At 39.7% G+C, this 144,179-nt stretch overlaps 2 protein-coding genes and 2 long non-coding RNA genes across 6 annotated transcripts; 1 reads left to right on the forward strand and 3 right to left on the reverse strand.

Moving 5' to 3' along the window:
- Nucleotides 1-35,840: 35,840 nt before the first annotated feature.
- IL22RA2 (interleukin 22 receptor subunit alpha 2) lies at nucleotides 35,841-47,956 on the reverse strand. The gene is made up of 5 exons (XM_090280670.1): nucleotides 47,704-47,956; nucleotides 44,404-44,539; nucleotides 41,861-42,039; nucleotides 37,054-37,223; nucleotides 35,841-36,116 (listed from the first exon to the last, which is right to left on the reverse strand). The coding sequence occupies exons 1-5, from the start codon at nucleotides 47,762-47,764 to the stop codon at nucleotides 35,967-35,969; spliced, it is 696 nt and encodes a 231-aa protein (XP_090136796.1). The 5' UTR covers nucleotides 47,765-47,956; the 3' UTR covers nucleotides 35,841-35,966.
- A 17,160-nt stretch (nucleotides 47,957-65,116) lies between these two features.
- On the reverse strand, nucleotides 65,117-95,840 carry IFNGR1 (interferon gamma receptor 1). 2 transcript variants are annotated; one of them, XM_090279902.1, is made up of 7 exons: nucleotides 95,637-95,840; nucleotides 80,710-80,827; nucleotides 79,498-79,661; nucleotides 77,836-78,005; nucleotides 75,146-75,335; nucleotides 71,842-71,969; nucleotides 65,117-65,912 (listed from the first exon to the last, which is right to left on the reverse strand). In XM_090279902.1, the coding sequence occupies exons 1-7, from the start codon at nucleotides 95,719-95,721 to the stop codon at nucleotides 65,340-65,342; spliced, it is 1,428 nt and encodes a 475-aa protein (XP_090136028.1). In that variant the 5' UTR covers nucleotides 95,722-95,840; the 3' UTR covers nucleotides 65,117-65,339. The 2 variants fall into 2 exon arrangements, with proteins under 2 accessions (XP_090136028.1, XP_090136029.1); XM_090279903.1 differs by having other exon boundaries at nucleotides 95,607-95,831.
- A 140-nt stretch (nucleotides 95,841-95,980) lies between these two features.
- Nucleotides 95,981-103,214, forward strand: LOC150007837 (uncharacterized). Its single transcript, XR_016511849.1, has 2 exons — nucleotides 95,981-96,977; nucleotides 102,830-103,214. It is a non-coding gene; the product is annotated as an uncharacterized LOC150007837 (long non-coding RNA).
- Nucleotides 103,215-117,451: 14,237 nt separating this feature from the next.
- On the reverse strand, nucleotides 117,452-128,594 carry LOC150007838 (uncharacterized). 2 transcript variants are annotated; one of them, XR_016511850.1, is made up of 4 exons: nucleotides 128,519-128,594; nucleotides 126,510-126,586; nucleotides 118,201-118,328; nucleotides 117,452-117,534 (listed from the first exon to the last, which is right to left on the reverse strand). It is a non-coding gene; the product is annotated as an uncharacterized LOC150007838 (long non-coding RNA). The 2 variants fall into 2 exon arrangements; XR_016511851.1 differs by lacking the exons at nucleotides 126,510-126,586; nucleotides 128,519-128,594 and adding an exon at nucleotides 125,864-125,907.
- Between the last annotated feature and the right edge of the window lie 15,585 nt (nucleotides 128,595-144,179).

Here is a 144,179-nt window from a genome sequence, read left to right on the forward strand (position 1 = left end):
TTATTTTTATGCAACTACTGACAATCTTATTTTTAATTTCTTCCGGAACTTGATTCCATATGATGGTTATTTTTATCACTTGCCTTTCTCTATGTTTGGGATGCTCTTCCCCTGACATAAACCTGATCTGACCCTTCAATTCAGGTTATTGCTTAAATGTCCTCAAAGAGACCTTTTCTGATCACCATTCAAAAATAGCACCAATCCCCTTGTCAAATTCCATGTCCTTACCTGTTTTGCTTTTCTCTCTAGCATTTCCCATGACCTGGCATTATGGGATGTCTATATGTTTGTGTCCTTTACTGCCTTTGTTCTCCAATAGGAATGTAACCTTTTGCTTACTGCCTGGCACCTAGCAGGTACACAATAAACATTTGTTGGCTGGATGACAAACCTTATTTTTAAAACTAAAATGTAATTCTGGAATTTTACATTTTCTCAAATGCTGAACATTAACATTTAACATTTACCATCCAACTTAAAACATTGCAACTCTAGAAAGAGATGTTTAGTCTGAAAGTAAAAACCTAGGAGAGAGTATGGAAGGAGAGATATTATTGGTAGAACCTGTTTGGTTCAGAATTTCCTGGAGTTTCACAGGGTTCCCAGGCTAGAAAGAACAAAAGCAGAAGTTAGGGGCTGGGGCAGCGTGAGCTCCATCCTTCACCATCTGTGTGCATGAAACCTTGGAAATGCACGCAGCCAGCCACTGGATGTCACTGTGCTTTCACGGTCCTGAGTCTGGGTGTCCTGCAAGGTTTATCCATGTGTGAATATGCAATGCCTAGTTTACAACCGTGACAGAGGGTACAGACCTTCCTGTACAGACCTCAATATGGGATCACTTATTCTTCCCACATAAAATTTATTTTCAGTTCTGAGTGTCACGGAAAGCTTTAGAAGAGATGAGCTCAGTTTTAGTCTCAGTCCTAGAACAGTGCTCAGGAAAAGGGACACCACTGCCATTTACCTTTCAGTCAAGAGTGGCTGACTCTTCAACAAGCCCTAGCCTGGAGGCAAGGGCTGGAAATCATTTGGGTTTCACAGCTAGTTTAGGTTTCATTCAAAGATAACATCCAAATCCTTCCACTGACAGAAAAAAGAAACCAAGAAATGAAAACCGAGGCTTAATGACCAATTATGTCAAAACATAAAAGTTGTCATTTTGAAAGAACTTTTTAACCACAGAAGATTACAGTTTGACTCAGAAGTGTATTTTTAGTCATTCCCATTAATAAAGGATTTTCAGCCTAAGGCCTTATCTGCTCTTCTCCGTTAGGTAAACATAAATGCAATGAAGTTAGCAAGTTGCCACCGCCTCCTAACCCTTTGCTTCTCCCCTGCCCCCTCTGAGCCTGTGTTCACATTTATCATTCATATCAAGGTATGAATGATCCATAGGAACTTTCTGTGCTCCCAGTAGGAATATTTCCTTTAAAATTCATTTATTCAATTACAGTACAGTATTCCCTCACTTATCGTGGGTATTACGTTCTAGACCACCCCCCCACCTGCAAAGTAGAAACCTTACATTTATTCTACACTCTTAAGCCTACGTAACTTTAACAACATACGTATACAGTACCTCAGAATCCTGTGATATAGCAAAAAATTCGCAATAAATATTTAAATATAGTATTTTTTAAAATCCTGCGATACGGTGAGGCCGCGATAAGTGAACTATGATATAGAGAGGGACTACAGTAGCAGTCCCGCTATATCACGGGATTTTGCAGTACTGTACAGTAAATACTAAAATAAATGTAAGCTTCCTACTTCACGGATTTTCACCTATCGCGGAGGAGGGGGTTTAGAACGCAATACCCGCGATAAGTGAGGGATCACTGTATTCAACAATTACTTATTACTGAGTACCACTTTCTAAGTACTGAGCACTGCTTTAGAGCTGGGGACTCAGCATTACTGCAACAGAAAAAGTCCCTTTTATTGTGGAGCCCATATTCTAGTGTTTGGATAGAAATTAAAATTTTAAACTAAATGATAAATCACCCAGATTGTTTTGGTATCTCAGGGAGTAACTGAGGCTTTCGTGGGCACCACCACGTCCTCACACCAGCCCCTGCAGCTGCCAGGAAGAGGCTGTTTTCTGAATGCCCCAATGGGCTCTCTCCAATCAGTTCACAACTAGCCAAATAGATTTTTTCTTTTTCAGGCAAAAAATGTTTATCATTGCTCCTAAGATGAGGACAGTCTTCACCATGGCTATGATTTCGCCCCTGCCTATTTCTCCAGCCCCTTCTGGCACCATCCTTTACCTTGTTTCTTTCCCACTCTCCAGAGATTAAGCGCCCATTTCTCAGTTCCCCTCGTTGCCACGCACTTTTCCTCATCAAGATTCCAATGATATTGGAAGATAAATGGGGACAACTGTAACAGCATAATCAATAAAGCATATTTAAAAAGAAAAAGATCCCAATCACAGAACTAGAACAAATATTTCAAAAATTTATAGGGAACCACAAAAGGCCCTGCATAGTAAAAGTAATCCTGAGAAAGAACAAAGCTGGAGGAATGCTAACTAATATGAAACTATACCACAAGGCCATAGTAATCAAAGCAGCATGATACTGGCATAAATACAGGCACATAGGTCAATGGGACAAAATAGAGAGCCCAGAAACAAACCCACACCTTTTTATTTTATTTTATTTTTAAGTATATTTTATTGATTGTGTTGTTACAGTAGTCTCAATTATTTTTCCCCTTTGCTCCTGTCTGCCCAGCACCCCCCCTTCCCTCCAGCAATCCCACACCTCTTAGTTCATGTCCATTGGTTGTGCATATAAGTTCTTCTGCTTCACCCTTTCCTATGTTATTCTTAACTTCCCCCTGTCTACTTTGTACCAACCAATTATACTTCTTAATGCCTGCATAATTTCCCCATTTCCCCCTTCCCCTTCCCAGCTATAACTCTCCAAATGATCCCCATACCTATGATGCTGTTCCTATTCTGGTTTGCTTAGTTGGGTTTTGTTTTTATTTTATAGATTCATTTGTTGATAGTTTTTAGTTTGTTGTCATTTCAATATTCATAATGTTGATCTCCTTTTTCTTAAGTAAGTCCCTTTGACATTTCATATAATAATAGTTCGGTAATAATGAACTCCTTTAGTTTTACCTTGTCTGGGAAGCACTTTATCTGCCCTTCCATTCTAAATGATAGCTTTGCTGGATAGAGTAATCTTTGTGGTATGTCTTTGCTTTTCATCACCTTGAATATTTCTTGCCAGTCCCTTCTTGCCTGCAAAATTTCTTTTGATAGTCTTATAGGCACCCCTTTGTAGGTAACTCTCTGCTTTTCTCTTGCTGCTTTTAAGATTCTCTCTTTATCTTTGGCATTTTAATTATGATGTGTCTTGATGTGGTCCTTTTTGGGTCTAACTTGTTTGGGAATCTCTGTGCTTCCTGGCCTTGGACATCTATTTCCTTAGCCAAATTTGGGGAGTTTTTCTTCATTATCTTCTCACATAAGTTTTCAATTTCTTGTTCTTCCTCTTCTCCTTCTGGCACCCTTATGGTTTGGATGTTTGGCACGTTTAAAGTTGTCCCAGAGGTTCCTAAGCCTCTCCTCATTTTTTTTCAATTCTTATTTCCTCATTCTGTACTGGTTGACTGTTTATTTCTTCCTTATGTTTCAAATCATTGATTTGAACCCTGGTTTCCTTCTCTTCACCATTGGTTTTGTGTGGATTTTCCTTTGTTTCATTTAGCATAGCCTTCACTTCTTCCCTTATGCGTTTGCCATATGTAAGCATATCTGTCAAGCCTGTGAGCATCTTTATCACCAGTGTTTTGAACTCTATATCTGTTACATTGGTTATCTCATCATCACTTAGTTCTCCCTCTGGAACCTTGATTCGTTTCCCCTTTTGGGCCATACTTCTCTGTCTCCTCTTCTTGACAGGTTCGTGTGTTTGTTTGCCTCTGTGTTTTAGGGAGAGCTGTCGCACCTGTTACATTGTAAGGGGCAGAGCCTTAGGTATTTGTCAGTACAGGGCGACCTGTTTCACCATGTTTTGGCACTGTATGTGGAGGAGGGGCCTGAGAGGGAACAATGCCATTTGCTCAGCACTCGCCCCTTTTCCAGACACTTCTCCCACTTCGTATGGGACTGGCACCTCTCTAGCTGTTACCCTGGCTGTTGTTCCCAGAGTGGGTGAGGTTGCAGATGTTCTAGGACTGTGGGGGCCCTTTAAACAAACAGACTCTACTGAGAGACTGGCAGTTTCTTCCTCTGCCCCAGCCCCCACTGGTTTGCACAGTTAAAAGCAATGAGACTTTATTTTCCCCAGCCCTGGGACCATAAGCTGCGCAGTCTGGTCTGGTGCTGGGAGCACTCCCCAGGTGTCCCTCCCAACTTTTAAAACATGTGACTGCGCTTTCCATTGGCCTGCTGCTGTCGCTGCTGCTGCCACCACCACACCGCATCCTTTCCACTCTGGCTCCGCCCCTCCTACCTGTCTGGATGAGCATTTCTCCTTTATATCTTTGTTTGTTGGACTTCCATGCAGCTTGATTTTCTGGAACTGCTAGTTGTCTCTAGTTTTGAGGTAGCTGTATTCTTTCTTAGTTGTGGAGGGAGACACAGCATGTCTGTCTAGGCCTCCATCTTGGTCGGAATTAAAAATCCCACACCTTTATAGTCAGTTAATTCTCCACAGAGGAAGCAAGCACATAGAATAGGCTAAAGGTAGTTTATTCAATAAATGGTGTTGGGAAAGCTGGACAGATACATGCAGAAAAATGAAACTATACCACCTTCTTACACCACACACAAGAATAAATTCAAAATGGATCAAAGACTTAAGTGTTAGACCCAAAACCATAAAAAATGTAGAAAAAAACATAGAGAGCAAAATCTTGGACATTGCTCGTAGCAATATTTTATCAGATATGTCTCCCTAGGCAAGGGAAACAAAATAAAAAATAAACAAACAGAAATACATCAAACTAAAAAGTTTTTGTACAGCAAAGGAAACATCAACTAAATAGAAAGATAATGCAGAGAATGGGAGAATATATTTGTTGATACATCTGATGAGAAGTTAATATCCAAAATGTATAAAGAACTTACAAAACTCAACACCAAAAACCAAACCAAACCAAACCAAACAACGAAGTTAAAAAATGGGCAAAGTACCTGAATAGATACTTTTCCAAAGAGAACATACAGATAGACATATGAAAAGATGCCCAATATCACTAATAATCAGAGAAATGCAAATGCAAACCACAATGACATACCCTCTCACACTGGTCATAACAGTCATCATCAATAAATCAACAAACAACAAGTGCTGGCAAGGATGTGGAGAAAGGGGAACACTTTTGCACTGTTGGTAGGAATGCAGATTGGTGCAGCCACTGTGGAAAGCATCATGGAGATACCTTTTGACCCAGTGATCCCACTGATAGTGGGAGAAACCTGGTTCTTGCTGATGCAGTAACAGATTACAGATCAGCAAGTCTATTAGCATCCAAGCACGGTTTATTAGTGATATGTTTTAATGGGAGAGAGAGCCTTGCCACAGTTGGGGAGAAAGGCAAGAACACAGGTGGCAAGAGCTCCAGGTCCTTTTTTCTGAGGACTTGTGTAGTTGGCAGGATGATGGTGAGGGAGTTAGATATTTATTGATGGGTAAAAGTGGTGCCAGCTTCCTCTGGGTGGATGTGACTACCCAAATGTAGGTATGTGTTGGGGTTCTTTCTCATATAGCGGAAATGATACATAGAATTTCAAGGACTTTCCTCCCACCTTCTAGGTGTTGGTATGTTCAGGACACCTGGCAATCTTAGTAAGATTGTTACAGAAGAAGCTCACAGAAGCCCAGTCTCAAGGAATCTCCTCTGTTCCTTTACTATCTTTGCTTGTGTTGTTTGGAAAGCCTGGCAATGTTATCGAACCAGGTTCAGGACTGCTGGGTCAACAGGTGAGACATGTCTCACTCATCCTCCCTGTCTTGGTTAACTATCTACCCTATGTAAGTGCTAAAAGGCATTGCCTGGTAATCAGGATACTAGATGCTGGCCAGCAGTAACAGTGCAGTCTCAGAGTTCTTCCTATACTATCGCCTGCCTCATCACTTCTGGGAATATATCTGAAGAAACCCAAAATACTAAGTTGAAAGAACATAAGCACCACTATGTTCATTGCAGTATAAGTTACAGTCACCAATATATGGAAGCAATCCAATGGTTCATCAGTAGATGAGTGGATAAAACAATTATGGGACATTCACCCAATGGAATACTACTCAGCCATAAAAAAGAAGAAAGCTTTACCCTTTTTGACAGTATGGATGGATGTGGAGAACATTATGCCAAGTGAAATAAATCAGTCAGAGAAAGACAAATACCATATGATTTCACTCAGATGTGAAATCTAATGAACAAACTGAACTAACAAGCAAAACAGAGACAGACTCATAGATAAAGAGCTGTGTGACAGCTAAAGAGAAGAGGTTAGGGGGTGGAGGGATTAAGCAAAAAGGAAAAAAGACTCATGGGCATGGACAACTGTGTGGTGATTGCTGGGGAGAGGAGGGTATAAGGGGACTTAATGGTAGTAAAAAAAGAACAGTAAAACAAATACATAGAACCCTTAATGTTACATCTTTGTTTCACCTTTTTATCCTGAAATATTCATAAAGTTGTTCTAAAACTTTATTTTTAAATGAAGGCTTCCAGTAATAGTATTTATATATGCTATTGGTGGTAATAAAATGAAAAATAGACAAAAACAAAAAAGATTTTACCAGTAGTATTTAATTTATTGTTATTTTATTTTTCAAGTTGCTAAAACTGATGCATCATTACTAGTTAACGTTAACCTTGGTATGGCAAGAACTTTTTAATAACTGTCATATTTATGTGTATATATTATCTGTATATTTCTACAAACAATAATCACAAACAAGAATGATTTTTTAAAATGAATTATTTCACAGCTCTCCACAAGCCTACTAAATTCCATACTGTGCACTCTATACTTTTTAATGTAATATTTATTTCCATTGTCCTATAGCTCCAAGTATGTGGTGAAGGTGAAATGGATATTTTCTGGGTTGCCATAATATTCTTTTGTCTATTTGACCTAAGAGCTTTAAAAATCTTAGATTATTAAATTTTGGTCTTTGAGTCTATTCACTGTTTTGAGCTATTTCCTGATGTAATTCAATGATCTCAATGTTCAGTCTAGTGGGATTAGCACAGAACTAGAATCTAGCTGGCCTGGGTTCTACAGTAACACTCAGCTTTCTCATATGTGAGACCGAGTTAATGTTTATGTCATATTTTGGTGTGAGATCAGTTAAGAAAAATCTATGTGGCCTCTTTCTGTGTCTACCATAGCCATGGCTCATGGTTCCCAGAAGCATCTGAAGGTGTAGTGGCTCCAAATCATTGGGGCTGGATAAACTGATCAGTGTGTTTGCTCCTCGGCCATTTACTGGTCCACACAAGCTGAGAGGATGTCTCCCTTTCATCATTTTTATAAGGAATAGACTTAAGTATGCCATAACAGGAGATGAAGCAAGGAAGACCTGCATGCAGCAATTTATTAAGATTAATGGCAAGGTCTGAACCTTTTGGCACTTTACTTTGTTTCCCATATTTGTTTTAGATCAAGAAATCTGAACCTGAAAATGCATGTTATCACTGAGGGTTATGTATATATTTTCCATATCTGATTTTAATCTTTGGAAGGAAGAAATTGGTTTGAGGATGCATCTCACAGGTCAGTTCCACAAGGTCAGGAGGTATGAATGAGCTGAGCTGTTGATTCAGTCGGGATACTTTTGATGAGCACATGCTTGCTTGCATATGGGTCTATAATGTGGTTCATTACCATAAAATTCCAAGCTTTATGGGTTTGAAAGCATTAACTCATGTCTTCAGAACATCCCACATAGATTATTATAATTCTTGTTGTGCTCCCTGAACATCTGCTTACCTACAGGAATTACAATCAAATGGAATGGCCCCGCTCAACTCCAGGCTCAGGAAAGAAATATGAGAATACCTGAGTCCTTTTCTGTTTCATTGAAGCAGGACTTTTTTTACACCTTGCCCAGCATGATAATAAAAATGAGGTTAATTTGTGACTTTTTCTTGCTTCAAATTGACCAGAGTAAAAAAATGAACAGTTGTCTTTTTCTCTCCTCTTGTTATTCTGTGAGGATATGTCAGTGATATCATGCAGCATGCCTATAAGTTAATGACATTTAAATGTTTGTGTCTTGTATACTGTCAGGTTGTCTACTTGGTTTCAGTTTGCAGATTTAGCTAAATCACAGGGAAAAATATACAGCAGCTCTGTTGCGTTACCTAGTCATGCTTTAAAGACAGAAAGGGGAAGCATGAGCAGAATGACCAGATTCACTTTTCTCCTCCTTCCTTGATAATCAAATTAATCTTTTAATGCATCTTGGTAACTGAATGGTAACACCCAGTGTATTCCAACAAAGCACTTGTATGACCTTAACAATGTCATGATAATTGCGACCATAATGAGATTTCTGAGAAAATCATAATAAGCAAATATTAATTTCTTAGTTGCATGCAAACAATACAAAAATGCCCAGTTTAACTCCTCTCATCCCATTCTTTTCCTCATATGACCTCATATGATCATATGACTTTGGTACAGATATAAAATTTAGATGGAGTCTATTTGATATAAGAACTACATTTTGCTCTGGCCCAGGTGGCTTAGTTGTCCCATAAAGCAAAAAGGTTGTGGGTTTGATTCCTGGTCAGGGCACATACCTAGGTTGCAGGTTCGATTCCTGGTCCAGTGGGTACAGGAGGCAACTGATTGATGTTTCTCTCACATCAATATTTCTCTCTGTCTTTCTCTCAATAAAAGCATATGCTTGGATGAGGATTAAAAAAAAGAACTACATTTTTTTTTCTTAAAATATGGGTGTACTATTGCAATGCACATGATTAGAATACAATGCACATGAAAGAAATGTCATGATCTAATGCCTATGTGAGTTCATCATCTCCTGGTCCATGGCCAGATTACACACTTAACCTTTGGAGCCATAGGAAAACCAGACAGTGTAGTGTAAATCCATCCTCACTTTGGTAAAACAACCAAACCTCAAAAAGTTCTCTCTCTTTCTTTGCTCTCTCCCTCCTTTCCTACTTCCACAAATATTTTATTTTTGCATTCATTCTAAGTGCCAGCACTGTACTAATCTTGACACAGAGATGCACAAGTAGACACAGTCCTTTTCTTTAGGAAGATCACACTCTACTGGGTAAGAGAGACATTAAACAGATAATTTCACTAAGAACCATAGGATTATAATCATGGTAAGTGCTATGTTTGAAAATTTCTGAATGTTGTTGGGGGGGGAGGGCGGGGAATAAAATGTGGAAATACAATTTTTTATTAGTATTCTTAATTGAAATATGATGACATGTAACATATTAATTTCAAGTGTACAACATAATTATTCAATAGGTATGTATTGCAAAATGATCACCAAACTAAGTCTAGTTAACATCCATCACCACAGTGTTTTCTGAAATGAGGTAATTTTCATTGCTACTTTGTTGTCTGAAAGAAACACTCTGGAATTCAATAGGTCATTTTTCATCACTTTCTTCTCTGTACTTCTTGACCAGTTTCAACAATTGCCTGTTGGTATTTTTAGTTAATGCAGTTTTATGAGGGAAGTAGTCATAGTTCTAATGCCTTTGCTTAGTCCATAAATTATTATACACCCTCAAAAAATGACATTTTAAATATCACTTCTTATGTTTTCATTCTATTTTGTTTAGACATACTTTTAATGTTGTCCTGCTGAGGCAGATGTATTTTTTTCAAGGATTACTCACTTCAAACTAAAGACAGAAGTCTGTTTTCTACTTAAGCTCAAAGCACTTCAAAGAGGTTTGTCCTTTAAAATACGCTGATAGGTAACTCCGGTGGACTACACGGAGACCTGGAGGAGAGAAGCCTTGGTTCTGGGGCCTGAAGGCATGTGTAAAAGTAGAATGAGCTGGCACAAAGCCCAGGACTCAGAGTCCTGTAGTGAGATTCTGGTCTAAAGTTTGGCTTTGAAGTGTAGCTCTGGAATTTCTGTATCTGTTGGTTTTTCTCTTTCTTAGTTTATTTATGTAAGGTTGGTGCAAAAATAATGTCTGATTTCGAGGTCTATTTTAAAAATGAAAAAGCCCATGATTATGAAAATATTTATTCATTAACATAACCTTCTTTGCTTTCTAGAACCTCATTCTATCTGTCAACTAGCTTATAAATGCCACACTTGTAAAATTCTTTAGGTTTTGAAGCAAAATATGAATCCAAATCATTTTCAACCTCTTCTCTAGATGTCAACCTAAGACCATCAAAATGGTTCTGTAGTCCCCCAAACAAGTGATAATCAGAAGGAGCAAGGTCAGGAGAATATGGAGGATGAAGCAATATTTCCCAACCAAGCTCTTTCAAGAAATTTTTGGTGAGTCGAGCTGCGTGAGGACGAACATTATTGTGATGGAAGATGACACCCTTTCTGTTGACTAAGGAGGGTCGCTTTTGGTTCAAAGCTGCTTTCGAACAATGAGGTTGTTCACAGTAAAAATTAGCAGTAATTGTTTGACTGTTGTCTAACAGTTCCTAATGGACAATTCCTTCCATATCCCACCGTACACTCAACATGATCTTCTTTGGATGAAGTCCTCCTTTTGGTTGTGGAACTCTTCTTCCTCCTTGACTGATCCATGATCAGCGGCATTTAACGTTATGGTAAAGGATCCACTTCTCATCACCTGTAAAAAACCTACCTAAAAATGGTGACTAAAAGTGTCTTGAAAGCAATGATTCACAACAAGCAACACGCTGTTGCAGATTCTCTGGAGACAGTTCGTGTGTGACCCGTTTTCCAACTACTGAAACCTTTCCGATCCTTTTCAGTTGGCGTAGCACGGTTGTGTGGGTTACATTTAATTGTTCTGCAAGGTCCCTAGAGGTAACGGTGGGGTTTTCTGTGACAACAGCTTCCAACACTTCGGAATTAAGTTTTTCTGGATGACCCTCCTTTGGTGCGCTTTTCAAACTGAAATCCCCACTTCGGAAATGGGAAAACCACCTCCTGCAACTTCTTTCAGTCACTGCATCATCCCCATAAGTGCTCTGAATAGACTTCGCTGCTGTACTTGCATTGGCACCTTTATGAAACTCATAGAGTAACACATTTAGATGGGATGAACATGAGTGCAAATATTGCGAATGATTATGAAAATACTTGGATAATCTGAAAAAATAAGGTATAAAGTAGTCGCTGTGACATCAAAAAATTATAAGAAGAGGCACGAATTTAATAAATGCAATCTAAAACTTTCTTTTAAAAAACTTGGGCATTACGTTTGCACAAAGTTTTTCCCAAAATGTATTCTGTAAATACTTGTTCCATGTGATGTTATATGGGGGAAAAAAACCACAAAAATAATCCATAGTCAAATATGTTTCTTTACTGCCAGTCTTCTCAGAAATTTAAAAATTGAGGGCACATTGTACATCACCAAGAGAGGAATCAGGCAGTGTCTATTCAAATTTATTTGATAATGAATCTCTTTTTTTTTTATTTTTATAGAACATCTTATAGGAATAATGTTGCTTGCAATGATGTTTGGGAAACACAGGCTTAGGTTAATTACTAAATTAATTTATTCTCTGGGGGATACCAATGAATGGCAAAAAAGATGTTTCATAATGTATAGAATTGTAGAGAATAAAATGAGCCTGTCAATAAAGTGATGCTGTAGGGAATTCAGATAGTGGCTAATTCATATAGACACAATAGTTGTGACAAGACAGTCACTATTATTAGTTTTGCAGTAGAATGATGCGTTTGGGCACCAGTGTAGTTTTTCTGCAGATGGTGAGGTTCGGCAGTAGCAATCTGTTGTTAGGTATTTTAGGATCAATTATGTAAAGTTAGAAGCAACTTGATTTCTTTTAATCTGCCAGAGTTTATTTTTAAAAATTGTAGATTCACTCATTTGATTTAAATATCACTATTTTGTGGTATTTCCATCCTTCTTTTTACTGGAAATTAATTTCCTGATTAGGACATGGCTTCACTGGAGATAAATAAAAGTAAAATATAACTCAATGCTGCATGATTTCATAACTCTATAAAAACATATCGAGCAGTTGGAATTGGTCTATGAAGAATCCTTTCTATTTATTTCAATACCAGCATTTCTAATTATTCTAGCTCCTGTGTTCAGTGAGACTTTATGGTGTCTCTTTGGATTCTAGCACATATTGTGATTCAATGCCAAATTCCATTTCATCATTTATTGGTGGAGGAAAAAAGCATGGCTTTTCTCTCTGGCATCTGAAAAACAAAGTTTGCCTTTCCTGAAACTAGATTCCTAAATCTATCTTTATCATCTTTTAACTCATTGTCCATATAGTAAGAAACTTTACTTAATAGATAAAGTAAAAACATATTTCAGATAAGTAGAAATGTCCCTATTTGAAGTTTAAAAGGGGGTCCCATTTCACACTCCAGAGTGAAGGTAGGGGTTACTGAGACAGTAGAATTGAGACGAATGTGTTTTAATTTAGATATCAAAATTTAAAACTTAACTAATGTGTTCAAATAGAAATCTCTTTAAAAATTGAAGTGCCCTAAATTTCTTGGTCATAAGGTATACCATATTAATAAATTATTATAAAGTATTTTCATATGACACACTGTCTGAACATTAAATAATGATTAAAGAGAAGTGGAGCTTAAGATCATCTCTGCCCTAGGATGTTCTCATATCAGTCTAGCTCAAGAAACATGCCTCCTCACAGTCGGTTTGAAAGTGAGATTTCTTCCATTTATTTATTTATTTATTTATTTGTTTATTTATTTATTTGAAATGATTATGTGCAGTATAATATAATTATGATTATAATATTTAAACTTTGAAAATATAAAGAACACCAGACATTTATCCAACAATTATGAATGGTTGAATATCTTACACACACAGTATTCCCTTCATTTTTCTCTATCCACTGAGCCAGGGAAACATCTCCATACATCGGGAGAGCACCCTCGTGGTCTTGGGTTAGTCAGGTGGCTAAGAAAATGGGTTAGGACTGTGGCTTGGGAGAGCTGGAGTTAACAGAATATGAGTGCTCAGCTATTGGATATGGTCATTCATTCATTCGTTCAGTTTAGTTGAGGACCAGCCATATGCCAGGCAATGCATCTGCAGTGTCAGAGCCTTAAACAGTGGTGAGTCAGGCTGAAGTCGAAACTGCTATTCAATGCCAGGAGGTCTGGATGTTGCCCCAGGGGTGGCTTTGAGGGTTTTATAATAATGACTCCAACTTGTTTTAGTTCTCTTCTATTGTTGGGGCTTCCATTCGAAGAGCTAGTACTTTCTGCTCTGGGTACACATTCAATCAAACTGGGATTGTAGTTGCAGTAGTTCATGGGCAATTTAGGATAATGCTAACATTTTCTGCGGTTGTTGAAACATTATACTTTAGGAAGAGCTCTCAGGAATCAATTAATTCAACCTACAGAATGCTGTAATGTAGAAGGCTGTGACCTGCCAAAATCACATATGCAGTAAAGAACGGAAGTACCTGATCATGTGACCATTCTCATTTCTTCCCCACATTTGCCTTTTCAAGGCTTAGAGAAGGGATCAGCAAACTGTAGCCTGGGGACCAAATCTAATTTCTGGGCATAGTCCAGCTGTTTTTGATTAGCCCAAGAGCTAAGAATCATATTTGTAGTTTTTAAAAGATTTTATTTATTTATTTTTAGAGAGAGGGGAAGGGAGGAAGAAAGAGAGGGAGAGAAACGTCAATGTGTGGTTGCCTCTTATGCACCCCTAACTGGGGAGCTGGCCTGCAACCCACACATGTGTCCTGACTGAGAATCAAATCGATGACCCTTTGGTTCACAGGCCAGCGCTTAGTCTGCTGAGTCACACCAGCCAGGGAAAATAATATTTGTATTGTTAAAGGATAGTAAAAACAAAGAAGAATATGTGACAGAGACAATATGGGACCTGCAAAGCCTAAAACATTTCCTATCTTTCTGTCTTAGTCCATTTGGGCTGCCTAACAGAACACCACAGACTGGGTGTCTTAAAAACAACACACATTTCATTTACTTCTCACCGTTTTAGAGGCTGGAAGTTTAAGATCAGTGAGCTAACACAGTCAAAGAGGGCTCTCTCCCCAATGGCAGATATCTCCTTGTGCCCTCACATGGTGGAAGGGGTGAGCTAGCTTTCAGAGCTTCTTTTGTAAGGGCACTGACCCCGTTCATGAGGGCACCACCTTCATGACTAATCATCTCCCAAAGGCCCCACTTCCTAATATCATCACCATGTGCATTAGATTTTCAACATAAATAATCAGGCCATGACAGCACTGGCCTGTTACAAAAATGTTTGCCAACCCTTGACTTAGTGGCTTTTATAGGGGTCTTCATGCTGTTTAATGACTATTAGTTTAACTCACTCTGGGAAAGCATTTGAAAAAATTAATAAGAATTCAAAAACCTGTCAAAATCCCTACAACATATATTTTTAAATAAAGTAGTTCAGGTTTTATTTACTCAAAACTATGAAGAATACCAGCTTAAAAATGGACTATATAAGGCCCTGGACCAGCTTGTAAGAGGATTGTACACATATCTTCCCATCTCCAAGTTTAATGATGTCAAGTTGGTAGCTTGATGCTGACCGCGATGGAAATAATTACAACACAGAAATTGGCAAAATCTACAAGTTGGGGTCTTTTCTCTCCAAAAAGTTGGTTTTGAGGTATTTACCAGTACACCACTGAATGTGTTACCAAGCAAAAGGGGGTTCGTTCATGTGGCACCTTAGTGTAAGACCCAGCAATTAGTGTCAAGAAAAACAGGTCTTTATTTACAATATTCCAACTTGGGGGGAGGGGTCTGCAAGCACTACAGCTCAGAGCCCTGTTCTCCCATGAGACCCAACACTTCCCTTGATCTCCAAGAGGCTATAAGCCAAAAACATGCCAAGAAGTTCCCCATTCCTTATCCGTCAGCTCTCTCCTTCAGGACCTAGGGTACAATGTCATCAGCCTCTGTATAACAGTCCAGGAAAGCATGTGCCATGTTGCACTGGGTCATGGTGAAGTCCAGGAAAGGCATAAGTCCTAAGAAAGTCCTCTCCACATGTCTCGAGTTCCAAAACTCCAGAGATAGTCCAGGTCTGCAAGGCAGAGACCTTGGTGGCGTCTGAGTCAGATGGGGCAGGCACGACCAAAGCAGCAGCACACCTGCTTTCTTACTAGCCCAGGTTGCACAGCCCCATTTCTTTCTTTCAGTCCACATGGTTCCCTCTACCTTTCAAACTGTGTGGCTTTGCTCTACTTCCTTTCAAACTGCATGGCTCTCCCCTCTCTTAATGGCTGCTGCCTATTTTAAATTTCTGACCACAGCCTATAATGCAGTGGGCAGGGTGACCAATCAGGGCCACCCATGGAAATCTCATGCAGGCCCCTATAAGCTTTTTCATCACCATTCTATGGCCAAAGCCCCTCCTACCTCCTTGGCACCTTGGAAGGCTATAGCAATTTGCATAACTAAGAAACTAGCTACCCACCATAGATATGCAAAGACATCTCTCAGGGAAAATGGCTGTGCTCCACTGAGTTCCATTCCCCAAATTCTGAGGCTTCTGGCTGCTCTCTTACAAATGTGTGTCATTTGCCTTCTGAAGTCATTTAAAACCCAAACTGATGTACTTATCTAGTAATAAAGAGAATTTTTAATTTCTTAGAAGCTAATTTGTGACATGATATCAGTAAATTTTCTTAGAACCCAAAACCAAGGGCACATATGGATACATATCATCTATATAAGGGGAATAATAAAATTAACTACATTATTGCGTTGTAAGAATTAAATATTAATACTTGTGAATTTTCAGTAAATTTTCAAAGATAAAACATGTAAAGCAGTGCCAAAATGTGCTAATTATTCTATCAATGTTAGCCTTTGTGTATTCATATCCGGATTATAGCTCTGTGGAACGGAGCACATTCAGACGGATGACATCTAGGTCCCATCTGGAGATAACTTTGGGCTTGGATTCAGAAGAATGGACTGTCCATCCTCATTCTGCCCTTTCCCACTTTGCATCTCAGGCAAGTCAACCTCAGCATGCCTGACTTTCTTCATTGGAGAAAAAGCTTAACACACCCACCTTGCCAGTTGGTGGGAGGATGAGAGAAGGTAATAAATGGGAAGGTACTTTGCTAATGGTAGCACATCACACAAACATAAGGTGTTATTATCTTACAATGTGATCTTGAAATGTATTCAGTAAGAGTCAGGCTGACATTCTGTTGAAAAGAAGAAATAAAGGAGTCACATTTTCCTTTACCTCTCACCCTCTTCTGTCAAAAGTGGTGACTCACTGTCATGTAAATGAGACTTTCACAAAGACTCACATGAAAGTTTTTATTCCACTTGGAGGAGTGTTGATATCCCTCTGTGTTATAGCAAAACTAAACTACTGACTGGAAACCAGGTACTGTAGAAAATAAACACAAATCTGTTTAATAGAGTTCATTTATTTTTCTATTGTGTAAAATATTTTACCCACATTTTGTTTTCATTTATTTTTAAAGAATATTTTATTGATTATGCTCTGTATGGGGGAAGGGCTTGGAGAGGGGACAATGCTGCTGCCTGACTTCTGGAGGTTTGTCGGGCACTCACCCCATTTTCAGTCACCTCCCCACTTCCCATATGCGACTGTGGCCTTTCCAGTGCTGCCATGATGGTGAAACCAAGAGTGGGAATGTTTGTGTACATTCTAAGCCCAAGTGGGTCTGTTAAGCAGTGAAAATCTGGCAGTTTTCTTCCACTGCCCCAACCCCCATGGTTTTTACAGCTAGAGGTAATGGGGATTTATCCTTCTGGTGCTGGAACTCTGGACTGTGAGGTCTGGCCTAGGGCTGGGATCACTCTCCCAAGGTATTCCTCCCAATTTTTATCCCCCATACATGAACATGGGACCATCCATTCTGCTGCCGCCACGGCTGCCTCTCCATGCCACATAGCATCTCTGCTCATCTCCACAACTCCACTTCTCCTATCCGTCTGGATGAATGTGGCTTCTTTAAATCCCTGGTTGTCAGACTTCCAAACAGCTTGGTTTTCTGATGGTTCTGGGTGTTATTTGTTTTGAGATCTGATGTGATTCTTTCTATGGTTGCGTGAGGAGGTGAAGCCTGTCTGGCTACACCTGCCCGAGCATGCTGGGTGGTGGCAGACTCCTGGGGCCACAAAGCAGAGCAGAGTTCCTGCTCTCTCAGACCAGCTCATTCCCAAGAGGAAGAAAAGCAGAATAGAGTTAAGGATGTCTAGTTATTCTTCCTAAATTGACCAGTCAAGTAGTTAAAGCAGTGATTTTCAACCAGTGTGCTGCAAGAATTTTTAAAACATGCAATATCTGACTAGTCAGGGCCACTGACCTCTTTCCCCTTAGACTGTCAAATTTAAAAAATGACAACAGCCAACACAGCAATAGCGATCTGATACGAATGAATCAAAATTATAACTCTTTTTTGTCAGATTGGAAAAAAATGTATTTTTTGCTGTGCTGCAGAATTTTAGTAATTAATTCGTGTGTGCCATGAGATAAAAAAGGTTGAAAATCACTGAGTTGAAGGGATAGAGGGCAGCCTGGAGTTATAGCTCTTCACAGGAAGTAAACGTCCAGAGGACAGAAGAAACAGTTCTCATTAACATAAGCGACTGCATCTTCTCTTTTTTAAAGAAGATTCATTTACTCCTTTTTTTCCAGTTTCCTAAACACCTTCTTTCTTTTACTCCAGAGTGCCCCACGAAAGTTTGAATCATGACTTGACGTAGATTTCTGCGTACTTCATTCAGTGCTGTGGATTATTGGGAGGGGCCAACAGCCAGGCCTTGTGCAGTTTCCCTGCAAGTTAAAGATGAGTGGGTGAGACACAGGACCTAGAGCCCCAGGCAGAGCAGAGCAAAGACTCTCCATGAAAGAAAACTGCAGGCATAGATCCCTTACAAACCTTGATACAAAAATCCTTAACAAAATACTAGCAAGTTGAATTTAGCAGCATATTAAAAGGATTAAACACCATGACCAAGTGCATTTTATTTCTGTAACGCTAGGATGCTTCAATATATGAAAATCTATCCATGTAATGCAGGTATACCTAGGAGATATGGTGGGTCAGTTCCAGACCATTGCAATAAAGTGACTGTTGCAATAAAATGAATGTAATCTTTTTACTGTTGGAGGGTCTTGCCTTCATTTTGTAGAAAATGCAATATCTGTGCAGTACAATAAAAAGAAGTGCAAATAAAATGAGGCCTGCCTGTACACTACATTAACAGAATAAAGAAAAAAACCACCTGATCATCTCAATGGATACAGAAAAAGCATTCAACACAATTCAATGTCCTTTAATGATAAAACCACTCAACAAACTAGGAATAGAAGGAAACTACCTCAACATAATTAAAAACCATATATAAAAAAACCCCACAGCAAATATCATACTCAATAGTGCAGAGACTGAAAGCTTTTCCTGTAAGATCAGGAACAATACAGGAATGCTTGCTCTTACTGCTTTTATTATCTAGAAGAATTAGGCAATAAAAATCAATAAAAGGTCCAAGTTGGAAAGGAAGAATTAAAATAATGCCTGTTCTCAGGACTGTGAGAGCGAATCTGTTTCATGCCTCTCTTCTAGCTTCTTGTGGTTTGCTGGCAATCTGTGGGGTTCCTTGGTGGCAGCGTTCCCCTGTGTGTGTCTGTCTCTTCACATGGTGTTCTTTTTATAGGACACACTCATATTGGATCAGGGATGCACCCTCCTGCAGGATAGTCCCCATCTTAACTAAGTACATGTGTAATGACCCTATTTCCAAATGAGATCATATTCTGAGATACTGGTTAAGACTTCAACATATGAATATTTGGGGGACACAGTTCAACCCATAACAACAACTTATTTAACTTCTCAGTGTCTTAGTGTCACGTGCGAAACAGGGGTGTTAATAATACCTCCATTGTGGGGTTGGTATAAAGATTCAATCATTAGAACATGTGAAGCATTTGAGGAGTCCTATCTCCAACACATGGCGAGCGATTGACCAGTGCCACCTGTCACTACTGTCCTCTCGTACTGAGTGTGCAGATGCTGCCCCTGGAAGATGTTCTGTTCCGGATTTACAAACCCACACCTCTCCACCCCCCCAGACATCAACCAAAGTTTTTACCACACACATAAAAATAATACAAAACAGAATATGTTAAGTACTAAAGTTCGGAGTAGGTGAGATTTCTGTCTGCCAGGCAGTTAGGAAACCTTCATGGAGATGCTAGCAGACCTTGAAGATGGGGAGGAAGATGTAAATTTTTTTCAAAATCCCTTTTTATGCATCTGACTTGAGGGGAAAATACTGCTCCCCAAACTTTAATTTCTTATCTGCAAATGGGAACAACACAATTATTGCAATGGTTAAATGAGACAATTTAGATTAAATACCTGTCAGATGCCCCAAATATAATAGGTGCTCAATGAATATGAGCAAACAAAATACAGAAGTTGTACTGTGGGTAAAGGCGTGGACAAATCATTAAGATGTGGACTGTGGCTTTCAAGCAGAGAAAAATGGGCGTATTAGCTCAGTAATTCCACATTCAAGTCCAGCGACAACCAGCTTCCCAATGATGACACAGGGGCACGGGGACCATACTTCTCTGAGTCCTTTCCTGCAGTTGCTGCTTGGCCCTCAAAACAAGCTGGTTTTAAGTTGAAGACGGCACCTTGAAATATAGCCACAGGAGGTCAGTAGCGTTCTATGTGTCTACAAAACAGGCAAAAAACTGAGCCCCCTCTCTATTTTTAATCCATAAAGTCCTTATTCTGAACCAGGAGTATCTTGCTTCTTCCATACACTCAGACAAATGGACATTTAGCTTGAAGAAAGCATGTTTGCAGCCCATGAAATAAAACAGGCACCAACCTCTTCTTAAAGATTCATGTACCATAATATCATTGTGTTTGAAGAAAGGGTATTTTTATTAAACCTGTTTTGGTTAACACCCTTGTGTTAGCATATATCCCACATTTAGTTCACAACCGTTCAGAGAAAATACACGCACACACGTATCATTAGAATTATAGTAAGCATAATTTCATATTTCTTTGCTATTTGGGATGGCACTTCAGTATCTTGGATCTAGTCATTATGGACAAATGCATATCTTTTTTGAGCCTCGATTTCCAGTCGGTAAAATGGGGATTATGCAGTTATTGTCATAATGAAATGAGACTGTAGGTAAAGTGCCTAACCTAAAGCTGTAAACTTTTTGTGGTTCTGAATGTCCAGTGTTCTTCCTATTTAGGGAGAATCGAGAGGTAAATAGGAGACAGGGCTTGTGCACCCCAGTGGAGGTCAAAGGGAGACAGTTCCTTCTCTATGTGTGAACTCTGGCTGTCAGAGCACAAGCAGTAAAATGGGAAGCCTTGCAAAATCTCAATGGTGCCCAACTACATAAAACCAAGTTAATGTTTTTTGCATCATCAATATTTAGAAGCCACATGGTGGGCCATGTTGGCACCTATGTTTTAAAGAATGTGAAGAAACAGCTATGATCACATTTACAGTATTCCATTAAATAATATGCTTCACATTTAAGATGTGTTAATTTCAGATTTGTCATGTTTGCATACAGAGGACCTCGATAAAGTTAAAATGAGATGAAATCATGGGGGAAAGGAGGCAGTTCATTTCCCTCAAGTCACCAACTCTTTCAACTTAATGCTTTTACATGATGGTTCTTTCCCTCTGATTCTTAAATATTTTCCAAATCATTTTCAAGTCTTAAATGATTTTTCTTGTACCAAGCAGAGACACATCCTGCAGCAGCCTCTTTGTTTATCAGCTCTGCTGTATAAACCTCCATACTGACATATGTCTGGAATATGGTCAAAGGGACAATGTTACCTTTCAAAATTAAACAAAGGAAAAATGCAGGTAACAAAATCTAATAAAAAGAATGCATTGATCATCAGGGTGTAGTAGAAACAAACCGGTACTTTTTCTTGCATCACTGATGTTTATATGAGGTCTGTCCAGAAAAAGCCTAGCTATTGTTAATGTAATGAGAACGGTTTGCAGACCTTGATTTAACCTGGCAGCCAAAAAGAGTGGACTGGAATGCACATGCATGAACAACGACGATTTCACTATACTAGTCAGTGGGGGGGGGGGGGGGGCTGTAGCTACTGTTGAGTGAGCATGTGTATGTACTGTGTGGCTGTTGCATTCAAAATGACTGAGTGAGTAGAGCAATGACTCTGCATCAGATTTTGCATTAAGCTTGAACATTCCTCCGTGGAAATTATTCAGATGATTCAGAAGCCTTTCAGGAGCGATGCAATGAGTGCAGCCCAAATAAAAGTGTGGCACAAATGCTTCAAAGGTGGTCGAGAATCTGTTGAAAGTGATCATTCTGGAAGGCCTGCAACAAGCAGACACCTGAGAATGTTGAACGTGTACAGGCTGCAATCAGCAAAGATTGGAGACCTGTGTGAGGTCCCAAGGTAACTGAGGCATTGTTGTCCTATGTACAATGTTTCTTGTATCTTCTTCAATAAACGTCTCTACTTTTCATATGACATGGCTGAATACTTTCTGGACATACTTTGTAAGTCAGTAGGTGAGTGATTTTGATACACCTACATTTGTACCATGAGGAGTTAACAGCTGGGTCACATTTACAGCATTCCACTCAGTAACATGCTTCAGCATCCAGGTTTAGAGTTTCAGAATTGTAGTTTCTAGGCACACTTGCCTTTAGATATCAGAAGAATTTTAGTTGGATAAAATCATAGAGAGGAAGACATATCATTCTACTACAAATATTTTGGTCATTTTTTTTTTAAACTCTTTTTGCAAGTAAAGTATTACTATCAGCACGATAGGTCTTTCATATATTGCTTTATTTTGAATAATATGAAGGTCTTAAACTATCCTGCTTCATACCAATCTGAGGCATACTTTTTAGTCTTTTGAGAACTATTTATGTCTCTTTCCTATTTATCCATTGCTTTGGTGTTTTTCTTGTTAATCCCTAAGAATTCTTCATCTATTAAGGTTATTAACTCTGTTCATTATCTGTTGCAAAAAAAAAAAAATCACACCTTGTTTTTTGTCTTTTAAATCAGTTTATGTTAAATTTTAAGATTTAGAAAATTTAAAGTTTTATGGGGTAAAATCCATTAATCTTTTTCTATTACAACTTCTTCCATTGTTTTTATAATCTAAAACTTTTCACTTTCCAGGCACCAGGAAAAAATTGGTGAAGTGTCTTCTTCTAAATTTCTTTTTGGTTTGAGTTTTTGAATTTAATTCTCTAGTCAACCTAAAATTTGTTTTGATGTGTTGGGTGAGAGGAAGATCAGAGTAGTCTTTTGACTGTATCACAAAGATGAACCCGCATAACTTGAGTCCCATTAAAAAGAAATGAATGAAGACATCTAGCAAAACATCCAAAGGAAAGAAATCAATTAATTGATTTTCTTCTTGGAAAATATGTCTTTACAATGGAAAGAAACTTAGAAAACTTTCATATAATCTTAGATTAAGCCCAAGAGTATTAAAACATAGGACTCTCTCTCTTTTTAAATCTTTGTTATTCAATACATGCAAAACATTACTTTTACCTTATTCTGGAGTATCCATATCTGGTTTTCTTGGTATATAAAGACTTTGAGAATTCTATATCTATCTGTCTGTCTGTGTGCATTTATTTCTCACTTGGCTGCTCCTTAAATGATCCTCCAGGGAAATGAGGAACTTATAGTTGTGACACAAAGGAGTTGCTGGGTTAAATTCTCTGCCATGTTGCAAGTTAAGACCTCAGGAGGATATTCTGATCGAGATTGAATTGTATACATAAATAAATCCCCAGTCAATGTTTGATTTGAATAGATATATGGAGGTTGGGGACAGAATTGACCAGATGCTGGACCATATGATAAACACAGTGGGTCATGGTGTGGTATAAAAACCGGGCATTTATATGGTACAGCTGGCCATGCATAATCTTCTACTAATTTATAAGGCAGCAGCATCTGTGCTCTAGCTGCCACTCTTTCCAATTTTCTAACAGCCTTCTCCTTGAGTTTGTGGTTTAATCGAGAAGCCCCCACCTCATGCTGTGAAAAGAAGGGGGGTCACTATCAGGGGAAAATGACATGGTCCAGAATCCTGCCTTTCAGAGAAGAAGGAGAGAAATACCTTCAGAGAGATTTTTGGTCTCATTCTGAATAAACTTCTTTATTGAATGGAGACATTTGGAAAATGCTCTTCTAAATGGAGCATCTTGGCTGCCATCATTGGATCGGGCCTTTCTCTATAAGGAGAAGATTCTTTCTGTCCCTTAATCTATAAGAGGAGAATTTAGGCCAAAATTAAAGCCTCATTTTGCATTCAGTCAGAGTTATTAGTTTCTCTTTATTTTGAATCAGCTAGCATTACTGGGGACCACACAGGCAAAATTGAGGGGCAGAACTATGATGCCCTCCTCTCCCTACAACTTCCCTCAACAAAAACTTTTGAGAGGACCCATCTCCCTACTCACTGGTCTTTCCTTCTGTTACCGTCTTTCCATCTACTGCCTGCCAGGCAGGGAGTTATGAGTCATGGTGGTGGCATGCCCTTCATTACCTGCTAGATGAGGCTCAGCTTTCCACTACCCCTTCGTTTAACTCCACTGATGTATTAGTTGATAGAGGCTTAGAATATTTTTATTTTAAAAGGAACTTATACCACTGATATTAAAAATAGTCAAAGGAACAAACGTCATAATGACAAAATTTTGTTTTCTGGGACATGTAGATAATATAATTTAAAGAGAAGAACCAGTTTACTTTCAAATAATACTGTTTTGGAAGAAACCCATTGGGCAATAGCTTAGAAGAGGTTTCAGTTCTAATTCTGCTTCTAATAGCTTTGGGATGTTGGTCATGTCTCTTAGCATCTCTGAACCTGTGTTTCCAAAACTTCACAGTTGGGATAATAACTGACTTATTTTACAGAAACATGTTTTAAGATATAAGATATTAGACAAATATAAGTGACCATGATTATATCCATGGACATGTGGAATAGTAGAGCTATATCTAATTTACCTAATTTATGTGAGTAATACAATTTGTCATCTAAACTAAGATACTTTTGAGAACTACACAGGAAGCTGGGATAACAGTGAATTGTCTTGGGAAAACCTGGACATATGTCTTCTTGGCCGTAAGAGGCTCTAGAGCCATATGCTTTAATTACTCCTAAAACCAGCTTTGTCCCTGAATACTATATATGTAAGAGAGGATAAATAAATAAGTAAACAAACAAATAAAACCCCTTTCCACTGATATAATGTTATGTGTTTGGGGAAACCAAGCATATTCAAAACAATAAATGATGACCTTCTAATGTTGCCCTTTGACCCAGGTTCACCTTGTCTATTTGTACTCACTGGATCCTCAAGCCCTCCCCGTCCAATAGTATTAATAATGCATACGGAACCATGCCAAGCAACAGAGATGATTTCTGCAGTGCTTTGCACACAGTGGACAAGGGTCAAGACATGACTGTGACCCTGATGATGCCCTCTCATCCTCTCTGTCAGCTTTAACCATTTCTCCCGGGGCTTTCTTTCATGCTGCCCTTCAACACCCATAATCTCACCATGTCTTGTTCCAATATGAGACCATATTCATTGATGGCTCCCTGACTTTTGATGTAATGAAGTCTCCCAAACTCCTCTGATCAGAAGAATCACCTGGAGTGCTCTCCTGGTGATTCTGAGTCAATGGAGCCTGATTCTTCAGTGGAGCCTGCTGATCTGTATATTTAACCAAGTTCCCAGGTAATTCTTATGATCACATGAGTCTGAGTTACATGGAGTTAACAAATATGAAAGTAGAAAGATGCCCTCAAGATCTTTAAACCCGTGGTTCACAAAAGTGTGGCTCTCCAACCAGCCTCATCAGCATCATTTGGGGACTTGTTACACATGCAAATTATTGTCCCTGTATTGAACAGAAACTCAAGAGGTGTGTCCAGTCACCTGTGCTGTAATAAGCCCTCCAGATGATTCTTATGTAGACTAAAGTTTCAGACAACTGATTTAGATCAGCCCTGTTTTGTTGTCCTTCATTTAAAGATGAGGGATGTTGGTACTCTCTTCTCTCACTTCTGGACCTTGGTTGTTGAGGTTAGGAAGGAATAAGTGCCATAATCTCTAGATGATTGTGAACAGTCTGGGAAGACAAATGGTAGGGGGCTATTGAGGTTGGCGTACCATTGGGTATGGTCCTAAATTCCTTCTCCCTACTCCCAGAGTCTCCCTGCTCCCAGAGTGGGGCATCTTGTCTATGTAGATAAGGACCCAAGTTTACCAAGGGGACTACTAAAAGACACAAGGCTCCTGAAGAGCCACACCCCTGTGGTAAACCAGAGTCTGTGTGTTAGTAGTGACTCCTCACATAAGAAATCCCCTGAGAACCCAGACATCAAGAAATGCCAGTTCCCTCCAGAGAAAGGCATGTTTCACTTTTAAAGAAGTTTCAGCTCTGCTTTCGGTGGTTAGTCTCCCCTTATTCTCAGGGTGGTTGATGAAAACCTCTTGTAATTAGTGATGTTAAGGATCATCTGAAATTGTAACCCACGGGTGGGTGTTGCTGCGGTTTGATCACACGCCTTCCCCTGTCACCCTGGTGGGAAAGAATGAGTGCTCAGCAGATAGTTCAGACTTTCCTCGTTGTGCTCAAAGTAAGTGTTTCCAAACATCAGCCACTGACTACAATTTTCACAATGTTTTCAATATTCAGGTACAATATGTACTATATCATTTATTTAATGTTTACTCCACTTAAAAATTACTCTTTATATTATAATAATTTTAAATATACCAGAAATTTTGTGAAGATAGTACAGAGATTTCCCATATAACCCCACACCTAGTTTCTCCTATTATTAATATCTTATATTAGTTGGGCATACTTGTCACAATTAATGAACCGATATAAATACATTATTACTGAAGTCCATATTTTACTCAGATTTCTTTAGTTTTTACCCAATGTCCTGTTTTCTGCTTCTGGATCCCATGCAGGACACCACATTAAATTTAATCATCATATTACATTTGGGTCCTTAACAGACCTATTGAACAGCAAGCCAATGCAAAATGACGATACTCTGGCTGCTGCTGTTGCTTTGAGTATTAAAGCCCTTTGTCCCTGACCCAGGAGCCTCATGTCTTCTGCCAGGGTCTAAGAAACTTTAACAGGCTAACTTGTTAGCTTTCAAGAAGGGCAAAATAACAGTCCTCTTACAAATCTTGATAACTTGTTTGTTATACAATTGAAACATTCAAAGATGATATGGAATATATTAAATTCATAAATATTTACAATAATTCAGTTAAGTTATAAAAACCATCTTAAAAGCAATTATTAGAAGTGTCCAGATTTATTAGCACAGTAACGATGCTTATGAGTTGAATTTAAAAAAACTCAACAAATTTGAATTTGTAGTTTTCATAAATCAAGTATTACTTGAACAAAATGGCAACATCCCCTGAATAACGTTTTTTTTCTGACACAAAAGCCACTGTTAAGGATGTTGTACATATCTGAGCAGAACTCACAGGTTCTTGGGTAGCACAATCCAAGACAATTTAAAAATCTAAGTTTTGATCATAGGCTGAGGCCACTTTATAAAACCATTTTCACTTGTTTCATCATAGGACTCTCAGATCCTGCTTCTTATGCAAATCCTGTCTTTGGAACATTCTTCAAATGATGTACCCTTCAAGTTCTGTGACACTAGCTGTCATTTCAGTATATAGACATTGTCTACTGATATTTTGAAAAATTTAAGTATTCATTAGTATTTTATTTAAATCAGTAACTATAATTAGTAGTTTTCCCTTCCTAGAAAATGAGAGGTTGAGTTTGCCTGGGTAGCTCTCCTCTTTAGAACAGTTGGTGAATTCATCCTTTTGGAAGCCTCTCTCCAGCCATCATCATAATTGATCTTCCTGGGTAACCACTGGTGCTAATAACCGCTGGGCCCCTCCTCTCCCTGACAGTTGCGTAAAATCAGCAAAGCTGATCAGACCTTCCTATTCCTGGTACAGTTCCTGTTTCTCTGGGACTGGCTTACTCATGTGTTTTTGCTCACCCTTTCCTGTTTCTATAGATAGAAACAAATACATATATATATGTTGAAACATGCATATATTAATAGAAGAAAAAACTTCATGAATATCAACATTTGCCTATTTTTAAAAGTAAATAAAAGTTTTAAAAAACATATATTTTTTATTTTTCTTTTGTATTACAACAATTTTTGTGTTTTTAATCTCTCTTTCAAGCTTTGTTTTGAAGTTATTCTCAAACAGGCATAACTAGACTGTTGGGAACCCCTCTTAAGCTGCTTTGTACTTCATTCTTCTAGCTCAGACCCTAATGTTTTATGGCAAAAAATAAGATGTTCCAGACTCATCCTGATATTTTGGGGGGAATATCTATTTGATATTCAAGAAGATATTACATAGAAACTTGGCTGTATTTACTCTACTCCTTTCCCTGTAAAAAGAGTTCTCTTCTTAGAACAGTATTGTAGTAAACTATGGGAGTGAATAAGACACTTTGTAAGTCCATAAGTGTTGGGCCAGACAGAAGCATGATAGGCTAGGAGAGAAAACCTAAATCTAGACGTGGAGGGAGGAGGGAGATTGGGGACTCCACTGGGGACAAATCACTGCCTCCTCCAAGATGTGATAACCCGCAAGATGTTCACAAGTTGCTTGCTGCTGTTCCTGAAGGGAACTCAGACTGACAGGACCCAGGTCAGTCTCAGTCAGACGGCGCTTCTGCTTTCCAGTTGTATATAATAATCTTCATCCCTATGGAATGAACAGCTGCTCATGAGCACATTGAGAAAATCTGTGTCTGAGAAAGTATGAGTAGGTCACATGTTCTCAAAGTAGGTCATCTTGTCTGTTGACTCTAGAGGTCCTGCAGTTTATTTGTGCTGTGAGAATATGTTTGGGTCCAGTCTTGATTATGAACCCTTCCTCCTAGTGTGATGATCCAAGAGAACACCCATTTTTGATTGGAAGCTCAGGTCATGTGGTCACCTAGCATGCCATGGTCAGTCTTTGGGCCTCTCTCAAAACCTGTTACCAAGCCAATACTTGTTTTCCAGGACTAGGCTAGTTGTTTCCTGAAGAGGCTAGCGTTTTGCTCCCACACCCAAGAAGCCCTGGCCATGTTCTACTGTTAATGCTTGTCACAGACTTCCTTCTTAGTCTCCCATCAAGGTCTGTCTCCCCCCATCTATTGGTCCTGTGATAGCCAGAGTGATCTTCCTAAAACTAAAGTCTGATGTAGCTTCTGCTTTTACAGAATCACTAATTAGTTCAATCACAATGTTTGAGCACCAATTATGTGCTAGTTCTAGGTTATGAGGAATCAGCAGAAACCAGGAGAGAGTATCCTTGCTAGTGGCACTGCTAAATCTAGTGGAGCATGGAGAGAATTGAAAATAATGCAAACAAACAAAATAGCCAAAAAGTGTGATAATTCCAATGAAGAAATAAATAAAGTCTAGTGAGACATAATAATACAGAGGTAGGGAGACTTGTTCTAGGTGGGATGATGAGGGAAGGCCTTTTGAGGAGACAGCATTAAGCTGAAATCTTCAGGATAAGGAGGCAGCCAGAGAGAAGGGAGGAAGGACATGCCAGGGAGAGGGAACACGAGGCCTTCCCATTCTCTCATTCTGCAGGCTTGTGAGATAAACTCCCACAGATTATGAAGAACAAGCAAGGACTTTGCAGCCTTGCATTTGTTTCATTAGTTGGGGATTATGTTCCACTACGAGGAACAGGGACCCAACCCCCATGAGTTAAACAGATTGAAAACTGAAACTGCTATGTGGAAATTTAGGTTCCTCGTGCTACTCTGTGGGTACTCAAATGGGGTAACTAATTGCCCGGGGTAACTGATTCTGACCTTCAAGAATAACTATAATTGCTCTTTCCAGTGCAGTCATGGGGGACTACATCTAGCACTCAAGACATTCTCTGGGGTTTCTCCAATACATCCATGTCCAGTGGTAAATGTTACAGAACAGCTATTGAAACTAAACACACACGGGGCTCAGAAGCCCCAGGAAGGAAGCTCTGGGCCAGTCACCTGTTACGCATCCTCAATAATTTCAGGAGGTAAGGACAACTAGAACATGGAATGGGTAGTAGAGGTGGGAAATCATGAGTACCTACTACAGTCTCATCTCCAGCTTCAGAAAGATGATGGTGGAATCTTTCCCTGTGGCCTTCTTTGCCATCAAAGTTGATAAGGTTGAAAGTTACAATTACCAACACCCCCTATAAAAAGTGGTGAGGACAGGAGTAGGAAAGAAAGGAAAATTTAAAAATGAACATATATACATATGTATTTATACCTAAACATACATATATACATATATGTTTATTTTTTTAATTTCCTTTTTTTTTCTTCTATGCCTGTCCTTACTGCTTTCTACAGGGTGCCTTGGCAGTTGTTAGTTTTCAGCTTTGTCCACAAAAACACAATGAATTTGTTATTCTGGGTCATAATAACCAATTAGTGGAGCTGCCTGTCCTGTAGCATGGATTGGCTGGAAAGCCAACTGCATTTTGGGTCACACTCAAAGTTGGCAGTTCTCAGTTTATCCAGTAAATGCTTAGGAGTAGTAAACTACAAGTCTTTCCATTGTCAAACAGGCTCATCCTCGACGCACTAATTGCTACTTATTAGGATATTTTACCACTCGAGATAGGTGTTAACTTTTAGAAAATCGAATGACATGTAAATTATTCTCACTAGAGTAAGGCAGATGATTTTCTTCCTGTAGAGATAAAACTGATTTTCCATAGAAAAGATAACCCTGAAGGTTATAGTTTTATTGACCTGTAGGACATTAATTGCCTTTGTATCTAAATTAGTATTCTTTTTTTCAGTGGCTCTATGTACTTTTCCCATTCCTGTAATCCTTTGAATAAGCTTTACCATTCTTCTGATTCCCTTATCCGTAAGTTAAATCTTTAATATATGCTCACTTAAAGACACACACACACCCCTGTAATGAAACATGACTAAATACCCACCAGTATGGCCAAAATTGAATATAATAACATACCAAGTATTTACAAGGATGTAGAACAACTAGAATTCTCTTATATTGCTGTAGAAATGTAAATTGAAACAATTGCTTTGAAAAATGGGTTTGTTAGCATCCACTAAAACTAAACGTACCTAAACCCAATGACCTACTCCTGAGTAATGTATCCAAAAGCATGCATAAAAAACTTGCAGAAACTTTATTTGTGATAGCTTCAAACTGGAAGCAACCCAATGTCCATGAATGGAATAGATAAAGTGTGTTATAAATATACAACAAAAATCTACTATTAATTTTTTAAAAGTGGACAATTGATACATGCCACCACATTGACCTAACATCAAAGGAAAGAAGCCAGATGCAGGAAACTACACACTGTATGATTTCATTCATATGAAGTTCAAAACCAGGAAACACTCATCTCTGGAATAGAAATCAGGATTGTGGTTACCCCTGAGGGGTACTAAAAGGAATCTACAAAAAAGCCTTTAGCATGTTGGAACTATTCTGTATCTTGATGTGGAATATATACAGAATATATATGTAAAAAAAATAGTGACCTATAGCTTTAAGACTTGTGTACTTTTCTTTATATGTTTTAAGAATTTTAAAAAAAAGAAAGGATTTTGGGTCACTCTCAGGACCTCCAGGGGACTGGGGCATGGTGGGGAAGAGAACCAGATTTGGAGGGTGTGAAGCCAGAAACAAGGTCCCAACTGAGTCACAAAATGCTTCATTAAAGACTCTTGTGCTGCCACTGGGCACAGCCACCACACCTTCGTCTCTTAGAGCTCTAACACTAGATATGGGATATTGCCACCAAAACTGCAGCCACAGCCGTTTCTGTGCCACCTTGCCATCACCCTGGCCAGAATGGATTAGGCACAAGACTGCTCATTTGTGACCAAGTTTGCAGTTCAAAGCCTAGGGCAGAGGTATCAGATGGGCAGAGCCTTGGTACTTGCCCCTAAGTTGCAAGAGAGGTTTGGAGAGAGAGCACCTGCTACTATTTCATAAACTGGGGATCCCTCAGACTTAAGATGGAGATTCCAATATGAAGCATCCTGAAAGCATAACAAATGTCTGCACAAGATAAGTAATTCAATTTCTCACCAAATATTTAGTGTGTCCATGTGTACTAGTCATTGTACTACAGAAGGAAATCCTTGGGGTGCTTTTCTATTAGATTGTTTTTTCTTTTCTCCCTTACTTGCAGGAAGGGAAGGAATTTGTGCCCATGCAGAGTGAAGCTGCTGAGAGATTATTTAGATATAAAGTAGTAAATTAGTTCTTTTATTTCCAGACCAACGTGAGTTCACTTTTCCTTTTATAGGATTATGAAAAGCAAGAGTAATGATCTGAACTACCTTTCCTTAAAAGAAAAGGATTTATAACTTTTAATAATGAACTTGAACCATTGGAATAATGACAGTAAGTTCCAGTTTATGGAGGCATTGGCAAATTGTCAGTATCTTGCCTCCACAGCTCCATTCTTGCTGCTGTTGCAAAACTGTTGATGGCTCAGGCTCTGTGCCCTGGGGGGTAGTTGCAACATAAAATACAACAACAAAAATCAACTTGGAGGCTGTTGTGCTGATCAGGAGTTGACAAGCAATTGTTTTCAAAACATTCCTCTTTGCTAAAGTTAGTTTGAAAAAACAAAAAATGATAGATTAATTTTTAACAATGCAAAATATTGTTTTTCATGCAAAGATTAAGGATAGTGGTGAAGCCAGGTATTGCCTGGAATTTAGACAGAATTACAAAGCCCTGTTCTCAAGAACAGTGGAGATGACATGCTAGGAGCCTGTAACGGCACATGCTACATGTGTGAGAGAGAGAGAGAGAGAGAGAGAGAGAGAGGAAGAGGGAGAGGGAGGGAGAGAAAGAAGAGAACAAGAGTGCTGTAGGTATTTGAGACCAGTTCTGCAGACATTATAGATGTAAGTGTGGAATAGAGTCACCAGCGTTGCCCTGGTATATATTAAGACATCAGTAAATATTTGTGACCTGAACTGGTAGCATTCTAAAAGGACTTTCCTACCTTGAATATTATATTAATAGAATAAGAGAGAGATATTGTCTCTTTGATTATAGTACCCATGCAGCCTCATAATTTCTGAAGATTATTGAATAGGACCTTGATTTGCTATTATAAAAATGAGTACAAATAAAATTCCATATGTATTTAGTAACAAGGGAGTTGTGACTTGAACAAAGGGATATAACCAAGATGAGAATTTGCTGAACACATAAGACCTTGGCTAACAAGATCTCTGATAAAGCCCTGACCAGAATCACAGGTATGTTTTTGTAGGGCTTTTCTAAGCTCACACTGCATTAATTGTATCATCTGTAGAAATACAGACTTTCTAGCAATGTGCATCTCAATATTTAGAGGTTATAGTAGACATAAGAAAAGTTTACTTTTGTTAATACAGCACTCAATTCATGCCACAGACACTTGTAATTTTATTCTATTTGTCAAGAATCTTTTGGTTGAAAGTGAAATTCTAGTCAAAGTGAAATAAGGAGGAAAGTAAATTATTTGCCCACTTAAGGTCAAAGTTCAAAAGCTAGGCTAGTTTTCAGCATCACTGGATTTACTTGAAAGCCAGCAGAAATCTGCCTTTTTCCATCTCTGTTCTCCATTCCTTTGTGTTGACTTCCTTCTCCAATGGGCTTTCTGTGTCTGGGGGGAATGTTGGCCCATGCAACTCCAAGCTTAGTTGGTCCTTACTATGCATTATTCCAGAAGAAAGAGCAGACTTCTTTCTTCTACTCTCCGTATCAATATTCTAAAAGAACTCTGATGGACCTACCTGAGTCAGATCCCACCAGTTGATAATGTTTTGCATGTGCACTGGGGAGGGGAAAAGGATTCCTTCAAAAAGGTGACGAAGAGGGACAGGGAAGGGAGAGAGTGAACAGAGTTCTGGGGGCTGTCCTGTGGGAATCCTGGGACTAATGGATGAAATGAGGGGTTAGTGTGAAAAAAGAATAAACTGCAGAGGCCACACTAGCTGCCACACTGTGCTTCTCGCCCATCCCCTGCCTTCTTAGACGTCCGGCATGAAATAGACCCATCTCCCTGGCCCTCAGCCTTGGACACCACAGTAGGATCTGGGGGCAGGGTAGAGGGCCTTTCTGTCCAAAATACATTCATTTCCAGTTGCACAGTGTGTCTGGAGTGAGTTTCACTCATGGCAAAGTGATTGCTTTTAGATTAATCTTTTACAAGAAAATAAAAAGCCCCAAATGCAAATATCTGGCAGATCTGTCTCATTCATGACATCATCAGTCAAGCATAACCGGCTGCTTTCTGTAACTGCCTGGAGGTTGGAAGGCCTAGGGCTCCTGAGAGGGGAAGGAGTGCTCAGTGGCCCAGCCCCCACCCAAGTCAGACCCAGGTGGTGTGGGTTAAGCAAGACTAGCTATTGTTGAAGAAACGCTGAAAGGAACTGAGTTCTTAGCTTACAAGAAAAAGTCTGTATCTTTCGGGCATTGGGGTCAAGGTCCCTGTCCTTGGACTACCCCTGTGCTGAAGAGATCAATTTCAGAGGTTTTACTTATAATTTTGTACAACCTGATGTTAGTGTGAGCATGCGGAGAAGGAGGTAAGCAGAGACCAGGTCTTTGACAATTCTGACACCATAGAAGAGAGCTTATACATTTTATCTGTCTTTTAAATAACCCAAATAACAAATATTTCAAAGTGCAAGGCAAAAATTAAAAGATTTATTAAAATAGGATGACAGTATATTCGTAACACAAGGAAGAACGTGACAGTTATTATTTCTCACAAAGTATTTCATTCCTGCCTAAGTGACTTGCCTAAGCATGAAAGCAAAAACAAAGCAAAACAAAGAAAATAAAACCAAAACTTGATGCAACCTAATAACTTGCATGAGGCAACTGTTTTTTAAATCAGGCTTCAGAACTGTTGAATTTCATAAACATAAATGCTGTTGGCCACACGCAATCCTGACTCCTCACCCATCTAATTGGTCTTAATTTCCCTTCAAAAGGACATAAAGCAAAAAAGATAGTAAGGAGGAAAAAGCATAATTCAAAAACATAAAGTAACTTTTTGTCTCTAGTTCTATGCTCAAATTCATTTTTTCTGACCACAGGGCAAAGCAATAAAACCGATTCTCTAGCTCCTGTTTTATCTTTTTCTCTCTCGCTCCATGCATTTCTGAATAATTTTAATCCATTTGTTATTGCTCATAACTATTTATAACCAGGAGTATTTACTATATTTTTATCATATTTTGGAGCAATTTTCATGAGGAATTGTGCAAATGTCCCAAACTTTTTTGGCACCACAGACCAGATTCGTGGAGGATGAGGGTGGGGTGGGGATCAGGACATGGAACTTAGGAGCTCCACTCCCCCCCTGTGGATGGGTCGGCTCCTAACCAGCCATAGACCAGTACTGGGGGTTGGGCACCCCTTCATACATACCTGTCACAGAAAGGACAGCCTTAAACAGATATGTAAGACTAAGCCCAAAGTGAAGAAGGCAGCTTTCTGTTGATTACACTGAGCCTTAGGCCACGTATTTTTCCTGTGGGGGTGGGGGGGGGCAGTGGAGCTGCTAGGAAGTTTTTGGAGACCTTTCACTGGACCTATCATCTCTGCCAACACCAAGCCCTCTCCCAGGTAACCTATCACCCACTGTGTGCTTTCAGCTTCAAGCCAACATCTTACAAATATCTCCCACATCTCCAAACTGTCATTCATAAGATCCTTGTATTATACATAGAAATTATGAACATGCAACCGGCAAGAGACCCTTCGTAGGAAGGGTAGAGAGTAGAAAGTGTGGTATAAATTGGAGTTAAGGTTTCTTTTTCACTTTGTTGCTGAAAAATATTATACCTGATTTTGAGAATAAGGTTAAATTCTGCTAAGGCAATATTGAACAAGCAAAACAAAAACAGAAATAAAAACTTTAATGTGAGTATGTGCTGAACAAGGGAAGTTGAATTGAGTATACATCCTTCAGTATTTAGATGTTATTGTGGATAATCTTAATCTAGATATTAATCCAGAAATCATAAGGCATTTTTTTCAAGTACTATTCTTATTTACATAGATAAAAAATTGGTTCATTAAGTAGAAATAACTTATAATAAAAGTAATTGTATGAAAAAGTATATTCATATAAAATAGAAATACATGGGAAAACATTCATTCATGTAAAAATTTCATTCAGAAAGTGGGCACATCTATGTCAAATGGTCTCAATAGAGAGTGAAAAGTGGTGCTTCAGGATTGCTGGCCTGTAATGTCATTTGTCAAAAACGAATTCAGCAACAGTTTATTAAATGCCTACTATTTCATGGTACTACATTTTTTCGAAGAATGGAGATTATTGTTAGAGACATTACATTCAGAAGTAAAGCTCTGTATTTCATAGAGCCCTTAGTTTCTTTCTCTCCTTTAAATTCTAATGTGTTGTTTTTTTTTTTGTTTTTTTTTTTTTTGGAGGGTGGGGGCATGTTGATTAAATGTAGTTTACAAGTGAATATATAAAAGAAGAAATAATGGACAGAGAAGTCTCAAAAGTGAAACATTGCTTCCAGAAAGTACAAAAAGAATTGCCAATGAGAGCCTTCAAACGCGAGCCACCCATTTTCAGAGAGCTTTTGGTTTCCATGTTGCAGAGCACGCCACAGCCCTTCAAGGGATCTCCACACACCTCGCTTCACTTCTCTGACTTCTCCTGTCTAGCAGCGGCTGATATATTTCAGCTACAACACAATAACCAGTGTGAAGTGTTAGAGCTTCAATCTCAACAGCTCTGTGATCGCCTTCATAGACCTTTTGTTCCTATACACAGGGAAAATAAAAGATAAATGGTTTCCAGTAAGTCACTAATTTGCTCTACTTTCGATGCAATTAATAAGTTGTTCCTGATCACAGTAGTAGATGGGTTGTAAGGTTTTTTCCCAAGACACATCCTCCTTCTCCAGAGTCCTGGATAAAGAGGCAGGTCAAGTGGCTGTGTAGGTACTACTGAGGGCTGCTGATTGATTGACCAGCGGTCAATCTCTTTTTCAAGAATTTGAACTGCATAGTGAGGAGGATTGAGAAGATTTGGAGACAGCTGTAGACACGCAGCCTGTGACCACAGAGAGTCGGAGTGGGGTTCTTTAAGACCTGTTCCTCCATTTCTCTTTCCCAGCCATTACAAAGCCTGGCACACTCCCCTTCTTGCTTCTGGCTGTCCATAAGATTGCTTGTTATTTCCTAATTAAACTCCTCCCAACCACTTATCTATTTTCTATTTGAACCAGATTGAATGGGGTTCTGTTCCTCAGAACTTAAAGAACCCTGTCTTAGATGGCCACCCAAAAAGGAACATTCCATTAACCACCAAATCAAGATAAAGTCATGGACAGTGAATTAAAATATCATAGCAAAATGGGCACAAATATATAATGCTCTGATCCAAAAGCCACTGTAACATAAAGTGTTGGAAGTCCATGAAAACGAATATTTGTGGCAGTCATATGAAATTAAACATCATTAATACCAATCTTTAGATATGCAGGGAAGATCAAGTAGAGACGAGCTGAGTGACTGAAAAGATGCAAACACACATACCCAATTCCTTATCAATGAGGGTAAAAGTGAGAAGGAACTAAAATATATGTATATAAGAAGGGATACAGTAGCAAGAGAGAAGGCATATTTTATGGCCAAAATGTTAGTCAAATGAACGAAGGAAAAAAAATATCAGACTTATCTATTTATCTGAACTTACCTTTTCTAGTGATTTGTTAATTATAAAGACTCGGTATACCAGCTCATAGTAATTTTCCATTGATACATTTTTCCCTTTTTGGTTTCTATATGGTGTATTTGGGGCATGGAGAATCACAAACAAGGATCCATTAACTTGGGTTATATTCATGACTGGAGGATCTATTTTTGCTGGAGAAAGAGTAAGAAATTTTGACAAATCATTTAAAAAATGTAATATTCACATGGGTACATTATTCACAACAGCAAATCATTATTAAATTCAGAGATCTGGCAAAAATAATTATGAAGAGATACTGTTGACACTAAAATATAAATATCAGAGAAGTTTCTTTAATAATAAAAGTATGTTTATTTCTTCTCAGTCTCCTTTTAAGATTTACCGTCCCAATTTAGGCATCTTTTGTCAGGATTCCCTTGATACCTGGTCTTATTCAACATTCCTTCCCAGACAATATTCTCTTCCTAAACAATTCTATCAATGCCCATTGTACTATATGCAAATGACTCACAGATTTCTGTCTCTAAAAGAGTCCTAGATTTGTATAAATATTTCCCTTGAGTGTCTGAAACCTCAAACACTGCTTTTAACTTAAGAAGCTTTAAAAATTATATATTGCATTGTCTCTAGATAGATACCAGAAACTGGAACCTCGTAACCTAAAATAATACCTGCTACTCAGAGACAGTTCCCAGGTGGGTCAATGCATCCTGCTGGCTCATTAGGCCTATATCACAGACTCTAGGAATATGCTGTCCTAATAACCTAGAACTGTGTTTCCCAAACCATGTTCTTCAGAAAGGCTCAGGATCTATGGCAGGAGAAGGCAAAGCTGGAGGGTAAGGAGATGGTGGGGTGGTGGAGCTCTCACTATTGCTTCAACAAAAGTAGCTCTGATTTTAACTGTCTTATTTTTATACACTGGCTTTCTTATTCTTCTGGCACAAAGCTTTTTTAGTTTTTTTTTTTTTTTTTCTTGATGGGGTATAGAAATAACACAAACCTTTCTTAACTCAACACTATCTCAATTTAAATATAATTGAACCAAAGCCTCACTTCATCTCAGCCAATGTCTCTGGCTAATCTTACCAAGTGTCCTAATGGGTCACAATCGAGAAGGCTTTGTTTGATGAATAAGTTTAAACGATCCCATTACTAGGCTTGAATACAAAAAGTAAACTCCTCTGGAAATTCCCCTCACTGGTGTATACCGGCTTAGTTGTGCAAGCTCCTTTTCTTTGGTGAGAAAATTGGTCCAGTGGATTGAGCTCGAATCTCAAGTTATTTCAAGAATCAATGTGCTGGATACCATGGACTGGTTTGATTAATTCTCATTCTGCTCTCCTACTAGTTGAGGAAATAGGAAACTAAGTATGGCCTTTTTCTAAACTCCATTGCATCTGGCATTTTGGCCAAGATCCAATTATTAAGTTTGGCTCTACAGGGACGTTGCACCATTTAGATCATTAGGGTGAGATTTAAAAACCAAGTGGGGTAATAATGCTGCAAGTTTTAAGATAAGTCTTCTTTTATCCTCCCCTGAAGGTAACTGCAAACTGGAGAAAGGTAAGTACAGATGCTTTGCCCAATAATAGATTCTGATTCTGAGTTGATAATAATGCTTACGGATTCAGAATGCACTGCGGGTTCTTGTAGCTGTCAGTAATGAAAGCAAATTCAATGAGATAAACACAACCCCTCACAGAATCTATTTCCATTTTGGTTTTCTGAGCTGTGTGGTATGAAAGTTATTATAGGGTGAAAGGCCAAATGGAAGCCAGTGAAATTCTTCCTTTGAGTGAAATAGAAAATCAAAAGTACTATTGTACACCTGGGGAAACTACAGACTCGTGTATCAAAAACACCATGAATGATGCAGAGGTAGTAAGATGTACTACTTCCCCATTTAACCTATTTATTGAATTATATCACCCCCCCAAAAAAGATCAAATAATAAAAGGGATAGTTGTAAATGTACTCAGATGGTGACCATAGTGTGATTTCTATTCATTATAATGTCTCCGTTCTGGAGCCAATCAATACAGCCTTTAATATACAGTCGCTGCTTTAGAGAATGATTTTTTCCCTCCTTTGTCCAATAATTAGAAAGCACCAGAACAGCTTTCTTTCTCTTGGCTTTCATTGTCATCCTGGCTCTCTGTCACATGTAATATACAGAGTCATTGATCCTTTCACAGGATATCATGTTGGTCCACTAAATTGATCACACAATACTGATCACATTTGGTGTGCCTGAAGTACTAGGCACTATAGAGGCTTTAGAAGCAAAAAGTAAGAGTTAAATGTCTTCTGGGGTTTGTTGAGACATTTCCTCTCAATTGAAAGACAAGTTGCTTTACTTTGCATCCCCCATTGCTAAGAAACATACACTGGACTGGTTAGACCTCTATGAATTTTGAATGAAATACGTACCACATTTAGATGTGCTACCCATTTGCAAAGTATCCCATTAAATTTTGAGATTTTGAGTTTTGATTTCCCCACATTCTCAGCAATACTTACCAAAAAAAAGTCAGTTGCTGAGAATGTGGATAAATCAGAACCTCATATCCTGCTTATGGGAATATAAAATGGTACTTTGGAAAACAACCTGGCAGTTCCTCAAATGCTTAAACATAGAGTTACCATGAGACCCAGCAATTCCGTTCCTAAGGTATGTACCACAAAGAAATAAAAACATGTCTACACAAAAACTTGTACATGTTTCATCATATTTTAGTACTTCATTTCTTTTTGTGGCTGAATAATATTCCAGTATACGGATATACCCCATTTTGTTTATTCATTCCTCAGATGATGGACATTGTGATGAAACACAGGTAAACTTTGAAAACATTATACAAAATGAAAGAGGCCAATCACCAAAGACCACATGTTATATGATTCCATTCATATGAAATGTCAAGAAAAGGGAACATTATAGAGACAGAAAGTAGATTAGTGTTGCTTAGAGTTGAAGGGCTGGAGAATAGGAGGGTGATATCAACATGTATGGAGTTTCTTTTCAAGGTGATAAAAATGTTCTAAAATTGAGTGTGTGTGATGGTTGTACATATCTGTAAATATACCTAAAAATGAATTGTACACATTATATGGGTAATTATAAGGGATGTGAATTATATCTCAATAAAGCTGTTTAAAGAAATCCAGTGAGGGCAGTGAAGGCCTATTTCCCTGATGTCCCATAGTTGCTTGATAAGTTCATGAACAAAATGGTTGTGTGAAATGGATGGAGACTATGTATAGACTCAACAATATGGACTTCTTTTGCCAAGACTGGACTGACACTGTCACATGTCCAATTTCCCAGTAAGACAAACCAATCTAGTAGGACTTTTGAGTCATTTCAACAGGGAAGGGACAAGTGACACTGGAGTAGACACTTTTCTAATTATAGATTTGTCTTCTCTGCTTCAGTGCTTTTATCAGCAATCCCCCTGATCACCCTCCACCACGGCTGCAATGAACACCTTATTCAAGAGCATTGTATCCCGTGATTCATTGCTTATGACAGAAGAACTGAGCTAATGTGGAAGAAGTGAAGCCTTATCATATATATCATCACTCGGCAACCCATGGCTTTATGGAAAAGTAAAGCGGATAATTGAAAACTCAGTTTGAGGGACAACACCTTGGGAAGGCATCTATGAATTCGTATATGCTCTAATCTTGTGACCAATATATAGCGCTATCTCTTCCATAGACAGAATTCACTGGTTTAAAATACAAGATGTGGGAATGTGAGGGGCAATTCTCATAGCAAATGGCTCATGAAATAGTTGCTTCCCATACACCTGATCCTTAATCCTTTTGGTTATAGCAACAAAGGTGTCAAAGAATTGGAAGTTAAGGCTTCCTCCTAACTGCTTGAAGCTCTTGGTGGCATTTAACCAACAAGGAGAAAGTGATGTCTTTGTTTTGTCTAGGACAATTGGTTCTGATTATCAAGGGGAAATAGAATTGTTATAGATATAATGGGGTCAGAGAGAAGTATGTATGGTATCCTCTGAGGTACCTCTTAGAGCTCTATATCTTGTGATAAAAAATTAATGTAAGATTATGTCAAGCTTACACAGGAAAGGCCAAAAGGACTCAAACTCCTCAAGACTGAAGAGCTGAGGTGCTGGCTGGAAATAAAGTGAACATTGACTTAATAATAAAAGAAGAAGTTATAAATATTAACTACAGCTTCATGACTAGTTGCAATTATGAGGACTATAATAAACACCTTATGTGCTTTCTTGTTTTGCTATGCATTTCTGTGTACGTATACACTAAACACTTCTTATTTTATCTTTCCTTTTTGTCTATTCTTATCCAAGGTCTGTTGGTAATGATGTATTTTATAATTTACATCTTAGATTATAATATTCTAATGATTCTTTTTAGGAACTTAACCCCCTTGCTTAGGAAGGGTCTAGGGCGGTACAGATCCTCTCTGCTGTCTAAAAGTTTTTTTTTAACCTAGAAAGTAACAATCTGGCAGAGAGATAGAGTGTTGGCTCTGCAGTCAGAAGCAGCAGAATCTGAATCCTGATGTCGGTTTCAGGTTTCATAGCAAAACAAGGCTGTTAGACCTGGGCAACTACTTAAATCTCTGTGCCTTGATTTCCTGGTCTGTGAAATAGAGATAGTAAAAACCATCTTCTAGTGTTGTTCTGAATATTAGATCAAGGGAAATGGTGGTGTGAACCTCCGCAAAGCACAGAACCTCGTAATTGGCCACGCTCTATGAGGGCTACTCAAGGGCAAGAAAAGCAAATGCAAAGGAACTCATGGAACTCACTTTCCCACCAGGGCGTGAACCGCTGTGTCATGGTCCAGCCTGAGTGGATCCCAGCCAAGGCCGACCTCACCCTCCCGTAATAAGCCTCCTGTACATCTGAGGTTTCATTGGTTAGGTCACAAAAGAATTCTTGAACACCCCAGCAATCCTCTTTATTTTTCCATTGTCTCTGTCCATACCTATAGAAGGGAAAAGAGAAATATCTGAGTTTCTTTTTATTCTTGAATGAGTCTGCAGTTTTTTCAGTCTATTAATTTTTCAGACTGTTTGAAAATTGCCCTCCAATATCCATACTACTGTGAAAGCTTATTGCTACTCTTAAGTATTCTTAAAAAGATTTCTTCTTGTTAACCAGAGTACTCTCTTGCTGAAAGATAAACTCAAGCCTGACATCTTCCATAAATATTTAAATACTTAGTGAAGTTTTTCTTCTGGTGTATGGACCAACTTCTGTTTTTTAGAACTGGCTCTCTACATCCTTAAATGCTGCTGAGGTTTCAACTCTGTGGTTTTCCTCACTTCTCATCAGCTTGCTATTGAGTAATGTGGTTGATTTTGAGAAGTTGCTACTACGTTTGATCTCCGGTGATGCTTTCCCAATACATATGGTCAATTTCTTTATTGAAAATTGAGTGGGGATTTGTAGTTAGGGCTATGTAAGGAGTCCAGTAATAAAGAGTTAGAAGAGAAGGAGGAATAACCATAAAAATTTAAAAAGAAAAAAAGGTAGCGAGGCAGAGCCAGGCAGGTTGATTCATCCTGAGACTAGGGGATGGTGTAACAGCAAAAAGGAAGATCAATGCTTACTTCCTTACCAGTCACAAATCAGAGAAAATGTAATAAGGTGATGATGAGAACGGAGCAGGAATTAGAGGCTGGGAGAAAGGCTTCCAAAATATTTGTTAAAGGACTTGGAATCTATGACTTTCTATCCATAGAATGAGGAATATTGCTGATGTCTTTACTTTATAAACTATGTATCGGCAGTTTCCTTATATCAGAAGATAACATGAAAACAGAACCAACAATATAGATCAAGCATAATTTAATATTTTTTAATTGTTATTTATTGATAAGACATTGTCTTTACTCGCTGAATTCAGCTGTAATAACTGGCCTCTCTTTTAATGGGATACCTTATTTTTTGTCCTATCCTAAGAGGGATGAATATTAATCATAGACCCATGTGAACTGGATGGAACCAAAGCGAAAGATTTCCAAACTATAAATCTGCATCACACTTTTGAAAATACCACATAGCTAAGAATGGATCCAGGCAGTCTGAATTTTGTAAAAGTTTGGAAGCCCTCTTGAAGAAAATGTATTACAAATATACAATTCTCCCATGTTGCCCTAAAGTTTAACCTTCATTAGCATCATGGTAAAACAACTTCTAATTCACTTTTTATGTTGGGCCACAAATAGGCCCTTTTTCAGCCTATTTATACTGCCTTAGAGGGCAGGAGGACAAAAAGAGCACCAATCCCAACTTCCTACATGCGGGAAGCATTTCCAAATATGCACAAATCTATTTTTGGAATGGAGAAATACTTGTTGTAAAGATTTGTAAGTTACACCTATATGTAGAAAAACAGCAACAATTAAAGACTGATAATTAATGAAAAAATTTTACCTTGGACCTACTGCATGCCGGAGAGACATGATAAATTTATGGAATAAAAATTGTTATTTTGGTCCATAGATGCATCTGATTTTCTGAATTTCTAAGGAAAAACCTTGAAAATTAAACCATAGCATCTCTTGTCTCATGCTCAGCCAGCATTGAGAACTATGTGAGAGAAGGAAGAGCCTCAAAATAAATAAATAAATAAATAAATAAATAAATAAATAAATAAATAAATAAATAACCAACCAGGAAATGTATGCATGGGAAAACCTGCCATTTGCAAACCGGTTTCCAGGCCTCAATCCAGGAAAGGAATTGATTGTATCTGAGTTTTGGCAATGATCCCGCAGACCTAGCTTGAAGATCCCATGAGAGGAACATGCATTAGCACGTTCCAATTCGTATTCATGCTTACAGGAGGCACTTAGTTTTGAAATGGATTTTCTAAATTGTAAACACGCTTTAAAAAATGACTTTTATGATTAAAATATATTTCATACACTGACCTCCATGTTAAGTATCAATAGTGTCAACTTCTTTTTCAAGTATCAATAGTGTCAACATAGTTAAGTGCCTACTATGTGCTAAGCAACTTGTTTCTAACACTCACTTGACAAACATGTGTTTGAGAGTCCACCATGTGCCAGACTCTATTGTGATGTCAAAGGCTGAGCCTGTAAGGTCTTGGTGCTGGTTTTTCAAGGGTTGGCATATGTCCCCAACATACTGCATGTCATCATACATTTTGTGTCACCAGGTAGACTTCAGGTGAGACAAGACAATCCTGTCCTTACCTCTGCTTTGTCTCAATCTCTCTGAAACTGAAAAAAGCTCAGATCCTAACACTCCATTGCATACTAGACCCTGTTCTCCCAGCAACCACGTCTATCAGCCAAAGAAAACTCAAATTACTTACCTTTTGTACTGTACAAAATAGACACTGCTGTTACTGGCACAAGCCCTCCCAGGCTGCCAGTGTAAAATGTTGTGAAAATTTTGGGACTGAAAATGTACTCTCTGAGGCTTCAGAGACTCCTGAGCTGGACAAGTTTCTAAAATAATAAGAGGAGGAAAAACACCAAACATTGATATGGGCACCATTGTTATTAGCAATTGTTTTCTATGTAATACCTGAGTCAAGATTTCATAAAGTAGTTGTTATCAGTGCAGATAGAAGGAAGTGGAGCCCAGAAATCAACATTTTGAATCTTCAATGTGATCATTTTTATGCATGCTGAACTTTCATAACAATTGTGTTTCAGATTGAAAACACATTAAGTGATACCCTCCCACCGCATTCCCAAACGGTAGAGGAAGTCAATGTCAGTGAGAACATGCTGTCCTTAGTCCCTTCCCTGAGGGTCATGGAATGTAATGACTGAGATGAAAGACCTACATCAAGGCCACTCTCACACCTTCCTAAGAGCTACACTATATTACTGCTACTCTGAGGCAGAATTTTGTCTGCGATCGATTTTGGCTCCAGAACGTCAGCCCAGCACTTGGTTCCTCCTTTTCCAGGTTCTTGTTCAATGACTGGGTCCTATCTCAGTGTCCTCCACCTATCCCAGCTGACCTAGCTGCATTCTGGGTAGGTTGGCCTTTGCTGTACCCTTCCCAAATGGCTGCACTTACCTGTCTGCATCCTGGCTTCAAGTAGCCAAGCACAATTGCTCAGATAAACTGGTAGATGTTGTCAAGGGAGACTGGACAAGATCCTGCCATGGGGCCTAGTGTCCCTGAAAAGGGTCTCAACAGCAATGATGGCAGGAAGGGGGATAATTTTGCACTGACATGGCTTGTACTTTCTTCCTCAGGTCATGTGGCATGGGTGACCCAGTCTCACCTGTACTCAGTCCCATGGAGGCAAGACACCTTTGACAAAATTATATTCTAGAACCTGAAGAAAACCAGAATGAACTGAAGACCAGTAAGCAATAAATTCAAGAAAAGCTTTTTAAACCCTCTCCACCCCCACTTTTCTGCCTAAAGGCAAGATATGAATTCTCCTTTTATGGAGACAGACTTGTATCATCCCAGAGATGGCACCAGAGTCATTTGCAAACAAATCTAGTTTCCTGTCATTTGATTTTTCCAGAGTTTTCCACTTTTGAAAGCCTAAAATTCCTTATGTTTCTCCTGTCATGTCTCTGCAAATATTTTTTTTTTTTTTTGCTGAAGATGCTATATAAGCTGGAATTCTAACCCACCATTTCAAGTTACTCTTCAATTAGATTTCTCCTTTGTGATGTACTCTGCATACATTAATAACCTGTTTTGTTTTGTTAATACATCTTTTTGTTAAAGAGTCCCAGCTGTAAACCTAAGATGGGCAGAGGTAAAGCTTTACCTCTTCAGCAGATCCAAAGTTTCTGGAAAGGGGTAGGAAGTTGGGCAGAAGGAGCCAGGAAGCAGATCATGTCCTTCCCCTGATGTCATTTTCTCTCTCCTGCTCTACCATGGTGAGAGTGGTCTCCACTGAGGGTCTCTGCAAAAGTCTTTCCCTTTTCCTGGAATACTCTACCCTGGATTTCCACATACCTCAAATCTTTGCTCAAATATCATCGAAGTGGAAGTAAATACTCCTAAGTCCATGATCTTAGCTCTGAACTTCAAGATTTGTTATTTCCTAGTGTTTCCTTAGATGTTTTTTACCAAACAAAGAGTGATAATACTGTTGTTTTTATTTTTTGGACCTCTTCAGTACATCACATGGTGGTATGTACTTGGAAGGAGTCTATTGCCACCATTAATTTTGCTCACTAAAACTGCTACCTAACAATCATATTTAGTACATAAATCCAGAAGTTTTCAGGAGCCAACAGGCACAGATTCCTGAAGCCCTTGCCTAGTTGATTTGCTAGCCTGAAGATAGACAGCTCAGTACCCCTTACCTCATTTGTTGGTGGATTTCTTCTCTCATCATAACCATCAAAATAATAGCAAATCAATAGCAAATCACTCTGTACTAGACACTCGTGCAATCAGCCCAGCTCTTCTATGAAAAAGGTACCATTGTGATCCTTCTCTTACAGACTAAACACTAAGTCCCTAGGAGCCGAAGGAACTCATGCAGCAGCAAACTCCAGAGCCTGCCTGTCACCACAGAAAACCAAGAACAAAACCTTGGATGAGAGGAGCTAGTGGAGAGAGAAAAACAACTCAAGGCTGGAGACATTCTTCCTCCTCCTCCTCTTCTCCCTCTTCCTCCCAGCTGGCAGTCATTAAACATGAAACATATATGAACATTAAAGGTGTATCAGGCATGGTGCTCAAAGCTGTACTTCTCATTTCAGTCCCACAAACGTCAAATAAGGCAGGTATTTTTATTATCATATTTGCAATAGGGAAGCCAAGAATTTGTGTATCTTGTCCAAGGTTCCAGGCCTGGTAAGATGCAGAGCCAGGATCATTTTTATAGCACATGGATTCCTGCCATATTTTGCTAATTTAGCCCTTGGTATTACCAAGGACCAAAGGCATAGTCTACATAATGCTACACATTTCTGGGAGATGGGGGCTTGAATTGTTTTTATGTTAGCAGTCACTGGGCCACTGTACAGTTTCAGGAAACTGACTTGAGCCACTTACACTGAGAGGTACCCATCTGTTAAATGGGGATTCTGATGGCCTTGCTCAGAGGTATGTTGGGGTGATAAGGTGGTCTATGCTCTTGAAGAGTTCTCCATGAATACCAAAAGCAAATCCTCATATGTTTTTTACTGTTTCTAGTCTGCACCAGACATGGCTCTAAGTACTTAGCATATATTAATTCATTTAATCTTCACAATAGATAGAATTCCCATTCTATAGATGAGAAATTTGAGGCACAGGGTTATTAAGTCAATTGCCCAAGTTTTTCTAAAGAGTAAATGGCAGAGCTGAAACCCAGACTCAGATAGTCCGACCTAGGAGGCTGCTTATACGCACTATGCTACATGTCCACCAAAGGCAAAAGCAAAGGTAAGGAGACAGAGGTGCGTGTGTGTTGGTCCAGTAGGAAGTTTTTTGCATCCACTAGGAATGTCTCCTCTGTAGTAGCTACTCAATAAGCCCATGTCAAGTTATTCAGGCTGCAGGTAGAAACTGGCCCCATGTCTGTTCTGATCATTTTGTGACAGAAGAAAGCTGAAAACATCAGTGCCATTTCTAACAGTCCCTTGAGCACACTCAGGTGACAAAACTGTGAGTAATTAAAAAGAAGTGAAGCACTTACCTGCTACACCGGTCAGGAAGAAACTGATGAGGAAGCCTAGAAAGCCATGTTTAGGCGTCATGGTTGCGAGCCAGACTGGTCAGGCCACCAGGGTTCCCCCGAATGAGAGCACAGCTCTGAGCAGAAAAGGGAATTAGAATCCTCCTGTGGCGCATCCTCACGTGTTTAACAATGATTCCTGATGCAATCACAAATTTTACTTGTTACTACATTTTATTATTATTTGGGAAATTAGGAAAGTAAAACAATTGCTTCCAAGGACGTTGCTGTAAGTCACTTTGATGTGGAAGCTTGATTTTGTAGGGCTTGGGGATTCATTAGCTGTACCAAAGCCAAAAAACACTGATGATTGGCGGACCACAGGGCAGGGTAGGGCTGGAATTGTGCAAGGTGCTCACAGGTGAGTGAATGGAGGAACTCATGAAATCTTAAGAGAATTTGAGCCCTAGAGGCAAAGAGGCTGCCAGCCCCAACTTTACTGATAGGGTGATTTTGTGTAATGTGCTTGGCAGTTACACCTACTAGTTATTCAAAGCAAGTGAGTTCACTGATTGAGTCTTCTTTTTCCTCCCTTATTGGAAGCTCTCTAACGTCCCTGGTACCCCTCATACCCTCCACACCCTCTGGCTCTCTGCAGGGCTCACTGACAAACCCATCAGTCTCCCCAGTCTAATAATGCCTCTTCTTTTTAATTCCCACCCTCAGTTCCCGCAGATCTGATAAAGATTTTGAGTAATTTTTGAATAAGTCAAACCAAATGAGTCCTTAAGAAGATGAATGTGGAGAAGTCATTTTGGCTACATTAAATCTTTTTCATATCTTCTTGGAAATCTGATCGAACTAGGTCATCTGTTCTTTGCCCATTATTCATTATATCATCTTTCTTACCAAAAAAAAAAAAAAAAAAAATCACATATTTTTAGAGGCATTAAAACTATACATTAAGGTATATTTAAAGAGGCTCAAAAGAGGAAATATATTCTGGCTTCTTTTTCTTCTTGTGTAGTCTCTTTCAAGTTCTTGGTAGAATAGCCTCTTTAGCAAGGAATAGTGATGGCTGCTCAGCAGTACTCATTCATCTTCATTCATTCATTCATTCATTCATTCAATAATTTAACATATTTGCTGCACTGTCATGGGCTAGGCATTGTTGTCAGCAGCACCACTGCAGCAGCAAACAAAACAGACATTGCCCCGCCTTCCCAAAGCCGCCTTCTAAAAGGGAAAGCAAACGTACTGCAATACGTGAAGATATCACCAGGTTTTCTAGCGCCTCCAGGCTGTCAGACTTTTCAATCTAGACTCCTTATTTCCTTCTCCCAGTGAAGTTTCCATTGCTTATAAGCTAACTTAGCTTTTCAAAGAAGAAACTTGCAGCGGATCTCAGGTTCGTTTCCTTTGCACCTTCCAGGCGCTCCTCGTCTTGTAGCCTTCTAGGCATCATCCTTCTCTTACTCGCTGGTAATACCCTCTAAACTCTAGACTTCACAGTAACGTTGGTATTTATTTATTTGTTTGTTTGATTTTAATCTTCACTCAAGGATATATTTTTTTATTGGTTTGAAGAGAGAGGAAAGGGGCTGTGGGGGGAGAGAGAGAGATTGACTTATGTGAGAGAGAAACAAGAAGAAGTTGCTTCCTTTGCACGCCCGCCCAGGGACCAAACCTGCAACCTTTTGATGTACAGGACGATGCTCCAACCAACCAAGCCACCCAGCCAGGACAATAATGTTGGAATTAGGGGAACATGATACTCTGTATTTGCACTATTGATGTTCAATATCTTCAACACCAATAGCTCTTAATTTGAAGCAATCAAATTGCTCCAAATTCCAGTTAAGATAAAAATACTTGAATTAAAGGTTTAAAAAGCAGAGCAGCAGAGGCGCAGGGACACAGGGGGGTGGCATTTCTTTGGCAGTTTTCTAGTTCTAATTCTCCTAGGATCATTAGTCTATTTAGATTTTCTCTCTCCCCTAGGCTCAGTTTCCATAAGTTCTATGGTCCTTAGAAGAGTGTTCATTTCATTCACGCTTTTAAATATATTTGCACAGAGTTGAGCAAATTATTCCCTTACAAGGTATTCCATTTCCCCTGCTTCTCTGGTTTCCCTTTTATCATTTTCTAGTTTGAGTAATAATATTGCCAACCTTGTTTTCTTATTTTTTAGTTAAGTTAGCTAGTTATTTATCTTTAATTTCTTCAAGGAGCCAGGTTTTGTAATTATTTATGCACATTCTACTTTTTAAAAAATGTTATCTTCTTTTACCTTTTAAAATTCCTTCTGTTTACTTTGTTGTTTATTTTCATAAGACCTCCTTGAGTCAGATATTTATTTCATTTGTTTTATTCTCTATCTTACATTAATAATACAAGTATTAACACTAAGAATTTACACTGGAGATGGGGTAGAAGATGGTGGCGGAGTAGAGGCGGTGTTGTCTGCTCGCTCCTATCACGGAGGGACTTCAGGAGCGAACGCAGAGAGGAGTGACCGAGTGCGTGCGGAATTCGGATACTGTGAACAGGGAGGGGAGCGTGGGAGCAGTGTGGAGGGCGGTGGAGGGGTATACCACGCACTCCAGGCTGAGTCCCTCTGGACCCAGCGCGTCTGCTGTACTGCGCCGAGGGCTAGTTAGCCAGGAGCTGCTTGGAGGCTCCCCCTGCCAGGGGCACACCGACCAGCAAAGTTCTCGCAGGGAGTTAGCGAGAGGATTTGGGTGGAAAAGCCGGAGGCATGGAAGAACAGTGAACAACTAGGACTGAGAGAAACTGTGTGAACTGAGTGGAGGTGGAAACCTCCGTGGCTACAACCCCTGACCAAAATCTCAACAATCGAACAAAGGGACGGTTTTGGGGCAAGGAGAGGGGCCCACGCGGGAGAGCCGCAGCAGAACTACAGACTGGGGAAGAACTCCTGGCAGGCGGGCAGCGTACTCCCGGGCTCTTTGAGCGATCGCGCCAGAGCTCTACAGAACAAAGGGACGGTTATGGGGCAAAGAGAGGGACCCATGCGGGAAAGCTGCAGCCGATCTGCAGCCTTAGTGGGGACCGCAGGTGGGCAGGTAGCGCGCGCAGGTGTATAGACAGGGAAGCGAGTGAATGCTGTAGCTCGGGAATAGACACACAACTGGAGGCAGAGCAGAGATGACTGGCAGGAGCATGCTGGCCCAACAATAGGAAAACGTAGCTGGACAAGCCTGAGGAGGGCTGAGGGTGCCACAGGAGGGGACAACTAAATGCAGCTCACAGCAGAGCGGTGGCAGGCCCACGAATAAAAGACTAGCAACACCAGAATCAAGCAGGATCTTCCCACAGTCAGCCAACCAACCAGAAAAGGTTTGAAACCCATGTAATTTTTACTGGGGCAGACCCAGGAAGGAAAAGAGAAGGGGGGGGGGGCGTAGGAAAAAAAAGGGAAGAAAAAAAAAATTGTGCCTAAAAGTTGAATTGAGTAAAAACCCTTTCACTCTTTTATTTCTCTCTCTCTCTTACCGCCTCTCCCTTTCTTTCTTCTTCTTTCTTTTTCTTTTCTCCCCTCCCCCTCCTTCCCTTCTCTCCCTCTTTCATCTCTCCCCTTCATCCTATTTTTGTTAATTTTTTAATTTTTATTTTTTCTTCCCTCTCTACTCCTTCCTCCTCCTTTCTTTTTATATTCTTCCCTCCCCCTTATTTTCTTCCTCCTTCTCTCTCTTTCCTTCTTTATTTCTAATTAATTTTAATTTAAAAAGGGGGAAAAACTTTTTTTCTCTTTAATTTAATTTTTATTTTATTTCCCCCTCTTTCCATTCATTTCTTTTTTCTTCCATTTCCCTTCATTTTTTCCTCTCTCTTCCTATTCTCTCTTTCTCTTTATTTTATTTTTTAATCTTTTAAATTTTTAATTTTAATTTATTCCCCTCCCTCTTCTCCTTCCCCTTCTTCTCTTTTTCTCTTTCCTCCCTTCCCCTTCTCTACTTTCTCTCTCTATTTCCTTTCTCTCTTTCTATTTTCTATTCTGTATTTCTATTTTTGAAAAATTCTTTCTCTAATCTCCTTCCTTACCATCTATTCCTCATATCCCTCTGCTTTAATTTTTGGTTGTTTGTCTGCTTGGAGGTCTGTTTTGTCTATCCTCCCTTTCACACTAAACATACAGCATATAAGTACCATATAAACCTAATACTATATATACACTTCCACTTTCTCACTTCATACTACAATCCTCTCCTCCTTTTCAAACATACAGTGTATATGTTACTTGATGTCTTGCCTAAATTTGACCCTATTTGCTAACATTATTAGTCTATCATCTTCCATCTCAAAAAATCACCCTTCTTTCATTTAAAACAACTCCTATCTGTTTCTCCTATGAAATAAGAGCCTTAATCTCTCTACAATTATATTAATACTGGCTCATTTGCTGCCGATAGTGGGATTGTGGTTGGGGGATATTTTGGAGGATGTGGGTTTATTTCCTGGGTTGTGTAATTACGTTTTAACAGCACCTCCACAAAAGAACGCAAGACAAGGTGGGCAGAGAGACTCTCAATCAACTAGCCAGAGGAAAAGACCCACCAAAGAGTAGCTTAAATACAACCAGACAGCTAAAACAAACAACATAAAGGGCAACACAAGAGCATCAGGCTCAGAAGATCAAAGAGATTGCACCACTGAATCCCCTAGGGCTCTTATAAAGAATCTCATATCATGAAAGTGGGAAATCAAAGCAGACAAATCTAATAAACAAAAACAAGAAGAATTCAACATGGGGAGATGTAGAAACAACCCCCCAATGAAAGGAAAAGAGGAATCCCCAGAAAGAGAGATAGAGGGAATAGATGTAAATCAACTATCAGACACGGAATTCAAAAAAATGGTTATTATGAAACTTAATGACCTTGACAACCTCAAAGAAAACTATGACAAACTTCAGGGAAATTACCAACAACTCCAAGGAAACTACAAAGAATTGCAGGAAAGCTACAAGGAACTTACGGAGAACTACATCAGCATAAAAAAAGACATAGAAACTATTAAAAAGAACCAGGAAGAAATGAAAAATACAAACTCTGAATTGAAGAACACAGTAGAATCAATCAAAAGCAGGCTAAACGAAGCAGATTGGATCAGTGAATTAGAGGACAATATAGAAAAAAATTCCTAGACAATACAACAAAGCAAAAAAAAAAGATTAAAAAAGAATGAAGAGAATTTAAGAGAACTGAAGGACAACATGAGACAAAACAACATTAGAATCATAGGACTATAAGAAGGAGAAGAGGAGGAAAAGGGGATAGAAAACTTGATTGAAAAAGTAATGACAGAAAATTTTCCTAACTCGATTAGAGGAAAAGTCATGCAAATCCAGGAAGCACAGAGGGCCCCAAGGAAGATGAACCCAAATAGGCCCACCCCAAGACACATCATAATTAAAATGGCAACATTCAAAGACAAAGAGAGAATCCTAAAAGCAGCAAGAGAAAAACAGCAAATAACATGCAAGGGAGCTCTGATAAGGCTATCAACTGACTTCTCAACAGAAATGTTACAAGCCAGAAGAGAATGGCAAAAAATATTTCAAGCAATGAAAAACAAAGGCTTACAACCAAGAATACTCTGCCCAGCAAAGGCTCTCATTCAAAATGGAAGGTGAAATAAGAAGTTTCTCAGACAAAGGAAGACTAAAAAAATACATCTCCACCAAACCAACATTACAAGAGATGCTAAAGGGAATGATCTAAGAAGGAGAAGAAAAAAAAAAGGAAAGGAGAGGAACACAAGTACAAAGGGAAATGAATAAATACCTATCAATAATAACCTTAAATGTAAATGGATTAAATGCTCCAATTAAAAGACATAGGGTAGTGGAATGGATACGAAAACAGGACCCACATATCTGCTGTCTACAGGAGACACACCTCAAAACAAAAGATTTACATAGACTGAAAGTGAAGGGATAGAAAAAAGTATATCAAGCAAACGGACAAAAAAAAAAAAAAAACTGGGGTAGCAATACTTATATCTGACAAAACAGATTTCACAGCAAAGGCCATAAAAAGAGACAAAGAAGGACATTACATAATACTTAAAGGAAAAATCCATCAACAAGATATAACCCTTATAAACATATATGCATCCAACATAGGAGCACCCAAATATGTAAGGACAATTTTGAAAGACTTCAGGAAGGATATAGACAACAACACATTCATAGTAGGGGACTTTAACACACCACTGTCAACAATGGACAGATCTTCGAAGCAAAGAAACACCAAAGATATTGAGGCATTGGACAACACTCTAGAACAAATGGACTTAGTTGATATATATAGAACATTTCACCCCAAGGAAGCCAAATATATATTCTTTGCAAGTGCACATGGAACATTTTCAAAGATAGACCACATAGTAGGGCACAATACAAGCCTCAACAAATTCAAGAAAATTGAAATAATATCAAGCATCTTCTCAGATCACAACGGCTTAAAATTAAAAATCAACTATAAGGAAAAAGCTAAAAAACATTCAAACTCATGGAGACTGAATAACATGCTATTAAATAATAAATGGGTTAACAATGAGATTAAGGAAGAAATCAAAAAGTTTCTGGAAACAAATGATAACGAACACATGACAACCCAAAACCTCTGGGATACAGCAAAAGCAGTCCTGAGAGGAAAGTTCATAGCAATACAGGCCTACCTAAAAAGGATAGAAGAGTCTCTAATAAAAAATCTAATCTACAGCTACAAGAACTAGAGGAAGAACAACAAGCAAAGCCCAGAACAAATAGAAGGAGAAAGTCATCAAGATTAGAGCAGAATTAAATGACATAGAGACTAAACAAACAATTCAAAAGATCAACAAAAGTAGAAATTCATTCTTTGAAAAGATAAAATTGACAAGCCTTTAACCAGGCTCATCAAGAAAAAGAGAGGACCCAAATAAATAAAATCAGGAGTGAAAGAGGAGAAATAACAACCAATACCACAGAAATACAAACAATTGTAAGAAACTATTACAAACAACTATACCACAAAAAATGTGACGACCTAGATGAAATGGACAAATTTCTGGAAACATATAAACTGCCAAAACTGAATCAAGAAGAAGCAGAAAACCTGAATAGACCAATAACAACCAGAAAAATTGAAGCAGCAATCAAAAGACTCCCGGCACACAAAAGCCCTGGACCAGATGGCTTCACAGGTGAATTTTATAAAACATTTAGGAAAGAAATAATTCCTATCTTTCTCAGATTATTCCAAAAAATCCAAAAAGAGGAAAAACTCCCAAACTCTTTCTATGAAGCCAGTATTACCCTAATTCCAAAACCAGGTCAAGACACAACAAAGAAAGAAAACTACCATCCAATATTGCTGATGAACACAGATGCAAAAATCCTCAACAAAATATTGGCAAACTGGATCCAACAACATATAAGAAGGATTATACACCACGATCAAGTGGGATTCATCCCAGGGATGCAAGGATGGGTTAAGATTCACAAATCAATAAATGTAATACACCACATAAACAAAATAAAAGAAAAAAAACCACATGGTAATATCAGTAGATGCAGAAAAAGCATCTGACAAAGTACCACACCCATTTATGATAAAAACACTCAGCAAAATGGGAATAGAGGGAGCATAACTCAACATAATAAAGGCCATATATGAGAAACCTGAAGCCAACATCATACTCAATGGGCAAAAACTGAAAGCATTCCCCCTGAGGTCAGGAACAGGACAAGGATGTCCACTCTCTCCACTCCTATTCAACATAGTCTTGGAAGTTCTAGCCACAGCAATCAGACAAGAAAAAGAAATAAAAGGCATCTAAATTGGAAAAAAGGAAGTAAAACTGTCATTATTTGCAGATAACATGATAGTGTACATAGAAAACCCTATAGACTCCAAAAAAAAACTACTCGACCTAATAAGTGAATTCAGCAAAATAGCAGGGTATAAAGTCAATATTCAGAAATTGAAGGCATTTCTGTACACCAACAATAAAATTTCAGAGATAGAAACTAAAAGAAAAATCCCGTTTACCATAGCAACAAGAAAAATAAAGCACCTAGGAATAAACTTAACCAAGGAGGTAAAAGACCTGTATTCAGAAAACTACACAACACTGAAGAAAGAAATCAAGGAAGATATAAATAAATGGAAACATATATCATGTTCATGGATGGGAAGAATCAACATCATTAAAATGTCCATATTACCCAAAGCACTTTATAGATTCAACGCAATCCCTATTAAAATACCAATGACATATTTCCCAGACCTAGAACAAATACTTCATAAATTTATATGGAACCAAAAAAAGAGCCTGAATAGCCACAGCAATCTTGAGGAAGAACACAGTAGGAGAAATCACAATACCAGATATCAAACTATACTACAAAGCCACAGTAATCAAAACAGTCTGGTACTGGCATAAGAACAGACATATAGACCAATGGAACAGGATAGAGAGCCCAGAAATAAACTCAGGTCTATATGGTCAACTAATATTTGATAAAGGGGGAAGGAACATAAAATAAAGTGAGAAGAGCCTCTTCAACAAATGGTGCTGGGAAAACTGCACAGGAACATGCAAAAAAATGAAACTAGACCACCAACTTACACCATATACCAGAATAAACTCAAGATGGATCAAAGACTTAAATGTAAACTATGGCACCATAAAAGTCCTAGAGAAAATATAGGCAGGAAAATTTCAGATACCTCACATAGCAACATTTTCACTGATATATCTCCCAAGGCAAGGGAAATAAAGGAAAGAATAAAGAAATGGGACTACATCAAACTAAAGAGTTTCTGCTCAGCAAAAGAAAACATCAGCAAGTTTAAAAGGGAACCAACCGTATGGGAAAATATATTTGCCAATCATACCTCAGACAAGGGATTGATCTCCAAAATATATAAAGAACTTATACATCTCGACATCAAGAAGACAGACAGCCCGATTAAAAAATGGGCAAAGGACCTGAACAAACACTTCTCCAAAGAGGACATAGAGAGGGTCCATAGACATATGCAAGAATGCTCAACATCACTAGCCATCAGAGAGATGCAAATAAAAACCACAATGAAATACCACCTCATACCAGTCAGAATGGCCATCATCAACAAATCAACAAACAATTTGTGCTGATGAGGATATGGAGAAATGGGAACCCTGGTGCATTGCTGTTGGGATGCAGACTGGTGCAGCCACTATGGAAAACAGTTTGAAATTTCCTCAAAAAACTAAAAGTGAAACTGCCTTTTGAACCAACAATTCCATGCTAGGATTATATCCGAAAAATCCTGAAACACCAATTCAAAAGAACCTATGCACCCCTATGTTCATAGCAGTACTATTTACAATAGCCAAGTGCTGGAAACAACCTAAGTGCCCGTCTGTAGATGAGTGGATCAAAAAACTGTGATACATTTACGCAATGGAGTACTACGTAGCAGAAAGAAAGAAGGAACTCCTACCATTTGCAACAACATGGATGGAACTAGAGAGAATTATGCTTAGCGAAATAAGCCAGGCAATGACAGAAAAATACCTTATGATATTGCCTATTACAGGACACTAATGAACAACACAAACAAATGAGCAAAATAGAAACAGAGGTATGTAAAGAAGGTGCAGACTAACAATGACAAGGGGGGAGGCGTGGGCAACCACTCCTCGTGGTTTAAGGAACTGTAGCCCCGGCCTGAGCATGACTGCCGCCAGCTTTCTGGCCGCGCTTGCCTCTAAGTCTCAACATAAGACTGCGTGTGGAACACGACTGACAACCACTCAGAGGGTTGCCATGGGAATTGGATCAAAGGATGCTCATTATGCTTTAGAACTTGCTCTGCTTTCCTTATCAGTAATGTAACATAAACAATCTCTAGCAAGGAGTATATGAAACCTTGCATCTGGTCAAGATGTTTTATAGACCCTGACACAGACTGGTCACTGCGACCCCTGTACTGGTATGTGTAATGTTACTGTCAAACGCCTAATGGCTATTGATGATTTATGAATTTTAGCCTTGTATCTCTCGCACATGCCCTCCTCAATAAAAGGCATAAGGGATCAAAGTTTGGCTGCTGGTCTCCACTAGAGAGGCAGTCACTTTCCTTCTTCCAGACATAATAAAGTGTCCTGGGTAAAAGTTTGTTCCACTGTGGTCACGAAGCCTCTGCTGGACAGAGCAACTTCCAACTGAGCCTAGGGTGTGTGTGGCACCTCTGCCATAGGGTGGGGGTGGGAGAAGGGGAAAAGAAGGGGAAGGGTCTAGTCGAAGAACATGTATAAATGACCCATGGACATAGACAAGTAAGTAGGGACTAACTGTGGGAGAAAGGATGGGCAGGGTGTGGGGAAGCAATAGGAAAAAAAAAGAAAATATAAATAATGAAAACACAATTCTAGTGAATAGTAGAAGGACAAGGATTTTCCTTCATACTGTATATTTTTCTCCCTACCTGATCCCTCCAGAAATTGACACACTGAAGAAGTAAGTAATGACATAAGGTTCTTTGCATGAAAATAATAAGACCAGTTGTTAATAGAGGTCTTGTTGACCAAGACTTTGACTGGAACGACATGCCTAAAGGAGACATGCTTGGGCTCTGGTTGTTACCAAAAGCCCTGAGGAACCAAGGGTGACCTTAGAAGGCAATAAAAGCCCATGAGGAAAAGGGCCTGGTACCGTGGTTAGTTGTGCAGTTCATGGCAATCTTTCCAGGGAAGGAATGAAGGTTGTTTTCCTGAAAGATGGCTAAAAGTGACCTAAAAGCACAATGGAAAACCTGAAGGACTTGGAAAAGACAGGCGTTTACAAGCAAGGCTGAATGGCAGGAACTTGGCTCAGTTTCTGTGCCCTGAAGGGCAAACCGAAGGTCACCCTAAATGTTCCTTGCATAAGTTCCAGCAAAGCAGAACTAAAGATCATAAGTGATCATTTGCTGTTCTTGTTGAGTTCATGCAAATGAACAGGACAAATAAAAAATGGACCTAATGCAGTCCCTTTAATGACAAGGAGGGTAATCTTAGGGAGAAAAATTGTGACCCAAGGAAAATCACAATGCTCAGAGGTAGACTATAAAATAATACAGCTAACTGTTGCTAAAGTTTCTTTTCATTTAAAGTTACCTCTCGTTTGTAAGTTAAACTAGATCTGTGACATCATTAAAGATGCTTAATTTACAGGCAAGAAGAATGTCAAATGCCTTGCAACTGGATGTCTTCCCATTAAGACAGGCTTACAGATTTAAAGAATGGTTTGTGGGTTACGTTACATAAATTAACATGTGTTTTCTGTTTTCGTAGGGCATAAGCCTATGATCTCATTACCTGAGTGATTGTCTGTACGTATAGGCCTCACTTAATCGTATCTGCATCGCTGCCTCCTGAGACTGAATGGTTTGGCTGAACCAAGTGGCTGGGTTGGTGAAGAATGGGATGGTCTGTGGGCTTCACCTTAAAACTGGTTTCTCTTTTCTATCCTAATGGCTTGGGCAGAAAGGGCCCAGAGGTCTGAGAGAGGGGAAACCTAAAATATTTCCCTCAGCCCAAACTAAGTATAATGGGCAAAAGGGTTTTGGACAGGTGAGATGTACCTGGCACAGCTTCCTCCCAAGAAGCCCTTCTTTTCCCTAATGTGGGACATTGAAAAATTAATCCCTGCCTTTTGTCATCTAGTGGTTATGGATTGAATGATGCCTTCTAACCCTGTTGCCAAATCTGTTGCCCCCAGAATACAATAAGGATGCCAGCCTGTTAAACCAAGCACGCCACTGTCCAGGGACAGCCAACCGACCTGGAGTCTGCACAATCCTTCCCTGTGTGGGAAGGCCACCCTCCTCTCCACACCCCCACTCTTATTAGGGAATTATGGACCCAAGGGTAGGTAGTATGACGACCGTGCCCAGCTTGAAGCAGCTGGAAGAGCATGAGACTGTCGCCCATTGTCCTCTATAAGATTATAAAGGGTTTAAAGTCTGAGGTGGGGAGAAGGTTACTTTCTTTATTGTTATAAAAATTAATCAATTAACAAATTAATTATAAAATAATAATAATATAGGAAAGGGAGAAACCAGAGAGATCACATGCATAACCCATGGACATGGACTGGGGAGGGGTGGGATTGCTGGGGGTGGGGGGTGCAGGGCAGGGGGGAGCAAAGGGGGAAAAATGGAACTATTGGACAATATAATCAATAAAATATACCTTAAAAAATTTTACTCTGAAATGTATCCCATCGGCTCCCTCTTTGGCTCTGAAGTGAGGTATTTTCCTTATTTTTTTTCTTTAACAATTTGCAATTTAAATTACTTTTTCTGATCCCAAGGTTTTAAAGAAAAGAATTAAAAAACACTTCCAAGTGAAAACTTTTTAATTTTAGTTTTCATTGTTGCTTTTCCACGATTTCTAGAGAAGAAAAAGATGCTGACTTATGCAATCGCGCACATTGTGGAAATCCCCTCCCGTATGACTTTGCTTTCTGGGAGTTGAAGGGCAGAGAGATGGATTAGTAGAGGTTAATTTATTACTTATGAATAAAAATAAACACGGCCAGACAACCGCTTAGGGGCCATATCAATCCAACAAGATGTACACTGAGCTTCTAAGCAAAAGTTTTAAGTCTTTATGAAACTCAGAGTAAAAGAAATATCTTTTTAAAGTAATGACTTTTTTGGTCTTATTTTACTGAAGCATTATGTGTAAACACCATAATAAGTAACTTATTATGTACAGTATTTCCACCTTCACCTAAGGCCATTTCTGGAACTAGCTTCATGGTTGTCAAAGTTAAAGCATGCTGTATATTCAAAGTGGAAGGTTTAATGTCCCCTTTTTAATACAGAAAGCTAAAGACATCAGACCAAAGTGTAAAAAGCCTGGACTTTGGTGATAGGTGTAACCTGAGTTCAAATCCCTCAAAATACACTTCTCAGAGCTTCCTCCATTTACCATGGAGTCCCCATCCTGGTATTCAAATACCAGCAGGATGCTATGTCTTACTTCCCGTCACCAAATGCCCAAACAAACCCAGAACACTGTGACTGAGTTCATTTGACTTCTGGAGTCTCTAGAGTCTTCACCTGAACCTATTTAAACGTCCCATCTTCAAAAGGTACACACTTCCAGTTGTAAAATAAATCATGGGGATGTAATATACAGGATGTTGACTAGAGTTAATAATACTGTATTGTAGATTTGGATGTTGCTAATAGAGCAGATCTTACACGTTCTCATCACAAGATAAAAAAAAATTTGCTACTATGTGTGGTGATGGATGTTGAGTAGACTTATTGTGGAGATCATTTTGCAATATATACAGATCAAATCATTCTGTGGCACACCAGAAATGAATGTTACATGCCAATTATATTTCAATGTTTTAAAATCCAATATTCCCCAAAGTAAGGGCTCTACCTTCATACTGCAGGGCGGCAGTATTGGGTTGGGAACATAACCTGTGGACACTATAACATCTCTGTTTAGGTTGTCCCTTATCTGGGTCAGAGCAAAATAAAGCCATTAATCTTTTGCCAATAAGTGGCAATACTTCTTGGCGTGAGTCTCGACTCAGCTTGATGGCATTGCTGAACTAAGGATGAAAGGACAGTTTGAAAGGGGAGAGAAAAAAAAAGGGAATTAAACTAATTCCTTATGTACATTAAAATTTGGGGGAAAAATACAGCTCAGGATCCTACATTCATTGTGCCTTAGGTTTGGGTGTCCCTTCACAACTCACTCTACCTGCAGCCACCATTTAATTTATGCTTAAGTGCCACTTCCTCAAGATGCCAACTTAATCCTCAGTTAGGTCCCCTAGGCACACTCCCGCTGCAGCCCCTGCTTTTCCTTCCATTAAGAATTTTATGATTTTCTTCCCACACTTTTGGGAAGAAATTAAATGTTTCCATTGGCCAAGTATGGTGCCAGGGGCTCTGTGAGGTTATCTCATACTCATATTATGAGCAAAGTACAGTTATTATCTCTGCTTCACAGTGAACTGAGGAAAAGAGAAGTGAAGTAACTGGCTCCTACTCACTCGGTGAGGAGCAAAGCTGGGGTTTAACTCAAGGGTCCGACTTTAGAGCCCCTGCTCTTAATTAACCACTGACCTCCTTACACATATCAAGATAGGGACCACCACCAGTGTGTGCTTGGTGCTTAGTAGGTGCTGAATAAATGCTGACTGAAGAGATTTCTTAGACTACATAATCATTTCAAATGGATCCATCGTTGAGATTTTGAATTTAAAGCACCCCTTCTCCAGCTACAGTTTTAAGCCAGGGTATGTTAGTATCAGTGACGTCTTGTTGCTCAGGCTCACGCACATTGCCCTTCGCATGCGTGCAGCCTGCCATTTTTTTTAAGTGTATTTTTTTTATTATATCGTTACAATAGTTCCTCATTCTTGATCTCTTACCAGCAGGGAAGGGTTGAGTCAACCTACTCAGTGGTACTCAAGTTCCCCTCTTCTTCAGCTTCTAGTCTGGCAATCCCCAATCACACTCTTCACTTAAAAAAGTGGCTTTTCACCGACCAGCTTTGTGACATGATGGGAGTTAGGTCTTCCTCTCCAAGCCTTAGTTTCTTTACTTATGAAAAACAAGAAATAGAGTTGAGCAGTGAGGAAGCACAAGGGAAGCTCTCAGCATAATGCCTGGCACATAGTAAGGACCCAATAAATGTTAATGTTGTTTACTCCTCAGATCCTGGGTTACATAACACTCTGGAGAATCTCAAAATATCTCCCAAAAACCTAAGCGTTAATCTTTAATGGGGAACACACTGCAACCTAGCAATCCTTCTTCCATCCTTGCTGGCATGGATAATCAGCAGATAGCTACCTCCGGCCTTATCTTCCTCTATCGGCTTACTTCTTCCCCCTTCCCTTTAGTTTTTAACTCTCTTTAAGTATTTCCTTTATAGTCTCTTACCACAGCGCAAGCATCCCAGAATACATCTCTCTACCACCGTCGGCAGCCGTCCGTCTCGAGAGACGATGGTGTAGCTTCTTAAGAGTCTATCTGCACCATCGAGAATGGCTGTGCAGTCCGACTCAGGAGTGACACGGTATCTGTCTCCTCCCGTGTTGAATCGACATCTTGCGATGAAGCTACAGAGCCTGGGCAGGGTGATATGGAGGGTCTGCTGTTGCCCATGCAGCAGACCCCCCCTCTCTTCGCAGCTGAAGGGCCCAAGGGAAAGACGGAGTCAATACAGCTTGGCTTCAGGTGCGCCGCAGGAGTTGCCGGTGTTGACTACAACGTCAAACCGCCTTAGGGACTCCGGCTCCGGATTTTCTGTCGGGGTTTACTCCCTTAGCCTTTCCCCTGAAGAGGTATGCCGCAAGGCAGCGGAGGTTTTTTGGAGTCAGAGTTTTCCTTCTCTGATGTGCCCTGACTGGAAGATCGAACCAGCGACACTTAGCTCGCAGGCCGACGCTCAATCCACTGAGCCAAACCAGCCAGGGTAATCTCTACCACCAAAGATGCAAATAACCACTGGCAGGCAGCTGAGATTTACTGGAAAAAAGGGATGAAGCAGAATCACCGTTCCCCTCCTCTACTCACTGGGCAAGCCACTTAATTTGCTGACTCATGGTTTTCTCATCTTGGAAACAGCAAATTTTTCTTCACAGGGTAAAGATGAAATGAGAAGGGGTATTTCTGAAAAGAGTTCAATAATTATACGTCTGTTCTTCTGTTCATTCATTCATTCATTCCTGATTGGTAGCTCTGCTAGAAAGTGGCCAGGAATCCAAGGTCCAGAATGTAGGGGCACAGAAGGGCAAAATGTTGGGCAAGTATGGAACCTTATAGATGAAGCTAACTAATCACCCTACAAACAAAGTTGGAGTTTATTATTTAACTCATCCATTAAAAATCACAGACAGTAATCTTAGGCAACTTAACTTGGCATGAAATGATGATGCAATAACTCATTTTAATTTAGGGAAGAAGTTTTAATTAAAGAAGAACTGTCTGGAAGAGGATCCTCTTATTAGTTAACGAAAGTAGAGCTAAAAGGTAGAGAAAGTTTAATCCAACTCGCAGGAGGCTAAGTGGCTTACTCAGTCCTAAGCTTTCGACTAATTTAGGAGGCATACTGCTCAAGGGAAATGGAGAGTCTCAAAAGTTAAAATATATCCCAGTATAAAGCTATGATAATTAAAAGTGTGATACAAAAGAGAATAAACACAGTCCCAGGACTACTGAGAATGTGGTACATGAAGTGACATTTGAAATCAGCACAAAAAGTGGGATGATTTAATACTATTGGGACAACTAATTTTTCAGGTGAAAACATATGAGTTGAATTGTGTTCCCCCAAGAAGATATGTTGAAGTCCTAATCTCTAGTACCTATAAATATGATCTTATTTGGAAACAGTATCTTTACAGATCTAGTTAAATTATGAAGGCATCATACTGGATTAGTGTGGCCCTAATCCAATGGCTAGTGTCTTTACAGAGAAAAAACTGGAAACAGACACAAAAGGAAGAATGCCATGTGACGAGATGGAAGTAATGCAGCTATGAGTCAAGAAAGACAAAAAGGGCACCTCATTTCAATTTGTACTTTGGAGGAGAAATAATTTTCCATAATTTATTTAGTTTACTCATGTAAGTTATAGTAAACATTTTTAGTCAATTAATTAGAGTATTAAAATTGTTTGCCTCTCATCGGGAATTCCCTCAGCACACCAAATGCTCCTGAGGGCTCCCTCACCCACTCCCATTGCTTTGACCACCATCATTATGTTAAGAGATTCCTCAGTCCACATGTTCTAGAAATAAATCTGCTTTTCCCCCCAAACAGCTTGAAACAGTATTCTGCAAACTAGATGATAAATACTAAAACATACATAAAAGGACCATTTTTTAAAGGATTAGATTATTTTTAGAACTATTTTAAGGATTAGATATGAATAATCAGAACAGTTTTATGCCTTTAATGCATGGAAACAAACAAATGGATTAAAAATAGGCAGTTACTAGAATGAGTACTTGAATAAATGACTAGAAAAAATAAATTTAAAAAATCTTTATTTATAAACTTTTAAATGCAACATTTTATAAAATGTATGTATACATTTCTGCAATATTTACACATTCTTTATTACTTCTATTGGTTTGAATTCAATTTTTAAATGCAATTTTGAAAAGCTCCCAGGATTTCTTCTGAAAGCAAGCATGTAAAAAAACTATATACAAAAACTTCTGAACAAACAAACAAACAAACCCCCCCCAAAACCCACAACCCAACAGAAACACAGGAAAAGAAAAAAACCCATTATATCTCTTGAAGAGGTTAGAGAGTACCCTGGGAAATCACTTACCGTCATAGGAAGCAGGGTTATTAGAAAGTATTCACTGTTACTACTAATCCTTCTATTGTATATGGAAAGGTTCACATGTGATAATGCTTTATTTTTTTAAAGTCATTACATTTTTCAGACCAAAAGTGACAGAGCTAAGCAGGCTCTTCACACTTTTAGCTAAACCAAGGTACTTCATTTGGTTAATACCAACAAAGACACAATTTCTGAAACCATGATCTGTTCACAAAAGCCAAGCAGAAAAACTGTCCAGGACAAACAGATCCTTCCAGGCTGGCACGTCTTCGTTGGTCTTACGAAAACGCTTGGGAACCTGCTGTGACTCTATAACCAATCAAGGACTCTCTACCACCTTCATCCACAGGCAGATCCACTAACACATGGGGTTTATCATAACCAAAGGAGGTAGTTGTGTTTCTCGGCATTAGGGGCTCTGGTTCTCCTGTATTTATTTCACCTTTGTTATTGGGAGGACAGTCTGAGTCAGATAAGCTGTCTGATTCCACAAGGCCACTATCAGAACCATTTTTGGAGTGATAAGAGTTTAAAGTGATACTGCAGGGTTCCGACTGGTTACTGCCTGAATGGACAGAATCCACTTTCCTTAGTGGGGTCAGAGGGCTACCAGGAGCCATGTCACAAGTATTTTCTTCAGTGATGACCACTTCTGTTTCACTAGAAAGATCTTCTCTGTGTTCTCCTTTTCCTGAATCATCCTCAGTCTGTTTGCTTGAAATTGTTGCTGGAAATCGTTGCTCTTCCCAGATGATTTTCTCATTTTCAGGGACAATTGGTTCGTAGGTGATGGGTGATATATATTTTGACTCAGATTTTGCCTCTGAAGAGGCATTTTTTACCACAGACACCTAAGGGAAGAGCAATCAATTATTGAAAATAGTAGTTACTAAACTTATGCACCTATCCCCCCCAAAATGGCCTAAGGGTAATGGACAACTAAATACACCACTGAATGGCATATTAGAATAACAGTATAATACAATCTGATGATTGCCTTTTCTTTCTTTTTAATGAAAATATACTAGGGTTAACTAATGTTAATTAGAAATTAGTTTTTAAAAGTTACTATCTCAACAACATGTTGTTTTTTGTACATTACCTTTCACATGTATGCACATGGCATTTGTAATGGCAGTCCAGTTACTTTATATAATATTTTTATCATTTACCTTCATAATTATAATTTCTATTGGCTCATATAATTTTTTTACACTGGTGACTAAATAATCTAATAGTAGAGTTAAAGTGTTAATAATTTTTACTATTTTTAGAACATGCTGAAATAAATACTCTTACATATCTTTTTACTTATAAAATTATCTTTTCCAAAAGTTCTTAAGAGTAGAATTACAAAGGCTAAAGGTGTAGAATGTTTATGGAACTACAACACTATATATCCATTGCATGCTTATCTTCCCCCCAGAGCTATATGACTTTTTAACATCATGTATCAGTTTTACAACTGCTGCTGCTCTTGGATGTTCAGGTTTATTTTTCCTTCTCTAGTGGCTGTAAAATGGTATAATATGAGATTGCTGTGTGCTTAATTACTAGTAAGGATGAGTATTATAATATGTGAATTGTCTACTACTTGTTAATAGTTCTTATCCACTTTATTTCAATGTAATATGTTCATAACAAATTTAAATGTGCCCTTTGCATGTCAGAGATATTATACCTGTCATATTTGATTCAGAAACCTTTGTTACTCTTTAAATGTTCTATCATCATACAAAGGCTTTTAAATGTTAGACATTAATAAGTCAAACTTCTAGAAATCACCTGCAATAACCAACTGAACACTAGTTGGAGAGGAGTCTCATAACCACAGAGAGACAGAAAAGGCTACTTCATCACAATGTGACCGGTAGGAAGTGCAGAGACACAAAAGGGCTGGCTGGGCTCCCACGGGTGGCAGCTGAAGGGACTGACAAACAGCTTAGCAGCTGGGGGTTCCCTCTGAGAAGGGCAGGGTTTGAACCCCCAGCCAAGCTTCCCAACCTACAGCAACAGAGCAGAAAGTGAAATAGCATTCCCCTGTGAAAAGCGAAAAAGCCACAGGGCTTTTTGCTGGCCTGAAAGAAACAGCTGGAGACAAAGAGCTCTTAAACGGATCACGTATGAAAATATTTTGGCACCCACTTCCCCTGGGCTCAAGCAGAGGGAGGGCAGAGAGGACTAGAGACACTTGGGGAGAACTTAGGGTGGTGGCTTTGAGGGAGAGAACTGAGGGAGCAGCCGACTGGGTCCCAGTGCTGACTCATCCCCATACTGCAGACAGACCATTGCCCTCCAAGTGGTGTCACCCTGAGGGGAAGCAAAAACCCTGCCCACAGGAATTAATCTGCCCCACCCTCGGAGCGTAAACCTGATGGCTGATCACAGACTGAATAGATTAACAACTAAAGGAGACAGACAAAGGCAGTAGATCTCTGGTAGTCTCCAACAGGCTGCCGAGGCCCAGACTGGTACACAATCTGACACCACCAGGGGCAGGCCCAGGAAGTGCAGATCAATCTAAGAAACAGCAACAAACAAGAAGAGTAACAAAAATGGGGAGACAGAGAAACAACCCCTCATCGAAAGGAAAGGAGGAATCCCCAGAAAGTGTGCTAAATGAAATAGAGGAAAGCAAACTATCAAACATGGAATTCAAAACATGGATTATAGGGAAGCTCAATGAGCTCAGTGAGTTCAAAGAAAACTACAAAGAACTCCAGGGAAACTACAAAGAACTTACTGAGAATTATACTAGTATGAAAAAAGATACAGAAGCTATCCATAAGACCCAGGAGGAAATGAAGAATACAATTTCTGAATTGAAGAACACAGTAGAAGGACTTAAAAGCAGGCGAGAGGAAGCAGAAGATTGGATTAGCGAGCTAAAGGACAATGTAGAAAAAAATTCCCAGACAGTGCAACAAAATGAAAAAAGACTGAAAAAGAATGAAGAGGTTTTAAGAGAGCTGCAGGACAACATAAAGCGTAATAATATCCGTATCATAGGAATACTAGAAGAAGAGGAGCAAGGGAGAGAAAACCTATTTGAAAAAGTAATGACAGAAAACTTCCTTAACTTGATGAGAGAAAAAGTCATGCAAATCCAGGAAGCACAGAGGATCCCAATGAAGATGAATCCAAACAGGCCCACTCCAAGACATATCATAATTAAAACAGCAACACTGAAAGACAAAGAGAGAATCCTAAAAGCAGCAAGAGAGAAACAGCTAATAACACACAAGGGAGCTCCCATAAGGCTATCATCAAATTTCTCAACAGAAACACTACAAGCCAGAAGGGAATGGCAAAAAAATATTCCAAGCAATGAAAAACAAAGGCCTACAACCAAGAATACTCTACCCAGCAAGGCTCTCATTCAAAATGGAAGGTGAAATAAGGAACTTCCCAGACAAAAGAAGGCTAAAGAATACATCTCCACTAAACCAGCACTGCAAGAGATGCTAAAGGGTCTTCTTTAAGAAGATGAAGAAACAGACAGAAAGGAACACAAGTACAAAGGGGGAAAATGACAATAAATACCTATCAATAATAACAAAAGAACCTATGCACCCCTATGTTCATAGCAGCACTATTTACAATAGCCAAGTGCTGGAAACAGCCTAAGTGCCCATCTGTAGATGAGTGGATCAAAAAACTGTGGTACATTTACACAATGGAATACTATGTAGCAGAAAGAAAGAAGGAGCTCTTACCATTTGGGACAACATGGATGGAACTAGAGAGAATTATGCTTAGCGAAATAAGCCAGGCAGTGAAAGACAGGTAACATATGATCTCACCTAATACAGGAAACAGGAAACTAATGAACAACACAAACAAACAAGCAAAACTGAACCAGAGGCGTGTAAACAAGGAGCAGACTAACAGTGTCAAAGAACATGTAAAACATGTATAAATGATCCATGGAAATGGACAATGGGGTGGGGATTGACTGTGGGAGAGGGGTAGGCTGCTGGGGGGGAGTAATGGGGAAAAAAGTAGGGCAACTGTAATAGAAAAACAAAATTTTTAGTGGAAAAAAAAAGAAAGCAAAGTAAATAAATGAACCAGCAAATCTCTACTACTCAAAAAACAAAAACAAAACAAAACAAAAAAACTTCACATGTAGGAAAGTGAACAAAAGAAAATGTAAAGTATGGAAATGCAATTTTAGTGAATATTAGAAGGACAAGGATTTTCCTTCACACTGTATATTTTTCCCCCTACCTGATCCCTCCAGAATTTGGCATTCTCAAGAAGTAAGTAATGACATAAATTCTTTGCATAAGACTAATAAGACCAGTTCTTAATAGAGATTTTGTTAAACAAGAGTTTGACTGGAATGTTAAGACTAAAGGAGACATGCCTGGGCTCTGGCTGTTACCAAAAAGCCCACGAGAAAAAAAGGCCTGGTACTTTGGTTGGTTGTGTGGTCCATGGCAATCTTTCCAGGGAAGGAATGAAGGTTGCTTTCCTCAAAAATGGCTAGAAGGAACCTTAAAGCACAATGAAAAACCTGAAGGACTTGGAAAAGATAGGTGTTCACAGGCAAGGCTGAATGGCAGCTCTGTGGCTCATGGCTCAGCTTCTGTGCCCTGAAGGGCAAACTGAAGGTCACCCTAAAAGTTCTTTGTGTAAGTTCCAGCAAAGGAGACTTAAAGATCATATATGATCATTTGCTGCTCTTGTTGTGTTTATGCAAATGAACAGAATAAATTAAAACTGGACTTAATGCAGTCCCTTTAATGACAAGGAGGGTAATCTTAAGGGAGAAAAATCGCGATTCAAGAAAAATCACAATGCTCTGTGGTAGACTATAAACTAGTGCAGCTGTCTTTAAAGTTAATTTTCATTTAAAGTTTGTTTTCATTTGAAAGTTAAACTAGGTCTGTGACATCATCAAAGATGCTTAATTTACAGGCAAGAAGAATGTCAAATGCTTGCAACTGGATGTCTTTCCAATAAGACAGTCTCGCAGATCTAAAGACTGGTTTGTGGGTTATGTTGTGTAAATTAATATGTGTGTTCTTTTTTCATAGGGCATAAGCTTATGATCTTATTACCTGAGTGATTATCTGTATGTATAGGCCTCACTTAATTCTGTCTGCATTGCTGCCTCCTGAGACTCAATGGTTTGGCTGAACTAAGTGGCTGGGTTGGTGAAGTATGGGGTGGTCTGTGGGCTTCACTTTAAAACAGGTTTCTCTTTTCTATCCTAGTGGCTTGGACAGAGAGGGCCCAGACATCTGATGGGGAAAACCTAAAATATTCCCCTCAGCCCAAACTAAGTATAATGGGCAAAAGAAAAGGGCTTTGGACAGGTGTGACGTGCCTTGCACACCTTCCTCCAAAGAAGTCTTTTTTTCCCTAATGTGGGACATTGAAAAATTAATCCCTGCCTTTTGTCATCTAGTAGTTATGGACTGAATGATGCCTTTTAATCCTGTTGCCAAATCTGTTGCCCCCAGAAAATAAGGATGCCAGCCTGTTAAACTGAGCATGCCATTGCCCGGGGACAGCCAACTGACTTGGAGTCTGCACAATCCTTCCCCATGTGGTAAGGCCACCTTCCTCTCCACACCCCAACACTTTTTAGGGATTTCTGGACCCAAGGGTAGGAAGGACGACAACCATGTCCTGCTTGAAGCAGCTAGAGGAGCACGAGATCTTCACCCATTGTCTTTTATAAGATTATGAAGGGTCTTAAGTCTGAGAAAAGGAATTGTTACAGACTGGTGGTCCCTCCCAAATTAATTAATAAATTTTTAAAACATTTAAAAAAAAATCAAACTACGCAAACAAGAATAGGAACAGAATCATAGGTATGGGGATCATTTGGAGGGTTATCAGCTGGGAGGGGGAAAGGGGAGAAATGGGGAAATGGTGCAGGGATTAAGAAGCATAATCGGTTGGTACAAAATAGACGGGTAAGTTAAGAATAATATAGGAAAGGGTGAAGCCAAAAAGGACTTATATGCACAATCCATGGACATGAACTAAGGCAGGATGGGATTGCTAGAGGGAAGTGGGGTACTGGGCAGAGGGGAGGAAAGGAGAAAAAAATTGGGACTACTCTAACAACATAATCAATAAAATATACTTAAAAAAATAAACCAATCTCAAGCAGGAAAAAAAACACAATTATTAGCAATTTATAATTGTAATTCATTTTTCTGTTATTTTGTGATTTTAATGGTTCAGATTAAATTTACTATTTATGTATTTCTTCATTTACACTTGTTTTTGCAATAAAATGATGTGCATAGTGCTAAAGGAAAACGGTCAAACTTCTAGTTTAATATCACTTTTGGCCCTCTTGCCTTCTACACTCCAACCACAGTAAAGTGTTTTGTAGATTTTCAAAAGCCATGCTTTCTTGATGCTGAACCTTAGTACATACTGTCCCTCAGTACCTGGATAAACTATCTGTCCTCAACACTGCCTCAGCACTGCCTCCGGACAAAGTCGTCACTGGCTTGTATATAAAACTCTTTTTTGAACCTGTCACACTGTACAGCCACTGACTATTTATCTTTTTCTCCCACCAGACGTTAAGTTCCTTAACAGACTTCTCTAACTGTACTTCTGTTACACACATAAAAAAGGACCTGGTGAGTAAGGAAAACTATGCGGTTTTGGATGTGCAGTAGTTTTGAGTAACTCACAGTAGGTGACATGCTGCTGAATATCATTCTACTTTTAAAACTTTTTAAGAAATTATCAGAAATGTTCAACATGTTAGTTATATAATTAAAGAAAAATATTTAAATACGTTACCAGGGACTTGGGTAACATGATGCTTCTTCTCTTAAATGGATTTATTTTCTTAATTTTACAACATATAATTACCACGGTAAGAACCAGAAAGAAGACGACAGCAGCAACAATTGGAATCGAAAGATAATCTGGAAAAGAAGAGGAAAAAAAAAATTAGAATTAAGATGGACTGCTGCTATAATCCAAAAATTATAGTCTTTGAACTATTCTGTATATAGATAACATCAGGTAATATGGTCAGTGTTAAGGAACACTGGCACCAAAGTTAGGAGAAATGAGTAAAAAATTATATCCTTGTCCCAATTAGCAACATATTCTTCCCAGCTCCACATTCTAAACTTTTGGTGACTATGCTCTGATGACACACGTAGCTAAAACACCTTTTTGCTGACAATTTCCTTACAGCCCCAAATACAGGTTTTCATCTCAGAGGCAAAAGAATTTAAAAAATGTATTTCAATGTCTATGACTCTTAAAATAATCCGGTCCCCCTCCACAGAATTTTGTTACATTTTGTATTTCTTTCAAGATTACAAATACTTGTAAAGATACACAGATGTAAATAAACACACACACACACATACACAGACAGGAAAGCTGCACAAAATTATAGTCCCCTTGATCTTTCCTTCAGAAGACTTGTTTCAGAGCACATACATCTATAATCACTGTTGTGTATTTTTCTCTAATGCTGCTATTATTATTATTTTCAGTAGTTTTCCCCCCCACTCTTCTGCTCCAAATTTGTAACAGTACTCTGCATGTTGTGGCGGTGACTAACCTTTCACCACATCTCATTACCTTTAATTTCTATTCCAAAGTTACTTCTTTGGAATAGTTATTCTGGAAGACACTACTAAATGAATGCTTGTAGCACACCTGTTACAGGATGTGAAAACAAATTATTACAATAGTAAAAAGATAAAAGATAACTACCATATTTTTTGTTCCATAAGACGCACCTTTTTATCCCCAAAAGTGTGTGGGGGGGATGTCTGTGCATCTTATGGAGCAAATATTGCGTGACAGACCGTGATGTATATTACCTGACCTATCAGCGGTGGTGACAGCTCTTAGCAGAGGAAGCGGTGGGCCTATGCAAAAACCCTAGGGATGCTTAAATGTCCCACTTTACTACTGAATCTCAGGGCGTCTGGTCAGTATGAAGTTAGTGAAGAAAGTGGTATCAGTGAATGTGAGCAACCAAGCTTCATAAATTGACACTAGCGATGATGAGTTCTTGGGGTTCCCAGAAAACTTCTTAGAAGAGTACTTGAACCTTAAAGTCTCTCAATTGTTAATGACAGTGATGATGGTTCTTCACACCACTGTTGACTGCTGTTCACTTTACATGGTTGAAATGTAATTCTGTTACATTTTATTAAATATTTTAGTACACAATTTGGTTCAGAATATTTCTTTTCTTGTTTTCCTCCTCAAAACCTAGGTGCGTCCTATGGTCAGGTGCGTCTTACGGAGCAAAAGATACGGTACATAACTAAACTAGCCCTGGGCTTACAAGCACTGACAGGCAGGCAGGGATGCTGCTATGGGCCACAGTGGTGCCACTGTGTGACTATAGTATCAGCCCAGTTTATAATTTAGGCATTCTTTTTTTTTAGTAAGTCTGGGTCATTTGCACTATTTTTAATTTTGTGTATTAAGATTTAACTTTTTTAATACCATTAGGCAAACTGGTATAAAATGTTTTCCATTATTTTAAGTCGCCCACTTAAAACCCCCATACAATGGTCTAAAAGTTATTAGTATTACATTTTAGGTGTTCAATCTGATTCTTCAGCCTAGATTTCCATTCTTGAAAATATATTTGTATCATAAAAATTTCTGTAGATTTTTAACCTATATATTCTAAAAATATCCTACCAATTGGAAATATATATATACACACACACACACACACACACACAAAGACAGTCATCAAAGTATTATTTATTATAGAGAAAATCTATAAATAATCTAAAAGTAAAAAAAAATGGGGAACAATAAATAGAATACAATCTAATGATGAAGTATTCTACATACATTAGAAAATAACATTACAAGTATGTGAAATAATATGAAAAAATATGCTTAAATTAGTATACCAAATTATATATACTATACAATATTATCATGGTTATATAGAAAAAGAAAAAACAAGATGGGGAAAAAACCCATTTAACTGTGAAAACTAAGGATTTGTTGATGGTAGAACTATAGATAATTTTGGTTTCTTCTGGCTTTTTATATTTTATAAACTATCTATAATGAACATTTAAATTTCAAAATGTCAAAGAGGGCCCCAATTGTTGTTATGGTACCTGCTACTTGAGAATGACAGTTCCAAAGTTCTATTATATATATCTGCCACACACAAGGAAAAGGTGATGAAATAAAAATAATTATTTTAAAATGCTATAAAAATGACCCATAATACATTTAAACTGATCTACATTTATTTTTTTAGAGAGAGGAAGGGGGAGAGAGAGGAAGGGGGAGAAAAAAAGGGGGGGAAAACACCGATGTATGAGAGGAACACCGGTCAGTTGCCTCTCACATGTTTCAGGGGCCTACCCTGCTGGGGGATCAAACTGCGGACCTTCTGGTTTGCACTACAATGCCCATCCCACTGAGCCACACCGGTCAGGGTGATATTTATTTTTTAATATTAATTCCCAGTGCTTGTGCAGTTCACATGTTACAAAATTTTAAATCATTAACATTCCTGCTATTCAGTTTTTAAACTTATTGTCCTCATATAGAAAATATATGAATATACAATATATCTTAAATATATCATCTTGCTATAATGAATAAATTTACATATTATTATGCATAATCCTGAAATGTAGACATTTATGCACACAGTTTTATGTGTTTATTATATTTTTTTCTTTCCTGCATGAAAAGGTTATCATATGACTTTCCAAATTGGTTATTTTGTATCTTTTAATGCCTGAGAAATAACCTTATTTGTAATTTTGAACTTCTCTGAGGAATGGAACTATTTTTAAAAGAGCAGAATTTACTCCCTGACTGGGTGGCTCAGTTGGTTGGAGCATCTTTCTGTACACCAAAGGACACAGGTTTAATTCCCGTCAGGGCCTATACCTAGGTTGCAGGTTTGATCCCTGGTTGGGGCACATACAGGAGGCAACCAATCGATTTTTCTCTCTCTCTCATTCTCCCTTCCTCTCTCTCTAAAAGCAATTAAAACGGCAGAGATTACTCAGATTGAAAATTTCCTTTTTTCACAACACCCTATGTTAGTTATCACTCCCTATGTTTAGGAAAAAAATGGCACCTTTTATGTTATGATCAAAAACAGTGATACAAAATTCTTCGGACTTTTCAGTTTTAACACGCCATATCTCCTCTAAGACTCCTTCTGCTGAAACACAGTACTCAGAATTCAGTGAGGACACTGTGACACTTAAGTGACACTCAGTGGCACTGCAATTATCGTCATTCAGCTTGTATATTGCATTTGAAATCTGTATGAAAAAAGAAAACAATAAAAATGCATCACTCCTTTTAATCTGGAAAAAGAAATCACCATCTTTGTATCATCCAAAACCATGGAAGAAGACATATATGTTATGAATGTTGCACGTGTCTCAAAATTGTATTGATATTAAATTGTAAGTGAATTTGTTACTTCAACATAACATATTACAATGCATCCATCAAAATGTTCTTTGTAGGGAATATAAATTTAAAAAACACAAATAGCCTGAATGTTTACTGTCAGTTAAGTCAACCAATATTCATTAGTCTGATTTCTACAATGCTAAAAAACTTAGCTAGTGAGAGATAAAAGAATCTTATAAGAATAATGATAAAATTATTAGGCAAAGGCTGTATTCTCTTGGCAGTAATACAAAGAAGAAGGGACTGAAGCAATCTCTTGGAGTTTATCCTCCATTCACCCAGCCGAAGTGCGTGGACCACCTGTACTAGGGCCTGAAAACGCAAAGGCACAACAGCAGCGCCTGACCTCAAAGAACTTATTACAGAGTGTAGAAGAGATAAGGAAGAAATGTAAAAGAGTACTGAGTACTGCAAGAGGGCTACTATATGGAACTAGGAATAACCAACCACAGAAAAGGAAATAGTGCACCATGTCAGAGAAGAATTCAAAGGGTAGGTGATACTCCAGTTGAACACCGAATGAGTAGAAATTTGCCAAAGATGGAGATGGACATTCTATGACAGAGCATGTTACTTACAGGGAGCTAAGAATAGCAAGTGGATCACCAAAGCATGAATGAAAATAAAGTTGGAAGTATGGGAAGCCGGGGTGCTTGGTGGTGGCAAATGTAGCTCAGCCCCAGATTTGGAAAACCACTGGGAGTGTGGTAACACACAGGACCCACTCCACACACCAGTTTTCCCGTAGGGAACCAGGCCTGCATTTCTATAATAGCTTAAAAGCTTGCTTTCTACTAAATGACTCCCTCATCCTGGGCTGAGAACAACAAATGTTCAGCATGTAACCTTGAAGCAGTTTCTTAGGGTCTATTCTGAGCTGATTTTCAAGGACAGGATGTGGCCAGATCAGTTATCTTTACCTTCCATGCATGTGTAATAGTCTTCTCTGTTATATAAGAGTAATAATCATATAAGGCAATAATTGTCACAATGATTTATAACTTTCTAGGATGTAATCCACCTAAAGAGTTAATAATAGCCTGTTCAGGCAGGGACAAGCTGTGCTTTCTCCTTTAGAGAGTGGCCAGTTTTGTTTCCTCTTCTCCACAGGATTCTTGCAGTCCATGTGCATTTATTCATTTCAACCACAAAGCCGTGGACCCCACTGGTTGGAGGTCCGCAACATGGAAGGACTGGGGAGGCAGGTTGCTGGAAAGGATACAAGAGGCCAAATCATGAAGGCCTTGTAGGCCGTACCAGGAAAGAGAATTTAGGTATTATTTTGTAGCTGATGGGGATTTGTTAAAAGGTTTTTAAGTAGTGAAATAATATAGTTAGATTTGCTCTCTAGAAACAACTCTGCTAGCAATCAAAGTGATGTTTTAAAACCTAAATCAGAGAAATAAAAAAATTAAACAAAAAAAAACCCACCTAAATCAGATGTCACTCTCCGGCTTAAATTTTTCCAGAGGTGCAATGCATTTAGGTCAAATCCCTCCAATGCCCTGAGAGCTGTGTCCTGTAGTGACCCATCTGAGGGCATCTGCTTCCATACGCTGTGCAGCCTTGATGCCCCCGTCACGTGCCCAGGGTCCCTTTGCTATGCTCTTTGCCTGAAACACACTCCCCTTCATCATCCATGGAGCTCACCCCTCACCTCCTCCCACCCTGGCTCTAGTAACACCTTGTCCAGCAGGTGAGGTCTGCTCTGAACTCCCTATAGGAAATTACTATGCCCCTCCCCCACTGCCCAACCCCTTTCCCTGCATTTTCTGCATAGTGCGTACCACTGGAGTTTGTTTGTACTCTTCACTGCTCTCTCCTGGGGCCTAGAAGGCACAGAGCACACGCTTGGCAGATAGGTTAAATAAAGAAATGGTAGCACTGTGGCAAATGGATGGAATAGAATAGTTCTAATAAAAGTATGGTCTGAGTACCAGTGCCAGAATGTAATTATATCTCCACAGCACTAATGTTAGCTTTTTTTCTCAAAAACATTGACTCTAATTAGAGCTACATGTGATTTTATATTACTACCAATAAGAAAAGATTAAAATTATCCTCATCTTGCCAGTTAAGAAATGAAAATACACAGGTTAATATCCTAGATGAGGGAAAAGAAAAAACTTAACTGTGTTCACCTGGCCAGTGTTAGTGATTAACTATATCACCAATTCCATTCAATAGCATTTATATACATTATTTCATTTTTCTTATGAAAACCTAGGATCCGTAGTCTTGCCTCAATATTCATAATCATTCTACTTTCTTAAGCTATATAAACGACTTATGCTGGTGACAGAAAGATTTCCATTTTGAAACAGATGAAATAGAAACACATACCAGAGTTCCATATATTCTCTCATACACATTGTATGAGGGTGGGTAACAAGAATTTTCACTATAATATACGGCTTCTAGGTCCTCATTCGTAACATCTAAATAATGATGTATATCAATATTGATTTGGTCTTCCTTTTGTCTGATACTCAGTGTAGGTGGTCCAATTTTCCCTGGGGGTTGCGGGGTACAAAAAAGTAGAATTAGTTGAGCCTAGAACTTGACAGTACATTATATAAAATTAACCAAAGTCAATCAACCTACTTTTTTTGTTGTTGTTCTAAAGCAGCACCACATTTAAGCTATTCCAAAAAGATCTAGAAGATATTCTAAGTTCCTTAATAAAGAAATCTTTAATATATCTTCTCAGTCAAGAAGTATTTTTATCTCATCTAAACTCCACCTTAAGAGTTTAAATTCATTTTGAATACTGCAGAAAAAGTTGTTCATGAATCTTGGTAAAAAAAATCCCTTGAAATACTAGAAGCTCTATTAAATTATTTTTTCCTTTATTTTTCATTCTGTAGATTTTTTAAAGTTTTCTGAAAAATGTTTCAGAAAGGGCATTTTAGTTATCTTTAAACACTCAAAGAAACTCTTTGTATATCCAACACCTATGGATGTCTGGCATGAAGACTCTAAAAAAGCTTGCTAAATGCATTACATTTTTATTGTGAAAATGAACTAGATATCCATTCATACAACGAATATTTATCACATATCTTTATGTGGCAGGCAGGTCTGTTTTCACTTACCAATGTATCCTCAGGGCCTAGCGTACATCGAACATAAGAGCATGCCTTTGATAAATCTATGTGGGGAAAACCTGACATGCAAAGGGTATAGTTGTCAGATGACAAAAGCACGACCTCTGAGGAATAAAAATATTTCAAGGGCAAGTACAGAAAGGGCTGTGGAAGAGACCACGAGGCACAATCTGCAGATCAGGAGCAGAAGGAGATCATGGTCGGAGTGATGCAGCGTAAAGCTGAACGGAAAGGAAGTGAAGCGCAAGGCGCAGCACGAAAGACAAGAAGCCTGGGGAGGAGGCAGGCGACTGAAGGTTTCTTTCACCCGGGAACAAGGACGTAAGAGCTACAAGGTCGGAAGTTAGTCAGAAAAGAGGAATTGGCAGGTGCTGGAGCTTGAAGTGATGGTAACGATTGGGTATACTGTGGCAACAGGATGCTGGGAAGCACGAAGAGCTTAAAATTACTGGGGTTAAAGAGATTATAGAACTCAATATTTTTTGAATGTATGAAGTTGGTATTAAAATTCCCAGAGACCTCGAGGATTTAAGGTAGAGACAAAAGATAAGGCAGCTGCCGAAGTCCTCAGTGAATATAACTTAGAAAGGAGTGACAGAGACAGGGCGGGCGGGGCTGGGGGAGTGGTAGAGCTGAGCGGAGCCTAGCTGGACAGTGCTGACCCACATATTTATACAGGATGGAAATGGAACAGTTTATAGGGGCAAAGTGATAGGCACGTCTTAGCCCTATTTTATGGGGCTTGGGAGAAGAGGAAGATGGGAACTCCCTCATTGCTCCAAATGCTTCTTGGGCATTGTAATAAGCTTTAGCAACAGCTAATAAAAGCAGACATATACAGAAGACATGTGTAAGTACTCTCAAATTTAACATTTAGATGTGTACACATTCTACTCACACTGTCTGCACAAAATGAATTCTTCTGACTTTGCAAAGGCCGATTCTTCTTGTCCAAGCCTAGCTTTAACTCTGGCCCAGAGAGGACTTAATGGATGATTAATCATGGAAATGATGTTACAGTCATGAGAAGAGGTATTGCAAGCATCAGTCCATTTTCCTGTCCTAAAATGAAAAGGAATAAAAAAACAAACATAAAGAAACACATCTGTCTATGCTTTGCTTTTCATTCACAGCACAGAGCTGGTAGAAAGAGCTGAATAAGAGCAGGATGGCAAAGATAGACAGAGGAGGAAGGAAACCCTTACTCTTTGGTTAAGAGATACTACAAATTCCTTTACAATAAAGCAGCTCAATTCAAATTATAAGATCTGTACAAACACAATCCACATGTAATTTTTAAAAATCTGCTCTTTAACCCTGGCTGATGTGACTCAGCAGGTTGGAGCACTGTCCCATAAACCAAAAGGTCATGGGGCACTCCCCAGGTTGTGAGTTTGATCCCCAGTTGGAGCATGTATAAGAGGGCAGCCAATCAATGTTTTACTTTCACATCAATATTTCTTTCTCTTTCCCTTCCTCTCTCTCTAAAAGCAATGGAAAGAAAAAAATGTCTCTGGGTGAAAATTAAAAAAAAAAAAAATCTACGCTTTAAATAACTCTAGTTTCTATTAATACAAATCATCACTCAATTACAGAATCTAACACATTACAAAGACTCCTAACACTCGTCAAAAATTTTTTAAATCATTTTTTAATGTTATTCTATTACAGTTGTCCCAATTTTCCCCCCTTTGCCCTCCTCTGCGCATCCCACCCCCTCCTCCCATAGTCAGTTCCTGCACTGTTGTCCATATCTGTGGGTCATTTTATTTTTAAATTTTTATCTTTTTACTCAACAATACATATACACTATATAGGAAGTAAGATGACATTACTTTCAGTACAGAAGTGTAACCTTTATTTATGATGTCTCAAAATCTGGGGAGTTGATAATACTTGTCTACTTCAATTCTGACAGCAATAACTAAGAGGCAGGAAGTACTCTGAAAAGAACTAACTTGTGTCCTTAGTTAGCACTTCTGGAAATCTACCAGCAGTTCAGGAAGTTCTGCCACATAAGAAAGGATAATGGAAGGGAGCACAGCGAGTCATGGAATGTGCAAGGACCTAGAGAGAAACAGAATAAAAAGGACAGAAGAGTAATACTCACCAATACGTCTTCACCTGTACAGTAAAAACAGGTGTCTGCGGCATGACTGGGTAATAATCCCAACGTACAACAACATTCAAGTTATCGGCCTCAATTGTAACGTTGGTTGGTACAGGCACTGTAAGAGATTTAAAAAGTTAAACAATAGTAAGAAATTAACATCAACATTAGAAAACCTCATAAGAAGCAGCCATGTTAACCAAACATAAAAATTTATACTTTGTTTAAAAAGTAGAGTTCATCCCAGTAATAACATTTAAATTGTGAGATTTCTAAAAATTATTTTTTAAAAAAAGGTACAGAAGATTTCTGACTCATTTTAAATTACTAAAGCAATATTGTGGTATAAGACAAACACAAACATGAGGTAATAAACTCCTATGTCTTAGGGCTTTTTTGCAAAGTCCACAGAGAAGCTTTCTTTTTTAAAATTATATTTTACTGATTTTGCTATTCAATTGTCCCAGTTTTTTTCCCTTTACCCCCCTCCACCCAGCATCCCCAACTCCCTCAGGCAATCCGCACACCATTGTTCATGTATAAACGCCTGCCTGTTGTAATAATAATCCTCTTAACCACTAGAATTTTCTATATATGATAACACAGAGTAGAACTGTCTAGAGAAGAATTGGCTACACCAGGGATGGCCAATTTCACTCTTTAAAAATAGCAGCCCCTACGCTTTCCACCCAACACCCAGTTCTACTACACATCTTCAGTACATTTTCTGCCTCAAGATTGACTGAAGGAGCCACTGACCATTCCAATTTCATCAACATTTTGCACTCTGTAATGCGCAGGGCTTTTTAAAAACAAACCCAGTATTTCTTCCTGCCTATGATCTTTTAAACAATTTCAGAAAACTTTGGTTGATAAGATGTGAACTACATTACATCACTTCAACATCTTTTCAACAGACATTACCAAAACTAGTTACTAAAAGTAGCCATTTTCCCCCTGGCCAGTATAAAAGGTTGTTGTCCACCACCCGTTGGAAAATTGAACACATACACACATCTCCTCCCTTGCTCCTTTTCCCTCTCTCTCCCTTCTGCTTCCCCTCCCTTCCTTCCCTTATTTAAGAATAATCACAAAGGTATTAGATACAGTTAGCAATATGATACAAAATGGAAAACTCTATTAAACATGATTTACTTATACAATTAAAGTAAATAAATGAATGGCAATGTGGCTGAGGTTCAGTGGCTTCCTAACATAATTTATCGCCCTCCTCAGATATTCGGAGAGCTGCAAGTATAGTTTCTAAAGCACCTCTGATGATAATGATCACTCAAGTTTATATCAAGCAGACTGGTTCTAATAAGAAAAATATTCCCTGGTTAGGCATTAAGAAATCTGGGTTCTTTCCTGCTATATTCTACTAAAAAGTTATTTCAGATTTCCTCATCTGTCAAGTGGTTTTAATTTCATATACATTCAAAGGGGGACCCCTCCCAAGACAAAAACAGAATTATCTCTGGAGAGTGGGCTGCTTGGAGTACGTACAGGCTTCCCCCACTAAATGAATGTCCTAGGAACCCTTCTGTATCAGTGAACCAGCTGGCGGTGTTGTGAGAGGCTGTCCCTGGCTTCGGAGAAGTTTTTTTTGAGGATTCTCTCAACATGTTTGTCCATTTCATGATGGGTGATTTATGAGTGCACCTGCCCAGACCGAGCTGAGTGTTCAGAAGCTTCGTCCAAAAACAGAATGACCCCCATGCCCCACTCTCCCTATTCACCTGATCTCACCCTGAGCAACTTTTTTTTGTTTCCCAAGATGAAAGAAGTCCTCACAGGGAAACATTGTGCTAATGATGTGGAAGAGGTAAAACAAAAAATGGCAGAAACACTAAAAGACATCAAAATCAATGAGCTCAAAAAACTCTTTGAACTCATCACAGGTGTATTGCATCAAATGGAGAGTGACTTTGAAGGTGACTGAAGTTTAAACATGTAAGAATACACACTTTTTTATAAACAAATTCCGTTTTCTTGGGTCCCTCCTCATACTCTGTAGACAGCACTCCACAACCTGCTCACCAACCTTTCTATGGGAAGGACAAACTGAGCAGCAAAAACAAGTGAGCACACAAGAGATCCAAGATGGTGGAGGGGTAAGTGGAAGCTACAGTAGCCTCCTCCCAGGACCAATCTGGAATTACAACTAAATTGTAGAGAAATCATCCTGAATAACCAACTGAACAATAGCTGGAGAGAAGCCTTATAACCACGAACAGATGAAAGAAACCACTTTACCACAACGTGACTGGTAGGGAGTGCAGAGGAGATGCAAGAGGGCTGGCTGGGCTTCCATGGGCAGCCCATGGAAGTGTTGGAGGGAAATTTCAGTGACCAGAGGATTTCTTGAGAAGATTGGGGTCTAAACCCACAAGCTGGGTTCCCCAGCCCACAGCACCAGAGCTAGAAAGGAACTCAGATTAACATCAAGCTGTGAAAAACAGCAGGTTTTCTGTCAGGCAGGGATCAATGGCTGGAGACACATAGAGCCTCTTAAAAAGCCAATGCATAAAATTATGTTTGCAGCCACTTACCCTGGGCTCCAGCAAAGGGGGCGCAGTGGACTAGAGATGCTTGAGGAGAGTCTGGGGATGGTGGCTCTGGAGAGAGAACTGAGGGAGTAGCCCCCAGGATCCCTGTGCTGACTCATCCTCCATACTGCAGGAGCCATCTTTCTCAGGCAGAGCAGTCCCCTTCAAGGGACATTAGCCTGAGGGGAAGCAATATCCCTGCCTCCAGGAATTACTCTGCCCCACCCCATGGTACTTAACCCAGGCTGCTGAGTACAGATTGACTAGATTAACAACTGAAGGAGAAAGCCACAGCCTGTGGATCCCTAGTAGTCTCGAACAGGGTGCCTACGGTCAGACTGGGACAACATATGACATTACCAGGGGCAGGTCCAGAAAGAGAAGACAGTGCACCTGTACAACAGCATACAAGACATGGTGGGCAGAGTGACTCTCAGTCAGCCAGCAGAGGGAAGGACCCACCAAAGAATGACCCAACAACAACCAAAACCCAATTACAACCAGACAGCCAACATAAATGGCAAAAAGGGCATCCCAAGGGCATCAAGTTTAGGAGATTGAGGAGACTGCACCACTGAATCCCACAGGTCTCCTACCACAGAAGGTCACTCCGTGAAGATAGGGAGTCAAAGCAGATCAATCTAAGAAGCAGAAACAAACAAGAGTCACCTGAAATACGGAGACAAAGAAACAACCCCCAATCGAAGAGAAAGGCAGAATCTCTTGAAAGGGTGCCAAATGAAATATAGGCAAGCAAACTATGAGACACTGAGTTCAAAATAATGGTTATAAGTATGCTCAATGAGCATGAGCTCAGTGAGAACTACAAAGTACTCCAGGGAAGCTGTAGGAAACTTACTGAGAACTACACCAGCATGAAACAGAACACAGAAACTATCAATAAGAGCCAAGAGGAAATGAAGAATACAATATCTGAAATGAAGAACACAGCGGAAGGAATTAAAAGCAGGCTAGATGAAGCAGAGGACTGAACCAGCGAGCTGGAGGACAAGGTAGAAAAAAATTCTCAGACAGAGCAATAAAACTAAAAAAGACTCAAAAAGAATGAAAAGGGTTTAAGGGAGCTGCCGGACAACATGAAACATAGAAATATTCATATTATAGGGATACCAGAAGAAGAAAAGGAGCAAGGGATGGAACACTTGTTTGAAAAAAGTAATGAGAGAAAACTTCCCTAACTTGATGAGAAAGTCACACAATTCCAGGAAGCACAGAGGGTCCCAATCAAGATGAACCGAAAGAGGCCTACCCCAAAACACATCATAATTAAAATGGCAAAATTTAAAGGCAAAGAGAGAATCTTAAAGGTAGCAAGGGAGAAACAGCTAGTAACCTACAAGGAAGCTCCAATAAGGCTACAAGCTGATTACTCAACAGAAACACTAAAAGCCAGAAGGGAATGGCAAGAAATATTCCAAGTAATGAAAAGCAAAGGCCTGTAACCAAGACTACTCTACCCAAGCAAGGCTCTCATTTAAAATGGAAGGCAAAATAAGGAGCTTCCCAGACAAAAAAAAAAAAAAAAAAGAAAAAAGAAAAGGCTAAAAGAATACATCTCCACCAAACCAGCATTGCAAGAGATGCTAAAGGAACTGCTTTAAGAAGATGAAGAAAGCGAGAGAGAGAGAAAGAGAAAGAGAGAAAGAGAGAGAGAGAAGGGCGGGAGTACAAAGAGAAAAAATGGCAATGACTAAGTACCTATCAATAATAACCTTAAACTTAAATGGATTAAATGTTCCAATATAAAGACACAGGTAGCTGAATGGATAAGAAAACATACCCGCATATATGCTGTCTACAAGAGATCCACCTCAGAACAAAATATCTACACAGAATGAAAGTGAAGAGATTGAAAAAAATATTCCAAGCAAACAGACATGGAAAAGAAGCTAGGGTAGCAATACCTGTATCTAACAAAATAGATTTCATAACAAAGGCCATAAAAAGAGACAAAGAGGGACACTACATAATATTTAAGGGAATAATCCATCAAGAAGATATAACCCTTGTAAACATATAAGCACCAAACACAGGTGCACCCGGATATATAAGGACAATCTTGGAGGACTTCCAGAAGGATATTGAAAGCAACACACTCATAGTAGGGGATTTTAACACCCCATTGTCAACAATGGGCAGATCTTCCAAGTAAATTAACAAGGATATTGAGGTATTGAACAACACTCTAGATCAAATGGACTTAATTGATATATACAGAACCTTTCACTCCAAAGAAGCAAAATATACATTCTTTTCAAATGTACATGGAACATTTTCAAAGACAGGCCACATCGTAAGACACAAAACAAGCCTCAACAAATTCAAGAAAACTGAAATCATATGAAGCATCTTCTCAGATCACAATGCCTTGAAACTAGAAACCAACCTCAAGGAAAAAACCCAAACACATTCAAATTCATGGAGACTGAAAAACATGCTATTAAATAACGAATGGGTTAACAATGAGATCAAGGAAGAAATAAAAAAGTTTCTGGAAACAAATGAAAATGAAAGCACAACTGCCCCAAAACCTATGGGACACAGTGAAGGCAGTCCTGAGAGGGAAGTTCATAGAAATAACAGTGTACAGACCTACCTGAAAAAGATAGAAAAATCTCAAATAAACAACCTAAAACCACACATCTACAAGACCTAGAGGAACAACAACAAACAAGGCCCAGAGCGAGCAGAAGGAAGGAAACAATCAAGATCAGGGCAGAATTAAATGACACAGAGACTGAAAGAACAATTCAGAGGATCAATAAATCCAGGAGCTGGTTCTTTGGAGAGATAAGCAAAATTAACAAGCCTTTAACCAGACTTATCAAGAAAAAAAGAAAGGACCAAAATAAATAAAATCAGATATGAAAGAGGAGAAATTATAACGGATACCACAGAAATACAAAGGATGTAAGAAATTACCACAAACAACTATATGACAAAAATTTGACAACCTGGGTGAAATGGACAAATTTCTAGAAACATAATCTTCCAAGTCTGAATCCAGAAGAAGCAGAAAACCTGAATAGACAGAAATACAACTAGTGAAACTGGAGCAGTAATCAAAAAACTCCCAGCACACAAAAATCCGGGACTGGACAGTTTCACAGGCAAATTCTACCAACATTTAGGGAAGAGCTAACTCCTATCCTTCTCAAACTATCCCAAAAAATTCAAGAAAAGGAGACTCCCAAACTCTTTTTATGATGCCAGTATTATCCTAATCCCAAATCCAGGTAAAGACACAACAAAGAAAGAAAACTATAGGCTAATATTGCTAACTAACATAGATGCTAAAAGCCTCAACAAAACATTGGCAAACTGGATCCAGAAATACATTAAAAAGACCATATACCACGATCAAGTGGGATTCATCCCAGTGATGCAAAGATGGTACAACAGCTGCAAATCAATAAACGTAATATACCACATAAACAAAATGAAAGACAAAAATCACATGATCATATCAGAAGATGTTGAAAAAGCATGTGATAAAGTACAGCACCCATTTATGATAAAAATGCTCAGCAAAGTTGGAGGGAGCATATGTCAACATAATAAAGGCCATATACAAGAAACATAGTCAACATCATACTCAATGGGCAAAAACTAAAAGCTTTACCTCTAAGATCAGGAACAAGACAAGGGTGTCCACCCTCACCACTCCATTCAACATAATTTTGGAAGTTCTAGCCATAGTGATCAGACAAAAAAAAAAAAAGGCATCCATATAGGAAAAGAGGAAGTAAAACTGTCATTATTTGCAGATGACATGATAGTGTACATAGAAAACCCTATAGGCTCCACCGAAAAACTACTCGACCTAATAAGTGAATTTGGCAAAATAGTGGGATACAAAGTCAATATTCAGAAATTGAAGGCATTTTTGTACACCGACAATGAAATATCAGAAACAGAAACCAGGGGAAAAATTCCATTTACTATACAAACAAGAAAATAAAGCACCTAGGAATAAACCGTACTCAGAAAAATATAGAACACTGAAGACAGAAATTAAGGAAAATACAATAAATGGAAGCATATACCATGTTCATGGACTGGAAGAATTAACATCATTAAAATGTCCATACTACCCAAAGCAATCTACAGATTCAATGCAACCTCATTAAAATACCAATGAAATATTTCACAAATTTAGAACAAATATTTCAAAAATTTATATGGAACCAAAAATGACCCTAAATAGCCTCAGCAACCTGGTGAAAGAACAAAGTAGAAGGGATCTCAATACCTGATATCAAACTATAATACAAGGCCACTGTAAACAACAGTCTGGTATTGGCATAAGGACACATAGATCAATGGATCACAATACAGAGCCCAGAAATAAACCCAGGTCTCCATGGTCAATTAATATTTGACAAAGGGGGTCGGAGCATAAAATGGAGTAAAAGTAACCTCTTCAACAAATGGTGTTGGGGGAACTGGAATGGAATATGCAAAAAAAATGGAACTAGACCATCAACTTACACCTGGAATGGAACATGCAAAAAAATGAAACTAGACCATCAACTTACACCATACATCAGAATAAACTCAAAATGGATAAAAGTCTTAGACATAAGCCATGACACCATAAAAGTCCTAGAGGAAAATATCGGCATCGGCAGCCGTCCGTCTCGAGAGACGATGATGTAGCTTCTTAAGAGTCTATCTGCACCGCCGAGAATGGTTGTGCAGTCTGACTCGGGAGTGACACGGTATCTGTCAGAGACAGAGACAGAGGAAAATATAGGCATGAAAATTTCCAATATCCCATGCAGCAATATTTTTGCCAATATATCCTCTCGGGCAAGCGAAGTAAAGGAAAGAATAAACTGTAGTGTACAGATATGATGTTAAATATGGCCAGGGAAGCTGAGGTAATTCCAATAAGCAGGATGAATAGCCAGTACTCACGGAGGACTGTGGCTCCCTCAGACCAACAGCGGAGAGCTGGAAGCCTCATCCTCCTTTTATTGGATTTTACAGATATGCTAATTAACAGGGAGGGTCCAGGAAAGAGCTCACAGGCAGATCCTGGGAATGTTTAAAAAATACTTGAAACTTACAACAGAGGAAGCTTAAAGGATTAACTAAAGAGAAAGCTTCCTGACCAACAAGTCTATATAGCATTCCTAGACAGAAAGACAGGAAAACAGAAATCTAATCACTTACTCTTTTAAGGCTAAGGAACGGATGCACTGTTCAGAAAGCAATTAAGGTTAAACACCATTTGTCAGAAAGCAATTAAGGTTAAACACCATTTATACTTAATTTTGTCTGATTTCCTTATCAACTTCAGGGAAGATGGAGTACTCAGCAAGATTCTGTTTAAGTGACAGGATGTCTTTAAGATCCTGAGTCCTGAGCAGTCAGAGACTGTCAGCAGCAGCAAGTCTAGCTCGCTGCTCGGATCATTAAATACCTCAAATCAGAAGTCTTGATTTCCAGCATCAATAAACAAATAAGACTACATGAAATTAAAAAGCTTTTGCACAACTAAAGAAAACATCAAAATGAAAAGGAAACCAATCATATGAGAAAACATTTGCCAATGATACCTTGGACAGGGGTTTGATCTGCAAAATATATAAAGAACTCATATGACCCAACACCAGGAAGACAAACAATCCGATTAAAAAATGCCAAAGGACCTAAACAGACACTTCTCCAAGAGGGTACACAGAGGGCCCACAGGCATATGAAGGGATGCTCAACATCACTAGCCATCAGAGGATACAAATTAAAAACCACAATGAGATACCACCTCACACGGGTCAGAATGGCCATCATAAACAAATCAACAAACAAGCGCTGGTGAGGATGTGGAGAAAAGGGAACCCTAGTGCACTGTTGGTGGGAATGCAGACTGGTGCAGCCACTATGGAAAATAGTATGGAATTTCCTCAAAAAACTAAAAAAGGAACTACCTTTTGATCCAGCAATTCCACTGCTGGGATTATACTTTAAGAATCCTGAAGTACCAATTCAGAAGAACCTATGCACCCCTATGTTCATAGCAGCACTATTTACAATAGCCAAGTGCTGGAAACAGCCTAAGTGCCCATCAGTAAATAAGTGGATCAAAAATCTGTGGCCCATTTACACAATGGAATACTACATAGCAGAAAGGAAGAAGGAACTCCTCCCTTTCTCGACAGCATGGATGGAACCAGAGACAATTATGCTAAGTGAAATAAGGCAGTCGGTAAAAGACAAATACCACATGATCTCACCCAATACAGGAACCTAATGAACAAAACAAACAACGGAACAAAACAGAACCAGAGACATGGAAACAAGGAACAGACTGACAGCAATCAGAGGGGAGGGGGAAATGGGATAAAAAGGGGAAACAAGGGTAAGCGCCTAACTAGTATAAATGACCCAGGGACATGGACAACAGGGTGGGGATTGGCTATGTGAGAGGGGTGTGGGCAGAGAAGAGGAGAGCAAAGAGGGAAAATTGGGACAACTGTAATGGAACAATTAAAAAAAAAAATGTATCTGCGTAAATGCAGGGAACCGCTCCTTGTGGTTTAGGGAATTGTAGACCCAGCCTGAGCATGACCTGCCGCCGGCATCCCGGCTGTGCTTGTCTTTAAGTCTCAACATAAGGCTGCGTGGGAGATATAACTGAAAACCACTCAAGAGGGTTTCCATGGGAATTAGATTTAAAGAATGCTTATTATGCTTTAGAACTTGCTCTGCTTTTCTTATCTTTAATGTAACATAAACAATCTCTAGCAAGGAATGTATGAAACCTTGCACTTAAGCCAGTGTGGCATCAAGATGTTTAATAGACCCTGACACAGACTGGTCACAGTGCCCTCTGTACTGTACATGTAATCTGTTACTGTCAACTGTAATCTGAACACCTAAAAGTTATTGATGATTTATTATTTTTGACCTTGTATCTCTCGTGTGTATCCTCCTCAATAAAAATCATGAGGGACAGATGTCTGACTGCTGTTCTCCCCTAGAGAGAGCAGCCACCTTCCTTCCCCCCAGACATAATATAGTGTCCTGGATAGAGCTGTTTCACCGTGGTCGTGAAATCTCTGTTGGACAGAGCAGTTTCCAACCGAGCCTAGGGTGTTGGAGGAACCTCCGCCTCAGGTGAAGAGAGAAGAAAAAAAAGAAGTGAAAATAAAGGGTCCAGTGAGTAAGTTGTTTTTGTGGATTTGAAGTCATCTGACACCACAACTCAAAAACAAAGCATCCAGACCCTTTCCTGAATGAGCAACTCTCAGATAAAAAAATCTAACACCCTCCCCAAATTGAAGATGCAGGGCCATGGGTATTTTCACAAAGATTTTTTCTTACACTGCAAACTGAGAAATGGCATAAGAAATTCAGATGAAAAAAGCGAAAAATATCAAATCAAGACTTCCGAGTTTTCTTCAGAATATATTTTTCACAAGCTACCTCCTGAATGGTTTTATAATGTTGACAACATGGCTATTTTTCTTAAAGCTTCCCAACCTTTTCCCTTTTATCCTTTCCGTTTTATTGGGATATAAAGGACATACAGTATTGTTCAAGATTAAGATGTACAGCAGACTTGAGATACATATGCTGCAAAATGATAAGCACAGGAAGTTTAGTTAACATCCATCATCTCATATAGACACAAGAAGGAAAAGAAAAAAACAAATATATTTTTCCTTGTGATGAGAACTTCTGGGATCTACTCTCTTTTAACAAATTTTTAATATACTGTATAGCAGTGTTAGCTACAGTCATTATGTTGTACATTACATCCCTATTCTGTTTTCTTATACCTGCAGAAGTTTCAGAACTAAGGGTTCGAGTGAGGAAACCTAAAACCCTTCAAGTTTATTTCACCTTCTATGTAATCAGTCCTCAACTGAGTCAAGACCCACAGTATCCCTGCAGTCTTCTCTTATACCTGTCTATTTTCAGGACCCATGGTTTTATCATTCATTCTATCTCTTAAAACATAAAGCTCAGAAGTGATGCAACAGATGTGAATGAAGTACTTTCTCCCCGCCCCCCTTTTTTTTCCTGAGATGTGGGCATATGGAATAGTGGCTTATACTGAACTTGTAATTAACTAAAACCCCCCAGATCTTTCACTCAAACCACCAACAAGTGAGGGCTTACCCAAGAAACATCTGCTCATCCACTTTTCTGACCTAAAACACAGGATTTTATGCTTGCCTGTTTATTCAATTTTCATCTACTTGGGTTTGCTTGGCATGCCAATGAATTCTAATTGGTAGAGACCCATCCAGTCCCTGACAGTGGTCATTTCTCAAGGCTAATTTGGACTAAGTCATTCTAAGTTGAGAAATAATTTAGGAACTGAAAAAATAAGAGGCCTTTTTAGTCTGAGGAAGGAAAAGGTGGAAGAACAAGTTAGCTGCTGAGCCTATTTAAATTTCTGCTATTGATCTGGATGAGGTTTTTTTTAAAACATAACTTCTCATATATAACTAAATAATTTAATATTTTAAAGTATATTTGTTAAAATAGTAATGCACATTATTGAAAGTTCCTACAAAACAAGGGATGTGCTCAACTTTTTTATAACTCATCTCAGCTAAGCGCCACAGCCATCCTATGAGGGAGGTAATATTAGTATACATGTTTTTACCAATGACAATGGCTTAGAGGAGTTACCTGAAATCTTGACACTATGTAAACTTTCATTGATTTTTTAATTAAGAAAAGGTGCATAAGTGTCATTTTTATGATAGTTTAATAAAGTAACAGGAAAATAACCTCCACACATAAATAGGAATTGGAAATGGTTATTTTCTGATGACTTCACAAGCACCTGCTTTAAGTAATTTTGCCCAATTTATTATACTATCACAATAAAATAAATGATAGCCACTGCAAAATTTGAACAATGTATTAAAGTAAATCATTTCTTTAGAATGGACATGACTGAAATGGATAGCATGTATTCGGGTTGCTATGCATTGGGATAATCTAAAATAAAGACACTTCCTTAATAAGAAAATTATGGTAAACTGATTCCTTCCTTCAGAAAGTCATTTAATTCTGGTTCAACTCTCATTCTGGTTCACTAAAATGGAACCATTAATTATTGATGTAGTTCATACAACTGTATTATTGCTGTGTGCTGCCAAATTTTATAAGATAGCTCTTCAAATTAGTTCTTTTTCTCTTCAGTTCTTTAGGTATATATATATTTTTATGTAGAACCGAAATGTGGAAATCGCGAAGTTCATATGAATCATGAATCAGAATAAAATGAAAAAGAAAATTATTATTAATACTTGTTCAGTAAGTATAATTAAATTGCATTGTCTTAAATATCTGGATGTCTGAAATAAATAAAAACAGAATCTAAAGAAAATAATGAAAAATTTAAATACATGCAGAACATTATCCTCAAGTCATAGACTGACTACAAGCATAGTTGAAAAAGTGGAGGTGAGTTAAGACTCCCACATCTATGCTAAAGTACAGTGTGTTCTCCAGATAATACCCAGAGTAGGAGATCAAACTGGAAGAAGGTAGCCACTAGAAGGCACTGATTCACTTAAAATATATATACTACTTTTACATGTAAAAGTATATGAAAAGTGAAACACTATTGATTATTAGATGGCACACATGGATTTACTTTCCCTATAAATTCACTTAAGAAATATTAACGAAAGACCATAACTGAATATATTGCCAACCATTTGGATTTTGCAGACACTGGCTATAATCCCTTACCTGTTTCCCTGTTCCTACCAGGTTCCCTCATGTAAGATGAAGTTCCACATACACAGTCAAACCCAGCACTAATAAGAGTTAACACATTTGAGTGTGTATTCAATGCCAGGCATTGAGGAGTCAGGGGAGTTAACTGAGACAACTGAGAGGCAGAAGCAGGTTGCCCCTGGGGGTTTTCCTCCTATACTCTGGAGATTTTGCATTTTAAACTTACTTTTAAATCAAAGGGAACACAACAAAATCTAGAGAAATGAATTGAAAAAACTAGGAGACTGTATTGAAAATACACTGAAAAACGGAAGGTGGGGCGGGGGGCTGTTGCCAACAGCTGTGTTTAAAAAAAACTGGTGTACAGAAGGCTATAGCAGATCTTTCTGTGAGGGACAAGCAGGCAATTCTACTCCCAGGGCATGCTTCAAGAATGCCCAAAAGGTGCAGTTACAAGAGGTGCCATGCTTAGCAGGGCCCTGTACCCATAAGGTAGAGCCTGGCACTTGGTTTAACACTCGGCCAGGAACCTGAGTCATCCTCTTCCTCTCTTCCACATCCAGTTACTGAACCCTGCTGACTCAGCCTTCCAAATGTTCACCCAACAGTCCTCTCTTCTCCATTTCAACTGTCACCTCTAACCAGCTCCTTCCAGACTTAAGCAGCTACCTAACTGGCATCCCTCCTTTGATTCTGCCCCCAAACTATTTTACCAGATGAATGGTTTTTCTAAATGGCCTATCTAATCCTGCACAAAATCATTTCTCCTCTTAAAATAAACCAATGGCTGCTCAGTGACTTGAGCAAGGTATAGTGAGCATATTCTTTGTTAGTTCAGCACCTGTACTTCTATCAGAAACAGTACTTCTCTTCTGGGAACTCCCCTTCTGCCATCCCCTGAAATAATGTACTTCCTGAACGAGTTGGCACCCAACCCAAGCTGGGCAAATCACAGCCTTCCTTGGATTTGTTAGGATGGAAGAAACTGCAAAATGTCAAAACCCAAAAGCTGTCAACATCCACAACTGCTGCCAACTAGGGAAAGTTGTCAATGTGAGAGAGTCAGTAATAAGAAATGGAGTCTTGGCAGTCTGACTTCCTGGTTCAGCTTTCTGAGGCCCAGTTGGCATCTCTACCTTTCTGCTTAACTCTTGCGTAGACTCTCTGAGCCAATCAATTCCTCTTTATGCCTAAGTCAGGCAGAACCGTGTTTCTATCTGTTGCTGGTACATGTGACCATGACTGGTTCCTACCTCTCCTCTCGTAACCTCACACACAGTCTTCAATAAAATGCTTAATATTCCACTAATTCGACATGCTGTTTCACACCTCTTTCTCTGCACAACAAGCCTCTCTGTAGCCTCCAGTTCCAGCTCTAGGGTCATCGTCTCTGACTCCCCTGGTCAGAGCCAGGTACCCATACGTTCAAGCTCTTATCACAATGTAGAAGCTGCCCTTGTGGATGGTAACTTGACCTAGTCAATGGCAGTTTGCAGAGAAGTTAAGAACTTGGGAGTCAGGAGCCCAACTACCAGGCTCCCTACTGAGTACCAGTGACTTCTCCACAAGTTGGGTAGACTTCTCTGTGCCTCAATTTCTCATCCATAAATGGAGATACCAATATTGCCTACTTTATAGGGTTGCTGTGAAAATGAGATGTGAGGACTTAAGAACAAACGGTGCCTACCACTTAACTGTTAGCTATATAATCATGATTATATATAGTAACTCCCATTTTTGTGTTCCCGACACCTGATACAATGCCTTGCCCAAAGAATATGACTATGTGTTTGCTTGACTTTTAAAGAACAAGCCAAAGGAGAGCTGGATATGAATGCAGCACACTTAACAGAAAGGTGCTCATGGACGAAGTCCTAATACAGAGCTTCAGATCCAGAGTTTGCCAAGGTTGATGGAGGCTGGGTCCCCCTGACCCGTCCCAGGAGAGTCCTAGCTGTGGACACCGAGGAGACACTCAAGACAAACTGGATTTCCGATAATTTAGGTTTATCCCTCTTGCCAAAGGGTTTCCTGATTTTATTAGAGCTCTGAATCACCGTTACACCGAGCTTTAGAAAAGCGTATTCTCAGCACCTGTTTCCTGGTGAAGCTCAATAAGCAGGCAGAAATAAATGCTTCCAGGAACTAAGCTATGCGAAGACACCTACCACCTGACAAATCTGGCTCGCCCTGCACCACTCCCAGACTAGGATGGTCAATGGCTGGCACGTAACTCTCAGCTGGCCGAAGAACTTCGCTCCCATCCTAAGAATTCTGGGTCCGCCCTAAGAGTATAGTCTTGTCATGAGCTGCGGCCACAGTTTACAAATGCTGACCAGAAAACTCACATACAGTATTTAAAACTCAATTAAGAGAAGCGAAGAACTGAGAAGTGTTGCTGTTTGTCCAACAACGGAAGAGCCCAGAGAAAGGGAACTGAAGTGGGCAAACCGCGGAGACCCAGAGTCGCCTTCCCGGCTGCCTCCCCCATGGGGCCCGACGCCCCCGTGCGTCTGAAGACCTGCGAGTCCAGGCGGGTGCAGGTGCGGGTGCGGCCCCCGCCGGGCGGGGCTTCCCGGCCAGGGCGGCTTCCTCCCTTCCCTTCCCGGCACCAACCAGCCGCGACCCTGCCGCAGGCGACAGTACCCGAGGACAGCTCTGGACCCGTGGTGCTCATCTCAGCCATGCTCTCGGCCTGCGTGATGAGGACTAGCAGAAGGAGGAAAGCCATGGTGCTCCGTAGGGAGCCCGGGAGCGGCTCTCCGCTCGCGGAGCCCTCCGGCCTGGGCCGCACGTCACTTCCGCCGCTGCGGACCAGGGCTCCAGTTCGCACTGGCAATGGGAAGCAAGATCAGGATCGGGAGGCGGGACTAGTCCCCGCAAGCCAGTTGCGGGCGGGGAGGCGGGGCCAGAGCGTGGAGGCGGGGGTTAGGTTAGCGGGGCGGGGTCTGGGGGTGGGAGGGGAGATTGACTGGGAAGGGATCGTGGGCAGAGGCGGGAGTAGGACCTGAAGGCCAGGAGAAAGCAGCTTCCAGGTATCGCAGTGTTAAGCGCCTGAAAGTCTGTGGTCTCGACCTGGGCCCGCGGGTTTGTGAGGAACTTGGGTCCAAAGTTTACGTTTTTTCGTCTTGGCACCACCTCCCGTTATTCTACTTCCTATTTTCCCAGTATCCTTGGGTTGCAGAACTTTGCCCTAGGCTACAAACCAGCCACAATCTTTTTTCCCTATTAGATTTAGCCATCAAGGCGTCTGAGAACCCGAGAGCTCAGAGCAGAAAGAGTTTATGAGTCTTCTCCAATCCCGGCATTTGTGTCTGAGGAACCTGAAGCTTCACTGGTGAAATGTTTTGTGCAAACTTGCACAGTCCAAGTCAATTTGGCTTACCCAAAATCTACACTATTCCTTGGAGGGAAAACAACTTAATGTGGCGAACAGGACCAATAAAATGGCATGGGTCCGATCAAGATAGCATAAAGTATATAAAACAAAGTGGCATCACTCATGTCAACCAAGATGGCTGCCAGTCAGCCATGACGCTTTGTTTCAAGAGGGAAACCACCTAAGTCAGAGCAGATACTTCTGGCAAGGAGACACACCTAAGATATCTGCACACATGCCTAGAATAGCCATGTCTGCAGAGGGGGACCACCTATAGATAGACTCCTGGGCAAATTCCCCACTTGACATCGGGGGTGCCAAGATATTGATCAAAAGACCCAGAAGGGTGGAGTACACCACTTTCAAGGTATAACTGAGGCAAGTCCAGACCACTGCTGAGACAGCAGAGCTCCACACACAGGAGTGCTGCTCCATGCAATGCTGATCTCCCTTGGCATCTGCTCTCAGAGGCTCTGCCTTGCTGGACTGAGGACTTCACCTGCCCTGCTGCCTACCTGTCTCCAGAGATCCTTCCTTACAAGATGCTGACGACTCCTCTGCCCACCGTGCTGTCTCCCGGACCTGTAGACTGAGATTCTGGGGCCCAGGTTTGTTATCCCCCATTGATTGTGTGTATTATATTTCTCTTAGATTATTACACAGAGATGCAGGTCCCAGGTGCTAGAAGGTCATGATGGGATTGGCCATTCAGGGAGGCCCCGCCCCTTCCTCTGTGACCTCTCAAGGTCCATTGATGTTTCCATGGAGACATCAGAAGGTCCTGGCTGAAGTCAGTTCAGTGTGTGCTAGAACCCCAGAGGAGGAGGAAGCAAAGGAGAGACTCTCCCTGTTTCCACTCTTATTTGAGTTCGTTTGGCGCACAACTGCCCCTACATGGGCAATTTCATTTCTCGGATTCGCTTGTTCTTCTGCCGCCTCCGCCGCGGCCACCATCCCTTGCCTGGTGGCCATCACCATGTCACCCGTGATTATGGCCCACCTGGCTGGGACCACCCTGCTGTCAGACATTTCCACCCACTATTTCATTTCTGTCATGCTCCCGGTCCATCGGCCTTCGGCCTTGTCCCGAGAGGGCGGTGTCCTCTCGCACAGACTGTGCGCTTCCCTCTGGAAGTCCACCAGTTGGTGAAATGGAAGGACCCCCCGCAGAAGCCTGTGCTTCCTGCTTGTACATCCGGGAGGTCTGGAAGCTTGAGACCGGGCCCTATTCGTCATTCAGGTCGCAGATCTTCTGGCCTGCGCTCACCACCTGAGCAGGCAGTCAAGGCTGAGGAGCCGGGACCCTCTATAATCGTCCCACTTCCTTTCCCAAAGGAGGTGGTGGGGAAGGTCCCGGAAGAGTCCCCAAAAGACACGGCACACAAGACCAGCCAGGTAGAGGAAAAAGGGCAGGATCATGGGGACAGCCCCCACAGCAGTGGGCATCTGCCCAGCACTCCAGATTCAGTATGTGTAGGGAAGGAGAAGCAATCCAGCAGCAATTCTCCCCGGGCCTCTGCCAGCAGGAGGCCCCGCAAAAGAAAGCAGTCTGGGCCGCTCTTGCTTCCACTGCCACCACTGCGGTGGGATCGAGGTGAGCTGCCCCCGCCTGCTAAACTTCCTTGCCTTGCCATGGACCCAAAGCTGCACACCATGGAAAGATCTGAGGGTCCAAGGAAAAAGACTGCGGGGGACAAGACCCAGGTCACTCAGCCTGCTGCTTCTCTGCCTCCACCTGCCTCGGTGCCTGCAGGAACCCTTCCCCTGGCCACTCAAATGGGGCAGGCCCCTGTTACGATCACTGCCAGAGCATCTACACGTTTGACCTCTCGGCCCGCTTTACAGGATGATGACACCGAAATGGACACGACTCCTCCATACTATGCCACCACAGTCGTATCATCTCCAGGTGGCAGTGTAAGATCCATGGCAGTTCACCAAATCCCTGCCATGGACCCCGAGGAGCCTATGGACACCACTCCTGCTCCATAGGAAAACCACTGCCCCCTGTCCTTGCCCTTCCTAATTCTGACCACATACCACCCAGTGGCAACATTCCCTTGGCTAAAGTCACCCCCTCTTTTCTTAACTGGGGATCCATCTGGCCACAGCATGGCTGCTGCAGGAGGAGGAACATCCACAACCTCATTGCAGAGTATAACACCTTCCCCATGATCACAGGCACTAGTGTTCACGCTTGCCACCAGTGCACCTGCAGTCCACCTGGCGTACAAGATCTCCGACACTTGCAACAGCCACCACCATGGAGAATACAGGTATGTCATGAGACATGTCTCTTTCCACCTTCTGTCAGACCACTGGGGGCATTTCTGGCTGCGTCACAGCCATTATTGTTGCAAGTCTTAGCATCATCCCTGTGTTTAGACACACTTGTAGCTGCACTGTATTTCAAACCTGGAACCTACCTGTGCTGAATCTAGGTGATGCTATGGCAGGTTACAACTTCCCTCCCGTGATGGGAGGGCGTGTTCTTCCCACTTTGCATTAGTACAACGGGGGCCCACCTGGCCATGGTGGCTGATTTTTTTTAATGACAAAGTCAATAGAGTAATAATTTGTGGTATAATCAGTAGCTTCTAATTCTTTTGATTTGTCCAAAGTTTGTTTATAGGAAGGTCGTGATGCTTTGGTCATGAGTTCAATCTCTGGGTCCTGCTTTCGGTTTAGAAATTATTGATGAGATAGTTTGATCTTTTATTTATTCAATTACTGAGAAGTTCTGTCACACAGAATCATCTTTGAATACCTATTTGTCTGTTTATTTTTTAGACAAAAGCATTTCAAGTTGCTACCAACAACATTTTTAAAACCCATAAAATTGTACAATGGAATGTGTTGCTTCTTTGGATGATATCTTTCTTGGAATATATAGTTTTATGGTTTGGCTCAGTGGATTGAGCGTCGGCCTGCGAGCTAAGTGTCGCTGGTTCGATCTTCCAGTCAGGGCACATCAGAGAAGGAAAACTCTGACTCCAAAAAACCTCCGCTGCCTTGCGGCATACCTCTTCAGGGGAAAGGCTAAGGGAGTAAACCCCGACAGAAAATCCGGAGCCGGAGTCCCTAAGGCGGTTTGACGTTGTAGTCAACACCGGCAACTCCTGCGGCGCACCTGAAGCCAAGCTGTATTGACTCCGTCTTTCCCTTGGACCCTTCAGCTGCGAAGAGAGGGGGGGTCTGCTGCATGGGCAACAGCAGACCCTCCATATCACCCTGCCCAGGCTCTGTAGCTTCAGCTCCACTGGAGAGGACACTCCAGCGTCATCGCAAGATGTCGATTCAACATGGGAGGAGACAGATACCGTGTCACTCCCGAGTCGGACTGCACAGCCATTCTTGGCGGTGCAGATAGACTCTTAAGAAGCTACACCATCGTCTCTCGAGACGGACGGCTGCCGACGACGATTAGAGTGCGAGTAGGATATTAATGTATGTTGATATTCTACTCTGAGTGAACTTGCATTAAGTCAATAGCATAGTTACTGTGTGTGACTCTTGTCTATCCCTTGGTGCTGGGCTGCTCAGCAGGCAGCTAGCTGAACAGTTGCCCAGCTGACTAATAGGAAAGACTATATCATGCACATACACTCGTGACACTTGTATTACCTTTTCAGCAATTAAATATCAAATAGCAATTTATTGAGGAGGCTCTCCTGAGATCTGCTCGCTTTCACAGATGCTATTATGCTGCTCCTCTCCCATTCCACTCCAGCCACAGTGGATGTGCATAAAGCTGACTACCTCACTTGCTTCATGTCTCTGCCTATCATTCCCTTTTGCAAAAATTTGAAATCATAGCCCATCTTCTCTTCTTTTTATCCTGCCCTACTGTTTTTTCATGGCACTTAGTACCTTTCCCCACACTCTACAGTATGCATATTGTTATTTATTTTCTCAAGCTCCATAGGACTGAAACCATTGGCACTCAATAAGTACTTGTTGAATGAAAGAATGCATGATTACACCAGCGTTAAGCAAAATTTTAGAGAGAAAAACCATATAAAAGTACTGCATAAACTCGAGAGGAATTATTAGCTAGATCACTTTTATTTATATTAATAAATCCCTTAGCTCAGTACTTCTCCAAATTCAATGTACAGTTGAACCACTTGGGGGTCTTGTTAAAATGCAGAGTTGGATTCAGTAGGTCTGATTCAGGTTGGGGCTTGAGATGCTAGATTTCTAATAAGATACTCAGCGAGTGCCAATGTCACTGGCTCTAGGGCCACACTTTGAATAGGAAGGCTTTGGCTCTGTCTAGTCAAATTTGGGGGAATATTTTATGATGCCACTATCTTAGTACATTCGGATTGCTATAACAATATGTAATGGATTGGGTGGCTTAGGAAAAACAATTTTATTTCTCACAGTTCTGAAGGCTAGAAGTCTGAGATCAGGGTGCCAGCATGGACTGCAGAGGGCTCTCTTCCGGATCGCAGACTTCTTGTCATAACCTCACATGATGGAAGAGGGCGGGATCTCTCTGGAACCTCTTTTACAAGGGCACTAATCCCATTCATGAGGGTTCCACCCTCATGACTTAAGCACCTCCCAAAGGCCCAACTTCCTAATACCATCACCTTCAAGGGTTAGGATTTCAACATGTGGATTTGGGGGCGACCATAGCACTCACTATAGGAAAGGCACCTCTAGTCACTGTAAGGGTGCCCAGATAAATAAGAACTGATCTTTGCTCTTAAGGAGTTTATGGAGTAGGATAGAACAAAATATTCAATTCAGTTCATTAAACCTTTTTTTTAATAGCCATCACAGTTTGGGTTACCCAGAAAGTAGAGTCTGGGGGAAGATTAGCATGAAGGACAAGCCCATTTATGCTTGTAGGATCAGCCCCTGTGAAAGAGAGGTGGAGGAAACAGGACTGAGCAGAGGGAGAAGCTGATTTGTAATGCCATCGCAACAAAGGCTTCCGAAACCTCTTGGGTCTGCAATGGCCTTTTAGAGGTACCTTGAGCTGGTATGACTAGCTGGGCCTTCAGCTGCCAGCATTGATTAGACACTGGATGCAGACCACACCTAAAGGGGTACATGATTTGGGACTGACCATATTTTTTAACTGAGGCATTCTCCAAAGTGTGCTGAGAGCTGAGGGTGTCTGCCAGGGGTGGAGAGTGGATGGGACTAAGTATTCTATTTCTGTAGGGGGATCTGAGCAGAGCTTCACAATCAGCCTCTACCACAGTGGACTATCCTTTTGAGGCACTGTGCTAGTCACTTGTGGACTAGAGATATTTATGAACTCACTATTATTGAGTGCCACTGTTTGTATGTCCAACATTGCTATGCACTGAGATATAGACCTGAGCAAGTCAGATATGGCCCCTGTGCTCATAGCACTACCGAGGGATTAAACAAGGATTACTCAAGCTATTACACAAATAATTATTGAAATTGTGGTAATTGTTATCAAGGTGAGCAATGGATTCACAGGAGCATAAACAGAGACTTAACTTAGTCTAAGTTTTAAGAAAACCCTTTCTTAAGGCAGTTGCAATTATGTTAGGAGGTGAAAGATAAGGGAGAATTAGCCTGAATAAAGCTGAGGGTTGGGGGTGGGGGTGGGGCTCACAAGCTGGTAAGAGAGGTAGGAGGATGATCAGTAAAATATATTTTAAAATTCAATATGTAGATCTTATATAGCTACACGGAAGGCAAATGAGCAGTTTGTTCATTTGCCAATTTACCAATTTCCTTGGTAAAAACCCAATGCCTAATGGCTTAAGAATATCCAAGTATATATTGGTCCTACTATATCCTCCGGTGAGCTTTTAAAAACCACTGTAGGGTAAGGGGTGAATAATTCTAGGGCCAAGTGCAAACTGAAGTGCTGCTCAGGAGCAAGGCTATGGTTTGTAGTCCACATTCAACGCAGACTAGAGGAAGGAAGTTAAAAGGCCAGCTATTGAATGAGAACAGAGACTGGGCGTGCAGCAAAAACTGTGTACTTTTGTCTCCTGGCACTGTGCATTTCCTTCTCCTCTTTGCAAGAGCAGAAATATCTGCCAGCTTCTCTTTAAAAGAGGCAGATTGAAAAGTTTATGGCATTTAGTTCTAAATTCTGATGTTCTGTAAATTATGGCCAATACTCCCCTGCCCTCTCAACTTTTCCACACCTCCACCCTGCCCCTTTCTTAGCTCTGTTTTTGCCGTAGCACTTACTATCGTTCACAAATATGTAAGCACTGAAATTGTGGTGAGCATTATCCAAAGAGAACAACTGCACCTAGACAAGTATCTATCATCCCATTAACATTGAATAACTATTCAGTATTTTGCAAAAAGTCTTCTCGTAGATGGCTTATGTTTGAGAACTGCCTAAGATAGATGCCACATGCATGATAGTGACTGTGACAGATATTTTTCATTAGCTGACTGCTAATAACCTTTCCCAATGTCTTTCTACTTTGTTGTCTTCCTACTATAGAGACTCTAAAACCTCAATACTCGCTTTCCCAATATTCACAGCAGTTAAGCATAGTCACATGATGTGGTTCCGGTCAATGAGACATAAGCAGAAGTCTTCCTGCATGCATGCTTGCACGGACAACAGATGCAATAAGAGAACTTGCTGGCCTCGACCCATCTCCAATCTTCCTGACTTAAATATAGACACATGCTGCCTGAATCTGCAGCAGCCATCTTGCAACCACGAGGCCACACGATTAAGGATGAAAAACCAACAGCCAAATGAAAGACTAGGAAGATAAGCCTGAGGTGCTGATATTAGCACCAAACAGCTGAACCAATGTCTGCAATGCCTACCTCTAGTCTCTTGTTATAGAACAAAAAATAAAGTCTTATTGATTTAAGCCACAGCCAGTTTGGTTTTTCTAACTGAGCTGAAATTTTTCTCATTCAATGCCAGGTCAATCTAAATAAATCCTCTTTTAGAGAGCTGGAATGTAAACCACAATGGAAGGGAAGATGGCTGGGGAGAAGGGGGAGAAGAAAAAAGAAGAAACAAACAACTCAAGGACAGAAAGTAGAACACTGGAATAGTAAGCAAAGATCCCTGTCAAGGGGAAAACAAGAGGCCCAGGTCTTGGAGCTGCAGCTGTAACCAGAGGCTTGGTAGTACTTTGTGTACCGTGAGCAGTGTTCCCTCACTGTGGCCCCAGAGGACCAACTCATTGGTGACTGCTTCTTTTTTTGGCTTTCTTATACAGCTTCACCAGACTCTTTTGTCACTAAAGGTAATCTGAGTATCTCTGTCCTTGCAACTAAAAGAGCCCACTTAGTAATTTCTAGCCACGTGTGGTCAATCTCATAAAGGACTGCTGCCATGTTCTTTTAGAAAACACTTCTCAACATCACATAAAACACTGGTCTAGACAAGCATATTTCTAAAAAAGAACTAAGCAACATAGAGAAGCAGACAGTTTGTCCTCAATACTTCACACTTCCTCTCTCAGGACTTCTTCCTCTTTTTCTAAGTGCTTTTCTTCACCACCCCAATGCCCAGGGCCCTCTTGCTGCTTTTTAGATACCCAGAGTCCTCCTACTTTGAGAACCTAGAACTACACTGGTTCACAAGGCTTCAGTTTAAGCTTCTCTCCATCTTAATCTTTGTTGAACATTTAGGTCCACAGTTCTGTAATCTGCAGGCAGATGCAAAAGGAAAAGGATCCTGAGTTCTGACCCTTTGGGCTGCAAACAAATTTCTCCAGAGTGAAGATAAGACTTGAGTATCCAGCTTTACATCCCAGGAAATATCTCCATTGTCCTGGGATGGGATAGAGTGAGAGCCTTCATATTTCCTTGGCATAAAAAAATCACACAGTTCTGGGGAAGTAAATCTCTCTGGAATTCTTATTAAGTAATCACTCATAAATTCACTTCCATGATTGTCCTTTACCTTAGATCCCAAATGTCAGTAAAATTTGCTCAGAAATTGTAACTCTACAGAAATGAAAAATTTCCTTATAGCCCACAGTTCCCCAGTTGAACCAGGGACCCACTGTCTTGATCACCACACACACCACTTAATTTATGCTACCTTCTTGGTTCCTGCAGGCATTGGAGTTCAATTAAAGTTAATTTTTAGTGATAGCTTGCCACCCAAGCTACCATAATCAATACTTTGATCAAAGAATATATGTGCTACCATCTCTAAAAAGAGAATTGATGCCATGGCTGGGGTGGCTCAGTGGATTGAGCATCGGCCTGCAAACCAAAGGGTCGCTGGTTTGATTCCCAGTCAGGGCACATGCCTGGGTTGCAGGCCAAGTCCTCAGTTGGGGGTGCACAAGAGGCAAGTACACATTGAATGTTTCTCCCCTTCTCTTTCTCCCTCCCTTCTCCGCTCTCTAAATTAAAAAAGAAAAGAAAAGAAACCCTAAGTTTAAAAAAAGAGAGAGAGAAAATTGAAATATATTAAGTGTGTGAATGAAGAATTTATAATGTGATTTTTCAGACTAGAAGTCAAACCAAAATGAAAAGATATTTTCAATTCCTTACTACTTGCTATAGACTGAATGTCTGTGTCTCCCAAAATTCATATATTAAATCCTAACTCCCACAGTTATGGTATTTGGGGCTGGGGCCTTTGACAGGAGATTAGAGCATGAGGGTGAAGCCCTTGGGAATGGAATTAAAACCATTATAAAAGAGACCCAGGAGACAAGCGGATTAAGATTGGCCAAGGCTCTGGACGCAGAAGAAAATATTGGGCCCCTTAAAAAAAAGAGAGACAGGGAAAATAAAAATACATGGTTTTGCGGGGCCCTTCAGAAGTCGGGGCCCAAGGCACGCACCTGGCGTGCCTGCTGTTAAATCCGCCTCTGCCCAGAGATCTCCCTTACCCCTTCATCATGTGAGGACACAGTGAGAAGAAATGGCTCTCTATGAACCAGGAAACAGGCCCTCAACAGACATTGAACCTGTAGGTGCCTTGATCTTGGACTTTCAGCTTCTAGAACTATAAGAAATAAATGTATGTGTTTTGTAAGCCACCCTGCCTATGGTATTCTGTTATAGCAGCCTAAACAGACTAAGACACTATTTCAAATTATGTGAAGAAAAATTTTACCTGCAGGGAAATTTATCAGGTGGATAAGTGTGTTAATCTTGTTACAGAATCCTAGCTAGGTGAAGAGTGAGCAAGGTAGTTTTTCCTTTAGTCGGTCTATCATCAGACATTTTATGAGAGAGACAATATAGTACAATAATGAAGCATAAAGCTTCTGAAACTGGACTATCTGGGTTCAATGTGTCCATCACTATTGATTGTGATCTTGGGGAAGTCACTTAACTTCTCTGTGCCTCCATTTCATTACCTGTAAAGTGGGGATAGAATAATGTATACCACATAGGATCATTGTGAAGATTAAATGAGATAATTATGAACAGTGCTTAGCCCCATGCCTAATAGGTAAGCATATAAATGTTAGCTGTGTAATATTATTTGCTAGATCGCCCTGCCCCAGAAATTCAAAGAAAATAAGCTATAATTCTCTCTCTGAAGGAATTTACTCTGAGAGAGACTAAAAATGACATTAACCTTTGTCTTACTAGAAGTTTTCCCCGCAGAGAGCGATCAGTTCTACTTGAAGTGATGAAGAATAATCAGGAAATTATTTACAACGACATCTTGAAACCAGTTTCTTATCTTGGGCTCTTAGCAACCACCAAATAGTGGTAAAGAAAAGAAAAGAAAAAAACCTAACAGCATGTGTTTTTCTAGAGATGAATGAGAAATGACTATCTTTGTCCAACAACAACAATAAAATATGCTTACTGCCTTAGATTTCAGTGATTGCAAGTAGCTAATCTGTCGGTGTCATCAGCTTGCATTTCCCCCATTTTTACCTTTTATAGCTCTTGCACCTACAGACCTACAAGCTCTGCGCCTCCACTACAGCGCATCAGCAGTCTGGTAGAAGACCATAACAAGAGCCTGCTTTTACTAAAAAAACTGAGGTATAACTGACAACAATAATATATTAGTTTCAGGTGTACAACATAATGATTCAATATTTGTATATATTGTGAAATGATCACCACAATAAAGTTAGTTAACATCCATCCCCATACATAATTACAATCTTTTTTCTTGTGATGGAACTTTTCAGGTCTACTCTCTTAGCAATTTTCAAATATGCAGTACAGTGTTATTAATTATAGCCACGATGCTGTACATTATACCCCTATGATTTATTTACTTTATAACTAGAAGTTTGTACAATTGACCCCTGAACCCATTTTGCCTACTCTTCACCAATCTGTCCCCTGTATCTATAAAGGAGCTTGCTTATTACACTTGATCTTAGCCAAAAGGCCGAGAAGCGATGGGAGCTTGCTTATTAAAATCAAGATATAATGAAGCCAACACTATCCCTTAGGCCAAGAGAGGGAGGAATGAGTTAATAATGACCTAAGTGGAGACATTAACATCTTTTTTAAAACTGCATCAAAAGAAGAGGAATAGTTATAATGGAAATATAGAAAAGATGTTGAGCTCAGAGATGCAAAATTGTTCAGTGTGTCTCCAGCAGAATACCAGAAAGGATATCCTTTCCTAATTATGTACATAGCTGGTTTCTTTGCCAGAGAATATAGGGGTTAACTAAGGGTGTTGGAAACCAGATTACCTAGGTTCAAATCCCAGGCCCATCATTTAATAGCTCTGTGACTTTGGGTAAATTCTTATACCTCTGTGTGCCTCACTTTTCTCATAGAGTGTGGATTATAGTCATACTCATAGGCTCAAAGTGAGAATTCAGTGAGTGTGATAAGAGTGTAATGCAGTGCCTGGCACAGAGAAAGTGCTTAAGATATCATAGCCAGTATTTCTCTTTTTTCAGCATCATCTGGTCAAAGTGTTATCCTCTTTGCTCTGGTCCTAAGTCCCAACACACTCTTTATTCAAGTCCACTCCATTTTTACCTTCCTGCCATTAACTTTTGTTATTTATAAGGGCTGAAGCTGAGACTGTGGGAGGTGGTGGTAGGTGAAATTGCTTACTGTGACTCCTCAGAGTGCACGAAACAAACAAACCTTGGATGATCACAAAATATTAGGGACTTGCTGGCTGTCATGGAATGTTCAGGAGCCTTACACAGGTGCTGGAGGATGCAAGATAGGCAGCAGGGCCAGGCCATTATTGAGGCGTCATTCAATCAGTTGAGTCATTATAGAACAATAACTGACCTCCTCCTACAAGAAGGAATTCTACCAGCAGACGGGCTTTGGACTTGAACTGAAACAGTGACTCTTCCTTGGATCTCCAGGCTGCCAGCTGCCCTGCAGATTTTATATTTGCCAGAATCCATACTTACGTGAGTCAATTCCTTAAAACCAATCTCTCCCCCCCCCCCCCCCGCAAACACACACTCTATTGGTTCTGTTATATGGGGAATCCTGACTTATACAATCATGCTTAGTGTTTCACAAATTTAGTTGGTGATTTAATAGACTATGATGATAGCTGTTTCTGACCAAGCCTAAGAAAGTGTGAGGATCTGCTCTGAACATTGTGGTGGTCTCTTGTAATGTCTACCCCAGCCCACCCGTGCTGCACAGCAGTCATGGGTTTTGCTTAACTCAAAGTCTGACAATTTAAATGTAAATCTCAGACAATTGGTCAAACACCCTCACAGAAATGTCCAGGAAATGTTTGACCAACTATCTGAGCACTGTGGCCCAACCAAGTTGACATATAAAATTAACCATCACAACTATCCTGTTTGTTCTGCAAAAGTAAAAAATATGCTTTTTTTTTGTCAAGATAGACACTAAACATAAAGATAGATTCTGAGGACTTTCTTGGGATAATACAATCCATAGGTACATAGATTTTTCCCACTCATCCATCTGTTGGTATATTACATGGGCAGAACTGGATCTTCCTATTTAGCTTGGGAGTACGTGTTTCTGAGCAGGCTGAGCAAGGAGGTAGAGACCGACACAGAAGCAGGCCTGATATAGTAAGAAAAGACATGGCTATCTAGCCGCATAGTTGAACTTGGCCCCAATGACCTCTAGAAGCAAAACGTCCAACAGAAAGCAAATTAGTATCGTCTGCTTCAGAAGAAGATAATTGGTATCCAGGGCAGTTTTCACATACATTCTGGGTGTAATAACACAGGAAAATTGAGAAGCTGAGACAGAGGAGAAATTAGGGAGGTGAATGGTGTCACAATTTTGCCTTGCAGAACCTGGGCTGCATTTCTGACTGGGTGAGGCAAAGAACCCTTCCCTTAATCCTTAATCCTATATTGGCTGTGTCCAACCTCACAGGGAACAGATTCTGAGGTTATGTCTTTTTTTTTTTTTTTTTTAATAAATCTTTTTTTAGCCTCAAGATTTTATTTATTTACTTTCAGAGAGGGGGGAAAGGAGAGAGAGAGGGAGAGGAATATCAGTGTGTGAGAGATACATCAATAGTTTGCCTTTCACACGCCCCCAACTGGGCACCTGGCCTGCAACCCAGGCATGTGCCCTGACTAAGAATCAAGCCAGTGACCTTTTGGTTCACAGGCTGGTACTTAATCCACTGAGCCACACCAGCCAGGGCTGAGTTTATGTCTTATAGCCTTAACTCTTTGAGTGCCAACGTCGCTGTGAGCGACGCTGACAAATTTTCCCAAAAGTGCCAGCGTGGCTCCCAGTGACTCTTTATGGGATGGCTATAAATGTAAGTAACAATGGAATAATTTGTATTTTATGTTTTGTTTTCTTTTTTTGTACCTCAGGTTATATATCGATATAACTTTTTCTCATGTTGATACAAATTTTGAATTTTTACGCTTGTTCAAATACTGACATATTAATGTTTTTGTAGACATTTTTCATAAACTTTGCATTTCTCAGCAAAATAGCCTGGCATTTCTCACACGAATTTTAGCAATTATGCATGCCACTCAAAGGGTTAACATTTTCAACAAATCAAGTTTTTTTATAAAATGGCTGTTAGTTGTGACTATATTAAATTTAAGTCATATATATTTCTTTTAGGAAAATAAATGAAAAGACAGAAAGAAGAATCTTTGATGGTAAAAATTGTTCTTATTTCCTCTGTTGAAAAAAAAAAATAGGGCGGTTTTGAATGAGAGCCTAGAGGTTTAAATAGCTATAGCAATGAGTTTCATTTTTAGAAGGTGTTAAATTCTAATCATGACTTCATTAGCACTTCAAAAGATTTGGTTTTTTAACTCTGTGGCTTAAAATGTATGTGTTAAAGTGTCAGCAGTGAAGCGGAGCTGCGGAGATTGTTGAAATAAAATTGCCACTTTTAGCTAGAATACTCGCTGTAAATACTGCTTTAGTCTAAATTTATGTAAACAGACTCTTCTCTTTCAAATGGAAGATTTCTAAACATAAAATGGACTGGCATACAATCTATATTTTTAAAATTAAGATTTGGATTAAAAAATCCACGTCTGGTTTGGAAGTTAGGAAATGAGAAAGAGTAAAACATCTAAAGAGGTTTTTAGAGTCCATACTTACCACCAGCTACATATGGCCACTGAACACTTTTAATGTGGTAGTCCAAATAGACATATGCTGTAAGTGCAAAATACATATTAAATCTGGAAGATTAAGTATTAAGAAAAGTGAAACACAATACTAATGTTTTTATATTGATTACATATGAATTAGTATATTTTGGATATAATTGTTAGGTGCAGCAGAGTGAGAGGAAAAATGACAGGAGAACAGGCCATGAGTTTGAAAGATTTATTTGGCCAGCTGTAAACAGGCGGCCTGAGACCAAAGTGGTATCAGCCCCGAACAGCAACAGGCAGGGGTTTTAAGGGGATCAAGGCAGTGGGAGTTGGAGGGACTTTCTGCAGATGGTCTGATGGCTGAGCAGGAGTTGATTCTGTGAACAGAGAACTTGCCAAATTCCTGTCTGCAGTTAAGGATACCTTTGAAGGACATAAGCAGTCATTGGTGCCATCAGTTACTGCGGGGACAGTAGATTTATTGAGGGCTAGCTAAAATTTGACCTGAATTCCTGGAACCCAGGTCTTATGTCTAAGAATAATGAATTAAGTAAAATATATTATCAAGATTAATTTCACTTATTTCTTTATATCTTTTTATACTTAATGTGGCTACTAGAAATTAAAATGACATATGTGACTCATTAAAATCTATAGTATTGGACTAGAAAATGATGTCCTTCATGTCTGCCATTTTCTCTACATATCTGTGGTCACCATATTGGTGTCAAGCTCTTTTTTGGTACTGCAACAGTCTGCCATCTGCCACCATACTTATTCCCACCTCATTCCATTAGAGGGGAGGAACAATCATTTTCACCCTATTCTTCTAAAGTCTTCTGGATGGTCTAATAATCAAACTGACATGATGTAACAGAGCTGGGAGGGATCCCCAAAGCCCCTACAACCCATTGTTTGGGGGGTGGAGGAAGGAGACAATATAGCTTTTAAGGTACTTTGCATATCTATGGCAAGCTGCTAGCTCCATAATAGCTGTGCTGTCAGGGTAAAAGGGCTTAAGATATTTTTCATAACAATGACATATGGTGCTCCAGGTCAGCATTTAAAATTTGGAGGAGCCATGAACGAAGGGCCATTTGGTTTGAAAGGATGAAGGGCCCCTTCGTCTCCATGAGGTCTGGGATGAAAGAAGGTGCCAGGTGATATTGGATTAAGAGCTGGAGTAAGAAAGAGGAGCATGTTGGAGAAGCATGACGGAAGTGTGTCACGATGGCAGGAGCATGAAAGAGAGCATGATGGAAGAGCATGTTGTAGCAGCCATGTGAGAAGAAGCAGATATGCAGTTTGTAGTCAGGATTTGGCCGTGTGGCCTTGGCTAGTAAGAAAGCAGGCACGCTGCTGCTTTGATTGTGCCAGCTCCAGCTGACTCCGAAGCCACCAAGAATTCCACCTTGCAGACTCAGACTTTCTCTGGACTCTTGGAATTTAAGACATATGGAAAGGACACTGTCTTAGGACTTGTGCTTTTCCTGGACTTCATCACAATCCAGTGCAACATGGCACATGCTTTTCTGGACTATTATATGGAGTCTGAAGAAAACGTATCCCAGATACTGAAGGAGAGAGCTGACAGATAAGGAACGGGGAACTATTGGACTTGGGTTGCTTTATAGCTTTTGGGGAGCAACAGAAGAGGTGGGTCTTGTGGGAGAACAGGGGTCTGAGCTGAAGTGCTCCCAGTCCCCCCAACACCCCCCCCCCGCCCGTCAGGTTAGAATATTGTAAATAAAGGCCTGTTTTTCTCAACATTAATTGTTGGGTCATACAGCAAGGCGCCATGTGAACGAGCCCTGCTTTGCTTAGTAGCAATCAGACAGATTAACAGGAGAAAATAACCATATTTATTACATATTTACATATTGAGATTCTTTAAAAACATGGGACCTGAGGACAAATCAGGAAGTTGAGGCTTATATGCCATTTTGGACTAAGCAGAGAAAGTCAGGGAGCTGAGACTTCAAAGGGAAACTAGTCAGTTCACAGGTAGATGAGAAGGAGCAAACAGTTAATAGGCAAATTCTTGCCAGGCCACCCAGAAACAATGGGGTACAGAAGGGAGTCAAACAAACAGATTTTGCTAGATTTTCCCTAGTCTGCCACACTTAGTTCACATTATGATGCTAAGGTGATAGCTTCCTTTCTTTAGCCTCCCTAACAGGTTTTTCTACCTGAATTTCTTTAGGCAGATAAGGGGGGTGGTTCAAAAGTTCTTCTTTTTTCTTTCTGAGTCTTTTGTTTTTTAAAAATAACCAGTTTAAGACAATCAGTATCCCAAAAGGAATATTTTGGAGTGGCAACAATGATGCTTCTTCTCAGAGGCCACTGGATGGCTGCTGACACTTATTTATAGTCTCACTATAAGTGCAGAATGACACTCATTTATAGTCTGATTCTAAAGTGGACAAGCGTGGCTTGGGGGCATGCCCAAGTAACTGTATTTACTATTTCTTTTACTCTTTCACATTGAAGTTGGCCTGAGCATATACATCATCTCTTAATACTGACTGACTGATGTAATAATAACAGGAACTTATCATTATTTGCTTAATAGCTTAGTTTTAAAATGTACTGGGACTTAGAGGACCTGAGCCACCACCTGCGCTGAAACAAAGAGGGTTACACACCCATTGCCTCTTCCCCTCTCCCTTGAGCATTCCCCAGAAAGAAGGACCATAAATCTCCTGGCACACATCCCTAATCAGAGGACATTGTTGTTTTGCAAACTCCTACACCCTGGACACGGAACTGACCGGCAGGGTGACTTACCGCAGCCCACTAGGGGGTCTACTCCATACCCTTAAAAATCCCTCTACCCCTTCCCTTGGTGCTGCAGTATGTTCCGACTCAGCAGGCCTGATTGCAATGTCTCCCTTCTAATAAAAGCGCTTAATTGGACTTTTCTGGCTCTGGGTCCTTTCTTAGCCACCTCAGCTACCTAACACTTAGGAAGCACTTTTAAATAGTCATTGTATTATTGAATTCCCACAACTGTAAGCTGTAGATAACATCATTATCGGTTATTATCATTTTATATATGTAGTGTGGGGACTAAAAAAGTTAATACTTTTCCTCCCACCATCTAAGTTCTTCTAGCGGGGCTAATAATCAAATTTAACAGATATTAAAAGGAGAAATCAAATTTTTAACACATGCACATGGGTAATTCATATACACTTGAATATTCCAAAGACAGTGGGACAATATTGTGTATACATGACATTATATGCAAAGGAGAAAAGGGTGTGTGAATGCATATTAGATTTCAGTCTTGAGAATGGGCAATTATAGGTAGTTGAGGAAGAGTAGAATATACATTGCAGGTAAATTTTTGCTGGGTAGCTCAAAAACAGTGGGACAGAAAGGGAATCCAATCAACAGGTCTTTGCCTGAATCAAAGCTATTTACCATACTTAATTCAAATTAGGCTAGCAAACATCCTAAGATCTCCCTCCTGGAGAAAGCCTTTTTATATGAACCTCTTAGGCTGGTAGAGGGAGGGTCAAAAATTCTTTCTGAGTCTTGTTTCTTGATAAACAGCTTAAAATCAATATCCATAAAAGGCAGCTTCAGGCTGGCAAAGCTTTGGTTCCCTTCAATAACAGAGATGTAGATGAGCTAACTGACCTTATCGATATCCCAAACGAGGTTATTTAGTTGGTTTATCTTGAAGGCTGAGGTCTTGACCAAGCATCCAGGACTCTTTCTACTCTTGCAGGCTTCCTGCTACCCTCTGCAGGAAAATCCCCTTGGCTCTGACCTCTGAAAGAAAGCATATCTTTAAAAGTGTCCAAATAACTTGCATCTACTTTCTATCAAAGGCTCCTTCTGTTACCGGTGGAAGTGGGGCTCTTTCATGGTGCTGTTATGAGAGGTATGGTCTTGTGATAAGGTTTATTGAAATCGAAGTGAACACAAAGGGCTGTCCTGGGTTCAGCTCTGCCCCGCTGTGAAAAGAGTCAAGTCTCATCTTCAGCAAGGCCAAAATAAAGGCCAGTGTCCAGAAATCCTGTGCCATATGAAAACTTAGTCTTTTGGATCCGGCAGGTGGCTTGCTAAGTGGTCTCGGTCCTCGTCCAGGTAGCCTGGCGCTGTTCTGGGATGTGCGGCTGTATCCAGGCTCCCACCTGGAGTCTGCATTTGGAATCCACACTGCTGCAAGGGCCACAGGGTTATGGAAAGAGAATGCAGCAGTGCACAGGGCCAACTGAGGGTCACTGAGAGAGAGAGAGAGAGAGAGAGAGAGAGAGAGAGAGAGAGAGAGAGAGAGAGAGAGAGATTCGTTGTTCCCTGGGAGTGCTTGCTTGGGCAGGACCAGAAGCTTTTAAAAAATAATCATCTTCCCAAGCTTTGGTGGGCTTCTGATGGGTCCACTCCCTAGTTAGACTGACAGGCCTCTATGGTCAAGCACCTCCTCTTACTTCATTTTGAGTTCTATTGAGCATGAGCATACCTCCCTCTGCTCCCCTCAACAAACCAGTACTGGAGGTGGGTAGGGAGGAGCGATAAACTCTGGCGGAGCAATGCTGTGATTCCCTGGAGTGTGTGAAGCTGTAGCTTCATGGGGAAGCAAACAGGCTGATCATACTTGATTATGTTCAATGTTCAATTCCCTTTGCTTCCTTCCTTCCTGATAGCTATCTATGGTTAACACTTGGATTGTGGGAAGAGGAAATGCTAAGCTTTGCTAAATAGATTAGTCATTGTTTCAAGATTGAGGAAGCCAAAATTATATTTCAGGGACTGTTCAGGAGTGTGATGAGAGTTTCTTGATGTTAAAAACAAATAAGCAGAAGAAAGGAAGAAAATAGGCCCCAGGTTTTTATTTTCCCTTCTCCCTTTTGAGGCATGTACTTCCTAGTACATTTCCCACTGACCATGTTTCTTATTATTTTAACAACGTTTTGTTAAAAATGCTCATCAGTTAAAAATTAATTTTATTTCCCAACATTGTGGTTTACTTTCTACACCATGTTCTTGAGGGGGACCAAAGTTTTGCCACCCTGAGCTGCCTTTTGGGGTACTGAGGTTAACCTGTTGATTAAGAAATGAAAGACTCAGAAACAACATTTGACTCTCCCCCTTTCCTACCCAAGAGATTCAGACAGAAAATCCCATTTTAGGAAGGGAGCCTTGGCTTAATTGCATCAAGAATATTCACCCTATCATAGGTCAGGAAGACTCCAAGCCTGCTACCCCGCATCCTATTGAGTCTGAGTTGCCTAGTAAGGATTTTTCTGCCATGTATGTTCGGTTCTTCATCAACGATTACCTGTAAATCACCCATTCTCACTTCTGAAATCCAACACCCCAACTCCCCCTTTCTCCTTTGTCCAAAAATGTCATATATACCCAATCTTGCCTCACTGTCATGGAATTGTCATGCTTATGTGAATTTCTCATGCACACGTATTAAAAGTTTGACTTTCTCTTATTAACCTATCTCTCTTAATTTGTATTAGACCAGTCAGATGAATTTAGAAGGTAGGAGAAAAAGTATTAATTTTTTTAGCTCCTCACATCCTATTAATTAACTACTCTGTGTAGGTGTTGATATATATACGCTTCACTGGGAGTTTTTCAAAGAAACCTTTTCTACTAATACTCAGGTGTGGCCTTACTGCTCTCTCTCTCCCTCTCTCTGGCTGTCTTCATTCTCCTCCAGCATTTTACTCATTGCCAGAAAGGGTTACAGAAGGTGTCCCTACCTCCTTGCAATGAAGGAGTCATCCATTTTCTCACCAGTAGACACACATAGATAAGTCATATTCATAGCATAACTATTTTCTGTATATGTATGTTCCTTAAATATTTTTTGCTAGCCTTTAAATGCTTTCTGGGGTATTTAATATTATATGTGAAAATCTGGGACTAAGTAGTATTGAGGTATAAACCATTATTATTATTTTTACTGGTTGCTTGTTGTAGTGGGATAGATAAGGTTCTCTACTGAGAAACTAAATTAGACAATGTTTGTTCTTCCTTAAAATATTTTTAAAAGATTTTATTTGTTTATTTTTAGAGAGAAAGGAAGTGAGGGAGAAAGAAAGGGAGAGAAACATAGATGTGTGAGAGAAGCATCAATTGGTTGCCTCTCGCACACCATCAACAGGGGACCTGGCCTGTAACCCAGGCATGTACCTTGACTGGGAATTGAACCGACAACCTTTTGGTTTGCAGGCCAGCACTCAATCCACTGAGCCACATCAGTCAGAGCTGTTTTTTTTCTCTGTTACAGTTTGTGGTTGGCAGTTAGATGCACACGAGCAGAGCAAGGCCAATGGGCCAAGTACAGAAGGTCACCAGGGCAAAAAGCTCTAGGTGTCTATCAAGGGGCAAAACTGGGAAAACAAACCTTGCTTCTGGGGTGCACTTTCTTTCCCTAGCATTACATTGGTCATGTGGTTTAGACCTTCTGACCGTTCATATTGCTGGTCTTGTGGTTTAGTTCTCCTGACCTTATAGCTCGTCATGTAGTTCAGACTCTCCCCTAACCTTTCCTCCCCTGGCATGTTGCCAGTCATGTGGGTTAGACACCCCCACCCCCAAAAGGGGAACAAACAAGGGAGCTGGAGAATAGCCCTTAAGCTTTAAGCACCCAGGACAATGAGGTTCTAACCTGTATCTAATACATCTAGGCCTCAGTGGCATTACAGCTCCAAGCCCAGAAAAGCAGGGAAAGCAGACAAAGCCATGGCTGACATCAGGACCAGTTGCATTGACTCACGGCCCCCTGTTTTGGCATGACCACTCAGTAGAGACCATGACCCTGAAAGGACATGCTTGGAAAGCTGATGCATATTCTATTGAGATCTTCCCCTGAGACCTACAGATAAATCCCTCAAGCCCAGTGTGGCTCTCTCCATGCAGCATGCCCATGTCTTTCCCTTTCCCCAAGCATGTTTTCTTTGCCTCTCTCTTTCTCCTAAGCTCCAATGGCCTTTCTTTTGTCTCTGTTACTTGTTTCCTGAGCCCTCTTCTTTTATGGCTCACTTCTTCTTCCTCCATGACTTTCTAATTAAACTTTCTCGTATAGTTTGAGTCTTGATTCTGAATTCTTTCTTAGCCACAACCCAAGTGCCAAGGTTGCTGAACCAAGGTCTGGTCCGAGTAACAAGTCTAACACCTGGTGCTGTTTTTGCTACCAACAAGTTTACTTTCAATCTTGTTTTGAATTGTACAGTACAATGGTTAGACAATCATATACCTTACAAAGTGTTCCCCTGATAGTTTCAGTATCCACCTGGTGCCATATATAGTTATCACAATATTATTGGCTATATTCCCTATGTTGCACTTTACATCCCCATGACTATTTTGTACAATAACTACCAATTTGTACTTCTTAACCCCTTTCCCTTTTTAACCTAGTCCTTCAATCCCCCTCCCTTCTGAGAATCACCATAACTGGACAATGTTACATTTGTTCATAGTTTTATTAACACGCCTAGGATCTTTAAAATATCCAATTTTGCCTCTTTCTGGAAAAGAACTATAATACCTTTTCCTTAAAACGTTTAGTGAATTATAATATACACACAGAAAAGCACATACATCACAAGAAAACATAATTATTTGTTTTTAAAAACTGAATATACCTAAGTAACCAGCACTCAGAAGAAACAGAACATTACCAGCACCCCATAATTCTCCTCATGCTGTTTGCCTGAAAGAGAGAAAGAAAGGGAAAAAATTGTTTAGAAATGAATTTAGAAATGATACTTTCTAAGATATGGAAAGTTATATATATCTTTATAGATCATTTCCTGCAGTTCTCATTATTTACTAAATAGGTATCTAGATGTCAAATTACTTGTTCAAGTGTCTGAACATTTTAGATACATTTGATAAGCATCTTCAAAAATATTTTCAGGAATATTGTACCCTTTTATACTCTCAACAGCAACATAAAAAGCACCTTTTTTGTGTGGCATTTTTATTAGTACTTTTTTTTTATATCACTAAAAAGCTTTTCTGGTTTAATGGAAAAATAATAAAATCCATTCAACCTTGGTGAAGTTGAGTATTTTCTCACATGTTTACCAGTCATTTGTATTTTTTTCCTGTTTGTTGCAAAAATGAGTCTATTTCCTTTCTCCCATTGTGTGATTTGTAAAATATTTGTTATTTCTCATGACTCCACCTCAGTGATTCCAAGAATGGGCATTCAGAAATGCCAAGAGGCTCAAATCTTCTGGAAGATAGGTGAACCAAAGGAAGGGAATGCCATATTTAAACAAAGATTTAATTTATAATAATATAACTTCCATATCTTAAAAGGTACCATTTCCAAAGGCATTTATTGATATGCAGAGTATTAAGCTGCTAGTACCTTTTAGTGTGCTCTGTTTCTTCTCTCAGTTATGCTCAGTGGCTGCAGTCTTTCAGCTTGCTTCTTATTGAGGCTTCCTCCATAAATCATACCTTGGGTCCACACAGAGTCTGCTTTTGTCCTTCAGCCTTATATACCAGAAGTTGAACACACAATGCACTAATTAATTACAGACAGCTCTCTTTAAGATATTATTTATTTTTGCTACTGTAATTCACTAATGCTGGCTTTTGGTGAATCTGTGTAGAAAACCCTAACTTTGAATCACCAGTTTTTTAAACAGTGTATTTTATTGATTATGCTATTATAGTTGTCCCAATTTTTCCCCTTTGCTCCCCCCTGCCCAGTACCCCCTTTTCCTCCAACAATCCCCCTCCCTTAGTTCATGGGTCAGGCTTAAGTTATTTGGCTTCACCCTTTCTTATGTTATTCTTAACTTCCCCCTTTCTATTTTGTACCAACCAATTACACTTCTTAATCCCTGCACCATTGCCCCATTTCTCCCCCTTTCCCCTCCCAGCTGATAACACTCCAAATGATCTCCATACCTATGATTCTGTTCCTATTCTGATTTGCTTAGTTGGATTATGTTTTATTCTTTAGATTCTTTATTCTTTAGTTGTGAGTTTGTTGTCATTTTAATGTTCATAGTTTTGGTCTTTTTCTTAAATAAGTCCCTTTGACATTTCATATAATAATGGCTTGGTGACAATGAACTCCTTTAGCTTTACATTGTCTGGAAAGCACTTTACCTGCCCTTGCATTCTAAATGATAGCTTTGCTGGGTAGAGTAACTTGGTTGTAGGTCCTTGCTTTTCATCAGCTTGAATACTTCTTGCCAGTTCCTTCCTGCCTGCAAAGTTTCTTTTGAGAAATTAGATGACAGTCTTATAGGCACCCCTTTGTAGGTAACTCTGCTTTAATCTTGCCGCTTTTAAGATTCTCTCTTTATCTTGAACCTTTGGCATTTTAATTATAGTGTGTCTTGGTGTATCCTCCTTGGGTCTAGCTTGGTTGGGACTCTCTGTGCTTCCTGGGCTTGTATGTCTATTTCCTTTGCCAGATTTGGGAAGTTTTTCTTCATTATTTTTTCACATAAGCTTTCAGTGTCTTGCTCTTCCTCTTCTCCTTCTGGCACCCTTATGATTCAGATGTTGGCACACTTAAAGTTGTCCCAGAAGTTCCTAAGCCTTTCCTCATTCTGTACTGGTTGAATGTGTTTTTCTTCTTTATGTTCCAAATCATTGATTTGAACCCTGGTTTCCTTCCCTTCACCATTGGTTTTATGTGGATTTTCCTTTGTTTCATTTGGTGTAGCCTTTACTTATTCCCTTATGTGTTTGCCATACTTAAGCATATCTGTCAAACCTGTGAGCATCTTTATCACCAGTGTTTTGAACTCAAGGTATGTTCGGTTGTCTATCTCCTCATTGGTTAGTTCTCCCACTGGAACCTTGATCCGTTCCCTCTTTTGGGCCATACTTTTCTGTCTCCTCATCTTGACAGGCTCTTGTGTTTGCCTCTGTGTCTTAGGTAGAGCTGTTGCACCTGTTACATTGTAAGGGGTGGAACCTTAGCTATTTGTCAGTATGAGGCAACCTGTTTCACCACGTTGTGGCTCTGTATGTCAGGAAGGGGTCTGTCTGGATGAGTATTTCTTCTTTATATCTTTGTTTGTTGGACTTCCATGCAGGTCGTTTTTCTGGAACTTCTGGTTGTCTCTAGTTTTGAAGTAGTTGTATTCCTTCTTAGTTGTGGAGAGAGATGCAGCGTGTCTGTCTAGGCCTCCATCTTGGCCTGAAGTCCTGCCAGCCCCTCTGAATGACCAGTTTTGAACTTGCTTAAATAATTTGAACATAAAAATTCTACAATTATATGCAAAGGTAAATTTGTTCTATATTCTTTTAGACTCCCAATCAACCTTCTAAAAATGTATTGTAAATTTTCTTCTATTTTATATCTGTATTATCTCAACCAGAAATGTATATGCTTCCTTAGTCCTCATTTGTGTTTTAGAAATTGGAAAGAAGGCTATATGGGCCACAAAATCTAAGACAGAACTCTACACTCTGCTCTAGACTATAAAAGAAATTTGAAATCAAACATTTAATAAATTGGGGCTCTGAGAGGGGCTACATACTATACCCAGAATTTTTGTATTAGAGACTCTAAAGAATGTTTGAGCTAAAATTTAGTTATGTCTTTTCTCCCCACCTTCTGCTATTTCTTTCTGTTTTTCCTCTGTTCTTTCCTTCTTTCTGCCTTTATTATTTTTTAATTTTTATTTATTGATTTTAGAAAGAGAGGGTAAGGGAGAGAGAAACATTGAGTTGTTGACCCACTTATTATACATATTCTTTGGTTGATTGTTGTATGGGCCCTGACTTGAGATCAAACCTACAACCTTGGTGTATGAGGACAATGCTCCAATCAATTGAGCCACCTGGCCAGGGCCCTTCTTTTTCTCTTCTCTTTTTATTTCCTTCCTTTATTTTTTTCATTTTCTCATTACTATCTTCTTCCCCTCTGTAATAAACACTTATTATGTGCCAGTTACCGTTTGTCAATGTTAAGAACTATCTAAACCCATGGAGAGTTTTTATGAGTTTATTTGAGCCAAACTAAGGACAGTTGTTGGGAAATGAAACCACAACAGATTGAGACATTGCAGCTTATTTTATACATTAGAATCAAAGGAGGAGATGTAAGGAGAACCATTGGTGGTAGATTAAGGAGGCAGGAGAAAGCAAAGTGGGGAAATCTCTGGGATTGGATAAAAAATAAAACGGTGAGACACGTACTTCTTTTACATTGGCAGGTTCAGGGTAGTTAATAATTAACATTCACAGTACCTAGAGGTGGTGTGCAGGGGAGGGAAGATAAGATAACAATGAGGGGTTCTCTGGTCTTCTGTTCTGGTGTGGACTTGTGCCCTGCGTGGGTCTGGAAAAGGAGATTACTCTTGACATTTCAGAGGTGTGTTATCTTAGAAGCAAAAAGAGAAACAATAGAAGGCTCAGTTAAGGTCAAGACTGACCCCAGTCAAGCAAGCTACAGGCCTGAGATGTGACTACCTGCCATGAACAGCTTTCAGTTAGAAATTCATATGTTCTGTCCATACTATGTGGTTACTTTCAGTCTCTGAGTTTATAAGTCTGCCGTGCAGTGCAGGCCTCCCCTGAGCTGGTCAGGTTCAGTATGTGGCCTCTTTTTTGTTCACATATTCTAGATGCTAGGGATAAAGCAGTGAAAAAACAAATTACTTGCTCTCATAGAACTTTTAAATATCAGGTTTACTGAGATATTCTTTACATGCAGTAAAATTCACCACTTTTAAGTGTACAGTTCTATGATACAGCCACAACCAAGTTTTAGTATATTTTCCAAAATATACTAACCACCTCCAGCCCTGTAAAGACTGGCCTGTTTCCTGTCTTTATAGTTTAACCTTTTTCTGAATGCCATATAAATAAAATCACTCAGCAGGCAACCTTTTGTGTCTGGCTTTTTTCACTTAGCAACATGCAGTTGAAATTTATCCATGTTGTTGCATGCATCAGGACTTTGTTCTTTTTATTCCTTTGTAGGATTCTGTCTTATGGATTTACAACAATTTGTTTATCTATTCACCATTTGATGGTCATTTGGGTTGTTTCCAGTTTGGGGTGATTATGAATAAAACTATGTAAACATTCATTTACAAGGTTTTTTTTTTTTTTTTTTTTGTGTGTGTGTGTGTGTGTGTGTGTGTGGACACAGGTTTTAGTGTATTTTGGGAAAGTAGCTAGAAGCTGGACTTCTGGGTCATGTGTTAAGCATTTGTTTAACTCTATAAGAAACTGCCAAACTATTTTCCAAAGTGGCCAAACTGTTTTTGCATTCCCACCAGCAGTGAATGAGAATTCTAGGTGCGACTTGTCCTTGCCTGTGCGGTATCTGATGCTGTAGGTTTTAAATTTTTGAGAATTTTTTGTTTTACATTAACTGTTTTAATAGGAGTGTGAGCTTATATTTTATTAGAAAGCATCAGTCCTTTGCCCAATTTGATCAGTGATGGTATTTTTCAATATCCCATATTTCTTCTTAAATTAAGAGGGACTGAATTTGTCCACCAAATCATGGCACATAGAGGGGCCCAATCATTCTAGCTGGTGGCTCTAATTGTGGGTTTCTTTTCTATGGAGTTCAGGCACACCTTTGCTGTTTACAAGTGCATGGGTTTATATTGTATATCAGGAGGGAATGTCTGTGCACTGGTTTGGGTAGGTGGGTGAGAGAAGCCATTTGTTATCATGTTTCTGATGCAAGCCATAGAGCCTAGGAAATCCCTGGGAAAATTTTTCTTCCAGGATAACCAAGATGGATTGCAGGTGAGGAGACTAGAAACCAGGAGACAGTTTAGAAGGGTACATAGCAATCTAGCCCTCAGGTAACAGGGGCCTAAATTAGTTCATTCTATTGGTAAAGGATAGAAATGATTTTTTTTTAAATTATGGATATGATAAAAAAGTGATCTAAATTTTGGTGTGAGGGTAAAAAAGGAGTTGATATGCTTGAAGTTTTACATTTAAATAATAAGGAAAAGGATCTCAATAGTAAAGTGAAACAGCATTTTATAAAATTTCCATCTTGCAAAATCTAATGGTTATGCAATTAAATTTCCAGCACATTTTACTTGACTTGTCAACAATATTGACATAATCAATCGAAACACCAGAAACTCTTTTCTTCTCTTAACCTGAGGATATTTCTTCTTGGGTCTCCTTCCTAACACTGACTGCTTCTTCTCATTCTCCTTTGTTGATTCCTCTTCATCTCCTCCATCTCTGAATATTTAAATCTCTAGTCCGAACCTTTTCCTTGAATCCCAGCCTTGCATATCTAACTACCTCTTCAACACCTGCACTCTGGTGTCTCCTAGGCATCTCAAACTCAACAGATCCACAGCCACACTCCTGGTCTTCACAATCTCAGGCAAGTATTCCTTTGGTCTGCTTCTCTTCTTCCAAAAGCTCAGGCTCCAAGCCTTGAAGTCATCTCTGACTTCTCTTTCTCTCACACCTACATCCATCACCATATGCTTTTGGCTTTACCTTCAAAATATGCCCAGAATCTGGCCATTTCTCTCAGCCTCTACTGCTATCAGCATGGGTCAAATCACCATTACCTCGAGACTAGGTTGTTTTGTGTCTCCCAGTTTTTACCCTAGACCTTTATATTTATCCTAAAGCATTAGTCAGAGTGATTTAAAAGAAAAACAGTCAGATATTGTCATTCTTGCATTCAAAATCCTTCAAAGGCTTCTCACCTCACTCAGAGTTAAAGTCATTATAAGGCTCAATGGCTACAACATTCTACAGCAGTCAGCTCTTGCCACTGTTCTGTCCCAGGACCGGCTACATAATTTGCAGGGCCTGGTACAAAATGAAAAAGTGGGGCTCCTTAAAACTCTTATTAATGATTCCAAGGTGCCGCCTCAGAGCATTCAACAAAGTATATGGCCATTTGAAACACAGACCCCATGATTCTATGTCTATGAGCCAGCCCTCTCTAACCTTGTCTTCTCTTGCTCTCCCTCTTGCTTACTCCATCCCAGCTATTGTGGCTTCTGAGAGTTTCTTTAACATGCCAGTGAGGCTGAACCTCACATTCTGTTCACTCTGCTTGACTCACTGCATCCTAGAGATCTGCGCGGCTCATATCCCTTTTTTCCCTTAAGCCACTGCTCAAATGTCCATTCACAGACATAGGAATTGGGAAGTGAGGTTTGGGGGATAATGTGATGGCATTTAGTCCTATATACAGAATCACAGAACCATACAGTTTAGACCTCTTTCTTGGATTAAAACAATAGCAACAACAATTACTACCAAAAAACAACTGAGGACAAAAATTAAATGCTTTTCTATATTTACACAATTACCTTTGAGTTGAGAGTGCGATATTCAGAATAGACAGTCCCAGCTAGAATTTAAGAATACACAGAGGAATGGTGTAGGGTAATGGCAGACCTCACCACTCTGCAAAGACTTACAGGTAAGAAATGTCCTGCTTCTAAAATACTCATTTATGAAGGATGTTTTTAAAGGCAATAATTAACATAAATGAAAGAATATATAGGGAAAGAGCAAAGGGTTTTCCACCTGTTCTATAGTTAACCTATAGTTAGGAGGAAAGAGAATCTGCTAGAAAAATAAAGAAGCACTCATTCTGGACTCAGAGAGATCTAGTTTGGAGTCTTGGCTGATTCATTTATTAGCAATGTAACCTACTCTTTCCTCACCTTTAAAAAGAGAGTAATAATAATAATGTCTTTTTCACAGAATTTTTTGAAGAATAAATGAGATAAGCAACATAAAGCAGTACAGTGTCTTGTGCATAATAAACACTAAATAATTACTATTTATTATTTCTATAACTTACAGAAAGGTGTTCCATATCAGAAAGTACATAAAGCCAAATTAAAAAAATAATGTCCCTTTTTCCATAGTCCCAACTTTGAATCTATTATTTTTAGTTGCTCTATTTTTAAGGATGTGAGTCTTCATGCTGAGACTGCGGTTTGGTTGAAGGGAAGTTGCGCAATGTACTCTATTTATGCTGACTACCTAAAAAGTGTCTCTGTCGTTACAGGGAGTTGAATGGTTTTGAATAACCTAATGCATGGGTTAAAAATGGGAATTTCTGAGACTGTCTAGCATGTTTCTGAATTGTTGCTCAGCTATCCTCTCTGTTTACAATAGAATTAGAAATGCTTTCGATTGGCAGCCCATTCTGATTGTTGAGACTAGAATGTGCAAGATCTCTTGTCTCCTTTACTTTGCCTCTAAAGTGAGGCCTCTCTCATCCTTACACTGAGTGCTCATTTATCAAAAACTGGAGGATGGTTTTATTCTTTATTATTTGATAGAAATACTCATTAAGGAGAACTTTTTTGTTATTTTAAAATCAGCCAGAGTTATTGACAAAGAGAGGCTATAAATGCTCTTATTCATACTTCCTTAACTTTTTCATTCTAAAAGATATGAGGTTTAGATTTGAGAAAAATGTCCCAAATAAATGTTCTATCAGCCAGTAAAAAAATTCTTATTGACTTATTATCCCAAGGACATGGGTTGTTTTTCTGGTTATGATTTAAAAAAAAAAAAAAAGTTTCTCATAGAACTGCTTTTGAAAACTGCCTGCCTGCTAGAAGCAGCTGATCAGAATATAGGCACAAGCTGTAGTCACTGGAAGTGAAGTGAGCTGACAATGAAAGAGCCCCCTGTCTAGCGGGGGATGACAATGTGGGATTGTTGGTTATTACAATATCTAGCGTGCATTAGTCAAATACTTAAGGGGAAAAAAACATAGAACTATGGTGGCTTCTTGGAAGTTCACTATGTGTTTGCTAGAATTTACCAGCTCGGTGCTGAGAGTACATGTACATGGAAATGAGCATGAGATGCCAGAACCAATCATGTCTTGGTTCATGGTCCAAATGAGGAGTCATTATATTAGAGCTAAGATTCATAAGAATTCTGCCTTTGTTCTGTCCTGTCCTGTGTTTCTAAGGAAATCCTAAAACCTTAATCATGAACATGATTATTGGTCAGTATAGTTTAAAAATTAGAACAAGAATCAAAGAAACATAAATACTTAAGTACAATTAATGCTCTCTTACCTGTTTCATAAGTACTGGTTCTTCACTCATTCTTCATTTATTCACTGTAAAAAATACTTCTTTAATTTCTCATTAAATCTCAATACTTCATGCTTCCAATTCTCCCATAGAATGGATAGTTTCAGGGCTTTGAGAATTCTACCCAGTCATGAGCAAATCCCTAACATTTATCTGGCAACTTTCTGACTGCCGAATATTGAATTCCTGCCAATTTTTCCAGCCCTTCTTCAAGGTTTGACTATAAGATAATTCTCAGAGGTTCTCATTCCTTTCTCATTGATTTTTTCTTTTTTTCTTTCTTCCATAAGACAGTAAAAGAGAGATTGTATCTGCCTATGAAGGACTTCACAGTTTCCTGGATGAAACCCTATAGATATTGTTTAATCAGGAAATACTTTTTCTCTTCTCTCAACCTCAGCTCTAGCTTCATTGTTTTTCTAAGTATATTGAATAGTTTCTTCACAGCTACCTTTCTCAGAGGTTGGATTTACAGAAAACACAGTTATAACAAATCCCAACTTTAAAAAGTATATCCAAGCACTACTTTTTATTAAAAAAAAAAAGGAAGATTTGAAAACATACATAAGGCACAGCCACATACTGCTCATTTTATTGTAAGTTACAATGTATTATATATTTTACTTACTATTTATTGTTATCCTTCTTCCCTTCAGTTTTGTCCATTTTTATTAACTTCTGTATTTTCAGCACCTATAACAGTACCTGGCACATCAAAGACATTAAAATATTTGTCATGTGAATGAATTAATGTCTTTCCCTTCTTTTGTAGCTCCTATTGACATTAAAGGGTCCTGCCATGTTGTTTTATGTTTGAAAGATGGGTTTGAATGAGAACTAAGCCGTTCCAAACAAGACATTTATGTATTTTAGCTGTGACTGACAAAAGGGTAGTTATGTGATAGACATAGCTTATTTTCTGAGAATTCTACATAGGAAACCTGAATAAAGGATTCTGGTTACACAAGACTGGGAGTAGCTCAGATCTAGTGTTAATAATGTCCTCAAAGTTCGGGGACTTCCTTTTTCCCAGTACTTAGTTGCCCTGGTAAAGGACTAAATGCTTCTTTGTTGAAGATTTTGGAAGATTTATAGTACACAATTATGGTAGCGATGAAGGGTCCTTCCTCAAGGGAACTCTGTCACCTCTTCATTCAAGGAACTCTGTCTATAAATAGCTCAGATCTGGGAGCTAGTTGAGAGACCATATTATTCATTGTGGTGGCTTAGGTTATGTTCCTGTTCTCTAGTTCTAGTGCTTTAGAAAAAAAAACCCACGTAACTATAGATGTACAGATACATATAGATTGCAAGAGTTACCTTGCTGATTATATATAAATGTGTTTTTGATTTATTTAAATAGTATTGTGCTAGTGATTTTTTCATCCTTACTTTTAAAACTCGATACTCTGTTTTTAAGATTATATCTGTATTCCTTCTGCCTGCTGCATAACATTTTCATACCAGATGTTGCTGACCTGTTCCTCCAGTATTGGACACTCATATTGCCTTCAGCTTCCTGCTCTGTATAGGTGTTCCTGAGCGCAGGCCATGTCTATGGACCTCCGTGGAGGTCACTCTAGGAATGTACTCAGGAGTAGGATTACCTGTTCATGGTCTGTTCATCTGATGAGGACTACCTTGAATTGCTAAAACACTACAGCCCACCAGCTGTACAATGATCATCCTCATTTCCCTCTGTTTTTACTAAAATTTAACTTTTTAAAAAATATTTATTTATTGTTTCTCTATTACAGTTGTCCCATTTTTCCTCCCATTGCTTCCCCCATCCACCCACCCCTTCTCCCACAATTAATCTCCTAACATTTTTTGATTACCTACTTTTGTCTGTCTGATGTTTTGTTTATCTCAATTTACATAAACTTTAATCTTGTTTAATTTCTCCAGTTTATGGTAGGATTGAGCATGTATTTATATACTGTGTTAGCATTCTGTATTTCCTATCTGTAAATTGCATCATATCCTTTGTCCATTCTTCTATTATGTTTCCTGCCTTTTGTTGATTTATATATATTCCTTCTCTATTCTGGTCGTAAGCCCCTCTTGGACTTTAGATATTACAAATATTTTCTCCCAGTCTGTCACCAATGAGTTTATCTTGTCTGTGGTATTCTTTGTTGAAAAGAAATGCTGAATTTTAATGTAAGTTAATCTCTCTCTTTTTTTTTAACCATATGACTTTTAGTATTTGGATCTCATTTAAAGTATTCATTCCTGGGATTTATGGTCTAGATGGAGGCACAGGGGGCCTCTTCAAACAACCATATCAAAATTACAACTGAAATATAAAACAACCATCAGAACTGTCAGAAATCAAGTTGAATGGAAGTCTGACAACTGTGGAATTAAAGAAACCACAACCATCCAGGCTAGTAGGAGAGATGCAAATGTGCAATGGGCTGGTCCCACACCCATGTGTAGCAGATAAATATTTTGGAGGGGTATCTCGGTGGTGAGGAGTCCCACCGCATACCAGGCCCCCCAGCCCAGGGTTCCAGCACCAGGAAGATAAGTCCCCACAACTTCTGGCTGCAAAAACCAGTGGAGATTGAGTCTGTGGAAGAAACTGCTGGAGTTCCAACAAATTCCTCTTAAAGAACCCACATATGGACTCACCTACTCAGACTCACTCCCTCTGAGCTCCAGCACTGGGGTAGCAGCTTGAAAGGCACCGGTGGCACACAAGGAGAAACTGAAGTGTCTGGCAAAAAGGCGAGCAGTGGCCATTATCCCTTTTCTCAGATATGGCAATCTGGTGCCATATCTGAGACTCCATCAACTTGGCTAGCACTGTTTCACCCACCTTGAAGATCCCAAGACTCTGCCCCAGCACTAGCAGCAGCCAGCCTAGATTCACAGCGTGGCTTTGCCTGTGAATCTCCAAGCCCAGCACAAGTAACAGCCATCTCAGATGCTTTATAACTCAGGAAGGGCAGCCCCAGGCAGAACACAGGTGGGGGCTGACCTTGGCCTGCACCACCTGGGAAAACCATGGGCCAGCGCACCCAGTGGACAGCTACAGACCCTGTTGGGCACCACCACTCTGCCTCTGCACAGTTTATCCTCCATGAAAGGTGGAGGTTGGTGGTCAGTGGTCACAGCCAATCCTTTTAGCTGACTTGCCTGGGTAAATACCTCCCATCGATTTGCCAACAGCAACCAAGGCTCAACTATAAGAAGAGGGTGTACTCAGCCCACACGCAGGGCACACCTCAAGTACCCAGCTTGGGTGATAAGGGAGGCTGTGCCACTGGACCCTACAGGACATCTATTACATTAGGCCACACTACCAAGACATGGATTCAAAGCAGCTCTACCTAATACATAGAAGCAAACACAGAGAGGCTGTCAAAACAAGGAGACAAAGAAACATGGCCTGAATGAAAGAACAGAGCAACACTCTAGAAAAAGAGCTAAATGAAATGAAGATAAGCAATCCATCAGATGAAGAGTTCAAAACACTGGTTATAAGATTGCTCAAGGAAGCTAGAGAGTACCTCAAAAGCATAAAAAAGTATTTAATGAGAAACAAATGATTCACTAATTGAAATAAAGAACAATTTACAGGGAAACAACAGTAGGGTGGATGAAGCTGAGAACCAAATCAATGATATGGAACACAAGGAAGCAAAAAACAACCAATTGGAAGAACAAGAAAAAAAAAGAATCCAAAAGAAAGAGGATAGTATAAATAGCTTCTGGGACAACTTCAAGAGGTGCAACATTCACATCATAGGGGTGCCAGAAGGAGAAGAGAAAGAGTAAGAAATTGGAAATCTATTTGAAAAAATAATGAAAGAAAACTTCCCTGATTTGGTGAAGAAAATAGACATGCAAGTCCTGGAAGCACAGAGTCCCAAAGAAGGTGAATGCAAAGAGGTCCACTCCAAGACACATACATCACAATTCAAATGTAAAGGTTAGAGATAGAGACTCTTAAAAGCAGCAAGAGAAAAGAAATTAGTTACCTACAGGGGGGTTCTCATAAGGCTGTCAGTTGATATCTCTAAAGAAACTTTGCAGGCTAGAAGAGATTGGCAAGAAATATTCAAAGTCATCAAAAGCAGGGACCTACAGCCAAGATTGCTCTAATAATAGCAAAGCTATTTTTTAGAATCAAAGGGCAAATAAAGAGCTTCCAAAGAAGAAAACAAAAACAACTAAAGGAATTCATCATCACCAAACCATTATTATTTGAAATGTTAAAAGGAGTTATTTTAAAAAACGATCAGAACTATGAACAATAAAATGGCAAAAAATACAAATCTATCAACAATTGAATCTAAAAAGCAAACTAAGCAAACAAGAAAAACAGAGACAGAATTATGGATACAGAGAGCATTTTGATGTTGCCAGATGGGAAGGGATGTGGGGGAAAATGGGTGATGAGGTGAGGAGATTAAGAAGCACAAATAGGTAGTTAGAGAATAGTCATGGTGATGAAAATTACCGTATAGGAAATGGAGAAGCCAAAGTACTTACACCCATGACCCATGGACATGAACAATGGTGGGGGATTGCCTGAAGGAGTGGGGGGTATTGGGAGGAAGGGGGCAAAGGGTGAAAAATTAGGACAACTGTAATAGCATAATCAATAAAATATAATAAAATAAATAAAATAAAAACAATAAAGTATTCTTTCTTCCCCTAAGTCTGCAAAAATATTCTGCTACATTTTTTAAAAATTTAACTTTATAGTAGAACCAGTCATGAGAAGTAGAATATATGGAGTAGAACCAGAGGTGATAAGAGTACAAATAGATATTGACAAGGAAATTGAAAGAGGAAAAATAAATATACGTGTTAGTAAATAAGAGGTACTCACTGGACAGATTTAAAATGTGTAAATTTTAAGACAAGGAAGCTTGAACTCTCTAATGAGAAGTATTAGAGAAAAAAGGAAACAGAAAGTATGGCCAATAGAGATTATAAAACGCAATCACAGAATTATATGAGTTAATAATACAATAGTAAATAATTTCATGTAAAAGGCTCACACTTATATTTCAAAATGCAAAAATTTTATAGAAAAAAAAAGAATATAGAAAAGTTGAAAGGAATAAATGAAAAGAGATATACCAGGAAAACATGAACTCAAAGGTAGCAATTTTAGTTTAAGAATTTAGAGCAACAAACATCTTAAGTGTGAAAAGAAGAACATTGCACTTGGGAAAAAGAAACTTCACCTCAAGAAGATATAAAACTCTATATGCACAAATCAGTTTAACATCAAGATACATAAGGGGAAAATTGATCAGTTGGGGAGAAATGTGCCTAAAGCTCATCAGCCATCTTGTTATTTGTTTGCCCTTGGCTGGCGGAGTGCACCTGGAAAGGGGACACAGGCTGGTTCCTGGCTTTTGCCCTTCCAGGTGCATTTAAGGAGTGAGGAAGGGCGGCCTTCCCTCAGAATGGTGAGTTCTGATGTGAGGTTCCATTTATTGTATTCCCATTACATCGTCTCCCAGGGGACCCTCTTGACCTCAGCCCAGCACTGCCCTATTCCAAAAGCTGCCCCGTCAGGCTGTCATCTACTGGCTCGCAGGGGTGGCCTGGGCAGGGCCGAGGGACAAGGATCAGAAGGCAGCTGTTCTGCCTGCTGCCTTCATCCCCGTGGCAACTGGTTCCTCAGCTGTCCTGATGTGACGTCACAGCCCCTGACAAGTGCTCTGGACTCCAACTGGCAATACCCAGCCAAGGAACATGAGGCCCAGAGCAAGGCCCCACAGAAAGCTCCCAGCAGGCAGGCCTCTGCTTGTGGCACTTGGTTTTCTGCTCCACCTCTAGGACTCAGCCCCTTTGTCCCACCCGGGGTTTCTCAGACTCTGTGGACTGTTCAGTTTTTTTTTTCACTGTGGCCTTTCTGGGTTCGGTTTGGGGTGGAGTGATGGCATCAACATTGGTTTATCATCTTGTGAGGAACTAGAACGCCTTATGCATCTTTATTTTCTTACAGATAATTGATCCTTAAGCTGTGTTTATAGCAACATTGATTTGAACTGTCTTACCTTCCTCTTATGAGGAACAGTTACATTTGAAAATTATAACTAAAAACAGACAATCCACTGTACTTAAAATAGTTTGATGTAGCATACAATAACTACCAATTAAATAATCACTAAATAAACATTAATTTGATAAGCGATCAGAGAAGGCTACGTGCCACTCTGACAGCATTGTTTCCTGTCACTACAGCGGTATGCTTTCTTTTTTTAATTTTTATTTTAAGATTTTATTTATTTATTTTTAGAGAGAGGGAAAGGGACCTGGCCCACAACCTGAGCATGTGCCCTGACCAAGAATCAAACCTTTTGGTTCACAGGCCAGTGCTCAATCCACTGAGCCACACCAGCCAGGGCTGCAGCTGTATGCTTTGTTGGGAGAGAAGAAGAGATTACTTCAGGTTAATGTTAACCAAATCTTTAAACAAAATTAGTAATTGTTTGAGCTCTGACTGGTGTGGCTCAATTGGTTGGGCATCATCCTGCAAATCAAAAGGTCACTGGTGTGATTCCTGATCAAGGCACATGCCAGGGTTGAGGACCAGGTCCCCAGCTGGGTGTGCATAAGAGGCAATTGATTTATGTTTCTCTTCTACATTGCTATTCCTCTCCTTCCCTTTCTCCCTCCCTTTCTCTCTCTCTAAAAATAAATAAATAAAATCTTTTTAAAAAACCTTTAAAAACCAATTAATAGTTGTTTGAGATTTGTCATTTCAAAAATTTGTTAACTTCTCAATTTTGACCAAAATATCACCAATTGTTTGTGAGTGAGCTTTGCAAAATTGAATGCAGAAGTTTTTATCATGAAGCGAAAACTCTCTCACTCCATGTTAAAGAAAACTTACAAGTCATGCTTGGTGATATTCTAGAAAGAAAAAGGAGAAGTGCTCTCCAGAAGTGAACTTTCACTACCCTTGTTTTCCATCTCTTTGCAAGATTGGAATAAGTTCCCATTTTTTTACAAGCAAAACATACTCCATAATTTCCAAATAAGGAGTCAAGTTTGCTACGCACACATCTGGAGCCTCTAATCTGTGAATGTAGTCTCAGTTAACAAGGAAGAACATTTGTATCCTATGAAGTCACCAGGGAGTTCATTTTAGATTTCACCTAATTAAGTCCTGCAAGAAAGTGCTATTGAGGTAACTGACATTTGACAACAGTGTAAGTAAAACATGACCCATTCACCCTTTGTAAGAGTTCAGTTCTAGCCCTTTATCATGTTAGATCACCATAAATTAAACTATCTGATCTGAATTAGTCTAACTCTGTAAAATTCAAGTTACCTTCACTACTGTAACTTTATTGCTGTCTTTGCCATTCTTGAATGTTGGTGTAAAAAGAAATGGTTCCATGGAATTAAGGTTTCTGCATGGTTTTAGATGTCTCCGTTGCAAAGATAATCTAGCAAGAAGTACCATTCAGAGAGTATACTGTGTATTTCAGGCACATGCTTTACTGAATTTAGTTCTCAGTAGATAATCTTGCTAAGTGGAGATTATAATCTTCCCTTTATAGATGAGGAAATCTAGTCTAACTGAAACAACTTGTCTACAGCTAATAATTCAAACCACAGAATTCAAACCCAGGTCTGTTTGATATGCAAATCTGTGACCTTAAACAATATTTTGCATTGTTATTATGCTGCTCAGTTTCCCTAAGATAAGGATTCCAGTGATCAATTTTTCTTATAAAATTGCAAGGGGTGATCTGCAGAAGGGAGGAGCTACAGTTCTGACTGAAGTGGCGAGCTGCCACCAGGACGATTTGCGTGTGGCACAGGTAAGATGGCCTGGAAATTCCCAGGTTCCTTACACCACGCAGCTAGAAAAGACTGGATTTTGGTTAGCCAAGCATGTTGGGGGACATGGACACCCAAGCCCCGGTTACTTGGACATTAAAGGGAAATTAGATTTCATGGGCAAAAATATCTGATATATTCGGATGACATGTATGCACAAGAGTTTACCTTTGATTTCAGAGTCTTCAATGAACCACACAGTTTAAGAACTCCCAATCTAAACCATGGTATTTTTCTGTTTTTCTTGATTGTAAGAAAGCATACATCGAATGAAATACTCGATTCTAATAATTGCCCAAATATTCTTATGTGTTTCCTACTCTCTAGTTGGTAGATTTCAAATTGTGTTCTGTGAAGCCCTTGGGGTTTCACAGTCTGTCTCAGAGGGTGTCCCATTGCTGGGGGAGAAGAAGGCAGGGATGGGGCTCTGATTAGGCCTCACCCCCCATCAACTGGAGCAGCTCCTCAGACATAGTTGTAAAGAACGTGAGCTTAGCTCCACTGTCTAGTGATTTGACTTCTTTATGCCTCAGTGCCTCATCTGTAAAAGGTACCTACCTTGTAGATGTCCACTAATGATTAAATGACAATATGTATATGAAGGTTAGATAACTGTCTGACAAAGAAAAATACTCAGTAATTTTTGGTTATTACTGTTGCTTAATTATGCTTTTGTAAATAATTGTTTTAATCTAGAATTTTAAATCCTAGTCCTAGAAATCATATCCTTCTCTCTCCCTATTCCCTCCAGGGACCTAGACTTTCCCCCAGATAATCAGCAACCCCCCAAGGCCTCAGAGGACAGTAGCCCAGACCTCACAATGGTCACAAGGTTAGGACCTCTGGCAGCCTAAAGATAACATCTTGACCTAAATTATATGTCAATATTTTGGCCTCAAGGTGGACTGACCTCAGAGCTTTCCTCAAGACCTGAAGAAATGATTCATCATCCTTACCTCACCTCTGAACAATCAGCTCCCAGCACCTCTCCAAACCCCTAACCCATGGTGTCTTGTGATTTTGCCTTACATACTCTGTAACCTACATGCCATCAGGGTGTTTGGGCTTTTGAGCATTAGCTTCCCGTTCTCCTGGGTGGTGCCATTCATAATAAAATTGCCAATATTTCCCCACTGCAATTCTCGGTATTTAGTATTTGGCTCTGCAAGTGCTAACAAAATGAGATTGGAATAAATAACATGGTATTTTGAAAACTTCAGTAAAAGCAATGAAATACAAAATTCAAAAACTTTGCTCTGGCTGGTGTGGATCAGTTGGTTAGGCATTGTTCTGCAAGCAAAATGTCACTGGTTCGATTCCTGGTTGGGGCACATGCCTGGGGTGTGAGTTTAGTCCCCATTCAGGGCACCTGCAGGGGCAACTGATTGATGTTTCTCTCGCTCTCTTTCTCTGTCCCTTCCCCTATCTCTAAAAATAAATGGGAAAAAAAAAAAAAGAAATTAAGTGAAAAATTCTGGTTTAATTGTTTGATTTCAAAATCTGAAAAAAATTTATACATATTTTTTGTAGTGGGATGAAAAATGTTGCCTTCAAAAATCTAGTTTTAACTATTACAATTAGAAGCATTAGCCCTGTTGATTCAGCTGTTCAGAAAAGAGAGCAAGTTTATATTTGTATGGGAGTCCAGGGTTTAGGGTCTATGTGGGTAAAACATCTGGGAAAATAATTTCTCTCATGCCATTTTTCTAAAACTGCACTGAATTAATAGCAAAATTCTCTGAGGTGAGCCTTCTCATAGTCTATTATATTGGGTTCACTTCCCACATTTTGTTCCCTAAATCTTAATACCTCTTTGAATGGAAGCTGAAACAGAAATTACTAAATTGTTAACATACACTCTCAATTGATAGCAATTCTTTTCTCCCCTTTTACTCCTTACTTGATGAGTAAAAAGGACTCCCAAATTCTCAACTTAATGTTCGTTTCAGCAAAATAGCAAATCTTAGTAAATGTAATTTTCTACCTACCCGGGTTTGTCTAAGTTAGTGACATTAGCAAATGACAAAACCTTGCATCTGTGGAGGATAAATTATTACTGTTTTGAAAAACTCTAACAAAGATTCACTTTTCTTGAGATTATTATGTATTATTTTACAATTTTCTTTTTCAGTTTGTTCAGCCCTTCCTTCCTTCCTTTCTTTTTTTCTATTTCTTTTTTTTGTTGTTGTTCTATTACAGTTGTTCCCCAAATTTTCCCCCCATTGCTCTCCACTGTCTCATCCGTCCCACTAATTTTCTTTATGAAGAAGTCATAGAACCCATTAGAGTTAAAGTGTAAATTTCATTTGTAATAATAACTGAAGGTACTTTATGTATAATTTTCTTATAACTCTGCAGGATAGGTGTTATATTTAGAAACTATGGATCAGAAAAGTTAAGTCATTTTTCCAAGATGGCACAGCTATTAGCTAGAAGAATTGGGATGTGAAGCATGCCATAATTTTTTCTATTTTTTATTATACCATGCCAATGCCTCTTCAAGCCTTAAATATCAGAGCTGCATAAATATAGAAGACTTAATTATGCTTTTGTAAATAATTATATTATAATCTATAGTTTTAAATCCTAGCCCTAGAAATCATATCTTTCTCTCTCTTTCTATTCCCTTCAGAGACCTAGAGTTTCCTCCAGATAATCAGCAAACCCCCACCAAAGCATCAGGAAACAATAGCCTGGACCTGACAATGGTCACAAGGTTAGGACCTTGGGCAGGCTAAAGATAGAGCAGAGAGGAACTTCCACAGCAGTCCTATGGTCTAACCTCTTAATTTTACAAATCAAGAAATCAAGACCCAGAGGAGTTAAGTGAGTAACCAAGATAACAAAGTACTTAGAACCTAAATCTTTTGATTCTCAGGCCACTGATGATTTCTCCATATAAATCTACAATTTAAAATTCATAAACAGTTAATGAAAATTTTTTCAATAAATGTTTTTGAAAACCCAAACTCTGTCAGATGCTATTTTAATGCAGGGATATTTGCCACCTAATATGGATGCTGATGTTGTAAAGGAGTGAGGATATGGTGATGGAGAATGAAGAAGAACAAGGCCTTGACCTTCTTCCCTGGAGGCCAATCTGCTGTAGGACAGGACATCAATCATGCCTTTTTTCCTTTTCCATCTTTGCTCAGGGCCTTTGCATGTGCTGTTCCTTCTGCCTGCTGTGCCTTCCCACATGCCTCACCTGGTGAAGCCCCATTATTCCTTCAGATCTCAGCTCAGAGCATCCCTTCCTCACAGACATCTGCCTGGACCTCCCTGATTAGGGAAATGCCCTTTTTAGGCACTCAGAGCATCACACCTTGCCTTTGGACAAATCACAAATGTAGTTTTACTGGTTCCTGTAATATTTTGATCAATGTCTGTGCTGCCAACAGTAACCTGAAAGTTCCATGAGGACAGGGTTCGTGTATACTTGGCCTCCTGTTGTATTTCTGCTCTCTCACCCAATGCCCTGCACAGAGGCAATTTAGCATCAGTCTGTTGAATGAATGAGTAAAGGAACTCAACAAATATTGAGTACCTGCTAGGTGCTTTGTAATAGGCACCATGACTACCAATGAAAAAGGTCCTTTGCCTTAAGCAGTTTACTGTATAGTGAAGAGAAAGAGAAATGCAGTGCCCAGCTGGAAGTTACACACACAGTTCAGAGGAGTTTAGAGACTGTCTAGGGGAGAAATGGCTTTCAAAGGATGAGATCAGAGAAAGCTTCTGGAAGACTTTGTGCTGGGCATGAAAGATGGATTTCAAAATCTGCCTTTGAAATTCTTCTGTCAATTATCTAAGATAGTTTTTGCAGTAGGCGCAAGGTCAGGCTTTTAACAATTGGGATACAATTGATATATAACATTATATTAGTTTCAGGTGTACAACATCATGATTTAATATTTGTATATGTTGTGAAATGATCCCCACAGTAGGTCTAGTTAACAACCATCACCAGGCATAGTTACAGTTTTTTTCTTGTGATGAGAACTTTTGAGATCTAAGCAACTTTCACATACACAAAGAGTATTATTAATTCTAGTTGCCATTCTGTACATTACATTTCCAGGACTATTTTATTTTACCTTGTTATTTCCCCAAGGTGTTTTTCCAAGGCATTTATATCCTTTCACTGTGGTTTAATTGCACAATGTATGAGTACTTGCTCAAAAAAGACTTGAATCCCACCTCTAACATTTGTAAGCATTGAGGTTTGGGTAAATTAAGTTACTTCACCTCTCTAAGCATTAGATTTTTCAGCTGTAAAATGCAATAGCAATATGCACCACAGGACTGTTGTAAAAATTAAATTCAACAATGAGTATAATGGCTTTCTCACAGTTCCTAGTACTGAAGAAGCAATGACTGGTAGCTGTTCATTATGCTGAGTATAGCTTCACTGATGTTTCTTCATTGGCACCTCCCCAGTCACTAGCTCTAATCCAAGGCTCTCTGCTGAGCTTCAAGCACAGATATCTGACTGCCAAAGGAAGGCTTTGCCAGGGTGCTCTGTGATTCCACCTGCCCACAATCAAGCTTTTCTTATCTCACTGTGTCCTCACCCTGTTGTCACTCACACAGAAACCTTTCCCTTGATCTCCTTAAGCAAACTGATAGCCAAGTTCTGAACCTTTCACCCATCTAGCTACACCTTGTTAACAACCCTGCTGGGAATTCCAGCATCACTGACATAGTTGCCTCATCTTACCACCCAGTGTCCTCTTGGGTGCATGACTGTTTTCTAAGGTATAAATTTAATTGTGTTGCTTCCTTGTTTGAAACCCTTCAGGGGGTCCTGATGTTACTGGAGAAACCCTGGTTTTTCTCATAGACGCACTAAAGCATTACAGATCAGCAAGCCTATCAGCGTGCATGCAAAGTTTATTAGTGAATGGGAGAGCAAAAGCAAGGGTGGCAAAGCAAGGGTGGCCAAAGACCAGGTGACCAGCACCCATGTGCCCAGAGCCCAGGTGGCCCAAGGGCCAAGAGAAGAGTGAGTGGCGAGGCCCCCACCAACCCCCCGTGGCAAAAGGGCCAAGAGAGACGAGCAAGTCCTTTGTTCTGAGGACTTACATAGCTGGTGGGATGAGGTGAGGGAGTTACATATTGATTTACGGGTAAAGATGGTGCCAGCTTTCCCAGGGAAACACGACTACCCAATTGTAGGTATGGGTGGGGGTCTGTTAGCCCGAATCCTTATCTTTCTCCAGACTTTATTTGTTCATTTTGTATATGTGACAGGGGCCAGGCAGTTAACCAAAGTTGTTTTTATGGGTTTTTTTTTTTTCCTTTGGGCACTTTAGTCGCCCCTGCCTTCCAGGCCTTGGGATGAATACACAGTCTCAAGGTTTTCCCTTTCCCAGCTAGTGGAGATGGTACACACAGACTTTCAAGGGCTCCCCTCCGCCCCTGCCCTATCATAGTTCACTTGTGTTGTTCAGAGTGCCTGGCAGCCTTACAGGGCCAAGGTCAGGACTACTGGGGTCAGTGGGGGAGACACATCTTCCTTTGCTTTTAGCCTTCTGGGTTAAGTTCTTTGTTAGATTGCAATGGGGAGGACCCTGCCTTTGCTTCCCCTGTGGCCACTCATTCAACTGTAACACTGATAGTGTTACAGACTTGCCCCTCCCAGACTTGCCCCTCACCTTCCTTCCAGAGAACTCGCCTCACCTCTCTCCTTCCCTTCACTTGCACTCTGACCCCACAGGGACAATGACTCACAGGATCCTGAAGCAGCCACACCTGGAATGTGGCTCAGGTGACTATCTGTCCACAATGCCACCTCCTTCTTTATATTCATGGAGCCACACATGCCCCACCTTCTTCACCTGGCATATATCTACTTGCCCTTCAAGGCATGGTTTAATCATCATCTCGTCTTGCGAGACTTTCACCCAGAGTAGGCATGACCTTGGTGACTATCATGCCCTCAACATTTCTGTCAGGGATCACTAACACTTTGCAGCCCTGCCACACTGCTAGACTGATTAGGTTTTTCATCTCTGCCTCTAAAAATTGGTTTGGAATAGAAGGTAGTTGCTAGATGAATGCTTTAGATAAAATTAAATCACTGAAAACTGTTCAATTCATATTGAAACTCTGACTGGGAAATAGGTGGTACTGTATATAGTTATAGCTTCCCTGAGCAGAAGGTTCTCCATTGCATATATAGACAGAGTAATAATGCAACTTCGTTTACACTATACAAAATAAATTATCCCCTGTGTCTTTTAGATGATACACTGTAAATATTTATTTAATTCATGCAATTTGCTAGATACTTGTGGGCTCGTAAAAAGTATTTGCTTGTTTTCTGTTTCCTCAAAGAGGGTAAAGTCTAGATTAGGCGTTGGCACCATTGGAGCTGCCGAGAGAACCTGTCTTTTTGCCTGCACTAAGTTTACCAGCTCCAGGGTCTCACAGAACTCCTCTTCACACCTGACCATGTTTGAGCTCAGGACACGTCCTCTCCACCTTGGGGTCTGTGATAATGTCCCTGCTCTGTTGCACTGGGGTCTTCTCCGTTCCCTGGACCACAGGGTCCCAGCACTTAGAAGTTTCCTAGCTAAATATACTTTCTTTCTGTACTTACACCCTACCGTTCGTAACTGCACTGTATTCATTTCCTTTTGGTGTTCTAACAAGTTACTACAAACACAGCTACTTAAAACAACACAAGTTTATGATCTGACAGTCCTGGAGGACAGCAATCTGAAACGGGTCTCGGTAGGTTAAACATGAGGGAAAGTCAGGTTGTGCCCTTTTTTTGGAGGCCCTGGGGGAGAATTCATTTATGCTTTTCCAGCTTTTAGAGGTCACTCATACTCCTGCGCTTGTATTCTTCGTCCTCTTTAAAGCCAGGAGCTGGAAGTTGAATCCTTCTCACATTGTATTGCTAGGATCTCCTCTCCTGCCTCCTTCTTCACTTTTAAGGATTATCTTGGCCCACCTAAATAAACCATAATAATCTCCCTCTCTCAAACTCCTTATTGTTAGCAACATCTGCAACACCACTTTTGTCATGTAAAGTGATAAATATATATAGTATAGGTTCTGACCACTGGGATGGGAACATCTTTGGGGGCAGGGCATTATGTTGCCTACCACATGTACAATTCCCATGATTATTGTCATTTTTCACCTAAATGTATGTGGTCATCTGATTATTTGCCATTCTTTATCAATCAGTTCATTAATATAATAGATATTTATTGCTTTGGTTATAAAGATGAGTTAAAATGTCAGTCTAATATCAAATATAACCCTGGTCAGTGTGGCTCAGTAGGTCAAGCACTGGCCTGTGAACAAAAGTGTCACCACTTTGATTCATGGTTGGGGCATATGCCTGAGTTTTGGGCAGGTCCCCAGTTGGGGGTGTGTGAGAGGCAACCACATATTGATGTTTCTCTCCCTCTCTTTCTCCCTCCCTTCCCCTCTCTCTAAAAATAAATAAATAAAATCTTTACTAGCAAATATATACAGCCAAACAAATAATCACGAAACCATGTGAAAAGTACTATATTAAAAGAATTTCCAAGTACCAGGGATCAGAGAGGAAGCAGTGCTCCAGTTTTCCTTGAATCAGACAGGAACTCCAGTTTTCCCTGAATCAGAAAGGAACTTGGAACGTTCATGGAAGGCCTCTCATGGGATTCTTCAGGCAGAATCTTGAAGAATGTGTAGAGTTTACCAAACAGACCACAGGAAGAAGAAGATGCTAGACAGAGAGGACAGCGTGTACAGAGGTTCTAGGCTGCGAGGAAGTGTGTGGGGCTCGGGAAACTGCTGTTAGTTTAGTATTTCTAGGACTTTCTGTGAGGTGGAAATGTGCTGTGTCTCCGACGCCTTGCATGGCTGCCACTGGCCACAGTGGCTCTTGAGCACTTGAGAGGTGGCTAGCTGACAGCAAGACTACATTTTTAATTTTATTTAATTCAGTAAATTTAAGTTTAAAGTGATGTATGCAGCTGGTGACTACCTGCGTGTCAGACAGCTACAGAGCATAATGTATCTCTGAGAGATTAACAGGAAATGAAGCCAGAGAGGTGAGTGGGGGTTAGGTGACTGGGAGCCTTTGTTGTCAGGCAGGTCATTACAAATTTACCTTTTAGAAATGTGGTTTTCAGATTGTGTTCCATGGAAACCAGTGCTTCCGTGGTTACTTAGAGCTGCTCCCTGGGCTGGCGGTGTAGGCAAGGGAAGTCCAGGAAGGCCAAGTGGGTGCATGAAGATTTGTTCCTCCTCTTCCCATCAACCCATCTCATGAGTCTCCTTCAGCTGAACAGCTCCTGTTTATCAGCTTCATATATGAGGGTTTTTATACAATACTATGGGGAGATGGTGAGAAAGGGGGTGACAGATCGCCATGTCTAATAGATCACTCTGGCTAGATGTTGGATTTCCACTGTGAGGAAGGGATTGGAGGCAGAGAAGAGTCGGGAGCTGGCCTTAATAGTCTGGACAAGAAGTGATGCTGCCAGACCTGGGCAGCTGCTGGGGCACAGGAGAGGAGGGGCAGATTAAAAGGGAACTTTAAATGGAAACATGTAGAGTGAACAGCAATGTCCAGGGAATATGGGAAGAGAAAAGAATTAAGAGAACAAAGATGATAATGCACGACCCAGCCCATGTGCACCTCAGGCTACTCACGACAGAGTACATTTTTTATCATGGCTAATAAACCGAGAGCCTGAGCCACAGGGCCACTGATTATAGATTGACCATTCAGAAGCACCCTGCTGCACAAGGGAAGGTGCAAAAATGATTTTGAGAACACGTTGTGGGTTCCTGCAGCAGTCTGACACTATTCAAATCAGCACTACACCAGAAAGGTGCTTTCCAGGTGGTCTGTAGACCTTGAACACTACAAGTTCATTTCAGAGACCTGGGTAAGTTTGGGGTGTCTGCATTTTGAACAACTCACCAAGGGATTCTTATGCACCCTGGGGCTGGAAACCCACATCTCTAGAGATGGTCTGCATAGACTTCCTGCCCTTAGATAGAAACTCAGATCAGGATAGAGATTTTGAGAATCAAGTCTCAGGATATCAAGTACCTGGAGCCCCTCAAGTCCTGTCTGTATGCACTGCAGACACAGCAACAGGGCCCATTCGGAGCCTCTTTCTGAGCCCTGTTCTGATGGCCCTGGAGCAGAAGAGCTGATCTGAGCCACAGCGCTGTGTAGAGGAGGGGCAATGCCATCCATGGTGTTACTGAAATGCATCTGTTTGCAAGTAAACACCTGTGAGACACACCTGGAGGCATGCTGCGCGCATGAACTTTACAAGGAAGCCTAAATCCTGTGTGAGCCGCACGGAACAATTGCCCAGGAAATATGTGTAATTCTTGTTAATGTGACCTCATCTGCCTGTCCAGCTGGTGAGGTCTGGAAGAAATCAGGTTACAAGGATGGAGATGAGGAAGCTGAAGTTCACAGACTGTACGTCTGTTTTTTCATGTTTAAAATAACACCGCTGCTGGGTGGAATTCTAACCCTGTCCTGCCTAACTTCAAAAATTGAGGTTTTGCTACTGTGCTTCCACATGATAAAGAGGTTCGAATTTCTTTTAAAGATTTTGAAAGTAATTAGAGAGTGGGCCATTCTCCAAGTTTGAACTCATTGTTTTTGTTTGTTCTTGCCAAAGCTTCCATCAATTTAACTCAGGAAGATTTTATGGCCGAGTTCAGAGTAGTTTTCAAATGGAATGGGCAACAGGTTGATTCATTATTGACGAAGAACTGAGCACAGATACACTTCGCTTAAATTCCATTTCTAATTTTTCTCACAATACTTTTGGAAATCATTTATTAATGCAATTCTTGTGTAAAAGGAAAAGAGGCAAAACAAATACTGGGCCAAGAAGTCAAATTGTTTTGTTTCCTCCCAAACACCTCCTAAAATGTAAATGTTCAAATGTAGAACTACAGTACAGGTTTGCAATGTAGCCTGGGTAATCTTAAAAGAAAGGAGAGATGTGTTTTAAATGATGAGAAGCAAAGCCTTTTCAAATCTACGTAAATAATTGACCACTTCCCTGAAAAAGTTTTAATATTTCTCTAGAGACAAGATGAATCATAACAAGTAACCTAAATACACTTTAGTTTTGAATAAGCAAATAGCTCAAGACCAAGTGGTGGTCATACTAAGATGAAAAAAGAAAATGTAAGAAAGAAATTGTCAAGAATTAAATGGTTACAGACTTTCTTTTGGTGGTTATGAAAATGTTCTGAAAGTAAACACTCTGAAATTAGATAGTTTCATAATTCTATAGATCTACTTAAAATCACTGAGTTTTACATTTTAGCAGGATGAATTTTATGTTATGTGAATTATATCTCAGTAAAACTATTAAATAGTAATAAGATAACATAAGAAGATTCAGTAATAAAACACACACACACACACACACGCACACACACACTCAACTTTCTATTTAGAACCAAAAGGTTCTAAACTAAAAAATTA

The sequence above is a fragment of the Furipterus horrens genome, unplaced genomic scaffold (genome assembly GCF_987537825.1).
Source record: "Furipterus horrens unplaced genomic scaffold, mFurHor1.1.pri manual_scaffold_6, whole genome shotgun sequence".
NCBI classification, from domain to species: domain Eukaryota; kingdom Metazoa; phylum Chordata; class Mammalia; order Chiroptera; family Furipteridae; genus Furipterus; species Furipterus horrens.

What these genes read in the sequence shown, in the direction of transcription:
- IL22RA2 (XM_090280670.1), bottom strand. Translation starts at nt 47,764, where the DNA reads ATGACGCCTAAACATGGCTTTCTAGGCTTCCTCATCAGTTTCTTCCTG. An exon ending in CTTCCTGACCGGTGTAGCAG is followed by an intron (nt 44,540 to 47,703) that starts GTAAGTGCTTCA and finishes TTATTATTTTAG; the next exon opens with AAACTTGTCCAGCTCAGGAG. An exon ending in GTTCACGCCCTGGTGGGAAA is followed by an intron (nt 37,224 to 41,860) that starts GTGAGTTCCATG and finishes CTCTTTCTCCAG; the next exon opens with CAAAAATAGATCCTCCAGTC.
- IFNGR1 (XM_090279903.1), bottom strand. Translation starts at nt 95,721, where the DNA reads ATGGCTTTCCTCCTTCTGCTAGTCCTCATCACGCAGGCCGAGAGCATG. An exon ending in CTGCGGCAGGGTCGCGGCTG is followed by an intron (nt 80,828 to 95,606) that starts GTTGGTGCCGGG and finishes AATCTCTTACAG; the next exon opens with TGCCTGTACCAACCAACGTT. An exon ending in GTACAGGTGAAGACGTATTG is followed by an intron (nt 79,662 to 80,709) that starts GTGAGTATTACT and finishes TTTTCATTTTAG; the next exon opens with GACAGGAAAATGGACTGATG.